The sequence below is a fragment of the Rosa chinensis genome, chromosome 3 (assembly GCF_002994745.2).
Source record: "Rosa chinensis cultivar Old Blush chromosome 3, RchiOBHm-V2, whole genome shotgun sequence".
In the NCBI taxonomy this organism is placed as follows: Eukaryota; Viridiplantae; Streptophyta; class Magnoliopsida; order Rosales; family Rosaceae; genus Rosa; species Rosa chinensis.
The window spans coordinates 22,363,022-22,505,956 of record NC_037090.1 but is presented as its reverse complement, the minus strand read 5'-3'; the positions used below and the strand labels follow the sequence as shown (position 1 = coordinate 22,505,956).

Here is a 142,935-nt window from a genome sequence, read left to right as displayed (position 1 = left end):
TTTTTTTTCTTTTTTCTTTTTTTCCCCTCTTCTGATAAATGTAATAACTAGTTCTCTAGGGATTTTGATTGCTTATCCCCCCAATTTATAACTCTTTATCTTAAAATAAGAAGAAGCCAAAAGACATAAGCACACATTCCAAGTCCATTACCACAATGACAATTTGGGGGTTATTTGGCATGAACACTAAACGCTTGAGCTTGCTTTAAGCAGAAAAAGAACTTGAAAGAATCGAAAGGTAGATTTAGATGCTATGACAGGATGCATTGGGAAATTCCATGAGTGGTATTTTCATTATCTATACTATTATTAAAAGAAAATATTTCGTTAGCCAAAACGAACAAAATTACCAAAATAACCTTGAAATATTAAAATTTTTTACAACTCATAAATTAGATAGAGATAATATAGTCAAATTAAAAAATAAACAGAAAATAGGAAAAAGAAAAAAAAATGGTGAAAGTGAAACATATAAGAGCATCTCCAACAGTAGAATTTATTTTTTAGTTAAATTTAGCTAAACTTGTGAATTATAGCTATAGATTTAACAATGTTGCTCCATCAATGATAGCTATTTGTAAGTGATATATTATGTTTCATCGAATCGTAAACTGACATGTGGACAAAAGAGGAGAGAGAAATATAAATTTTGCTTTAGCTATGTAGGATTCTCTAGCTAAATATAGCTAGCCAATTTAGCTAAAGTTAAATATAGCTAAGCTATAGCTAGTCTGTTGGAGCTGAATTTTGCTTCAAAAATAGTTAAATATAGCTAAAAATTAAATTTAGCTGCTCTGTTGGAGATGCTCTAAGAACTTGAAAAAAAACTACCAACTTCTATAAAAAATTACCCACTCCTGTAACAAAAAAAAAATCCCAATTCCTATTAAAAAAAAAAAAACAACATTCACACACAGTGTGTGAGGCCCATCTAGTGTAGTATATGGGAAGAATCTACAACTGGTACATGTTCAAAATGATCCAAACCTAGTAAAATTTGTAAGAGCATGCTACCATTTCATATCTGTGTCAATTTTGTACAAACTAAGAAATACTAGAGCCATATATAGACATGTAGAGACTGATCGGATAATGTAGGTTGCTAGTTAAAAGTTCTAGTTTTGGAGTTATCTCATCAATTAGGATTGACCCAACATTTAGTAATGAGAGAATAATTCTGCTAATTAACTAGTAACTACTAGCTAGAATCAATTGCTATTTCTTCTAAAAGAAAACAGTTGAAGTAATAAGTTTTTACTCTTTCGTCGAATGGGATGTGTGGTTTGGTGACGCACGTTGGCTTGCCGTGTTTGGGTCCCGCGCTAGGAAGATGGCAATAAAGTTGTTGTATGAGACCGCATCAGACTATGTTGGCCGAGCTGTTAATTAGCTAGGTCGACTGATACTAGGGTTTCAATTAATGGCCAAACCCTAATTGAAACCCTAGTGTTCAAGGCACATGCACTTAAAGGCATCCCATAATCGACTTTACTTCCTCTACGGCGGCGCTGCACAAGCCGCGTAGACATGTCACTATCCGGGGAACTAAAGGAACACGAACATATATATAGCTAAGCCCGTAACTAGAAAGCGGAGGTTAAGAGGTGATGATGATATTACTATTTCTCCCAAGAAGTTGAGATTGAGTCTGGCTATAGGCAAGAGGAATTTAGATGCTGTTAATATGGGGTTGGTAAGCTAAGAAGAAGAAGGGAAGGCCAGTGGGTAGCCTTAATAAGTTCCCAGATGGTATTGCTGGTAAAAGTAAGGCTTTGAAGACAAAGTTTGCACTGGATGAGAAGAAGAAAACCTAGACCAAGAGGTCCAATCATCTGTTTCCAAGATTGTTAGCTGCTGAGGAAGCTATAAGTTCTTACCCTAAGGCCATGTTTGGTTCGTGGAAAGGAAGCATCAGGAAATGAAACTTGTTCCTTTCCTACGTTTGGGATGCAAAAGAAAAGGAAATCGTTTATTGAATGAAGGGAAAATAAGGGGGAAAGTGGTTCCTTCCAAATCTCAAATGAATTACTTTTCTCATTTCTTTCCTTGCATTTATTACTCACAACATATTATTTTATTACATTATTTACAAACTTTTTAACAACTTTCCTTATAACTTTCCTTACGTTACCAAACATCGGAATGAAAAGTTATTGGGAAACTTCATTTCCCTTCCCATGGAAAAAACAAAGGAATTACTTTCCTTTCCGTGAACCAAACGAGACTTAAGGGGAAACAGCTTGCTATCTTCTAATTTATTTTTATTTTGGGTTGCAAACTTTTTTAGCAGGGATGACTTCTATATATATGAGCTTTTTAAGATATTTCTAGTTTTTATCTGTACTATAATTGCGTGCTGACAGATGAGATTAGATGAGTGATATTTCCTTAGGAGGAGACGTTGTTCTTGCTTGATTAGGCTTGCTTTAAAGCGAGCATCCCTTGGACTTAAATTAGTAGCATTTGCTTAGTTAGGTTTCCAGATTTCTTGTTTAAGTGAATGTACACTCTAGCATGTTGCCTATTGATTTTTAATGATATCAATCTATTCGTTCATTTATTTATTTTTGTTGTTGTTATTGTTTGGGGGGGGGGGTGTTCATACTTGGAAAGTCTACCAAGATTTTTGTTGGAGAAAAATGTGTTATTCACTCGACTAAGTATTAGTTAGCATTGATGCAATCAGAAAATTACAATACATTTGTCTTGGAGTGATGAGTTTTATCTCTAAGAAAAAAAAGAAAAAAAAAAGCAGGAATCTTGATATTGAAATTATCTCTTAAACGACATTTCTTAAAATAGATTTTCCAACTAGATCAAACGCTGTTTCTTTCCCAAAATTGTAGTCCTCAAAAGTAGCAAGATTTTGAATTGTTGTGGATTTACACCTTTCCTAAGACGATCTTTATGCTATTTTGAGCAAAATCAGATCTGCTCGTTTTCCCTAAAACGACTTTCACAACGTTTACGCTTTCCATTACAGCACACAAAAATTATAGAAACTCAAAAACTCTTTCCCGTTTTAATTTCTTTTTCCTTTGACAAAGGCAAAGAACGTAAATCTATATCACGCCTGGTCACCGAATTCATCGACAGATGCAATCTCCCATTAATCCCTTTTATCTTCACCAGATAAATTACCAAGATAAGGTAGTTTAATGTGTCATTAATGACAGTTGAATCCAGTAATAATTCCCCACTACAGGACAGTTTTAGTATCCACACTAGCATAAAGTGTAACGATACTAACCAAAACTAACCTAACATCCCAATAGAAAAAGCCCCAACCCAGGTGAGACCCTATACAACGTCCCTTTCGTGCACACGGTAATCCCCGCTAATAGAAACAAAAAAAAAAAAGGCTTAACCCGAGGCGGTAAATTTTAACCCGAGTTAAGATAAACAACCACGCAAGAGTAGACCCAAGACGGCAAACACCATACAAATACAAATTACGAACCTAATAAACACCGCAATATTCAACCCTTTCTCTCTCTAAAACCCACACCCAACACTCTCTCTCTCTAAATACCCAAAATAACGGCCTTCTTTCTCAAATCAAAACCAAATCTTTAGACCAAATTTGGGTTTCCTCTGATTTGATTCAATTGAATCGGAATGGTGGTGAAGATGATGAAGTGGCGGCCGTGGCCGCCGCTGAATACGAGGAAGTACGAGGTGAGGCTGGTGGTGCGGCGGCTGGAGGGGTGGGATCCGGTGCGGGAGGAGGAGGAGGAGGATTCCGGTGAGAGTAAGCTGACCGTTGAGGTTAGGTGGAAGGGGACCAGTAGGGGGAGAGTGGGGCCCCTGAGCTCGCTACGGCGGGCGGTGGTGAAGAGGAACTTTACGAAGGAGGTGGAGGCGGGTCAAGACGGCGTCGTTCAGTGGGACGAGGAGTTTCACAGCGCTTGCGCTTTTAATTCGTACAAGGACAATGTGTTTCATCCTTGGGAGATCGCCTTCACTGTGTTTGATGTAAGTCTCGGTTTTTTTGCTTTGCTTCTTCTTCTTCTTCTTCTTTTTTGATTCAATTTGATTCTGGGTCGTCAATTCTGGTGAAAATTTTTAGTCTTTTTTTTTTTTTTTTGTTGGAGGTTGATGTTATTGGTGAACTGGGTTTGATGGGATGTGGATTGTTGTTGTTTTGCTTGGGTTTAATTTATTGTTTTCGGGTTTGAATTAGGGAAATCTTGATGGAACTGTAAAATTTTTGTAGGTGGGTACCTGACAAAATCTATTAAAAGCTGAGATGATTTTTTTTTTTTTTTAGAGAATTGTTCTGGATATAGGCTTGAAATTAGATACCTGATTTTGATAAATTTATTGTCTGTTCCTGCAAGGGTTAATTTCTCTTCTGGCTACAGTACTTATTTGACTTCGTCGCACACAGTCTCTCTTTTGAATTTGATATTTCTGTATAATAAAGGGTTGAATATGGTGGATGGCGTTTTAAAACTTGGTCAAGTTTTTTTGGAGATTGGACTTTTTTGGGTGATTGACCGGTGGAGTATTGACCAGGGTAACTGTAGAGTTTCTTCTGGGTTGCTTCTGCTAAGGGGTTTTTTGAATCCCAAGTTTACAAGTTTATGCATATTTTTCTGTCCTTACACATTCTTTGGTTGTAACAGCTGCAAATTGTACACCAGGGTTTAGATGGATTTTATATGATTTGGTTGTTGAATATATATGGGATTAGGGTGTTCCTCAAGTTCTCCTGGTTTATGTCACATGTTTTCGATTTCATTTCAAGTAACTTTGGTCAACTGCAATAGAGAACTAAGGTGCATTTTTAATCCAGGGTCTGAATCAAGGGCCAAAAATTAAAGCTCCTGTTGTGGGAACAGCATCGGTGAACCTTGCTGAATTTGTTGCCGCAGCTGAAGAAAATGAGCTTCAGTTGAACATTCCCCTCACCACATCTGGCGGTGCTGCTGAGCCCTGTCCCTCACTTTGTGTATGTTCCTACCCGTTAGTTTTGAGTTCTTTCTTGTTTCTTTAGTTATTTATGATTCGCTTATCAGTAATAGATCTCAAGTATATTTTTTTTCTTTCAAATTTTCAGATATCGCTTGGCTTATTGGAATTGAGAACGGCGCACGAAATGACAGAGCCGGTGCAGGGATCAATTATTCCTGCTCCATCACCAGCCCAATCAAGAGAAACTGTATCTGCAGAAAAGGATGAGCTTTCTGCTCTTAAAGCCGGTCTTAGGAAAGTAAAGATTTTTACCGAGTATGTGTCCACCAGAAAAGCGAAAAAACCGTGCCGTGAAGAGGACGGCAGTGAAGGTAGGTGCTCTGCCAGAAGTGAGGATGGTGAGTACAACTATCCGTTTGACTCTGATTCACTTGACGATTGTGAAGAAGGTGAATCAGATGATGTCAAAGATGATTCCAGTGTCAGGAAGTCATTCAGTTATGGCACACTGGCCCATGCAAATTATGCTGGAAGAACAATATACTCCAATATGAGAATCAATGGCGAAGGTGAGGATTGGGTTTATTACAGCAATCGCAAATCAGATGTGGGGTGCTCACAGGCTGAGGACTCATCTGTATCAGTCTCTGAGCCATCTGCTAGTTCAAAGCGGGGCTTACTACCTTGGAGGAAGAGAAAGCTGAGCTTCATTCGGTCTCCTAAAGCTAAAGGAGAACCATTGTTAAAGAAGGCTTATGGTGAAGAAGGTGGTGATGACATTGATTTTGATCGTCGGCAGCTTAGCTCTGATGAATGTCTATCTCTCGGGGTAAGATCCTGTACTGATAGCTCTTTATGATGGTTTGATTAGGTTATGATTATGATTTACCATCCTTCTTTAGTATAAGGCTCATTGTTCGTAGCAGCTTGATTCATAAGTTTGTTTATTGACTCATGTTTCCATTGTTAATTTAGATTCCTTGTCTATTTGGGAAGTTCTCTCCTAACGTTTTCCCATGTGTAAGCATTTGGCCAAGCTTTTTATTTGTTCCGGATTTCTGGTAAAATAATGGAGGTGGTTGAATCTAGACAAAAAGTTGTTTATCCCTGGTCAACCTCCATTGTAAAGTGTTTCACCCTAGCTAAAGTACTTGACATATGATGTGATGATTATATTAGCATCTTATTAGTCGCCATCCACTATTTTTCATTAATCCAGTTGTTTACGTTCTTTTACTAATAATGGTAATTATTTTCTCAGTGGCAGAAGACAGAGGAGGATTCATCTGCTAATCGGTCATCAGTTTCAGAATTTGGGGATGATAATTTCGCCATAGGCTGTTGGGAGAACAAGGAAGTGACGAACCGTGATGGACACATGAAGCTTCAAACACAGATCTTCTTTGCTTCTATTGATCAGCGGAGTGAGCGGGCAGCGGGTGAGAGTGCATGTACGGCTCTTGTTGCAGTGATTGCGGATTGGTTTCAGAATAACCCTGACCTCATGCCCATAAAGTCCCAGTTTGATAGTCTGATTCGAGAAGGATCGTTAGAGTGGAGGAATCTTTGTGAAAATGAGACATATATGGAGAGATTCCCAGATAAGCACTTTGATCTTGAAACGGTCCTCCAAGCCAAAATACGTCCTCTTTCTGTAGTTCCGGGGAAATCTATCATTGGGTTTTTCCATCCTGAGGGGGTGGACGAGGGACGATTTGATTTTCTACATGGTGCATTGTCCTTTGATAACATTTGGGATGAGATTAGCCGTGCTGCATCCGAATGTTCAAGCAATGGGGAACCTCAAGTTTATATTGTTAGTTGGAATGACCATTTCTTCATCCTCAAGGTTGAACCAGAAGCTTACTACATCATTGATACATTAGGGGAGAGGCTCTATGAAGGATGTGACCAGGCCTATATTCTTAAATTTGACAGCAACACGACAATTTACAAAAAGCAAAATGTTGCACAGTCATCTGATGATAAAACAGCCGGTGATCAGCCAATTGTGGCAGGAGCTGGTGAACCCAAGAACCAGCAAATGCAGTCGGTCAATGGGAAAGAGGAGGGGTCTATAGTGGAGGCAGAGGTAACCAATCCAGAGGAGCAGAAGGAGGAAGAGGAGGTCGTGTGTCGAGGGAAGGAGGCCTGCAAAGAGTACATAAAGAGCTTTCTGGCTGCTATTCCAATAAGGGAATTGCAGGCTGATATCAAGAAAGGACTAATGTCATCCACACTTGTTCATCAACGTTTACAGATTGAATTCAATTTTACCCAGTTCTCGAAACTGCTGCCTACTACTAGTCCACCGGCAGAAGTAACCACAGATGCGTCACAAAGTCTCCAACTTTTTACGGCAGAGGTTGTTGCTGAATAAGAGTGTAAATTTTAGGAAGTGTGATTACTCTAACGTTCTTTTCTTTTTTATCTTTTCTCAACTGAGTGTCTCTAATGGGAACTGGGATTAACAAATAGGAAAGTACTCAATTTTTTTGAGTACCATGGGAGAGAGGTGAGCTCGTGTCCGTTCTAAGATAGGCTGGAAATCAAAGTGTATGTTTCCGCAGTTGAATTTTATGTTTGTTTACCTAATTTGATGTGGCATTGCTTTTAAGTAGCCTAATCTCTCTGGTAAATGTGTATTCTGTACATGACTCTGTAATCTCTCTTTCAGACTACTCAGCTCTGACTTCTTACTAGTGTGTTATCATACGCTTTTTCGAGTCTCAAAATTTTCTTTTGATTTTGGCCTTTTAACTTTTGCACTCTTGTATGGAAAATCCTGTTATTCTGCAGCTACTTTCTGATTCCAATTTCCCAAACGTTTTCTTCCGGCCACTGTTAACATTGACAGGGGGAATCTGATTGGCTTTTGTATAGGATTCTGTATAGGATTCTGTTTTCATTGATTGGCTTTTGTATAGGATTCTGGTCATTGATGCCAGTTATTCCTCTCTCAATTTGCTCTATCTTTTTAGCTGTAAAGATGGATATTCATCTTTTTTGCCTCGAGGGAAAACAATGAAAACAAAAGGATGAAGAGAACTGTCAAGTTTGGTCTTCGATGACATAAGATTCTCTAGACATGCACACTGTTTTGGAGGAAAAGTTGAAGCCTGGAATGTTTTCCACCACTACAGCACTACCCAAATAACAATAACATAATCTTCCCACACAGTAACACACACCAAAAAAAACGGAACACAATTAGAGGTAGGGTTTTCTTTGGTATCTTTGGCCCTGTAGAGCACGTTCTGAATATACCTACCTCTTAACAGCCTGTAGGTACTGGTTTCTGTCGTGATTCCAAGTTTGCCTCATGTCCATATTACCCAGACACGTGGCTGAAACACGAAGTTATTATAATTCAGAAGAAATGATGATGATGGAATATGAACACTTTTGTCCATACGTGATACGACTTACTGATCAAGAGGACTTACGTTTAAATGTGGGAAATAACAGTCTTGCAACATGCATATCATCTAATAATTGCTTCTCAATCGAAAAGATAAAATTATCATATGCTGTTAATATGAATCATTGATCAAGTGGTTAGTTTGTGAGATCTAGATTGATAGTTTAACAACATTATATTTTGTATAATCTAGCAAAAAACGTTATCCTGATAAAAGATTAAATGATTTCACAACAAAAAATATACAGATTCAATGATTTTGAGGAAATCATTTGATCCAATTCTATATATTTTCTTTACTTGCCAAATTTCCAAAATTGATGGCATCAAACCACCTTCATTATTGTTTACAACTGCAGTTTCTCCTTTCTTTTTTCCTTATATTAATCTTCTTCTTGAGGCAATGATGGTGATGAGGGATTATAAACCAAACAATGTTAACTTTTTGACCTTCTCAAAGGGGATTTGTAGTGTGCATACATGAGCCTGCATCATCCAAGAATTGTCAAAGGCCAAGACAAACAACACAAATCCAGCAACTTGAATGCAACAATTAAGAAAAAGTTAAGAACCATGATCATGATGGATAGGATGGAGTCACTTTTAAATATCTCAATTAATTCATCACAGGATTCCTGCATTAAAGTAATATAGTATGGAAGGATTTGATTTGGATTACTCCATCGCCATCTTTCATTGTCCATCAGTGAGCAACTACATAAGCGAGCTTTTGTTGACAATCGGCAATCATATGATAGGGAGATTCAAAGTCGAGAAACTAAATGTAACGGTAAATTTTATTCACCACTAGAGCTACTAGTCATCATTAGACATTAGCATAAGGTTTACGTAATAATAGCTAGAATTGTCATCGATGTTTGGGCTTGGAAATTTTTATAGGCAGAGATTGGGGCCAGCCTGATTTTGTTGATCTCAAACAGAGGCCCAGAACTCCTCTTCTTCATATGCCTTGTGTATCCATAAGGTTCTATACACCAACGAGGGTTATCTGAATCAAATCACAGGATGTTGGGTGCATTTGAAATCACCTTTCTATTCAATTATGTTCTGCGTTCTTGTAACGTGTGAATCTAAAGCAGACCTTACTAGTAATTCATAATTAACAATTGACAATGCATGTCAGTTTAGATATGACAGTAATTAAAGTTCAGTCCTGAATCTTGAGTCCCAATTAGCAAGCAGTAGTATGCTACTAGCCTAATTCGTATCATATAGTATGATTTGTATACAAGCATGATCTGGGATGTTTTTCATTCATGAATCTTAGTGTTTATCATGTACTAATCTGAGCTCAATCTCCTGGTTTAAGTGACGGATATATATACAACAAGATTAGAACATGGAGAAAGATGCCTCGGCACTTTAGCATAAAGTTGTTGGCGTGAATGCTTCATCATTAGCCCCACACCTCTTTTAGTACATATAACCTTTCAATATCAATCAGTGACTTCTATCCAAGTATTAGGACGAGCCATGTGCATGGTCTTCCCTAGCCCATCATTTCGAATTTGGTATCTGAAGGTAAGAAGAACTCTCATCTACCTGCACATACCTGAGCAGAAGTTAGCATCTCCCAAACCTCTTAAATCCACTTATTTCTGCCTGAAGCTAGCGGTTTCTAGTTCTCTTAGCTTCAAAGTGGATGGAAATGAGGGATACATTAAAACCTTGGTCCATGATTCCTTTTGGATAACTACTCGACTTCCAAAGCTATACTGTTAGAGCATAAACCAATAATAATGTATTCAAATTAATTAACGCTCTTTCACAAAGACAACTATGTATAACAAGATAATATTTTCACATGTTATTTTGGAAGAATGTTAATCGGAATCATTGATTATGTTGTGGCACAACAATAACATTAATTCTCCTATACATATTAGATTCCTACAACTGAAATTCTACAACGTCAAGTTGTTAGTATTTCAGACATACTAATGCATCGTACAATTACTAAGCATTTAACAACTTGAAAAGTTACAACATAAAAACTAGTTGAACTACTCAGCAGCAGATGGAGCACCTGATCAGACCATTTTCGTTACACTTTGCACATTTAACGTGCAGTTCATCATTTTCATGATCACTGTCTGTAAACACCTTTCGACTTCCATTGCAATTGAAGCACACAACAAATCGCATGTTGGCACAGCCGCTACATGGTGAATCAGACAGGTCTTGTGGGATTCCTTCTAAGAGCTTCTTCAGTTTTCCTTGCTCATGAAGCACTACTACTTCATCAGCTCCTCCAATGTACCTCCCCTTGATGAAAAGCCTCGGAGGGATCACTTTACTATCAAACATCTTCCACAACTCTTCCCTGAACTCCATGTGCATCGAAACGTCCCTCTCTTGCACCGTTACCTTGAAACTTTCAAGCAGAAATCGGATTGCCTTGCAGTCCTCAAATGTTTTTCTGATACCTGTCAAGCTTGTTGTGTAAAGAATGACAGAGTCGCCTCCCCCGGGTGGACATTTCTCTTCGAAATCTAACAAAGATGGAAGGTTTTCTTCCTCGTCTGTTTCTTCCTCAAAATCTAAAAATGGTGGCGTAACACTCTCATTGTCGCCAACATTGAACCCCAATTCTTTATCTTCATCCTTGAGTGCTTCCTTAACTACAAGCTCAGCGGAGAAACTGTGATTCTTCCGAATGGAAATCTTTTCTGTGGGGTTTAGCTGAAAAACCAGGCCATGTCTGAAAGAACTAATTGTTGGGATGGACTTCAATGTCTTGAGAAATTTTCCCCTCATTCCTCTCATGTCTCACTGTGTTTAGGTAATGGAATGTGGCATGTGATCACCTTGACATAAAAGAGGTGGGAGAGAAAGGAAGAGGAGTATGTTTCGTGAAAATGACTACTGAGGAGATTGGAGGTCCATAGTTTGATGACATTTTCCTTTTGGTTTCCAGTGGTTCAAAAGCAGACACTGGAAAAAGAAACCGATTTTGGATGCTTTTTAGAGGTTTAGGTGGGGACTGAACTGTCTACGACATTTTACCAAATGCTAATCATGGTTTAAGAGTGAAATGTCTGAATTCCCCCTTCATGATTAGTCCAGGAGAGTACTAACACTAGGTAGCAGAATGTAATTTGGTAATGGTAAGTATTACAGGACAAGAGCTAATTCCGGGGAGACAAAGGTGGTGCCATTTTGACCATAATTGAGTCTAGGGTGAGCAAAAGCAGCTTTCCATTTCCTCTTTTATCAGTTGGAAGGTACCCTCGAGATAACAACTAAGGATTAAAGTGATTGAAACATTTGGTACCCGCAACCATCATGCACCTGATCTCAATACCCTACACAAATTGTGTGATTCTAGCAGTACGCAGTTGGCATATCCCAAAGAAGATGGTGCAAAGCAACTACTATCCTGTTAGCATTTTATGGAAGTGTTTGGCATTGTAGGGGTTCAATGGATAAGCAAACATACTCTTGGACATCGTTTTCATTGCAAACTGGTTGCGTGATGAGGACAAGTTTTATCGATAAGTTCATTGCAATTCGGTATTGAACCACCCCACACCATGTCGAGTATGGAATCCATCGTAGAAGAAGGGATCATGACTTTGTGGGTATAGTGAATGGGGGACCTTTAGTGATGGTGGTACCTATAGAAAGCATAATCATGAAGCTCGCCCACTTGTGAATGATGGGCCACCGTGACTGGCGGCTTCTATATATGCAGTTTAAGGGTAAGCTAGCTAGCTATACATATCACATTGGAGGCACACATTTTCTCAACCAGGTAATATTGAAATAGACTTGATTCTAATGTCAGCTATCTGTATTGTGTTTTTGGTAGAATTACTACTGTAGCTGTTACTAATTTAGGTTGTAATAAGCCTGTCAACGAACATATTTATTATTTAGGGTTCTAACTGCCAGTGGTTGTAACATTGCTTCGGTTGTTCAAGGTCCGGGGTTTGAAATTTTGAATCATGATTTCCCGCTTGTTAATTTATAAAGATACAAAGCTGTGTGAAGCTAAAACTTCTAAAACGAGGATGCGAGGGTGCAGATCACTGGACTTTTGGGGCAACTGGTTGGCTCACACTATTTATTCATTTTGACGATCCTAAGCAAAAGGTGCGGATTTCCAGTTTTTCCCCACTTTCCGATCATATTTTCACATCTTAACCGTTCAGTTTTTAGATCCTAATGTATAGATCACTTCTGCAAATTTTCAGCCAATTTGATGATCGTTAAGGCATCCAAAACTGCAATTTACCATTATAAACATGAACGGTTCCGGTTCGATAGATTCGGTTCGTTCGTGTAAATTGCAGTTTTGGATGCCTTAAAGATCATATAATTGGCTGAAATTTTGCAGAGATGATTTATACATTAAGATCTAAAAACCGAACGGTTAAGATGTGAAAATATGATCAGAAAGTGGGTAAAAATAGGAATTATGTACGTTTTGCTTAGGTGCGGATATCCGCACCTGAGCAAGGTTATATATATATATATAAAAGCATTCCAATATTCCTAAAAAGGTTCCAAAAACTTCACCGGTGGTGAGTTTGGTGATGTTTTTCATCTGCTGACTTTTGCCGACAAATATATCATTACTTTTTTCGGAAGGCTTTTGATGATTGGTGAAAAAAAATCTCTCATAAAATTGAAACAAAGAATACAATTTTTCTAAAACAGTATTCGTTGGTGAATTGCCAATGAATATTTCGTCATCTAAAACCTTCCATAAAAAAACTAAAAAGGGAACACACTAATGCCAACGAATTATACCCTGGCCAAAGCCATACCCACCCAGCAGGTCCAGCCCCCTCTTCACTCTGAACGAGTCTATTGGGATTTTTGCTGCCACATAGTCCGTCACCATGGGTATTGTTCTACTCCCGCCCGATTTATCACAGTTAAACTATTAAGGCATTGTAATTCGATTGGGTCCATTTTATTTTCCCCCTGAGGGTAGAGACTTATTCTGAAGAACACTGAACAAATTGTCAGTTAAATAGGAAGTTAGGAACCATAATGCCAACTCCAAATGGTGAAGAAGGAAAAAAAAATGGTTCATTGTGATAATTCATTAGAAGGGACACTTTTTACAATGAATGTTTTGTCGGCAACAGAGAATATGTTCCAACAAAGATGAAAAATGACATGAACAGTGCTTCACTGGATTATTCACTGCTAATCCAGTGATCGCACATTCACACGTATATATCACAAGTAATTTGAGTCGGTGAGAAGTACATGGAGTGCTTAACCAAAAACACTGAAATGACCAGACAGAATGCATATTCTAATTCCAGTTCCATTACTTTTAATAGTCTCAACAAGTAGATGGATTGCTTATAATATACACATCACAAAAATACCAGCAAAGTTAAAAGTATAAACATGGAACAGACAGTGACAAAGATGATTTTTGTTACGTGCAATGAAGTATAGCTGTGACGGATGTACCATAAGACCCACATATGAAGCACTTAACTATCAGCCACAGAAGCTGCAAACCCAATGTCAAAATCAAAGGCAATGCATGTCAGCTCTTGCTTGTTTCCATCATACATCTTCATCTTAAGAGAATATGAACCCTGCACGTGGAAACTTTGTCAGAACAGAAAGACTAATTAAAGATGACTACGCAAACGAGTATCACAAGATTGTATAACTGCATGGTGTCATGGGGTTTAGTGAATCTCATGTTTAAGATGGAGGACATAGTGATAGTGACAATGATGATGGCACAGTGATTTCAAAAGCAGGGAACACAAATCAAACATAGAGCAGCAACAATTTGATTTATCTAGCAGACTGATGTATTAAAAGATTCAACATTTTAGCCACGAGCTATTTTCAACTGGTTTTATGCAATTGATATCGTTATCCATCCAGGCCATTTTGCATTATACAAATGCCTAATAAAAGCAAGCAGTTTCATAACAGCATTCTATTAACACTTCTAAATTAAGTTATGATAACTAAGCAAGATCTGCTTTTAAGGACATAGGTAACTAAAACAATAGCCCAGAGACGTGTAATGAGCAAATAGCAGCACATATTTTAATGCAGTTAGATTCAATTAGGCACTTATCCAAAACAAAGAATGTATTATACAGGATCTCATGTTTAGTAAACAAAGGCAATTAATATCCAAAAGCTGAGAGGTATATGAACAAAAGACCTAATTACTTGAGAGTTTTCTTGATGTAGTAGCAACAGTTGGTAAAAAAGATACATCTTGTTTGAAAGCCCAAGACTTGGCCCAGTGGTCCAAATCAGTCTATAAATAACATTCATCTGAAATTTCATTGAAAAAGAGAAACTTACGTCCCCTAGTTGGAGACATGCTTAAAGCCTTATGTATATTCTTTCTGTCTTTGTTGAATGGCATCTCATGGTCAATGAGCAAAAGATCATTTTATTCCCAAGGCTAAAACTCAATGGCACAGCTAAAGATCAGCGGGAAAAGTACTAACGAACACCTTATTCATGATGCAACCACCAGTACTTGCGTGGACATGCTTACTAACTATACATGCTACTTTGTACAAGACTACATGCTTCACGTACAGTTCAAAACTTGGTGCAAGAAAATTTTCTTTGTCAAGGAATATACTAAGATTTTTACCTTGGTCCATTCTAAAACTAAAATTAAGGTGCAATTAGGAAATGTAAAGTCTAAGCACACTTTTCAAACAATGTCCAAATCAATTGATGACCTACTGTAAAGATGCTCTTATTGCCTATGCGATCCCCCAAGCATAGAGAAAGAAATTGTGATGCTAGAAGAACAAGAAAGTGGGAGGGACAAGAATTTCTATCACAGCAGTGATGACAACCTTGTTTGGTTCTATTCCCTCTTTCCACACAAAAGAAGGAAAAAAGAAAAAGATTGGGTAAGTAACAATATTCTTCAAACACCTGTTTGATATAAAAACAGTGAAAGCTGCACCTACATTTTTCCACAGGTGTGGCTTGCCTACTGAGCCATGTCATCCAAAATCCATGAGGGGTGAAAACCCCAGGATCAACATAGAACAAATTGTCAATCTCCTATTCGTTTTTCCAAAGATAAATGTACTTCTATTTATGAAGAACCTAAATTACCATCACCATCTCCTTCCTGTTTATGCTTAAAGTCCATTTTCAACCATCTACAGTCGACCATCACCACAGCCAACATCATCCTTTCTAATTTGATTAGTTACAATAAGACACATATCTTTCTTCATTCCCTTTCCAAGATGACAATCTAACAGTTACTGTAAAACTACCATATTCATGAAATGCAGGCAGGATCAACTGGACTTTGTATTGGTCTAGATGGAGACACCAACCATCAAACTCAAAAGCTTCTTCAGTAGTCAAACACACACATAAAACTTCAGAACTTAAACATCTATGAAGATTGAGGACTTACAGGTGGAGTATATCCAGGTAATTCTTGTGAGTGGGCTACAACGAAATCACCAATTGAAACAGGGCAAGATGTTTCCGAGCAAAGGTCATGATTCTCACTGTGGATGTGCCACCCAAAGTAGGAAACATCAATCACCAATTTCCCTCCGGTGATTGATTCACCTGTTAGCCCACACACACAAAAGCCTAGTCAAAAACTAAACTCCCAGAAATTCTTCAAACGACATGATACCATCCAATTTTTGTCCTATCTATTCAAAATAGTTAGCAATTGAGCTTAATAAGAAAATCAAAGTCCAAATAGAACCTGTAGTTGCAGCAATGTTGAAGCTGGCAGGCTTGCCTCTGGCGATGGGGTAAGGGTTTATGTCGAGTCCCGTAACCTTGACAGCATAGTCAGCATTCTTATCTGAACAGAAATTCGCTTTAGTTTCGTAAACCGAAAAGCAATACAACTATGAACAAAGAAACCGCAGTCCAGAAAATCATTCTAACAAACAAAACCAAATCATAATTTGTAAGGTACCGGAAAACATAATACTTCCAAAATTGTAAAATTCATATAGTTCCAAAAGGTCTTCATAATCTGACAATCTGTTGAGCCTAAATCGAATTGAACAGCTGCTAATACGAATTATTTACTTAAAAAAAAAAAAAGTGGAAAATCTGTGATTATAATTGAAAGCTCAATCTGAAAGCAAAGAATCTCACTAAAATCAAAAAAAAAAAAAAAAAAAAAAAAAGAGAAACGAACCGCAGTAGCTAACGTCCTTGCTGACGGCATGAGTGAGAGGTAGAAGAACGCAGAAGGAGACAAGGAGGGCGGCGATGAGTTTCAACGGAGCCATAGCTACACCGATTTCGATTCAGAGAGTAATGTGAGAGGGTTGTGAGAGAGACGGGAATTTGAGAGAGACGAAGGAAGGTATCCAAGGAGATGAAGAAGTCTAAAGAAGACGGAAGACTGATTGGTATCGGTATTAATTTATTGGTGGGGGATGGAGAACGGTAGGTGGAAGCAGGAAGACTTCTCCGATTATAGATTTCTTCGCTGTCACCGACTCGTTTTAACTTTTTAAGCCTTTCACAGTTTTCTTCGGTAGTTATGCCAAAATAACATTTTTTTTTCTCCCCAAATGTTCAGATTGAGAGTTAATAATAGATTGCCGTTTTGACTCGTGCATTTGCACAAAGAAACAAACATAAGAATACATATTGTTTTTGGGTTGATTTCTAGGTAATGATATTTTTATTATTTGGAAGAACTTATAAATAAGATACATCGTCCATATTATGTATAATTTTTTACATTATGATGTTTCAACTAAGATCATAGGTAATATGAGAATTCTATTCTCTCTAGCAGCGTGTTTTCTCGCGCTAACACTAACGCTGCATCTTCTTGCCGGTGATGCTTACAGTGGCTCTGGTCGGTTTCCAATCTCAGGGCGTTTTTGCCTTTCCATTGACCCTTTTAGTAGATGTTATCAACTTTTGTCGGATTCGACCCCTAGTGCTGGGGCTCTGATTGTTTGGGTTGGTGAAAACCATGGCGGCGGTAAAAGGATTTTGATTGTTAATACGCGCCTCATCCATGGTGTTAAGCCATGTTTGAATTTTCAATTTTTATTTTGTCATAACAGATGAGGGTGTGTGACATCTTTATTTTTCATTTATATTAGAAAGAAGTCACAAATTCGCCCTCATTTTCTATGCTCATTGGACGGATGAAGAATAACAATGATTGAGTCTTTCAAAAGAATTCAGGACAACGAGGTGTTAGTGTGGTAATACTGGATAGTGAAGGGACTTGCTGAGCAGTCTTAGCATGTCCTTTTTCTCATGTATAGTCGGCACTACACATGGAGGTAGAGGTTTGTAGGCTGGTTTACTCTTAGCCATCCATCAAGGGTGGAATGAAGTGGAGGTTGAGAATGACTGTACCCTCCTAGTTGCAGCTATCACTACAGTTGATGATGACTGGTCAGAGGTTAGTCGGATAGCTGATGATTGTAAAGCCAACTTGTCAGTCATTTCTTCTTTTCATATTCGACATGTTTTTTTGTTAAGCAAATGGTGCAACTAATAAATTAGCTCACCTTGCTAGTGGCTCTTTTGTTCACGAGTGCTGGTTAGAGGAGACACTTGTTATTAGTTAGGAAGTTTTTTTATGAGGATTTTTATATTACTTCATGTTTTCAATAAAATTTCTAGGCATGGGGATTGGGTTCCAAACCTCGTTAAAAAAATAAAAACAAAAACAAAATTTCTAATGAGAACCATTAAAATGAGAATTAGTTGAGAACTTTTGACCCACTTTTCGATCAACTGTTAGATGTTTAGATATTTATGTGTATATCATTTATGCACAAAATTGAAAATCATTAAGGCATTCACAATCATAATTTATCAATTATGAACATGAACGGTTCATGTTCGTCTATTAATCTGATCTAGTTCGGTACCTTAACGGTTAGTAATTTGGAAGAAAATTTTCAGAAGTGATCTATTCATGCATACATAACATCTAACGATTGATTTGTTGTAATGTAATCAAAAAATGGTTCTCCTAAACCGTTGAGTAGAAAGTCTTCAACTAGTCCACATTAAAGTGATCCTCATTAGAAGGGTTCCCTTAAACCTAGTTAAACTACCCATGTTTTGGAAAGGGCAGGGTCTCTTTGGCTCAATGATGTAGTACTAGATGATTTGTCTAGTTGATGTTAGGGGAGTGGTACTCTTTTTTTACTTGCTTAGATCAAACATAATTTTTAATGATGTCACTTTTAACTCTTGAATGTATTGTACGTCCACAAGTTATTAATGAAAATATGTATTTCAAAAAGAAGAGTATCTCAAAATAATTTTCAACTTTCTAATAATGACCTAGCCGTCTCTGCTAGGGTTTTCTCGTTGCTTTTCTTTGACAAAAACTTCCCAACCTTGAGGCAATATGCAGTGACGGAAGCAAGTGGTAGGCTCTATGGGCTACAGCCTAGACGATATTTTGGGCCAAAAACCCTTAAGTGTGTGTGTGTGTGTGTGTGTATTTACCTTCACCCCATACTAGCCCAAAGAAAAAAGAAAAATATTTGTAGGTTGCGTACTCCACAGCAGCTCACTACACAGTAGGTCAGTGGTTGGCGCTGCTTGATTACTCCCACAAACCACCGCTAGAAATCGCGGTGAACGGTGAACCCATAATCCTATTTGGGGACCCCTACTTCACAGGTACAGATACTCTATCTTTCATCTTCAATTCTTGTTGATTTGGGGAAATCCCATGAATCTACTCTAAATTCCGATTTGTGCATTTCAATGGAGGTCAGTGGCTGACTTGCTGGCGGTTTTTGGCTTGTTGCTGCGTGGGATTGTTTGATTTGGATAATTGGAGTTGCTGCTGTACGTGATTCTGGGTATTGAGTTTCTTTATTTTTTGTTTCCAACTTGACCACATGTTTTGAATTCCTTCATATATCTCTGTAGCTTTGTGCTCTTCTTATTTGCTCTTTCATTGTCTGTACATTAATCAAGCTAAGCACTTCCCCTAGGTCCCAAAATTTAATTATGAAACTATGAAAGAATAAAATGAAAATTGTTGTATTTAAGAGCAGGTTCAAAGAGAACAACTTTTTAGCAAACTTGTGTGTGCTTTTTCTTGGTTGGTTTTGCTTCAATTTCAATTTCCAACATTGGTAGATAACTGGCTTTCAATAATGGGTTCCTTATTGATTGCAACATGTTCCTATGTGTTCTTAGCAAGACTTTACTTTTGGTAATTCTGTTTTCATGTGGGTAGCTGAGAGCATGTTCAAAGTTTGATCGATCAATTACAGAGTTAGAGAAGTTGAAGGGACTCAAGGGAGAGTCCAGGTTTGAACTACTTGCCATTTGTGAGTTGGTGTAGAAGATCATCATATTCCGTGTTCCAAATATATATATATATATATATTGTACTTCTAATTAACCTAGATAAGTCTCGAATCTTGGATTCGCCATTGGCAATATGGCGTCATTGGATGCTGGAGATCCGGCCAGGCTTCACCAAGACTCGGCGAGTGTGTCTCTAGGCTCAGCAGGGCTTGTAGCTTTGCAAGCCGACTGGTGGTACATGGTAGGTCGTCTTCTCGGTCCCAAAGCCAAGTTCCCAGGTTTTAAAGGGACTATTGCTACTATTTGGCATATCAAGTCTGGTTTGTCGATTCAGGATGTTGGCGATTGGTTTGTTTTTCAATTTGAGCGTGAATCTGAACGTAGTAAGATACTGCATGGAGGACCCTGGTTCTATAGAAATACTATGTTGTGCTTGGAGAATACAATGGAATAGGATCAGTGGTGGACGTCCTTCTGAATCTGCCCTCTGAATCTGTTAGACTTGGGTGGCGATTAAAAGGCTACCAGTAGGGCTTTGTAACAAGGTAGCACTGCATTTGGTAGGCGCTACTCTTGGTCACTACATCGAAAAGAAGAAGAATAAAGGATTCATCTGGTGTTTGATGTCAAAAGGCGAGTTAGGGTTTGGAAGCTTTTTGAGTTCTCACCGGTGGTGGTGCCGGAGCTGTCATTTATCTTTGAAATGATGAAGGGGTTCTATCGTAGTTGTGGTCTCTTTGAGCATGGTGAGACAGGATGATCTTCTTGCGCAGATGCAGGCTGCGCTAACTGGTTTGTCTCTGTCGGATAGCCAGAGTCTGGCTAGGATGAAGGAGATCACGAAGCAAGTCTCTCTGGAGATGCTGCAATTGATGGTACCGGATCGGCCTAGGGTCGAGGGTGTACGAAACCAAGTGGAAAGTACTTTGCCGTCATTGGAGACATCGGTGGTGGGTGAGGGTATGCATCGGGCCACTCTGTTTGAGGGTTTTAATCGATCGGCTTTTCTTGAGAGTTGGAAAACTTAGCTGGTTTCCCATACCGGATTAGTGAGTGGAGGCAGTACACTTTCATTGGTTGCAAGGGCGTAGCCACATTTTGACCTGAAGTGGCCATGGCCCCTCAGTACTGCAAATATGTTAAAATGGAGGCTTGAGTTCTTATGATCAATATGCAAAGATGAGTAATTTACATTTCCGGCCCCCCTCCCGACTGGCCAATGAATGTTTGCTAATACAATCTAACATATGAAAGTGGGCTAGTTTACGGTTGTACAAGTTTAAACAAAAAGGCCTCATAGCTAATTAATAGCTTAGTTCATGAACTTTTTCTTTTTTATTGGAATTGAACATATTTTGATTTTTTTTCGTTCTTTTTATAAACTAGGCTAGAAAATGATACTATTTATTTCTTCTTAGGTTTTATATGGCCCCCCTATACAAAAATTTCTGGCTCCGCCCCTGATTGCTTGTATTCAAACCCGCTAGGATGGGAGAAGGAGTGGACACAATGGTAATGGAGCTGAGGCGCCCTAGATCGGTGCTTGGAATCAAGAGGAAGCCTGTGGAGATGTTGGGACGAGTTGGAAAGAGGTTTGTGTCTACCTTTGAACCTTTACTCCAAGTGGATGATGGTATGCAGCTTGTCTGCAACATAAGGTAGCATGGTAAGTTTCGCCACGAAAGAAGAAGCTGGGGAGGCCTAAGGGTAGTAAGAATAGGCCTAAGTGTGCTCGGGTTCTTGAGAAGGAATTGAAGGAAAGAAGGCTAAGAAGTGGAAAATTCGTGATAGTGATAAGGACATCCATGTTCCTGTTGAGGAGGAGATAGATGGAGATGTTGATGTTGATCACATGGTGAAGGTACCAAAAGAAAGTGGAGTTGTAGGGGAGGTTGATGCATTCTCTTCCTCTGCTGATAATGTTTAATTTTTTCTAAGGTCGCAAAGCCTAGGTGCTTGGTTGTTATATTTACTTAAACTACTTCTGAGTTCTCTAAGCTTTGTTAGAATAAAGGTGCGTATTTGTCCTTAAAAGGTGGGTGTACCCGGGAGTGCGAGGGTCTTTTTGTAGGCCCCTCAGGGGCGTGTCGTTTCTAGTACTACTTGCTGAACTTTAATATATGGGGAAATGATCATTTACCCAATTTTAGCTTAAAAATTGCCCACTTACCCAAACACTCTAAGAGATTATTTCCTTAATACCCAATTAAGTATTTTTTTAATTCATTTTTATTTATTTTTGGGATAATTTTGCTCTCTCCTTCTTTGTCACTTTGAGAAAGAAGTCATTGGAGACCTTGCTTGACTCTGGTGGCGGACTCCGGTGACTGGTGACCCGACGTGTCGACCGGTGACCGGAATCCTGAGACCAATGACAGGAATCCGGAATCCGGCTACCTAACTGGTGATCGGATTCCCGCGTCTGAATTTATTGCCCCTAATAATACCCAGTAATCATATTATTGCCCCTTGTAATCATATTATTGCCCCTCAATACTCCTATTATTGCCTCCCAATAATCATATTATTGCCCTCCAGTGAATTGCATAAACTACCAAAGCCAAAATGAATACACTACAGGCACAATTGATCAATTTATATGCATATTATTGCCCCCCAATACTCATATTATTGACTCCCAATAATCATATTATTGCCCTGCAATAGACATGTTTAACTACTCAATAAAACTTTTTTTTCATTCTTCTTTCTTTTCAGCAAGAAAACACTACAAAAATTGCATCCAAATGCAATGTTAACCTGCTTCTATTAACAAGATATTACCCAACTATTGTACTTGTTTTCTCAAAAAAAGAAAAGAAAAAAAAGTAGCCTACTGTACTTGCAAATCATACAGAACAAACGGGGAAAGCAAGCTCTAGAACAACTTGGGCTGAATATCAAATTAACCATCAAGTGTTCATCCAACCATCAGTTTCAAACTTTTTTTTCCTTCCATTCGTGGAGCTCACAGTTTACCAAAAAAAATAAAAATGAGGCGGAGTTGATAGAGAGACTGGCAGTGGAGAATGTAATTGGGAGTTGGGACTCAGACAAAAAAAAAAAAAGGTGCAAAATCGAGCTACAGACCACGGTAATGGCGGCACGAAGGCTGAGAGTGGTCAGAAAACAACGTCGTCCAGCACCTCAGCAAATGCAGCACCCAACTCTGAAGCACTTCCTTCAGAGAAACTCAAAATCGTTGTCGTCGTCATCCTCCGACGCCTCGCTTAGCTTGCCTCTGCGATTGCGAGTCTGTCTCCATCTCCTCGTGCCTCTCGCTTTCGTCCTCGTCCTCAGAGCACGAGCACGATGACCTGCCCCGGATCACCCTCGATTCGGACAAATTGAACCCGAATTCAAACCCAAACCCATTGTTCTCCCTCATGTTCGTTGGATGACCGGAAATTTCCGCTTGTTGGATGACCGGAAATTTCCGCCGATATAGATCTGCAGACATGGAGAGAGAGAGAGAGAGAGAGAGGAGTCAGAGAGGTGTAGATTGTTAATTAAAAGGGCAATACTGTCAATAGATATTAGATTAGGTAAATGGAGTTAAAAAACTCTTAGTGGAACAAGTGGACAATTTTTAGACTAAAATTGGGTAAGTGGTCACAACCCCTTAATATATTGGACGATCATTTTCGATTAAAAAAAAATTATTAATGAAATTCATCTTTCCAATAAAAAATAAAAATAAATATACCCATGTTTTAAGGGTTGTGTCCCTATACTTCCATGCTACTGTTGTCAGAAACCGTCTGGGACCACTGCTTCTGCTCGGTTCTGAGTAGAGCCAACCACGGCCTCAATAAGCTTCTTCAGGTAAACCCTTACATATGGACTGCAACGTGTTGTTCTATCTTGAATACTAGGGTCTCTTGGTAGGCATGTTTCATTGCATGTTTTCAGGAGTGTGACTCCTTTGTCGATTCTAAAAGCTTTTTCCTGTCCACAGCATAGTTCTGAACTTCTGATCAGTTGTATTACGTGAAGTAATATAATCATGCATGACTTCATGCTTGGATTTCTTAGTTGAACCAAAATTTTGAGCTATAATCCTTTCTTGTTTAATTCGTAGCAGACTAGCAGTGTTACACGATTTTAAATGCAGTTTTTCTGGGTCTTAGAGGTAAAATTTCTTTTTCTTTCAGATGAAATAAAGACCCATAAATCTGATGTAGACTAGTTGATAGTAGTGGATCGTAGGGATTTGGTGCAATATTTTAGGATTGAGATTGGCATTGTTAATGGTGGGCTCGGCACTGAATTCAAGTCTGTGATCATGAATGTAATTGTGGAAGCAGTGTTTCTGGTTGACCAGGCAAAACAACTACACAAGGTCTCTTAGACGAAGACATTGACAGAACAATTTGTTATGTTGCTATTACTTTGTCAATTTTGAAATCCAAAGCCAATGTGTATGACAGACATCAGTGTTCTTGTTTTATTTTTGTTTGATCGAAGACTGTGTGCTTTATATCCTATGGTCCATTGATATAGGCTTTTAGTTTGAGAAGGTTTCAGATGTTCTTGAGCTGCCATCAGCGTTTTGGTTTCATGAGAATTGGAAAGCTAGTAGGACATGGAAATTTGGGAGAGACAGAGAGGTAAAAAGGGTTGATATTCCAAAATCATCGAGAATAACATTGTTGACAATGCATATACGATTTTATGTATGCCGAGGCACATCTATATATATACCAGTAATGATCTGGATTTTAGAAGACAAGAAATAGAGTGGATTTTAGAAGACAAGAAATAGTGCAATGGAATGGAATCTTCTAATTGTGGAAAATTACTGTCATTAGTTAACATATGCGCAGTCAAGCATGTAGGGAGTTTTGGGGGTAAGCTAGGGTGGAAGCAAAGCAGGTATGCTGAGGAAGGATGAGGTGTTGATTGTCTTTTGATCATGAAGTTTAGACTTTTATGCTTAGGTGCCGCTTTCCAGTGGAGTTCTTTGCTGTTTTCTGGTTGGAACAGTTTCCTTTAGTGACATACAAAAGAATTGTATTAATAAAATGTTGACATAGGTACAACGTTCAAACACTGTGAGCAAACTGTCGTTGAAATATATAACATCCAGCTGCAAGAACCATTCATATATCCAATGTCTGGTGTATTGTTTTTAGAACGTACAAAGTCGATGTGGCTCTGTTGCAAGGGAAATAGGTTTTGTTACGAATGAATGGGATTTGGAGATATTGCAGACTATATTTAGAGGAATTTGCAAATTTTTATATTCACATTACTTGCTTATTAAGTAATAGTTCTGAAGCTCTTTACATTTCTTGTGAGCTAATAAACTTGTGGACTAAGACGAGTATTTTATGCGATTTAATTAGTCCCTTTCGTAGTAGATACATCACATGTAGAGACAGTTCTTTGATGCCTCTTAAGTTGACAAATTAAGAACTATATTCTGGATGTATTATGATGAGAGAGATGGGGGATGAAGGTGATGGATTGGGGCATAGAGGTCAACTTCTAATAGGTCATTACTGTATAGAAGCTTTAAAGAAAACATGTAGGACTTGAAAATGCTGTAAGAACGGAAGTACTACTGTTGAAATGGTAAATCCTCTTATTTCAAATGAAGCTCGTCAATATCGGTGTTCTTGTTGCACAGAAAAATCATGTTTTTCCAATTTCCATCAACAAGAGAAGCAAAAAGAATTACAATGACATCTCAATATGCGAGAAAATGGCATGTGTAGAACATGGATACTGATGAGGTGCTTTATGAGGGGAGTACCATGTCAGGAATTTGTTACTCTTTTATAATTTGGATTAGTAGAGTTGCTCCAAGCCTGATCAGAAAGGTCTTTGCATCTTGGAGTATATCTTGAAAGGTTTCTGTTAACAAAAGGAACAAAAGCAGCCCCTTTATTTCGCCCACGAACTATTACAGGCTTATACGAGGATAACCTGCGTCTGCAAATGACTCACTTTGTAGCTTCTCAAACAATTTTAGGCTGGTCAAGCATTTATTTTTTTACAATTTGCTTCAATTCGATGTTAAAATTGGGTCATATTTTTTCACTCACTGGCTCTTCCTTAACATGTTTATTCTGCAAACATCAAAATTTCTGGGTGATATTATGAAACTTGGCTCCTTATATTCATGAACTGGTTTGGTAAGTGCGTGTTATTCCTCTTATTTATATGGATAAATCTAGATTCAGTTTTCCCTTCTTTCTCTTGATTTGGTTCAGTCATGTTTATCCAAATCCATGGTTAACACCAACTGGCTTAACTAGTTAACTTTCTGCAAAGGTGTCAGGCTTTGGTATTAGTTGCTGTTCCAGCCACATGAAACCATGCTTTGTTTAATAATTCATTAATCCCAAAATTATTCTGAATTCTTACAATCAGATCTCAAGCATAAAAGAAAAGAATAAGAAATTTCACTATGAAAGAGTTCCATCAATAGTTGGGAGCTCTCTATTTCTGTGTACAAATGATGCAAAAAAGACACCAAAGTCAAATCCATGCTCCCCCTTCACTTTCTTCAATCAGTCTCTTCTGCTTGCCAATGGCACCACCTCAGCCAGAGGAGTCGACAGAGGCGTTGGAAGCGGAGATGTTCTGCAGACCGGACAGGTAGGATGAAGCCGCAACCATGGATCAACACACTTGAGATGAAAGAGGTGTTCACAGTCTGGAAGTAACCGGAGTGTGTCACTGGCCTTGTAATCTGCTAGACATATAGAGCAGCAGGAAGCAGTGGAGCCTGTCTTCTGCAGCTTGGCCTCGGAGTAGAGCATCTTCGGGTAGCTCTTGATAGTGTTGTCATCGAGTCCTATATCTACAACAAAGCTTTGCAGGTCAGGAGGGTCGTGGGCGTTAATCCTCGGCGTTGCAGGGTGCGTTGGTGGCGGAGTTCTGGTGCAGAAGTAGGAAGCAAGGGTGATGGTTGTGATGAGAAGAAGGATGCCAACTGATACACCAATGCCATAGCCAAATCCGCCGATGTTGTTAGAGCCGAGAAAACCACTCGTGTCACTCGTGCTGTTCATGATTATCGAGCAAGAGAAACAGGAGGAGGAGGAGGAGGAGGGATTGAGAAGGAAGGCAATGCATATGATGCAAAAAGTGGTTTATTGGTTTGGTCAGCCATTGACACAATGACAAAAGAATTGGTTATTTGGGGAATCCAAGTTTTGTAAAGTCAACGACTTCATGAGGTGAGGTGGATTGAGAAAGAAAGAGAGAGAGGAGGAGAGAGTACTAGGTGGAGTTTTAATTAAGGGAGGGTGCATTTGAGACTATGGAAAGAGAGAGAGAGAGAGAGGCATTTACATGTGAATACATTATGGTTTTTTCTTTACGTTTGGATCATGTTAATTGGCTAACTATCTGTCTGCAAGTTCTTGGAGGTCAACGATTTTTGGGTGTCATTTTTTCTGGTAAGGTTGTTGTCTTTTATGAGCAACGTCTTTCATTCATCTAAAAGCATCTCTTATTTCTTTATGTGATTATCTCTCCCTCAACACCCTATCCAAAATCTTATATAATTCTCTCGCACGTTCCATGAATGGCAAGGTTGGTATTTACTGCTTATTTTATGGATATGAGGTAAGCTAAATTAGCTGATATTTGGTGTCAACAGAAATATTGATGCAGCTATAGGCTATAGGGTAAGGGATATGATCTTGTTCTGTCTTTGCCAAGGGCCCTATGGGAATGACTTGCTAACTAAGGGGTTAGCACTTGTTGAACTATGAGGACCATTATTTAAAAAAAGAAGGTTTGGTTTAACCCAATAGTCCTTCGTCAAAGGATGCAACTAGTTGTGCTTGGAAGAAAATTTTGTTTTGGCTCTTATGACAAGTAAGGAATAATTAAGGACTTAATCGCTAAATTCTTCTACTGTTGAAGGAAAATCAAGTTTAGTGTGCCTTATCAAACTAGGAATAGGAATAGGAGAGAAGGTTCTAGATTTCCCAATCCTACACGGATTGGTATTCCTTGTAACATTAGATTATGCACTTTGTAATCCCTATATATAGGGCTCCTATTCTCTATAATGAAATACACTTCTCTCATCAATCTCTCTCAATACCAATATACTTAAACACGTTATCAGCACGAGCCCTAAACCACAATAGCCAAAAAGCCAAAAACCCGAAAAGAATTTCATATCGCCAAAACTGCCGCAGCCCCTAGCCCGTGCTAGCATCGCTGCAGCCTGCCCCGCGTGCGCCCCTGCGCATACTGCTGCCACCGAAGCATCCTTGCACCTAGCCCCTTGCTAGCCCGCTGCTCCTGCAGCCCTTTCGGCCTGCATACCTGCCAGCGCGCCCCCGCGCTCAATTCGCTGCCTTGCAGCCCCGCGCCCGTGCGTCCACCCTACGCTGCCCCTGCAGCGTCCCTGCTTCCCCGCGCACACCTGCGCACGCTGCTGCCCCGCCTACGCACCCGTGCACCTGCAGCCCTACACCACTACTGCTGCCCCTGCAGTTTGCCTCCGCTACTCCTGCACCACTACTACCACCGCAGCCCCTGCTGCCCCGCATTCGCTGCACGCTTCTACTCGGATTGCTTCGCTCCATCACGCCTGCATCGACACGCGCGTGATCCAAAACCAAAAAGTAAGTATCCAAAAGCGTAAGTTTTAAAGTTCCTAAATTGAAATTTCTTCTTTTCTCGGGGACTTAAAAACCTCCCTTCTTCTTCATCCCACCTTTCTTATAACGTGGGTTCGATCATTAAAAAGCGGAATCGTGGGGATTCACGCAATTAACGAACTAAGAGCGTTCGTAAGACTTCGGACTAAGAGCGTCCGCAAGCATCGATTTATGACCTTATAAACATCATTGTTTCGGTCTAATCCAATTTTCTTGGAAATCGATTTCTTGGTAGCATAGCTCGGAAATCTTAATATTTAGTTGTCGTGGAAGTTTTAAACTCCGAAACTAATATATTTCTTCTTCTTATTTCAGGATGTCGAAACTTGACTTTCCTGCACTTACCTCAACTGGCTCGGAATATCATAGTTGGGCCACGGATGTTGAGCACCACCTCACTTCAAAAGGGATCCTACCCTTAATTCAAGCTCCTAATCCTACTCTCATATTTGAGCGTACGGCTACGAACAATGCCACCGCCCTCATCTTGATGAGGCGCCACATGGATAAATCACTCCGACTGGAGTACATGGCAATCAAGGATGCTAGAGAATTATGGGTCGCGCTAGAAGAGCGATTTGGTAATATCAAGGATACCCTCCTCCCTGACTTGAAAGTTCAATGGGGCAATCTACGATTCGCCGACTTCAAGTCTGTAGCTGAATATAATTCAGAAGTTCTACGCCTCAAAACCATGTTGGGGTTCTGTGGACAACCCGTCACAGAGCAAGAACTAATTGAGAAAACTCTCTCCACCTTCCCCGTCTCAGCAATTTTGCTCTCAAAGCAATATCGAACAGAATTCGATACTAGACGGATCACGAGATTTCATCAGCTCATTACTATTATGTCTGTAGCTGAAAAACATGATAATATCCTCGTGAAGAATTATAATTCAAGGCCTATCGGAACTAAGAGCGTTCATGAGGCGAATTATAATAATGCACCCAAAGGAGGGCGCAAGGAGCGGAACCCTAAGAATAAGGGACACAACGGACGTTCTGGTCCATATAACCGCCCTACAAAGGAAGGTACTCGTCAGAATGAAGGACGATCACGTGGCAATACATGGCAACGTGGGAGAGGAGGCCGTGGGGCTCCAGGACATGGAGGAACCACCCAGGGCCGTGGGAATGGCGCCAACTCCTATGGGGGACGCCACCCAAGTGCAAACAATGCACCTCAATTAAAGGGAGGAAATCACAATGACATGTGTCATCGATGTGGATCTAGTGAGCACTGGTTCAAACAATGCAACGCAAGCAAACAATTGGCTGCGCATTACAAGGCATTTAGAGACTTCAGAGAGCATGAAGCCAATTTTGCCGAAAATATAGAAGAAGATGGTGATGATGCCGACGTCAATCTCACCATAGCGGACTTCAAATCTGACAAAGAATTGCACAAGGATGCTGCAGATTTTGATTAGTATAGTCCTTTACTTTTCCAAGAATTATGTAATGGCTATTATGCCTTAAATCAATAAAATGACTTATTGTATTAAACTCTTTCCCTCTAGGCGTACTCAAGAGTACTTGTGATGTCTAGGCAAGGTTTGATCTGAGAGAACGGTTTTAAAAGTGAGCAACGCTCCACCAAAATCTCGCCTTACCTTACCTGGTCACAACTAAATTGAAATTACCGAAAGGATTGAGTGACTACGATTTGTCTACGGTTTGATTTTTATATTGGATTAGATTCTGGTCAAGAAACTTTGATGTAATCATTGGCTATCATTAATAAAGTATCGACTTATTTTATTCAAATGTCTTGGACATATTCTAAATTCGAACTTTATTATTTTTCAGTATGTTTCCCGGAGAGCTCGAATGCCTCGTGGATAGTGCCACTACACATACCATCCTTCGAAACAGGCAGCTATTCCTATGGATGGCGCCTACTCGATCTTCTGTGACTACGATGGCTGGACCATCTCAATTGATTCATGGTCGAGGACCAGCTCAATTTATGTTGCCTAATGGCACTACTTTGAATGTCACCGAAGCTCTTTATGCTCCTAGGGCAGGAAGAACCCTACTGAGCTTCAAAGATATAAGAGCCAATGGTTTTCATGTGGAAACACATTGTGAGAATGGACAAGAGTTCCTTTGCATCACCTCTAATGACTACGGACATAAACGAGTCTTAGAGAAACTTATGTGTCGCTCTAGTGGGTTGTATGCAACCACTATTCGAGTCATTGAATCCAACCATGTCATGAGAGATGATTTATGGGATTCCGACACATATAGGCTTTGGCACGACCGTTTGGGACACCCAGGTCGTGACATGATGATCCGTATATTAAAGACTTCACACGGACATCCCTTTTTCAGAACGAAAAGAAGTAAAACTCGGTTTTTGGACACCGAAGGAGCCCCTGCGCCTCATGGCGCCGTTCACCCCCAAATCCGGCCATCCTTGGCCGGCGCCGCCTTCCCCCTGCGGCCTCAGGGTGGCATTGACGCCACCAAGGCTCTTTTGTCTCCAACTTTTACTTCTAAAGTCACTTGTGACTTCATGGCTCAACCAAAATCCTCATTGGTTATTTCTAAAGCCCATTATTCGTTCTGCAAAGCCTGCTCTTTAGCAAAGTTAGGATCGAGACCATCCTATGCAAAGGACACCAAAGAAAATATACCATTCTTGCAAAGAATCCAAGGTGATATTTGTGGACCTATTCAACCATCATGCGGACCATTTCGATATTTTATGGTATTGGTTGATGCATCGACACGCTGGTCACATGTCATGTTATTGTCCACAAGGAACGCTGCATTTGCTAAACTCCTAGCACAAATAATTAAGTTAAGGGCTCACCACCCTGATCATCCTATTAAGTCTATAAGATTAGACAATGCTGGAGAGTTTACATCAAAGACTTTTGATGATTATTGCATGTCCATTGGGATTGATGTTGAACATCCTGTTCCTCATGTTCACACCCAAAATGGTCTCGCAGAAGCCGCCATTAAACGACTACAAATGGTCGCTAGGGCATTGGTAATGCGCACCAATCTCCCTATTTCTGCTTGGGGCTATGCAATATTGCATGCAGCTGTGCTTATTCGTCTGAGGCCCACTGCCACTCAACCCTTTTCTGCGTCCCAGATGGTGACTGGGTATGAGCCTAATGTCTCACACTTACGCATATTTGGGTGTGCAGTTTATGTGCCAATTGCGCCTCCACAGCGCACCAAAATGGGTCCTCAACGACGATTAGGCGTTTACGTTGGTTATGATTCTCCAACGATCATCCGCTACATAGAACCCTTGACAGGCGATCTCTTTACCGCAAGATTTGCGGATTGTCACTTCGATGAGACAGTCTTCCCATCGTTAGGGGGAGATAAGAACACCAATGTTCAACAGGAACGACCGGAATTGTCGTGGTCTGTCCCCACTCTGTCTCATCTTGATCCCCGAACCGCACAGTCCGAAATTGAAGTGCGGAGAATTCTCGATCTTCAGAACGTAGCAGAATCGATGCCTGATGCGTTTTCTGATATCGCTAAAGTGACGAGATCACACATACCTGCTGCAAACGTGCCTGCAAGGATTGATGTCCCTAAAAGTAGAGGACATGACGCCAACTCAAGAGTGCATGAGCATGGCGCCAACGTCCCATCTCTCAATGATGGTGACGTTATGGCTAGGCCCACGGCTCCTGCCAGGAAGCGCGGGAGGCCCATAGGTTCGATGGATTCTCGCCCAAGAAAGAAAGCGAGTTTGGCACAGAATAATCCATTAATCATCGATATAAATAATCCATCTCATGAGAATATTCCGGATTATGGTTATGTCCAAGAGACATCATTGGGGGACGCTCCAATGTCAGAACCAACTCCAGAGAATAGAGAGATCTCCATAAATTACACTAGTGTACATGAGATGATGGATAGAAATTCTATGGCAATTGATGATGCATTTGCATATCATATTGCGAAAGGGATTATAGAATATGATGATATCGAACCTCGCTCTGTTGAAGAATGTCAACGAAGAGCAGATTGGCCTAAATGGAAAGATGCGATCCAGGTTGAATTGGATTCACTAACAAAGAGACAGGTATTTGGGCCTGTAACGCAGACACCCCCAAGTGTAAAGCCTGTTGGCCATAAATGGGTCTTTGTTAGAAAGCGTAATGAGAAAAATGAGGTGGTAAGATATAAAGCCCGCCTTGTGGCGCAAGGTTTCTCACAACGCCCTGGAATCGACTACGAGGAGACATATTCTCCCGTAATGGACGTTATAACGTTCCGCTACCTTGTCAGTTTGGTAGTTTCCGAAAAACTTGACATGCAGCTTATGGATGTGGTTACAGCATATCTCTATGGGGATCTAGATTCAGAGATATATATGAAGGTTCCAGATGGACTTCAATTACCCAAATCAAGTGGCTCTAAACCACGGAGCGCGTTTTCAATAAGATTAAAACGCTCACTATATGGATTAAAACAATCTGGACGGATGTGGTATAACCGTCTAAGTGACTACTTGATTGGGAAGGGATATATTAACAATAAAATATGCCCATGCGTGTTCATTAAAAGAACAAGTTCCGGATTTGCAATCGTAGCAGTTTATGTCGATGACATGAACCTAATTGGAACTCTAGATGAGTTAAAGGAAACTGCTAATTACTTGAAATCCGAATTTGAGATGAAAGATCTTGGGAAAACACGGTTTTGTCTCGGTTTAGAACTCGAGCACCGTAGTGATGGGATTTTGATCCATCAGTCTGCATATACTCAGAAAATTCTAAGGCGCTTTAATGAAGATAAAGCAAAGCCTGCGAGTACTCCCATGATCGGCCGTAGTCTTGAGCCCGGAAAAGATCCGTTTCGTCCAAAGGATGAGGACGAAGAAGCATTAGAGGCCGAAGTGCCCTATTTAAGTGCAATAGGCGCATTATTGTACTTAGCTCAATGCACAAGACCGGATATCTCATTCGCAGTGAACTTGTTAGCTCGACATAGCTCTGCGCCAACACGCCGCCATTGGATTGGTGTAAAGACCATCTTTCGATACCTAAGAGGTACGATCGATATGGGCCTATTCTATCCCTACAGAGAGAAAAGGAATGACGGAAAATTGGGATCGGACCCCAAAAGGCAAAACGCCCCCGTCCATGGAATAGCCGCCGGCCATGTTGCCGGCGCCGGCGCCGCCGCCGCTCATGGTGGCCGGCGTCCTCCTATCTCCCTCCATCAAAACGACAATGATGTCTTGATGGGTTTTGCTGATGCAGGGTACCTCTCTGACCCTCACAAAGGTCGCTCCCAAACAGGTTATGTCTTTACCATGGGAAGCACTGCGATATCTTGGAGGTCTACGAAACAGACCCTTGTTGCTACTTCCTCAAATCATGCAGAGATTATTGCTCTACATGAAGCTGTTCGTGAATGTGTATGGCTAAGGTCTGTAATTCGACACATTCAAGGAAGTTGTGGTTTGAAGTCTACCACAGATGAACCTACATGCATTTATGAGGATAATGCAGCTTGTATTGAACAAATGAAGTTAGGTTTCATCAAGGGCGACAACACCAAGCATATATCGCCTAAGTTCTTTTATAATCAGCAACAACAATCACTTCTAAAGATTGAAGTGAATCAAATCCGATCAGAGGATAATGTAGCGGACTTATTCACTAAGTCGTTACCTAAATCCACCTTCGAGAAACATGTGAAGAGCATCGGATTAAGAAAGCTATCCGAACTCCCACGATTATAGCAATCAGGGGGAGATATCGACATCAGGGGGAGTTATGATGTCTACATGTTCAATCTCGAAGAGTGAAGGACGTGTTGTGCTCTTTTTGTCCTTCGACCAGGATTATTTTTGTCCCACAGGGTTTTTGTTACCTGGCAAGGTTTTTAACGAGGCAACGGATGAAGCGTCACCACCAAGTTTGAGCGGCACAAGGGGGAGTGTTGAAGGAAAATCAAGTTTAGTGTGCCTTATCAAACTAGGAATAGGAATAGGAGAGAAGGTTCTAGATTTCCCAATCCTACACGGATTGGTATTCCTTGTAACATTAGATTATGCACTTTGTAATCCCTATATATAGGGCTCCTATTCTCTATAATGAAATACACTTCTCTCATCAATCTCTCTCAATACCAATATACTTAAACATCTACAAGTTTTTTATTTTTTTATTTTTCGATAGTCAAATTCTTCTACAAGTTGAGTTGTGAAGGGCAAATATCAGTTTGGTACGTTTTCATTTGTTTTATGATAGTTTTCTTGTAAGTAAATACTAATGTGACCGAGTAGCATTTACTTTAGTAAATAACGCATTTGCTTCTAATAAATTTATTGTTTGGTTAGTCTCTAATAAAGTAATAAGTTCATCAATCATCAACCGCTATGAACTTGTCTTCTAAAAAGTGACCACCATCTGAAGCTTTGACGAGCAAGGTGTATATCTTTTTCTTTGAGTGAAAACTGCAATTATATGAATTAAGACTAGTTTTCTGCTCACATGCTCTGCATGTGTAAAATTTTTATAATTATTATATTGAAAAAAATAAAAGTTATTTGAAAAAAAAAGTGGGAAGTTATCTGAAATTGTGGGTGGTTATTACATATATGGGTAGTTAACTATTTGAAAATTATTTATTTTATTTTGTACATAATTTTTAGTTTTGCTATTTACCATACTACCACTCAATTATTAAAAATGATCTAAAATTAATATAAGGTCATTAAAAATTATCTAAAATTAATATAAGGTATAAGGATTTTATTGTCTTTTCACACCAACTTTGGCTAACAAAGCCTTTTTTTTTTTTTTTTTTGAAATAATGGAAATTCCATTGATAATAATAGTGCATGCCAACAAGATCATTACATACCTACCCACTAACACATAATAATGGTCAGAACAAGGATTCATGGAGGAGTCACAATGGTACATAGGATAGACCAACTATATTTGAACTTATCGCTCACATAACAACGAGCCTATAAGCTATGGAAAAAACAAAGCGAATAGACAATCCAAAAACAAACACTCGTTTGGTTCCTAAAACAAGGGAACTTATTGTAATTAGACAAAAAGCTTAAAATATAGGGTTGGGCCAAGGGCCTAAATCCTAGCCCAAATTTAGAAGCTACTAGACTAGGGTAGAAACCCGAGCCAAACAACCTGAAACCCAATAAGGCAGTCAGCCAAGAAGATCCCCACGGCCCATCAACTTGGTTTGGGCCTAGTCCACCGTTTGCTCCCAACCCTCATCATACGTCACTTTTTGACCGAGTTTGGTGTTTGGCTCCAAAACCAGTTTGGGTGCAAACTGTCTCTTTAGAGTGCGCAAGCGTGCCAGCACCATGGGATATAGTCGTCGGGGAGTCCTTTGACCTGACTTCTTGATCAAACGATGTGGACGAGGAGAGCACCAACCTCGTCATAAGGTTCTTTTCTATATATGCCTTCCGGAAAATGACTTCTTGCCTTACTGGTAAGGGCTTTGGTTGTGATCTCTTGCGTTCACCGAATCGACTTAGTGTTGTAGACTAAGCAGAGCAATCACTGGGAAGTTGGGAGAAAGCACAGGGTTTGCTAAAACATGACTTTAGCTTCGCTGGTTTGCGAGGGCGTTACCCTTGCTTCGCTGGTTTGCTAGGTAGGTTTGCTCTGGAGAGGCTTTGATAATCTGTTTGATTGATTGAAGAGTTGTGTTTTTCTGTCCTTGAAACCTGGTATTTATACCCTAGGGTTTCGACTGTTCCTTGCCATAGAAGGATTATTGATTGAAGTTTTCTATTCAATCTCCGCTACCTGATTCCAATAAGGGCTCGTTTTCCTTATGGATCTTGGAATGGGTGAAGCTATGACCCAAACCCAAGTAGGCTTATTTTTGGGCTGCAGGTATCGGCCCGCTATGCTTGACAAGACCAGCCCCGGATTCCACCCTGGAATCCGAAGTGGCCCTGCGGGACCCACTTTTAAAGAAGGTTTACCAAAATTTCGGCATAACCTCCTTTAAAGATGGACAACCCAAAAACCTGTGGAAAACAAATTTCACTTCTAAAAATTTCCAACTTCAAACTCCTGGAGCCACCCTGCTCCCATCAATCAACCAACTCAAGCCCAAAAATAATAACAGTGTATCAAGTATTTAAAGTCTAAGAAACTCCAAGGTTTAAGATACTACAATTCACAAAGTTAGGTCGTAGACCTCAAATTTAAATTCCATACAAGTCTGGGTCACAAATCCCATAGTAATCAGAGCAATCTAGGAACGTAAATTAACATAGAGTACAGTAGGCTAAACAGGTAACCTACAAAATATGATGACGGAAGCAGATGCGGTCACTATGGCTCACTCCTGAACGCCGAGCAGCAACACTGAAAACTGGGCATTTGAAACTGAAGGGCCCAGGGGAAAGTACATAAAACGTTAGCGTGAGTGGACAAAAATAAACAAATTTAAACCAAATGGATTTTATACTTTCCCACATTTATTTCTTTAAAAATTCCCGATGCATGCAGTGATTAACGAAAATAAAAGAAGAGGAGTTCCACTTATGAAAATCGACTAGCCCCGCTAGTCACATACGATTTAAAAGAAAAAGTTGGAACTCTGATACTCAATGAAAAATAAGACCAGCCCCGCTGGTTAAACGAAAATCGAGCTAGCCCCGCTAGTCACATACGATTTAAAAGAAAAAGTTGGAACTCTGATACTCAATGAAAAATAAGACCAGCCTCGCTGGTTAAAGGAAAATCGAGCTAGCCCCGCTAGCCCAAGTAGTAAAGTGAGAAGGGGAAGGTGATAGCCATACGAGTGAGCCTCCCAGGCTCAGGTGATAGCCTCCCAGGCTAAAACACTCCCATTACTCCTGTAATATACCCTTACGCCACTAAGTGTAGCGATAGGATACCAGACTACAGAATTACTGTCACAGAGACAGTAACCTGCGCCACAAAGGCGGAAAATCATTGCTAGCAATGATAAGTCACCCAAAGTATGGCAAAAGAAACCCGAAAACCAAGTAAATCCATAAGTACATAAAGCTTCCCCATCTCTCGTAAATGAATTTCCCATGACGTGTCCTACACTCCAGGATCATCTCCAATTCAAAATAAATAGGAGATAAATAAGTATAAAGATTAACTTCATCGAAATCTCATAAAAATCTCAAATCGCTGAATATAAATATAATATAAATAGTATAAATCCGGAAATCATATCGGAAATAAATAAATAAGAGAAGATAAGTGTAATCCAATGACGTGACCCCGCACGCCATAAAACCTTCAAATAACCAAATATCCAAAACCATTTCTGAAAATAACCATATGCTCGGGAAAGTAATACGATAAATAAATTATAACCTTGGAACCGATTAAATAAATGCATGCATCATTCTTTGAAAAATAAAAGTCCACTCACAGTATATAGTCAATCCTGACGTCGCTCGGTATTTTCCTCGTACGAAGACTCCTCTCGTCCTGGAAGAGCTCCAATTAAGCCGGTGAAAATTTTCCAGAAAAATTCAAGAACCCTAGAATCGGGTTTGATCGATTCGACCTCCACACTTCCCGGCTCGAAATCGAGCTTCTCCGGCCAAATCTTCACAAAATACCACCACCAATGCGTCGAGGGGAAGGAGACGAGCTTGGGGATAGCCGGATTTTGTCGTGGGTCGGCCGGAGGAGGAAGAAATCGGAGGAGAACAATCTCGGGCCGAAGAGGAAGAAGTCGGGGGAAAAGAGAGGGAGAGTTACCGTGGGTTTCTGAAAATGGAAACCTACAGTGGTAACTTTCCATATATATTTTATTATCATGAACAGTAACTTCCACATTTTAAGCTATAACTTTCACATACGAACTCCAATTTTTACGTGTCACATATGCACGCGCTCGGTTTAACGTCCTCTACAACTTTCATGAAGGAAATTTTCTCAAATTGTTAACCCATAAAAAGTCAACTTCTAGCCACCCCCCTAAAAGATAAAACTATAACTGCGAATGGTAAAACATACAGTGATTCGTGTAACTCAGTAAAAAGGGGTAAATCGGATGTGGGGTGTAACCATGCTAAATCCCCTAAAGGGATCTTGCCAAAAATACTTTTGGGCTCAAACATTGGGTATAGATATTGAAATTACTAATGACCTATTCTTGAAAGGGATGATAAAAATAGTCATTACCTAAACAATTCTACACGTTTTATCCTCCTCCCAAGTTTAATCAATATGGGTTAAAGGGAGAAGGGAAAAGGGTCAACAAAAATTGAAGAAGCAACTCCCTGAGTCATCGATTGCAAGTGCGTCATTTGAGTCAGAATTTGAGAAAATTTCCTTCATGGAAGTTGTAGAGGACGTTAAACCGAGCACGTGCATATGTGGTACGTAAAAATTGGAGTTCGTATGTGAAAGTTATGGCCGAAAATGTAAAAGTTACTATTCATAGTAACTTTCTATAAATATAGAAAGTTACTGTGGTAAGTTGCCATTTTTGGAAACCTACCCAGTTTTCTCTCTCTTCTTCCCCGATCATTTTCTCCTCTTCGGTCCGATTCTTCCTCCTCCGATTTCTTCCTTCTCCGACCGACCCATGACGGAATCTGGGCACCGGCAAGCTCGCCTCTTCCCCCTTGTCACATCTGTGGTAGTGTTTTGCAGTGATTCGGCCGGAGGAGCTCGATTTTGAGCCGTGAAGTTCACTGTAGTAGATCGGAACTTTCATCGATTTTCGGCGATTCCGGCCGTCTCCAGCCACCAAATTGGCGTTGAAGGTTCGGTTTTTGCCAAGGATCATTTTGCCCCTAGCCTTGAGCCACGATTTGCAGTGTGGAGGTCGAATCGAAGATTTCAAATCCTAGGGTTCTTGGGTTTTTTCTGGAAAAAAATCACCTGCCAATTTCGATCTCTTATAGGTAAAATTGAAGCTTGTTGTAGTTGTGAAAAATGCTTGGACTGTTGAGTAGGTGGTGCTGCCAAAATTTGGTGGCCATCGGAGCTGGTGGCGGTGGCAGCTGCGCCGCTACTATGAGCGGCGGCTGTAGCGTATAGAGCAGTGTTTTGATTTTAGTTTTTAGCCCATTAAATCCTATAAATGTTGTAGAGCTTGCATGTGAAGTTTGGAGGAGTTTGGAATTGTTTGTGATTGTTTGTGATTTTCCGAAGTTTAGAGTTTTGTGATTGAATTGTGGGAAGTCCGGCCGTCGGATTTCCCTCGTTTTCATTGTGGAATATGTAAATCGAGGAATTGGTATTATGGGTGTGATTTGGATTGAATCCGAGAAGTAGTGGAGATAGGGATTTTCGGGTTTCGTTTAGGTTCGTAATTATTTATTCGAATTGTCATTTATGGAAGTGTACTTGTGTACAGGACGATATAGATCGAGCTACCGCTTGACGAAGGAACTCGTTTGCGTGGTCGCCAACCAGTACTGTGAGTGGACGTTTGATTTTGAATATTGATGCATGCATTTATTTCTCTAAAGTAATGCTTTATTTAATTATCATCTTTTATATTTTGAGCATATAATAATTTGCTATCTATAGTGATTTTGGTTTTCGGATTATAAAGTGATTTCGGATTTGATTGGGTTTTGAGATTTATGAAATATTATAAAGTGATTTCGGGAATGAATTGTTTTTGGATTTTAAATGGAATTTTTGTCGAGGAAATGATTGATCTAATTATTCTTTTAGCGTGTGGGACACGCTGTTGATTTATGTGACTTTTTACAAGAATTTCTGGGTACGGTTGGGAATTGTACCCGTGTTTTTATTATTTGAGGGACTTATGGGGAAGCCTTATAGATTTACTGGATTTGAATGGTTTTTACCCACCATACTTGGGTCGCCATATTTATTGCTAGCTAGCCTATTAGTACTCCTCCCTGCTTACTATGTGTTTGTGGGTGAGTAGAGCAGAGCATGGGATGCTCCAGAGTGTGGGACACTCCGACCTGAGCCTGGAAGGCTCCCTTCTTTCGTATGGTGATACTTCTTCCCCATATCTTATCGTTGCTTGACTAACGGGGCTAGTCCAATTTTCACTGTAGCCAGCGAGCCTGGTCTTATCTTCTTGAAAAACGAGATTTCGGTTTTACAATATATATTTTTCGAATGTTGTAACTAGCGAGGCTAGTCGGTTTATCGTTTTGAAATTCTTGGATTTAAAGCTAAATGTGTTTTCTTATTGTTGCATGCATAAGATTTTTAAGAGAATAAATGTGGGAAAGTATGAAATCCTTTTTCTTTTAAATTGTTTATTTTTTTTTGTCCACTCACGCTAACGTTTTTCGTCTACTTTCCCCTGGGCCTTTCGATTTCTAATGCCCAGTTTGCTGGCGTTATTAGTTGAGGTCGGGCTTACATGGTTCGAGGCATAGTTAACCAATAGCTTCCGCACTTCTTCATTTGGCTCTGATCTATTGTGGGTTAGTGTTTTGGGTAGTCTACTTTAAGGGTGACTCGACCAGTTCTCGATAGAGTTACCGCAAGGCCACCTCAGATTTCAGGGTGAAATCCAGGGCGGGTCTTGTCATATACACCAATCGAAGTGAAAGCTGTTCATAAGAGAATCTGCTCCAAATTTCAACAACCCACTGCCACAAGTGCTGCAGCTCCGTAGCCCCTGCTGCCCCAGCCTCCTACCGCACGCATACTGCAGCCCGTGCAACAGCCCGCCTGCAGCCCTACCTTGCTTTCTTGTTGCACACCGAAAACCTTGCTGCTGCCGAAAGCCTCGTTGCACACCAAAAACCTTGCTGCTGCTGCTGCTGCCCCAACACGCCTGCTCCAACACGTGCGTGTTCTCAAGCCTTGGACCATCACGTAAGTTTTTATAATTAAGGTTGCTGCTTTATTGTATTTTAAATTCTTTTATTCATTGCAGAATTGTGAAATATATGAACATTCAATTTTGAGTATTTAATAAAGCGGAATTGTGGGGATTCACGTTTAACGAACTAAGAGTGTTCATAATGCTTGGACTAAGAGCGTTCGTAAGCATCAAATTGTGACCATATTAAAACATTATTTTTTGGTCTAATCCAAAGGAGATTCTTGGAAATTGATTTCTTGGTAGCACAGCTCGGAAATCTTATTCTTTTAGTTTTCGTGGAAATTTTCATATATCTTCTCTTCTTATTTTCAGGATGTCAAATGAACCTAGACTCGACTTTCCCATGCTTGACTCAACAGGCTCGGATTACCATAGTTGGGTAACCGATGTTGAGAACCACCTCACTTCAAAGGGAATATTACCCATAATCCAGGAACCTAACCGGGATCGTTTGTTCATACGAACACCTACAAAGCATGCTTAAGCAGTTATCTTGATGCGACGCCATATGGACAAGGCACTCAGATTGGAGTATATGTCGATCAAGGATGCAAGAGAGCTATGGGTAGCGCTAGAAAAGCGCTTTGGCAATGTCCAAGATTCCTTCCTCCCTGACTTGAAGGTTCAATGGAACAATCTGCGCTTTGCTAATTTCAAGTCTGTTGCTAAATATAATTCAGAAGCTCTTCGCCTACAGTCCATGTTGAGGTTTTGTGGACAACCTGTCACAGAGCAAGAGCTAATTGAGAAAACTCTCTCCACCTTCCCCGTTTCAACCATTGTGGAATCAAAGCAATACCGTACTGAAGTCAATGTTGGACGGATCACGAGGTTTCATCAGCTTATCAATCTCATATCTGTAGCTGAGAAACATGATAACATACTCGTGAGGAATTATAATTCAAGGCCCATTGGAACAAAGAGCGTTCATGAGGCGAACTATAATGCACCCAAAAGAGGGCGCAAGGAGTGGAACCCTAAGAATAAGGGATATGAGGGACGTATAGGTCCATATAACCGCCCTAACCAGGAAGGAAACCGCAAGTTTGGTGTTGGTACACGTGGTGGCTATGCCACATATGGGAGAGGGGGTCGTGGTGGCGGCACCAACCTTCCTAGGGAGCGCCCACAACGTGCACCTCAATTAAAGGGAGGCAACCACAATGATGTGTGTTATCGATGTGGATCAAGTGAGCATTGGTTCAGGCAATGCCAGGCAATGCAAGGCAAGCGAGCAACTAGCTGCAAGATACAGGGCATACAGGGACCTGAGGGAGCAAGAAGTGTACCTTGCAGAAGAAAAAGAAAATGGTGGAGACGTCCATCTCGTCATAGAGGACTTCAAAGCTAACGATGAAGTGCACAAGGATGCCGTAGACTTTGATTAGATTAGTCCTCTTATTTTCCAAGAATTTTTGTAATGGCAATATGCCTTAGTCAATAAGTGACAATTGTATTAACTCTTTCTCATGTGGTGCACCCAATAAAATATGATGTCTAGGAAAGTCATTGAGATCATTGGTATTTAAGAGAGCCTTGCTCCACCAACATCTCTCTCTACTTTCCTGGTCATATTTGATTGGAGTTACCAAATGGATAGAGTGATTACAATGTGTCTTAGTTTGATTTTATTTTGGATTAGACTTTTTGGGACCTTTGATGTAATCATTGGCTATCTTTATTAATAAAGTATCGTATTATTATTCGATGTCATGGACATGTTTTAATTCCAAACTTTATTATTTTTCAGTATGTTTCCTGGAGAGTTTGAATGCCTTGTTGATAGTGGCACCACACATACTATATTGCGACATAGGCAACTATTTCTATGGATGACGCCTAGTCGATCTTCTGTGACTACGATGGCTGGACTATCACAATTGATTCATGGTCGAGGACCAGCTCAATTTATGTTGCCAAATGGCACAAGTATTAATGTCACCGAAGCTCTATATGCTCCTAGAGCTGGAAGGATCCTAATGAGTTTTAAAGATATAAGAGCCAATGGTTTTCATGTGGAAACACATTGTGAGAATGGACAAGAGTTTCTTTACATCACCTCTAATGACTACGGACATAAACGAGTATTAGAGAAACTTATGTGTCGCTCTAGTGGGTTGTATGCATCCACTATTCGAATTATTGAATCCAACCATGTCATAAGAGATGACTTATGGGATTCTGACACATATAGGCTTCGGCATGACCGTTTGGGACATCCAGGTCGTGATATGATGATCTGTATATTAAAGACTTCACACGGACATCCATTTTTCAAAACGAAAAGAAGTCAGAACCGAAATTCAGTCCAAGATAAGTCTGGCGCCGCCTACCCCCTACAGCCCAAAGTGGTATTGACGCCTCCTTGGTTCCTGTTTCTACTTCTAAAGTCCATTGTGACTTTGTGGCTCAACCAGATTCTTCCCTGGTTGCTTCTAAAGCCCATCTTTCGTTTTGCAAAGCCTGCTCTTTAGCGAAATTAGGATCGAGACCATCCTATGCAAAGGACACTAAAGAAAATATTCCATTCTTGCAAAGAATCCAAGGTGATATTTGTGGACCTATTCAACCAACTTGCGGACCATTTAGATATTTTATGGTATTGGTTGATGCATCGACACGATTGTCACATGTCATGCTATTGTCCACAAGAAATGCTGCATTTGCTAAACTCCTAGCACAAATCATTAAATTAAGGGCTCACCAGCCTGATCATCCCATTAAGTTAATTTGTCTTGACAATGCTGGAGAGTTTACATCAAAAACGTTTGATGACTATTGCATGTCCATTGGGATAGAGGTTGAACACCCTGTTCCTCATGTTCACACCCAAAATGGTCTCGCAGAAGCTACCATTAAAAGACTTCAAATGGTCGCTAGAGCATTGGTTATGCTCACCAATCTCCCTGTTTCTTCTTGGGGCTATGCAATATTGCATGCAGTTGTGCTAATTCGTCTTCGGCCTACTGTCACTCAACCTTTTTCTGCGTCCTAGATGATTACTGGATATGAGTCTGATGTCTCACGCTTACGTATATTTGGGTGTGTAGTTTATGTGCCAATTGCGCCGCCACAACGCACCAAAATGGGTCCTCAAAGACGATTAGGCATTTATGTTGGATATGACTCTCCAACCATTATCCGTTACTTAGAACCCTTGACAGGCGATCTATTTACCGCTAGATTTGCGGATTGTCACTTTGATGAGACAGTCTTCCCGTCGTTAGGGGGAGATAAGAACAATAATGTTCAACATGAACGACAGGAATTATCGTGGTCTGTCCCTACTTTGTCTCATCTTGATCCCCGAACCGCACAGTCTGAAATTGAAGTGCAGAGAATTCTCGATCTTCATAACGTAACAGATTCTATGCCTGATGCGTTTTCTAATATTGCTAAAGTGACAAGATCACATATACCTGCTGCAAACGTGCCTGCAAGGATTGATGTCCCTAAAAATCATGGACTTGGTGCCACCACTAATAGTGATGGCAATGTGGCTCAGGCCGGGCTCCCAGCAAGGAAACATGGAAGGCCCAAAGGTTCGATGGATTCTCGCCCGAGAAAGAAAGCTATTTTGGCACAAAAAGATCCATTAATCATCGACATAAATAACCCGTCTCATGAAGATATTCCGGATTATGGTTATGTCCAAGAGACATCATTGGGGGACGCTCCAATGTTAGAACCAATTCCAGAGAATAGGGAGATCTCCATGAATTACACTAGTGTACATGAGACGTTGAATCAAGATTCTATTATCCTTGATGATGTGTTTGCATATTCTATTGCTCAAAGAATTATAGAACACGATGATATAGAACCTCGCTCCGTTGAAGAATGTCAACGAAGAGCAGACTGGCCTAAATGGAAATATGTGATCCAGGTTGAATTGGATTCACTAACAAAGAGACAGGTATTTGGGCATATAACACTGACACCCCCAAGTATAAAGCCTATTGACCATAAATGGATCTTTGTTAGAAAGCGTAATGAGAAAAATGAGGTTGTTAGATACAAAGCCCTCCTTGTGGTGCAAGGTTTCTCACAACACCCTGGAATCGACTACGAGGAGACATATTCTCCCGTAATGGACGTTATAACGTTCCGCTAACTTGTCAGTTTGGTAGTTTTCGAAAAACTTGACATGCAGCTTATGGATGTGGTTACAGCATATCTCTATGGGGATCTAGATTCAGAGATATATATGAAGGTTCTAGATGGACTTCAATTACCCAAGTCAAGTGGCTCTAAACCACGGAGCGCGTTTTCAATAAGATTGAGACGCTCACTATATGGATTGAAACAATCTGGACAGATGTGGTATAATCGTCCAAGTGACTACTTGATTGGGAAGGGATATGAGAACAATGAAATATGCCCATGTGTGTTTATAAAAAGGACAAGTTTCGGATTTACAATTGTAGCAGTTTATGTCGATGACATGAACCTAATTGGAACTTTAGATTAGTTAAAAGAAACTGCTAAGTACTTGAAATCTGAATTTGAGATGAAAGATCTTGGGAAAACACGGTTTTTCCTCGGACTAGAACTCGAGCACCGTAGTGATGGGATTATGATCCATCAGTCAGCATATACTAAAAAATTATTAAGGCGCCTTAATGAAGATAAAGCAAAGACTGTGAGTACTCCCATGATCGGTCATAGTCTTGAGCCTGAAAAAGATCCGTTTCGTCCAAGGGATGAGGACGAAGACTTATTAGAGGCTGAAGTGCCCTATCTAAGTGCAATAGGCACATTATTGTACTTAGCTCAATGCACAAGACCAGACATCTCATTCGCATTGAACTTGTTAGCTCAACACAGTTCTGCGCCAACACGCCGCCATTCGATTAGTATAAAGACAATCTTTCGATACATGAGAGGTACAATTAATATGGGCTTGTTCTATCCCTACAAAGAGAAAAGAAATAATGGAAGTGTGGGATCGGACTCCACAAGGCAAAATGCCACCTTCCGTGCTCCTCCTCTTCCATCAAAATGACAACGATGTCTTGATGGATTTTGTCTGATGCAAGGTATCTCTCTTACCCTCACAAAGGTCACTCCTAAACGGGTTATGTCTTTACCATGGGAAGCACTGCGATATCTTGGAAGTCTACAAAACAGACCCTTATTGCTACTTCCTCAAATCATGCAGAGATTATCGCTCTATATGAAGCCGTGCGAGAATGCATATGGCTAAGGTCTGCAATTAGACACATTCAAGGAACTTGTGGTTTGAAGTCTACCACGGATGCACCTACATGCATTTATGAAGATAATGCAACTTGTATTGAGCAAATGAAGTTAGGTTTCATCAAGGGCGACAATGCCTAAGTTCTTTTATAATCAGCAACAACAAACACTTCTAAATATTGAAGTGAATCAAATCCGTTCAGGGGATAATGTAGCGGACTTATTTACCAAGTCGTTACCTAAATCCACCTTCGAGAAACATGTGAAGAGCATCGGATTAAGAAAGTTATCCGAACTCCCATAATTGTAGAAACCAGGGGGAGACCTTGACAGCAGGGGGAGGTATGATGTCTACATGTTCGATCTCGAAGAGTGAAGGACATGTTCTTCTCTTTTTTCCCTTCAACCAGGGTTATTTTTGTCCCACAGGATTTTTGTTACCTGGCAAGGTTTTTAGTGAGGCAACTATCAAAGCGTCATCACCGAGTTTAAGCGGCACAAGGGGGAGTGTTGAAGGATGTCGACTACTCCACATTCACGCGAGTTGTGCTCTTTTTCTCCTTCGACCAAGGTTGTTTTTCTCACAGGGTTTTTATTACTTGGCAAGGTTTTTGACGAGGCAACTTAGAAGCGCATAGCAGAGGTAACACTATTAACATGGAATATCCAAGGGGGAGTGTTGTAAATGATAATGAATATTCATGCAATAGGTATTGCTTAATGTATGTGATTGACATACTTGTAATGTATGCGATTGATATACTTGTAATGTGCGATTGACATATGTGTAATGTGCGATTGACAGACTCGTAATGTGTTTGATTGATTAGTATAGCTATTATGTATTGCCTTTTGTATACATGATGTAACCCTATATAAACCTCATGGTGAGATGAATACAATACAATACAATTTTTTCAATTCTCTAAAACACAAAATAGAAACATAATGTAAACACATTGAAGTAAGAAGCTAAGCCCCTACCATTTCTAAGATATTCAGGAGGAGTATAGGTGTGATTAGTGCTGTAACTTTTTCCATTTCTACTATTTTACATCAACCCAGAACATGCAGAACCACCATTGATACTTTGATAGTTCTATACTATATAGGAAACCTAGAAAGGAATGATTTTTTATTGGTTTACTTTAAGAATGACTCTTAAAGGATAATATTGATTGTAATTGTGATGATAGAGTCCCTGATTTGTTGGGATTTGACAATCCATGAAACGTTTGACAAGAAAAAAATAAAAAAATCCTTTGCGCGTACGCCTAAAGCATGTTTTTGACGCCTTTGTACGCCTTCAGCGCCTTACACAATGCCTTCATGCCTTGCCATCGAATCTGAGGCAATAAAGATGGCCAAACACGCATTTTGAGCCCTCAGGCGCACTTTTTAATTCCTTGCTATTCACAACATCAAATGTAAGAAAGGATCTTAATAAGTCCAAATTCCAATGACCATCATGAAGAAAATATGTCACTGTAGCATTACCATTCATATTGCCAACATTGATAGCAAGGTTTCTCATAAGACCAATATTAGATAAAGCATCATTCCAAAAACTAACCTGAGCACCATCGCCAATCCTCCATTGAAGACCTTGTTTTAGTAGCTTAGTACCATGCACAATGCCAGACCAAGTGCTAGAGCACCTTTGGGGTTTTTTATACTGCGGGGACAACAAAGAACAGTTCTTCAAATATTTCACGTTAAAGATTCTACATCAAATCTCTTGATCACCCTACAACAATCTCCTACTGAATCTTGCAGAATTTTTAACTCGTAGGCCACCAACCTCCTTAGGTCTGCAGACATTTTCCAAATTAACCAGATGAATCTTCTTCTGTTTAGCGGCCCAAAGAAAAGCTCCGTTTAACTTGTCCAATTTGTCACAAATCTGAATTGGGAGTTTAGCAGTTTGCATGGAATAGACAGGAATTGATGAAGTAACTGCTTGAATAAGGGTCAACCTGCCTTCCATAGTAAGGGTTTTACTTTTCCAGCTAGCAAGTTTAGCTTGAACTTTGTCCAATGCCAGAATAGGTGTTTTTAGTAACTCTAGTATGAATCAAAGGCATGCTGCATCAGTGATGTTAGGAGAGCAATAGACAAGAGATTTGTCAAAGTTAATTGACTGACCAGATAAATCACAGAAGATATCCATGCACCGCTTCAACAGTTTGTCTCGGCCTTTTTGCTCCTTGTTGTTTGTTTCTCTTAGGAGGTTTTGGGCCTCTCTGTAATAGCTCGTTTTAATTAATATATCTTCTTGTCATTGGCCAAAAAAAAAAAGACAAGAGGTGATATGGGTCAAGCAGTGTGATACAAGTCAATGGGGCGTCATGTGAAATGACGAAACTACCATATTTTGGTAGATAAACTATTTTCTGTTTCTGCAACTCAGTTTTAGTTTTATCATTTTACTAGTCTCGAAGCCCGAGCAATGCTGCGGGTTTGTTTTCTTCCAAGTTCTATGAGTAATAAAATAGTAAATATAATTGAAGAAATGTTAGCATACTTTCACATTGGATATGTAATGTAACTGAAGCTGTTATTATTTTACAGATTGCAAAAACTGATGTTCTAACCAAATTTGTGTATTTAAATATTTCAAAATAGACGAAGATAACAAGGTACAAAATTTGGCTATCTAATGTGAGTCCAACTGAAGCACAATAATTTGGAACAACAAATAGATTCAATAGGTAGCTCAATTTTCATAGTTCTTCTGTAAGTATACCAACAACATCCAAGGCATCACTTTCTTTTTATCAACTAATTAAAGCGAATGACTTTAATTAAGAGCATAATATTAGTATCTCCACACATTTAGCTAAAAGAAGAAAAAATACAGGTAAATGTCACTTATGCTTGACGTGGTCATAAGTAACTCATACCTCTAGACGGAAAGGAAGAAAGCGGAGAACACGCCCCACGCGCGAAGGGAAAAAAAAAAAGGAAGATCTCGAAGGTTTGTTCTCTCCCAGCTGAACGCTGTTGGCGTCTCTGCCGCGTTCCGGCCCGGGAGAGAATGGCGATGCTGAGTAGCGGAGTGCCTTCAGGGCAGAGGAGCAGTCCTGGGAAGGAGGATGGTTTTTTGGTCTCGGTTTGGGAGGACAAATCTCGATCTGCTCCTCTCAAATCAGGGACGATGGTGGTTATGGAGAAGTGATGTGATGGCCCTTTTTGGCGATGGGTTCTTGCATCTCCAATCTGGCGATCCGTGCTGGGGCGGATGAGATCGAACCGAGACCAGTTTCTGGTTCGGTTTTGGTTCTGGTTGTGGTCTTCAGTTGGGTTTTGGATCGATCTGCAACATGGCCAGGCGGTGTAGCGGCATAGGGATGTGGCGACGGGACATGGTGGTGTGTGGCAGTGGAGTGGTGACTCTGGAGCTGGCCGGAGACATGAATGGTTGTCTGTCGCGTTTGCTCTTTGCTGGGGAAGTTGGTTTTTGGGCCTGACCTCTGGTCTTGGGCGGCCTTTTTAGTGTCTTTGTGTTTCCTGTTGTTTGGTTGACTGTTGTTGTCTTGTTGACAGTAAGTCCCTCCTCTTTTGAGTGAAGGTTGGGTTTGTCGGTGCTTACTAGTTATCAATGTGATGGTGAATCACCTCTTACACGTGGTCTGGCTGTTTTGGGACACGATGTCTGAACGGGTGAATCGGTTCATCTTTATATAGGTGGCAGGTTCGTTTCGATCCAGTTGGGTTTGGTTATTACTCGGTGTTGCTAGTCGGGTTTGGTTGTTACTCGGAGTAGCCAATCAGATTTGGTTGTTACTCGGTGTAGCCCGTAGGTTTACTCGTAAAATTTGGTTAGGGGTTGAGCCTTTTTGGCGCATGGAAGGTCAAGTGTATTGACGGTCCCGTAACAGGTCGTTCCAATGTAATGCTCTGTAATATGTTTGGTTATTAATAGAATTTCCTTCTTCTCAAAAGAAAAAAAAAGTAACTCATACCTCCCAAAATCAATGGACCAGCTTGAGTTTCTTGTGTAAAACCATATACATGCTCACAACATATGCACATCAACTCGACAATACTCATAAAAGGATCAAGACTTACCTTCTGCAATTACTGGTATGGATTCCATCTTATGCAGCTGCTAAACTCGATCACTTAATATGGTTTTCTGTTACTTACCAACTTGCTTCTCAATGGATAGAACTTATGCAATAATAGTGGTAGTAATCAGGGACCGAGTTCATCTTATTTATATAGGTGACTGAACCCTCAAGAAACTTCCCATTAAAGCATTCCTTATCGGATTAGGTTTCCTAGTTAGATTTTTAATGTATCACATCATTGTAGTCTTTCTTGCAGACTAAGAATAGGATTACTTGCCTTAATGAATTGATAAACTATTTCATTAAGTTTCAAGTATTGATTTACAGTTTGTGTCCATGTTGAACTAGTTTTGATATTAAACTAATTATCAATTTACTATATGTTAATGTGTGACAAGTCCATGTTGATTCTAACAATCTCCCCCTTGGACTGACACATATTAAACTTGATAATTTGCACTAGAAAATGTCAGAAACTACTCAACTTACTGTAGTATGCGCCAGACAACAAAATCAAACCAAAAATCCATTCCAACATGGTCAGATCACAGTTACTTATGCAGAGCAAGAAACAGTATACATTTTAACAAAAATGCAGAGTTTCAAAACCACAAACACAAGCTCCTGCAATCCACATATGTCAAACAAAAAGTGATACAATATATGTTAATGTGTATCAACAAGTAAACATATATTAGGTCCTACTTTACGTTTCTAAAACCAGAAACTCAAGCAAATTTACTGAACACTGATGGCTTAAAATTATTGCTTGAACCTTAACATCATGTTATACATGATTTAAGCCATCTGATAGCAAGTATAACTTTACGTACAAAATCAACAATTTTCAGAATATTTAATAAAAGCTGCAGCAATAACCAACCTCTGAAAATACCTCAAAATTTATTAATAATAAAATCTGTCATTACAAACAAGTTGTGATAAATAAAGTCAAAAGATCACAACTGAAAATACAAGAACTCAAAAACCCTAGAAATTTAAATTGCTCCAACTGGAATAACTCTCTACTGAACCTAAGCATCTAGATTAGCTAAAACTCCAATGCTTGCTATATGCTTCTGGAATGCTGCTACTGACAAGGTCTTGGTGAAGGGGTCTGCTAGCTGTGAATTCGTGTCAATGCTCAAAACAGCTATTTCACCATGCTTTACTCTTTCTCTAACACTGTAATACTTTAAATCAATGTGTTTAGAATTATTTGATCTTTTACTGTTCTTGCTAAAGAAAACTGCAGCCTTATTGTCACAATAAATCACAAGTGTGCCAGCCACAATGTGACTCAATACTTTGGTTTGCATGAGAAAATTCCTAGTCCAAAGTCCTTCACACACAGTTTCATATACTGCAATAAATTCAGCTTGTATAGTAGAAGTTGAAACAAGAGTTTGCTTCATGGTTTTCCAAGCAATAGCACCTCCTGCAAGCATGAACACATATCCACAAGTCGACTTCTTGGAGTCTGGATAATTCCCGGCAAAATCAGAATCTGAAAATCCAATGAGTTTCAGATCCTCCACTTGCCTATACACTAGCATATAATTCTTGGTTCTTTGCATGTATCTCAACACTTTCTTCCCAACTACCCAACGTTCATGGCCTGGATTAGACTGGAATCTTGACAACATCTCTACTGCAAAAGACAAGTCTGCCCTAGTGCAGACTTATGCATACATGAGACTTCCTACTAGTCTGGCATAAGGCTTTGATTCCATATTTTCCTTTCCAACATCACTATTGGGACTTTGCTTCTTGGTTAACTTATCTCCTTTGGACATGGGAACTTCTCCAGCTGCACACTTCTCCATACCAAATCTCTTTATAATTTTGGTAACATAATTCTGTTGAGACAAACCAAGTAGTCTCTGTGCCCTATCTCTTTTAATCTCAATACTAGTACATAGGATGCTTCTCCTAAGTCTTTCATGTTAAAATTCTTTGACAAAAAATTCTTAGTGTCTTTGAGCAGTTTTAGGTTACTGCTAGCCAAGAGTATATCATCCACATAGAGAACTAGGAAAATAAAATTGTTCCCAACTGTCTTCAAATAAACACACTCATCAACAACATTTTCTGTAAGTCCAAAAGTAGAAATCACATAATCAAATTTCTTGTACCACTGTCTAGAAGCTTGTTTTAGGCCATAAATTGATTTTCTTAACTTGCACACTAAGTGTTCACTTCCAACTTGTACAAACCCTTCTGGCTGCCTCATATAAATCACACCATCTAGTTCACCATTCAAAAAAGTTGTTTTAACATCTATCTGGTGCAGCTCCATATCAAAATGAGCCACTAAAGCCATGATTATCCTCAACGAGTCTTTTGTAGAAACTGGAGAAAAAGTCTCAGTAAAGTCAATGCCCTCCTTTTGGTTTTGAAAACCCATTTACAACCTATAGGTTTCTGATTAGGGTCAGGTTCAACTAATTCTCAAACTGCATTTTGGCTCATGGATTCAATTTCTGCTTCCATTGCTAGCTGCCATTGATGAGATTCACTACTTTCAATAGCCTGATTAAATGTAGTTGGATCATTGTCCTCTGCACAGTCCATTTCAATTTCTGCTTCTTGCAGATAAACAATATAGTCACTCTCTTCCCTCCCCCCCCCCCCCCCCCCCCCCCCAAAAAAAAGTTGGTTTTCTTGCTCTCTATGATCTTCTAGGCTGAGGATGTTCAAGATTAGGTTGAGCTACAGGTGCTTGATCAGTTACTTGGTCAGTTACTCGACCAGTTACAGTTACTTGGTCAGTTACTTGACCAGTTACAGTTACTTAGTCAGTTAAAAGCACCATGGAGCCGGTGGGTACACCCAAAGCCTACATCATGAAGACTACATGATATAAGTAAACGTACCCTTGTGGACAGAGATGAGTAATTAAACAAGTAATTTTATATCCTTATTGATCAAATTTGAGACTATAAACACAGACAGGCCACTATTTGAAATAACAAAAAGCAAATTAGACCCACCTGGTAGTACAATGAACATGCAAGTGTGGCACTACCCTCAATATACTCTGCAGCTGGGATACCAAATTTCAATTGGGGATTTATGCTTCTAGCCTAATGGCCTAGTAATTCAAACATTTCACCCAAAGTCTCAAGCCATCCCATATCAAGGAAAGACCTCAATTTCTCCACCTTTACCCGCAAACCTTGCGTATGTACTGCTAAATAATTCACAGTATTGATGAGGTCAAGATTTGGCATCTGCCCATTAGATGCCTCAGCATAGACTGTCCTCATATTGATGAGCCCGATCACGAACCTTCACAACAAGGGCTGGGTCCCAGCCCGTTTAAATCCATCATAAGTCATCCTTTCTGTAAAATGTTTCTCTTCCATTCCATGCAGATTATTGCTTTGAGGACACATTTCTGCATCTATTGTGCCCAGTCCACTGAATAAAGGAGGATGATAGTCTCTTAGCCAAGCAGAAACTGCGGCATACTCACCAAATTGGGAATCTGCAGCGAGCCATATCACATCCTTGGCCAGCCAGGGAACTCTGGTAAGCAAGGAAAATACTGAGTATGCAATTCCCAAAGATAAGGCCTCATTCGTGTTAACTTTCGCTGAATTGAAAGGAGTCACCAACACAATAGCTTACTTCCCATCACCACGTGGTGCTCTTATAATTCCAACAGTGTTGATGACACCATGCAATGCACAACTGACATTCTGTTCGATTCTTCTCGAATCAGGGCTAGAAAAGAAGTGGTGGAACATGTGAAAACTAACTTCAGCGCCGAAATTTGACATATACTGTGCTACCAGTCTTCGACTTCCTCTACAACATAACAAAAATGAAGTTAATGAAAATCGTGACACAACCAGAAAGCAGGGATCTTCGGTTCAAAATCTCCTCAGCTTGGATTCAAACTTAACAAATAAACAAATCAAAATGAGTGCCCTCCTCAAAGTCCAAAATCCAAGAAGGCTCTACTTAGATCAGCCTAAATATCATAACACAAATTCCCCACCGCGAAAGGCTTAATATTAAGCACTTCAATGCAAAATGAGCATTCAATCTCTAATCACAAGCCTAAGTAAGTAGTTGAAATTACAGCGGAACACAAGAAGTAACTAATAAACAAATCAAAATGAGTGCCCTCTTCAAAGTCCGTAATCCAAGAGTAATCAAAGCATTTACCATCTACTTACATCAGCCTATGTATCACAACACAACTGCTAAAGGTTTACTATAAAGCACTTCAAAGCAAAATCAGCATTCAATCTCTAATCTCTACGAACGACATCACAATTACGGTGGAAAACATACATTACTGAACCAAGAGGCTTGGAACTCAAAGCAGTCAAATCGTCTATCAATCTATTCGCCTCTGCAACCCCTGATCGGAAATCATGGGAGCCACAGAGCCTGAAAGTTCAGCAATCAAAACTTCATATGAACACTAAACAACACAAACAGAAAGAACAGTTATGGAGCGAATTGGTAGTTTCAGGTTTTGGGCTCGTAAACATGGACCGCATAAGAACGCAATTTCATTTTCTTTGGGCTCACAACGTGTACCAGTTGTCCGATTCACGCAGAGAATCAATTCTCTTTCTCTGCAGCTTTATGTCAATTGTTAACAACTCTCTCTGACTCTCTGTAGTTCACTTCAGCCAAAGCCAATATATTCACGTCCATTTTCTATACAATTTAGGTTTGTGGAGCAGCTCCACACACTCCTTCTGTTCTATGATCTCCTAGTTAGTTTGTCTGAAATTAGCATCTCTTCCGATGCCGTTCGTCTCAATTTTTTTGTTACTCCATCATTCAATTCCAAAGCTCATCATCATCCCATTTGAAAAATGGAGGGAAGAACATGTAGGAATGGTGAAACAGTACCTCGAATTCCTTGTAACTAGGAACAATGCAAAGTAAGGTTTCTCTCGCAATATTTGATATTCCTGCATTTCTTGTAATTAAATCCATATCTGTAGTGTTTGCAAATAATTATTATCAAGACTCAGTTTCTTGTGTTAGTTGATGTTAGTTTGCGAATGGGATGTTATGGTGTTCAATTTGAAGGGAACTGCGAGTCATTGTCTGTTAAAATAGCATCATGCTTTGTCACAATGGCAATCTCCCGTGACCCAGCCAAAAATAACCCTTGACGAAAAATTGTAATGAATTTATCTGCAATATTTCTGCCAGTGGCGGAGCTTGAAATTGATCTCAATTGCGGCAATTAAATTTTTATTTTTCAAAATTGAAACTTAAACTTAAAATATATCAAAATTTTAAAAAAAAAAAAATTAGAATAAGGTTAAGGAAAGATCAATATTTTTTTTAAATTACATATTTTATTAATCAAACTTATAATTTTTAGATTTTAGAAAATTTTTCATAATAGAAATATAATTTATCTTTGAACTTTTGAAAGTATATGAAATAATACTTTCTTCTTTTTTTGCTGAGAAGAAATAATAGTATTAATGTTTAAAAAAGAAAGAAATAAAAAAAAATTTGGCACATTGAGTTTTGAAATAATAGGATTAATGATAAAAATAAAAAATAAAAAATATTAACACTTTACTGGAAGTCTGGAACCAGCATTTGAACCAGGGACCAGCCTGGAAGCTTCACATATACATATGGCTCTACCACTGTGACAAGGCAATAACTAGTGAATATAATGTAACTAGCAATATATATACTAAAATCTGACTGGGACACGGGACCCACCGTGCCCCAACGTGGCTCCGCCCCTGATTTCTACACATAGTTTTTTTGTAAAAATATATGTGCAAAATTTCTACGGATAGTTTTTCTGTAACCATAGAATGAAGAAAAAATGGTGCGATCATACCAGCAATAATGCACCGGATCCCATCAGAACTCCAAAGTTAAGCTTGCTTGGGTGAGAGCAGTACTAGGATGGGTGACCTCCTGGGAAGCCCTCGTGTTGCACCCCTCTTTTTCGTTTCTTTAAAAAAAAAATAGAATGAAGAAAAAATGTCGTAAAATTTTATTTATTTTAATTTTCTATATAGTTAAATAAAATTAATTTTTTATTACTGAAATTATTTTAGAGTTTGCCATAGATGAAATCATCATATCCATTTGTGGTGTGATGAAACCGGGTCGCCGTATTTCAGATTGTATTGGTGATGAAGGACAATAGAAAAACCCGCTCAATATCTAGTGATGCACACTTGGAACAAGTCCTAATTTTAGTTTCCTTTAATAGTCATGAATGCTTCATTCAAGTTAACTGGTTGCATTTCTGCTAGGCCTGGCATTTGAAACCGTAACCCGCAAACCCGCACGCTAAAAACCCGCACAAACCCACCCGTTTATTAATTCGGGCTAAAAAAAGCTCGCACTCAAAAAACCCGCAAATTAATGGGTTTTGCTGGCTAAATCCGTTGGAACCCGTTGGAACCCATTAACTCAAAATCCTTCCCAAAAACCCATTTCCCATTACCCATACGAGTTCCCTATTTTTTTTTTTCAACCAGGGCATTTTTATAATTTTTCTTATTCCCCATGAGGATCCGACAGTTGGATCTTCGTATAATTGTGAAAAGATGATTCAAAAGGAGATCCGTGAGGATTAGTCCGTTGGATCGTCATATAATTTTGTGAGGATGATTCTAAAGGCGATCTGGGACGATCTAACCGTTGGATCTTCGTATAATTGTGCAAAGATGATTCAAAAGGCGATCCGTGAGGATCCGACCGTTGGACCGTCATATAATTTTGTGAGGATGATTCTAAGGGTGATCCAGGACGATCCAACCGTTGGATCTTCGTATAAGTTTGAGAGGATGAAACTAAGGGCGATCCGTGAGGATCTGACTGTTGGATCATCGTATAAATTGGTAAAGATGATCCTCTAGGTGATCCGACCGTTGGATCTTCGTATAATTTTAAGAGGATGAACCTAAGAGCTATCCGTGAGGATCCGACCGTTGGATCATCGTATAAATCGGTAAAGATGATCCTCTAGGTGATCTGTGAGGGTCCGACCGTTGGATTGTCGTATAATTGTGATTTGTGAATTATTTTTTGTCAAAAAAGGAAAGGAAAAAAATATCTAAAAAGATAGAAAATAAAAAATAGAAAACCAAAAAAGTTCATAGAGAGAAAATGGCAAATGAGGGGTTATATACATAAGTCTTAATTGGTTTTAGTTGCTTTGATAAAAAGTTAAAAATAAAAATAAAAAAATTTATGGGTCTTAACTGGTTCCAACGGAAAACCCGCAAACCCGCCGGGTTTGGCCCACGAAACCCGTTAAGCTAATAGGTTCTTATCGGGTTGGCCCGTTAAGAACCCGCACGTTGCTAGGCCTAATTTCCGCCTATGAAATCATGAATGTAGACACAGAACAAGTCATAACTTTTAATCAGTTTTTGTTTTGTTGGCTTTGATATGTAACAATGTGTACTGTATAGAGGTTTTTGTTTCAGTAGAATACCCAAATCTACTCCGTCCCTGTTACCATCTCTAGTTTCATATTGCTACAAGTTTTTTATTTAATCTCAGTTTTCGAATTGTTTAGGTTTTTTTTTTTGTTCAGAGATGATCTACAACTTCGGTAGGCGAAGGAAAGAAAACTAGTATGTTATTGATTTGTTATAAATTGGTTTGTGACTTCACTCACCTTGACACTGCTGGTACATTTTTCACTTGGTCAAATGGGTGGGTTTTTGGTCATATTGAAAAGCGTCTTGATAGATCTACGTGTGATGATGGTTGGTTGGAAGCATGGCCCTTTACTAGTTGTCTTGCCCTTCCACATGTTGTTTCTGATCATAATGGTCTCCTTTTCACAGCTAATAAGTCTATGTTAAATGGTCCTAAGCCATTCCGCTTTTAGACAATGTGGATTCTTCATTCCGGTTTTAAGGATTTGGTTGCACATAGCTGGCGTACTTACCAAGCTATAGGTTGTCCTATGTTTGTTACTCTTCAAAAATTGAAGGAGTTAAAGCGTTGTCTTAAGGATTGGAACAATACGGTGTTCGGCAATGTTCATGTAATGTTGGAGGATGCCCGTAACCGTCTAACTTTGGTTCAGCAAGAAATTTCTAGTAATGGAATTAATTTGGAATTATTAGATGAGGAGTCCAGAGCCAAGAAAGCTGTTCTTGATGCGGTGAAAATGCAAGAGGCCTTTTGGAGGGATCGAGCTCATGTCAAGTGGTTAATTGAGGGCGATCGTTGTTCAGCATTCTTTCATAATTATGCAAGGGTAGGGGCAGCTAATTCTCGAATAAGCTGTCTCAAGGATGGGGATGTGACCCTCATGGAGCCCATTGAGATCGCTAATCATGTGGTAAATTTTTACCACTCTCTCTACAATTATGAACATATTTCAGAGGGTCTAGATTTGGTGTGTGCTAGTATTCCTAATTTAGGCCCAGTTTGGGATAGATTTTAGACCTGCTTTTGAGATAGATTCTGCTTTTGGGCATAATATATAGTGTTTGGTAAATTTTATAGAAGCTGCTTTTGGGCTAAATTGATTCTCATGGAAGCTAAAAGTGAGAAGCACCTTCGGAGTAGCTTTTGGATTCTGATTCTGGGGAAAACACGGAGTGAACAGTGTTTATTTAATGAAATTTACGAAATGACGAATAATGTCCTCATCCTTTTGTAACAATTACATTGCCAATAAGGTTTTCTCTCTTTCTCTCTTAACAGGCTGGGACGCGGGGTTGCCGTCAACACATAGGAGAGATCGATCTGTGCTCCAACATCTTCAAAGCATACCAACTCTCGAGAGATCGATCTGCGCTCCAAGATCGCTCTGTCACCGCCTCTCTCTCTCTCTATCTGGGCTGCCGTCAACATATCTTCCAAGATCGATCTGTGCTCCAACATCTTCAAAGATCGATCTGTTCTTCAACATCTTCAAAGATCGATCTGTGCTCCAATATCTTCAAAGCGTACCAACTTTCGAGAGATCGATCTGTGCTCCAAGCTCTTCAAAGCGTACCAACTCTCGAGAGATCGATCTCAACAGCAAATTGATTTAGAAACTGATGAATTGATTTAGAGAATCAAACTCACTGTAAGTCCTCCTTCTCCATCTCTCCCCAAATTTATAGTATGTTGATGAAACTGCTTCGATTCGCTGCGCTTCTTATTCTCTCTTCTAAAGTTCTTACTTTTCTCTATATACGTCCCCTGCAGAACAAGTAGTCACAAATCGAAACAAGAGCTGCGGCCCTGTTTCTATATTTGGTCGATTTGTAGTATTCTGGGTACTAAATTTCCACAGGCAGAGATAGAGTAAGATTCACTCTTTCAATTCAACTCCAGTCCCTCCACATTTTCATAGTTTGATTTCGTTTCTGGGCCTTTATGATGCTACATGGGATTTTTTTTTTTCACTCTTTCAATTCAATTCCAGTCCCTCCACAATTTCATAGTTTGATAATTTTCTGGGCTTATGATGCTAACTGGGATTTTTTTTTTTTTTTTTTTGCTACTGGTTCGTTTATATGTTTATATTTCAACCTTTGTATTTAGTGTCCAATTAATGCATTCTGGTCCCTAGTTCCAGTTACAAATTGGCCATTGAATCATATGGTTTGAAATTAGGTATATATCTAGATCTTTATTGTGGTCAGCAGCTTTGTTGTGTGAGGATCATGTTAGGTGTTGGATATGGTAGTTTATAACTATTGTTTGTTTACTACTAAGCATGTGTTATCTTTAGATGGGAAAGACGAAATCCACCGGTACTGAAAATGAGGGATCTGGAAAACGAAAAGCCACATGGCCTTATGAGGTAGTAGCTATATTTTGTGATATAGCTGTTAAGGAAGTGGCCAAGGGAAACAGACCTGGTACACATTTTGATAAAAAGGGATGGTCAAATGTTATCAAGGCCTTTAAGGAGTTAACCGGAAGGGATTATGATAAAAGTCAATTGAAAAATAAGTGGGATTCACTTAAAAATGATTGGAAATTGTGGAGTTCACTATTGCATAAGGAAACTGGTATTGGATGGGATCCGACTAGGAAGACTGTTGATGCACCTGCTGAGTGGTGGGAATCCAAAATTCAGGTGTGTATTTTTCCTTCTCTGCTTGTGGTTTTAATTTTTTTGGCTCTCTCTTGGCTCTCTGAACTAATAATACTTGTGTTGTTCTTGTTATGAAAGAATGGCACCTGCCTTTTGGGTTGTGATTTGGTCATGTTATGTTTTTCGAAAATTAGGCAGTAGTTGGTTTTATTCATTTCTGGCATGCAGAGATTTGAGTTGGGATTTTATGACTGCTTGGTTGTTTTGGTTTGATCTCAGTAAGTGTTATTTCAATTTCGTTTAGTGTTCAGTAAGAACATGATTAAAGAGGCTTTGGGGTAGCCTTTAAAGCATTGATTTTTGGTTTTGCTTTGGCACGTTCAGAAGTGAATTAAAGAGTACTCATTTCATGAGTTCAGGAAGCCATGGATCAGTAGTTATATATTCTATGATTTTCAGCAATGCCAACCGATCAGTTTCAGTTCCAAATGCATTTACAATATTTGGAGGGAAAAAGTTCATATAAAGTAGAAGGGTATCAGATGAAGATATATAAACCAAATCACAAAGAAGCAGCTCTCTTTTTATACCCTACATCCGTGCAAAACCAGTCCTCGTTTACACTTTGGTCATTTAAAATTTTAAACTCTAGGCTTTCCCTTTGTTATGGCCCTTCCAATTGCCTTGTGATGGTATGAATTTTGGTTTATTTAGCTTCTGTTGATCTGCTTGCTTGTCTGCAAAGCCTTTTGGAATTTTATCATGCATGCTTCTTTTGGCAAGCATTAAGATAACAATAAATCATCTTGATGATTCTATTCAGCTTCAGTACATGTTTACCGTTGCTCTATTTTATTTCAACAATGATCTATGTGTAGACGAAAATGAAAGCATTGAAAGCATTTTGAGATGATGGTACCCTCACTTTGACTTCAAGATTAAAGTCGATCAATTGCATTTGTTAGCTGCTTTTGAAGTCAAAGTGAGGTACCATCATGATTAAAGAGACTTTGGGGTAGCTTTTAAAGCATTGATTTTTGGTTTTGCTTTGGCACGTTCTGCAGTGTGCAGAGAGTAATCAATGCTTTCTGTTGAAGCTTTTGTTTGTTTAGTAAGGCTACAAATGTAAGTGAAGAGTTTCGTGTGTATCCATGGATTTAGGGAGAATCCATATATATATATATATATATATATATATATATATATATTTATATATTATTTTTTGAACTGTGCTTATGAGCTGTGCTTATTCAAGTTTAAGAAATAAATTTATCGATGGAGATATATTTGATTAGAGATATATTTATTGTTTGCATTTGCTGGAAATCTTTGTAATCAATATTATTATAAGTAACAATCTTCTCTTATCTTCTTCTTTTGTAGATCAATCCAGAGTATCGCAAATTTGGTGACGTTGGAATTAGTCCTGAAATGATGGCTGTTTATGATAACATATTTAGGGGTAGCACAGCCCTAGGTCACTCTGTCATGATTCCCTCAGCTACTATAGATATTGAAGAGGTGGTGGAGGATTCTGAGCATAATGACATTTCTGGAGATGATGAGGAGATGGACCAGCAAGGTGAACCAAGAGGGAAAAAGAGAAAAACTGTGGAGTGCCAAACTGGGCGTAATAAAGAAAAAAAGATAAAGGAGTTATGGGAGGGCCAAAGGGGAAGAAAGAAAAGGTGGGAGGTGCAGCTCAATTGTCTAAACAAATTGATCGTCTTGTTGAAGTAGTCGAGAGTAGGAGTACAGCTACATCTGTCCGTACTACTAGTACAGAACAAGGAACTAGTATTCAGGAGGTGATGCGAGTTGTTGCAACTTTACCAGGAGCAGAAACTGGTACCAAGCTATGGTGGTTTGCAACAGAGTTGTTCTGCTCTCAAGAGAAGCGAGAGATGTTTTCTATTATGACAGATGATGATCTCAAGCTCCAGTTTCTGATTCTTAATCAGAAAAAAGCTGAAAATTGAGTAGGCTGATCCTACTTTGTAATAAGATGTGTGTTGCTTGTTGTTTAGACCTAAGCTGAACTCCTTTCTATTTTTGTGATTTTCCAGGAACTAAGATTGCGTGATGTTCATTGTGTACGGTACTTTATTTTACTAAGCTGAAAGTGATATTGATGCATCTGTTAATTATTGCTTTCTGTTTGTTTCTTTGAATTCTTTGCTTCCTGCTCCATTACATGTTTATGCTTTCATTGTTACAGCCATTTTATATTTTGAAATTTGATGAACAAGTATAAATTGGCAGGTTTTATTTTGTGAAGTATGGAGGCTTCTGGAGATGAGGAGGAGATAGACCAACTTATATGTGTAACTGGTCGTCTTATTCAACTCTATCTTGAAAAGTACATTCAGAAAACTCTATGTATGACAAGCTCCCAAATAGGTTATATTTGGTTAATGGAAGTGTTAGAGGGGAATGAAAGTAGGTGTTATAACCAGTTTAGGATGGATAAAAATTGCTTCTTAATGCTATTGAATGATGTTGAGAAGATGTTGAAGGGTTCAAAAAACATAAGTACCGTTGAAATGTTAGCTATGTCTCTATATATTTTAGGACAAGGTCAAACCAATGGGAATACACAAGAGCGTTTTCAACGTTCGGGTGAGACGGTTAGTAGATATTTTGATAAAATGCTCAAGATTTTCTATAATATGGCGAAAGTGCTCATAAAGCCAGAAGATCCCGAATTTACAAGCATCCCAAATGAAATTCTAAATGACTCAAGATACATGCCTCATTTTAAGGTATGTATAATGTTTTGATTTATATGCTTTGATTTTTTGCTCCATTTATATAAATTGAATATGTCATCACACACACACACATAAATGCTTGCTATTTTGTTATGCAACATTAATTAGAAATTTTTTTTAATACCTATTACAAATAATTTGTAGGATTGTATTGGCGCTATTGATGGTGTTCATGTTCAAGCTTCAATTTCTCCATGTGACCAAGTGCCATACATTGGCCGAAAAGGAACACCCACCCAAAATATTTTGGCTATATGCAACTTCAACATGCAATTCACATTTGCATGTGCAGGGTGGGAAGGCAGTGCCCATGACAGTAGAGTATTTTTATCGGCTTTCCACTAGGGCTATTGTCGACTCCGCGTGAGTTGGGTGTGAGGCCGGATCCATCAATCAACGTTTCGATTGGGGAGATCACGGTGGATGTCAGAGAGGGGAGGAAGATCATATCTGTTGGCTGGATCGGGTTCCCTCTTCGATGGCCCAATCGTCGGACCAGATCAACGTTTCGGCGGAGGCCAGGTGGTGCGGCGTGGTATATTCAGAGCGTCCCGATCTGGGTTGGATCGTTAGATCCTGATTCGGGTGGGCAACGACGATGGCTTCTCCCTGGTTCAACGAGGACGGCCTTTTTGCAAGGCTTGGCTCCGATCTGGAATGACAGGATCCCTAGGTGCGTCGGAGATGCCGGATCGTTAACATCATTCCGGCGAAGGTGGCGGGGCGGCGCTATGCAGGTCCTGACAGTGGCGGCTGTGGGGGAGTTGGGCCAGGCCTGGCTGGCAGTTGATGGGCTTCCTCTTCCTTGGATTGTTGCTTGGGTTTGGGCTCCCTTCTTGGGCCTGGCTTGGGCTAAATGTGTTATTTGTGTTTTTCATTTTATTTATGCTTGTTTACTGTTTATAATAAGTCACTGCTATAGGTTGGTAGGACGAGATGGGCTTCGTGCCGGTGTTTGCACTTGGTGTGCCTTGTCTGTTCTAGGTAGGCGGCGGGTTCCTTGCGTTAGCAAATGGTCGCAACCTCCTAGTGACAGTAACGTGACTGCTCTAGGTAGGCGGCGAGTTCCTTGCTTTGTCAAATGGTCGCTGCCTCCTAGTGGTAGGGTGAAACTACGTGTCACTGGATATATGTTCCAGTGGCAACATGATGGGAAAGCTGTGTGTATGGACATTATGCTATGCTGTAGTCGAGTTGCAGATCAAGTTATCTTTCCGTTGTGTCACCGCTGTGAAGCAAATAGAGTCGCCAGTCGAGCGCTCTTTGCTAGTTGGTGCTTTGTTGAATACAGTTGTTTAGTAGAGACTCATGATAGTATGTCAGGATGTTCTCTAGATGCTTATTGTAATAAGGGGTTTTGGCTCATTGTCCCCCCTTGTATTTGATAGTTTCTCTAATCAAGGCTTGAGGGCAGCCGCACCGCCCTTTATTCAAAAAAAAAAAAAAAATCCTAAATTATATCATAATCAAACATTCATTATAACTTTTAATTTCAGGAAAATATTATGTGGTGGATGCCGGATACCCACAAATGAAAGGTTTTTTAGGACCGTATAAAGGTGAGCGGTATCACCTTCCACATTTTCGTAGAGGTGATGAACCGACAGGTCATAAAGAAATATTTAATCATGCACATTCTTCACGTAGGAGTGTTATTGAGCGCACTTTTGGGGTATGGAAAAAAAAGTGGAGTATTTTACGTGATATGCCAAGCTTTCCTTATGATAAACAAGTGAAAATAGTTATTGCTACAATGGCTCTTCATAACTACATAAGAAGATATGCTCAACAAGATCATGATTTTGATAAAAGTGAAGATTACTCAAGTGAAGACAACAATGAAGAAATAGAAGACAATGCATATGAAGAAGATGGTTCGGGAAGACAAGAAAAGGAGATGTTAAGAAATACAATTGCACAAAGTCTAATGAATGCATCTACTTAGCATTTAGTTGCAAAGTTGTATTGACTTTAATACATTTTGTGTAATGTTTCCCGTATACCATGGTGGGGGCATGTTTTGTGTAATATTCTCAACTCATTTGTATAATATTTAAGGGTTTAATGTAATCTTTTATTTGATCCAAGCAATATATAAGCAAACAAATTACAAAAAACTAAAATTGCTTATATAATTTGTAGAATTAATATACATATTGAGATAAAAGTGATGAATTGATAATTTAAACTAGTGTACAAGGACAATACATGAGAAATTATTTAATTTGGTATAGTTACATAATCATAAAACAAAGTTATGTAGTTTAGTAGCATCTTTTATCATCTATGCCCATTTTGGTAATTATACCAAACCAAAGCACTTTTTACTTACAATTTACCAAACACTCAGAAATTGCTTTTGGTTCACACAGCACTTTTAAAAACAGTTTACCAAACACATCAGCTGCTTCTTCTTGCAGCAATATCAGAAGTGCTTCTTCTCGCAGCAACATCAGAAGTGCTTCTTCTCGCAGCACAGCAATCCCAAATTGGGCCTTAGTTTCTTCAGAAGAGAATGTTCTACTTTCTTCTCTTCCATCTGCAGACGAAATTAAGCAGGCAGTTTTCTCCATGAATCCTTCAAGTGCTCCAGGTCCAGACGGTTTTCCTGGGTTCTTTTTACCAATATTGCTGGGATATTGTGGGAGAGGATGTGGTTGCTTTTGTCGAGGATTTCTTCTAAAAAAATTGGCTTTATCCTAATGCTAACAGCCTAACAGTAACTTTATTGTTCTCATTCCTAAAGTGGATGGAGCTGATCGAGTTACTCAATTTAGACCAATTGCTTTGGCTAATTTTCTTTTTAAGATTATTCCAAAAGTTTTGGCTTCTCGGCTAGGCCCTATAACATCTAGGATTATTTACCCTCAGCAAACAACCTTTCTACCGGGTCGCCGTATTTCAGATTGTATTGGTTTGGTATCGGAGGGGTTTAATCTCTTGGACCGGAAGATTTTTTGTGGTAACATTGGGATAAAAGTGGACATTGCAAAGGCTTTTGATACTTTAAAGTGGGAATTCTTCACGGCAGTTCTATTAAGGTTTGGTTTCTCTAGTGTCTTCGTGGATTGGGTCCGTACCATACTTGGCTCTGCTCACTTATCAGTGCTCATTAACGGTTCTCCACATGGTTGTTTCTCATGTTCGCGGGGTGTGCGACAAGGAGTCCCGCTTTCACCATTGCTTTTCTGCCTTGCTGAGGAGGCTCTAAGTCGTGGTATCTGTTCTCTTTTTTAGTCAGGAAAAATTAAATATATATCAACTCCACGCGATTGTGAGCCTCTCACCCATGTTCTGTATGCTGATGATCAGTTCATTTTTTGTCATGGAGATTCCCGGTCCCTAGGTAATTTACGTTCTTTTCTCAATTATTACTAGGCTGCTTGAGGTCAATATGTTAATGAGGGAAAGAGCACTTTCTATCTTGGTGCTTCAGCATCTCATCGCAGAGGCTCAGTGGAGAGGGTGCTGAATTTTAAATTTGCTACTGCGCCTTTTACCTATCTTGGTGTGCCAATTTTTAAAGGTAAACCGCGTCAGATTCACCTCCAAGCTATTGTTGACAGAGCCAAGTCTAAATTAGAAGGTTGGAAAGGGAAGCTGCTTTCCATGGCGGGAAGAGTTCAGTTAGTTCAGTCTGTGTTCCAAAGCATGCTTGTCCACAGCTTTTCAGTTTATCTATGGCCTGCCTCTCTTCTTAAGCATCTCACTGCTTGTGCACGTAATTTTATATGGTATGGTGATCTTTATTCTCGTAAGTTAGTGATTGTTCAATGGAGACGGGTGTGAGCTCCGAAAAAAGAGGGGAGGGGCTTGGTTTACGCCATTTTTCCACTTTGAACTCAACTGTGTTATTATAGTTTACATGGGAGACAATGACCTCAGATTCTTTTTGGGGTGCCTTTGTGAGAAGTCGTTTCAAGCTTTCTACTTGGTGTCTCAATTTTCCCTATTATAGTTCCACTATTTGGCATGGTTTTAAGTTAGCCTTGCCTATGATTCACTATAATAGTCGCTGGGTTATTGGTGATGGTACTTCAGTTTCTTTTTGGGCAGATAAATGGCTAAATGTGCGTATTTTGGATGCTTTACAGGCCACTGTCCTAGATCGTAGTTTGTTTACCACGGTAGCAAATTTTATTGTTAATCAGGAGTGGTCACTACCCCAAAAGTTCACTACCACTACTACAAAAAGGTCATCAGACGACGGTAGATTTGTGTTGTGTGATGACCAAGCTCACAGTGGTCTAAGTGAGTGTTGTGTGATTGAAAAATCAGACAACGGTGATTTCACCGTTGTGTGATAATAATTTGCTCAACACAAATACTTATTTATGTTGTGTGAGTTCTGCGCAGCATGTGCCTGGCATGGCATGCGCGGTGATGCCTCGACACATTCAGACAACAGAAAATGAAATTTTGTCGTTGTCTGAGATTCATAACACACAACAGGTATGACTTATTCTTTGTTGTCTGAGATTCATAACACACAATAGATATAACTCATTCTCTGTTGTCTGAGATTAATAACAGACAACATGTATAACTCTTTTTTTTTTTGTCTGAGGTAAGTAACACACAACCGAAGTGAAAGTATCTCCCTTGTCTGATGATTTGCTCAGACAATGGAGATGAGATTATTTCTGTTGTATGTTATGAATCTCATACAACAGAATTTTGTTTTTTTTTGTTGTTGGTTGTTAGTTCACACAACAACTATATTTAGTTAGTTGTGGTGTGATTATTGTAATCAAACTGACTAATAGCCAATGACTGTTGTAAGAGAAGCCTTAGTTTTGAATTCTTTACAGTCATACAACACATTGTTTTGTATTGTGTTGTATGAGATCAATGCTAGGTGAAATTGTACAAATTCAATGCTAGAGATTATTACCAATAAACAATAATTTTATATTAATGTTAAAAGTAACTTTGATACATCAAACAAACTCCAATTGATTCACCATATACAACATTACAAGCATTTAAACATTTCATTGAACTAAGCCTTCTAATTTCATAAGCTATACAAGATTGTGTTCAATCCTCACTCATAAGTAATGCTGCAATACGAGCAATCCAATTTTCATCTCGTGCAGCATATGCTTGAGGATTCTAATGGATAAGTTCATTATCTTGTGCAACATTAGCTCTAGATTCATCTCCTAAATGCAATCCACACCCAACTTGGATGCCCAGACAGTTACAGCAGCTGCCTTTGCCGCTAGGTCAGCATCATATTTCTGCATATAAAAAAGTAACATGGCCTGTGATTATGCACCCCCTGATATTAACTTTAAGAAAAACATACCACTTTAATCCTTGAGCTACCGATTCAAACTTATTTAAGATCCAAATAAGCCTATAGAAGCCTATATAAGTTTTAACTGGCAGCACAAGGCCTTAAGACTTATTTCAGATTCAAAGAAACTTAGACCGAGCAAAAAAAGAAACTAAGGAGCTGCTTCTTCAGTCCAGACCATATTCGAGAGACAAGAACATATAAAAGTACTTGAAATTTAAAAAGCATGTCAGAAGTTTATTACTAGGTTGTCCGGACTCACCTTCTTTATCCTATATCTGGAAATGTTTGCTCCTAATTATCCAGAAAAATGCACAGGTTAAGCATCAAGATTACAACAAGTATGATAAATGAAAACTGAAAACACAAGAGCAAAAGAGGTCGAGACATACAAAAGGCTGCATGGAATGGAGAGAAACCCATATTGGAATGTGTTCTTGAACATATTTTACTTGCTTCTAAGTCAGGTTGCAATCAAAGCCATTTACACAATGAACCATTTGAATGATAGAAAAAGGTAAAGAAAACTACAGTAACAAGGTAATAGTTGGATCCAAGATCTAGTCCATCTCATTAGGGAAAAAAAAATGTAAGAAAGAAAGCCACAAAAGGTGTTAAGAAATTGCCCTTGGGGTAAATTGCTGCCAACCTAATCAACTATGGGCAACGAAAAGCACTAGACTCCTGTTGCTAGATAGCACATTCTATATATGTAAATTCCTGTAAAACTATATCATCAATACTCTTATATCATCAATAGTTTAAAGATAGAACTCAGCACACAAATTTTACACAAATCAGTTTGCTTCAGTGGTATAGATGAATCCTTTGCCAAACTGGTAAAGAATAACTATAATTTCATAGCCTAAGGAAAGATCTAATAGGAAAAACTAGATCACCCTAACTAATGAAATCTTCAATTTGTCAGTCTACTCTATCAATTACTAAAGACATGACAAAGTCAAACACATTTTTATAGAGAAATGTGCATTACCAAACAAATCTAGAAGTCGCAAAGCTGCAACTTACCTGATCTTCAAGAACTTTAGGACAAACTATCATTGGATTAATTCTTGGAAGTACCTGGTAAGAAATCATGATTACATTAATATGCACATGCCTAGTAAAGTGGTAAACTGTGGGTAAACTATACAGGATGAGTCGATAGGCTGCCTAGCTCTTCTTTCCCTAGTTTATCTTCCACTTACAACCCAGGCAGCTCCAGAGAAATCATTTTAGGAAACACAGTTTATAGACACTACAAACACAGAACAGGCGGCCAAATTTTACGGACAGAAAATTGGTCCTATGGTAAAGTCCTATGGTAAATTACATGTGATGTCTGCATTGAATGACAGCATTCTTAAAATCAATTGAAACTTTTCTGGTCATCATCATAATGAGTGACCCATGGAACTAATAATATGTTTCCAGAATATATCAAGTACACATCACTTTAGAAATCAATAGTAACCATATTAAATGATATGTGCACAAGTGTGTTTGCATACGTTCGTATAAATGTGAAACATTTGATTTAATTCCCATCTAGCTTTTTCACTACATGGCAAATTACTTCTCAAAAGGGCATCCTATAATGCCTAAATCAAAAGTTTGGGGTTTGACTACCTTTAAACTACAAGGGAATACCAAATCAAGCATCAAAACAAAAAAACTCAACCAAGATGCCCAATAATACAACAGAATAATTCTCTGCCAAACTTCCACAAAGCAAGCATTCGTACTAGTTCCACTAACCATAATCATTTACCTGAGCTTCTGTCACATATACTATGTCATTACTGCACAAAAAATATTTTCTTTTCTGGGACATAAAAAGCATAATAGCAGACAGGCAATCAATATTACAATACAGCAATTAACTTCAAACTAAACAAGGAATGACTACACTGGAACATTCATATTAATTCACCTTTTCCACAAAAAAGACAAATTTTGTAAACTCCTTCTTCTTCCACAGGATATAATTAAGGGAATCTAATCCACGCTCTAGTTAGAGTGAACAATCTAATCCCCAAAACACCAGCTTAATTGAATAGAAAGAATTGATATGGGACCTAAGCTAAGCATTGCACATTTCTCAACTTAAAAAAAATGGACAAGAAACTACAAAAGAGAACTGGGCTTCAATATTATAAATCAATCATAAGCTAAATAGTTTGAAATTCATAATGCAATACCAAGAGCTCAACTTTACTTAAATCAAACAGTAAATCTAAATCTGAATTGGGCATCATATGAGCAGCTCCAAATAAAAAAACTAGCACTAACAAGGATCCAAACCCCAAACTGATGACATGGGTGCCCTTCAATTTCATTCCAATCCACAAAGAACCAAACTTTCCAGAAACATAGAATCACAACACAAACATTCATAATCTAAACCAAATTAAAACCCGGCCATTTACATAGAGATAAGAGGGTTACTCGGAGCAATTTTGAGTAGGGACGAAGGAGGAGGGTAATCACAATTGCAAGTTAGGCAAGAAGATTTGGCATCACCCAACTAAACACCCTTCTTGAACCTCCAATATAGGGCCGGCCCACAAACTGCTAAAACTGAAACCACCGCAACAAAAACCAAACACCAAGAAGATTTGCACTATTAAGGCCTTCCATTCTCCCAATTATATCACTAAACCGAAACAAGCAAACCCTAAATTCCCAATTATGCAAGGAATCAGATATAGCAAGATGAATTTAAAAGGGTAAAGTAAAGCCCAACTAATGGCTACGGTGGCATTGAAGAAAGAAAATTCAGACGGTGATCAAAGACTAGGAAAAGCAGAAACGCTGACTCAGGTTTTATATATATATATATATATATATATATATATATATATATAGAGAGAGAGAGAGAGAGAGAGAGAGAGAGAGAGAGCTGAGTTTATATAGGAACTGGGATTTAGGATTCCCCTAATTGGAATCGGAATCAACCCAAAAACAATACCTGACATGAGAGCTTCCTCGAGAGTCCGAGCCTCGAACTACTTGGGAAGACGTACTTGGCTGTCTTGGTGGCCAATCAAGTAAAACTGCAACAACAAGAAAGAAAACACCAATGTTAAAACCAAATCGGAACCAACTAAACCTGAAAATCAAGGAAAATTTTAGATTGTGGGAAAGGGATTTGAACATATATGTCACTGGGAGACAGAGGAGGCTTGGGTGGTGAGTACGGTGACGAGGGAGATTCAGGCTTTGAGAGTGGACATGGTCATTCTTCACTACGGCAGAGAAGATATGGTAGCGCGGTTGGCGGCCATGGAGATGTTAGTCTGTTAGAGTTTCGTGACAAGGAGCTTGAACAGTCTGTTAGTCTTCTGCATCTCTTCAATTGACCATACTTTGAAGGCGAGGAGGAGGAGATTTGAGGATTTGAGAGTAAGGAGGAGGAGATATAGGGATTTGGGTTGGTATATCGGGGAAGAAAGGTGGAGGAGGAGTGTGAGAGAGGACTGAGATTTAGGGTTCATGAGAGAGGACTGAGATTTTGTTTCGTGTCGAGAGAGTGTCGAGCGTTGAGAGAGGACTGGGTGGAAGGCTTTGTTTTCTTTTGTTTAAACCTAGTAATAAATTCTCAAAGTTATTCACACAACAGAAATCTCACCAACTGTCGTCTGAGTGCAACACTAAAAATCAAAATGTGAAATCATGGAGAGAAACATGGCGCCTTTAGCATTTTGGTTCAAAATGTTGCTGCCCAGTTCCATCTTCACACAACAGAAAAACTTAAATCTATTGTACAATTACAACAGTTTGCACTAGGCCTATGTAGGGGAAGACATTCAAGCAAGCTTTCTTAAACTCCGATGCTTAGTTTTTCAATCACACAACGGAAATAGTCAAACCCGTTGTCCTAGTAGCCCAAATTTCAGTGTTTCAAGAGTCAACCAAGACTCCAAAGTGGAGGGAAATCTGCCGCTAAATTTTTTAAGACTCAGACGACAGACATTACTTCATTTCCGTTGTGCAATGTAGTTTTGATAAAAAAGTTTTCACTTTGTTGGCATTCACACAACAGAATATAACAAGTACCATTGTGCAATAAAGCTTACTTAAACACACAACAGATGATTTCTGTTCCGTTGTGTGATTAACTTTTTGTAGTTGTGTACTTATTTTCCTAATATTGCTACTGAGATTGTAAATATGCCTATCCCAACTGACACAGGAAGATATATTTTAATCTGGGAGCCTTCTGTCTCAGGTGGTCTTACATTTTCAGATGGCTACAACCATATTTGGCAAAAATGTCCCATCTGTGCCTGGGCAGGTGTTATTTGGAAAAAGTTCATTCCCCCATGGTATTCTCTTTTGGCTTGGCGCTTTTTGTATGATCGTCTTCCTACAGCAGTCCAATTGCAACGCCCTGGTGTTCCAATGGTGCCGATTTGTCATATATGTCTTTCTGCATTTGAAGTTGCAGTGCATTTATTCTTTCATTGTCCTTTTGCTCAAAGTGTCTAGCAATGGCTTGCAAGCAATTTTGGTACTGCACTTCAACTCAAGGTTCAATCCAATTTTTTTGGGGTGTGCTAGTGGGCAAATCTTTTTCCCCTCAGTTATATAATGTTCTGCTATTCTTTTAATTTGTTTTGATGGCTATTTGGAAGGCTCAGAATAGGCTCTTGTTTGATATTAAGGTTCCCTTCCTTTGATAAGTTTCTTGCTCTGTCAAAGCTTGGATTATGCATGTAGGACCTTATATTCCTAGTTATGCTATTGGTACAGTTGATAGGCAATTACTTGCTGCTTTGAGAGTTGCCCCTCTATCGCGCCAATGTCATGCGCCTCGTATGGTTATCTGGCATCCTCCGCTCTCTCCGTGGCTAAAATTAAATACAGATGGTCTGGCTAAGGGAAAGTCGAGGCCTGCTGCTTGTGGTGGTGTGTTTAGAAATGCTAGTGGTATTTTTCAGGATGGCTTCTGCCAAGCTCTTGGGGTTCTAACTTCTTTCTTTGCAAAGCTTCTTGCAGTAATCATTGGAATTGATCTTGCTTTTAAAAGTGGATGGTATCATCTCTGGCTGGAAAGTGATTCAATCGGTGTTCTTCAATGTATTTATTCTCGGGTTTTTTAGCCTCCGTGGTCTATATGGACTCATTGGCTTAATTGCTTGACTCAAATGCATAGTATGGAGATTAGATGCTCCCATATTTATCGTGAGGATAACATGGTTGTAGACTCTATGGCGAATTTGGGATTAATTTATTCTTCATTGAAGTGGTTTGCTTCCCCACCTCCAGTGATTTGGTTACCTTTGCATTATGATTCAGAGATCTTACGTAGGGCGTGCGTATAGGACACGTGGTAGGGCTGCCCAATCAGGTTCTTAGCAGGGGGTATTTTGGGTATTTCACTTTAAAAAACAGGGGCAGTTTCGGAACACTAAGAAATTTGGTGGGTTTTGATTGGACAGCCGCACGGCCACGTGGTGCGGCTGCCGTATGTAAGAATTCTTCTATCCGTGGTGCGGTTGCCGTATGTAAGAATTCTTCTATCCGTGCGGCTGTCGTATGTAAGAATTCTTCTATGATTCATTGGGTTATCCCTATCAACGCGGTTGACGGTGGGTATTTCATGGACTTAATGGAAATAATTTCTAAGCATGTGGACATAGTTTCTAAGCATGCCATCCATGAGTCAGTTCGTGCAATGTTGTCAACTATTATGCCTACTGTTGGGCTTTCTCATGGTCATGGCTTCCAATTAGGTACTTGTCAAGATATTGTGGCTGTGTAGGCCATTAACACTACCAATCTTTTTTGTAACTTTTGGGTGGTGTCCTCTAAATTTGCTCCTGCGAGTTGGCATGGTGCTCTGGCTGTTTGACTCTTTCGCTGCTATGTTATTGGTTAGAGAGATCGGTTGCTCTACGGGTTTTCTTTTTGGGAGGCCATGGTACTATCATTTGAGTTTTGTAGTCTCAAATTGTATTCTTCTTTTTCGGGAGAGGTCTTGGTCCCCTCTCCCAATGATGTATTTTCTTTTTCTTTTTTAATAATATATAACGGAGGGATGGGTGGTGGGTTTTAGGGTGTAGCAGTCCTCTCCTCTTTTGAAGAGGGTAGGCACATCTCGCAAGACTGCTAACGAGGGGCTGATATCGTCTAATTCTCTATTATTTTAAAAAAAATTATAAATTGGTTGATGTCGTTCTAATTGGCCAGCTAGTTAAGAAAATTAGAGCTCTTGTAGTTTCTTCATCAACTGAGCATACTGTACAAGTATTTCGTTGAACCACCAGAAGCTGGGAATAGTAGCACATCAGTCCCACATCGAAAACAAGGAACATATTAGTCTCTTCCTCACCTATAAAAGGTCAACTCCTCTCTTCTCATTAACTACGCATTTATTACTAACGTTATTCTGTCAACACAAATACACTGACTGACTTAGGCATCAGAGTAGAGAAGACCGCGAACCATGGTCTCCCTTTGACGCCCATTGTATTTTACTTGACTGGTAGAGGTAGCGTTGCGGTCCAAACATGGACTAGCGTTAAACAAGATTTACCTACCGTTGAATCTCAGAAATTAACACATAGTTTCAATGTAGAGATGTTGATTTAGACCGTCATAAAATTTTAGAAATTTAAATGTAGTAGAGGTCAGGTAAAACTACATTCAAAATAGCTGCATAGACCAAAGCTTGAAAACAGATTTGGAAAATTTTCAACTATCCTAACTTAGGAACAAGATTTGTTGGCAAGAACCCTTTGTTAAGTAAGGAAATAATTTCAAAGGCATTTCACTAGAACAACATTGAAGATAGTTTGAGTTGGTGTTCAAATTTTAGGCTGCAGAATTTTAGAAAGACCTAAAATTTATCGAACTTTGGAAAATGAAAGAGCTCAGTAGAGAAAACTCGAATGTTTAAGGTGCAGTTTATTGACTTAAGAGAAAAATATTTTGACTAAAGCAAGAGACGAAAATTAGCTTTTCTTAGTAAGAAAAAAAAGAACATAAAGTTGTTGATGTAAACTCTTGGTGTGGAAGACATGTTCGAAGTCCTCGTCTCAAAAAGCGAATGCGCGATTTACGAGGCAAATGCGAAAGTCGTCACCTAAACTATTTGTACTCATCCTTCATCTTGTCGTGCGCTAATCTTGATGCAATGGATTTCTCCCCAGGCGAAGCTAGAAGATACAGTGGTCTTGGAGAACTAATCTTGACTTGCAATTTCTTCTTTCAATTTAAGTCTACAAAGATTCGTACCTAGATTCCTAACTATGATGTAGCTCATCAGACAAATTTCATACTAAGGTATCCAACTGAAGTGTTCGGCTCTTCCAAGCTAATCATCGTCATCAAGAGGAACTAACTCAAACTATGATCCTTTAAGGTAATAAAACCTTTGGAACGATTGTATCAATACTAGACTCATGAGCTTGCCCATTACATGTAGGTTTTTGTGTACAACTTTTCTCGACTTTTCCTTTTCGTTTGAGGAATGCACATTCTCCCACATCGAAAGTGAGTAAATCTCCAATTCCAAAACAAGCTATATAAGACGCCCCCCACTTCCTCAAGTAAGTCACTACTACCTATCTCCCCTAATTGTTAACATCAAGCCAGATACAGACTTAGCCATCGGAAGGTTATAAGCCGACAGACACGGTCTATCCCCTGACGCCATTGCAGGGACATTTAACATTTGGCAACTTAGTGGGACTTATCCGACTCTCAGAGACCAACCTAAACACCACCTATTGCTCTCCCTCCATTGATGAGCAAAAAGAAGCCAGACCAGATCATCTGCTTGTTTTGTGTATGCAAACAAAAGTGTTGTCATGAGTTTTTTTTGTTGGAAGGTATAGTTGGATTCTGAAACTGCTGCCCGCACCTGGTTAAGTAGCGTTTCTTTTTTCTTTTCTTTTTTCTGTGAAATAGGTTAAGTAGCATTTCATGGTAACTAGAAATGGTCCCATGTGCGGTCAGTATAGGCTCGAAAAGATAGCGACATTAACGGTCGACTCACTCACTCAGCCGCCATATAAATACAACGGGGTCAAGTGATCTCAGGAGCTAGAAGCCCTTGTACTCTGTTTTCCATTTTGGTCTCTGGACTCATTCTATGACACCACTGGGAAAAAAAGAAAAAAAGAAAAAATGAAAAAATGAAAAAATGAAAAAAAAAAAAAGGGTTGGAGCACTTGTGTTCAATTCTGATATCTGGCTCCATTCTATTGGATCCATGAAGAAGATTAAAGATCCGATCCGGTAGAATTTTGAATTTTTCTTTCTTGCATTCGATTGTATTGTAATTTGGTGGATCTGGAACTACATGTGCCTATCTTGTTGTGTTTAGTTTCTATTGTGCAAAGACAGAGGGTAACTGGACTCAGTCGGGAACCGATGGAGGTGGATCTCTGCTACTTTTATTTTGTTTCTGCTAAAAAGTGTATTTTAATCTTAATCTCGTTATATTTTGGGGCACTGGGATTGATTTGATGTTAATCTAAAGCTAGCAGCCTAGTATTCATTCTAGTTTCTGCTAAAAAGTGTTTTCTAATCTTAAACTCGTTATATTTTGGGGCGTGCTGGGATTGATTTGATGTTAATCAGAAGCTAGTGGCCTAGTAAAGTAATTGTTTTTACCCATATGATATGCTGCAAGTTACCGTGATTTGATTTTGATGTATTTACTGTTACCGTGAGTTGCAGGATACTTATCATCCGAGTCACAATTGTTTCTCCAAAACAATCCTGCACCAGTGTTTTGAAACCCAAGCCTTGCTACTTCCTTCCCTTTCTCATTCTTTTCAACTCCAACGACATTCTTACCACCCGGTCGAGTAGTTTGGCCAGCTACTTGGTCACTACGCACCCCACGAACTGTAGTTCAATTCTTTGGCCAAGCACCATCAAAACGTCCAGTGTTAGACCTCCTAACTCCATGACGTTGTAGCTTTTTTTCTGCCATTAAGGCATATTGCTGAGCTTCTTCCAAATTGTATAGCCGTACAACCCCCATTTCATCTCTAATGGATGGGTGTAATCCACTAAGATAATGAGAGGTCAGCTGCTCATTGGTCTCATCTAGTCCAACCTGAATTGAGAGGTTATCAAATAGGGATGCGCTCAGCTGCTTCAAGGAATGAAATCTTTCATATAACTCCATTGCATAATCAGCCGGCAAAAATTGCTTACGCAACTTTGATTTCATCTGCGCCCATGTGTTGATTTTCTGCTTTCCTTGCCTGGTACGCTGCTCTTCAACTGTCTTCCACCATTGAAGTGCAGTACTCTTCAACTTAAGCTTCACAAACAACACTTTTCTATCCTCTACCATAGGCTTCCACTCAAAATAGTTTTCCAAACTAACCTCCCAGTCCAAATAGTCTTCTGCATGCATCTGACCAAAAAAGTCAGAAACCTCGATTTTGATTCCTCCACCACTCAAATCTAAGGCACGAACCAACCGCTCTTCCAATCTGTTGCGATTTGGGCGTCCTCCATCTCCAGCAACATCATGAAAAGGGTTGTCAACATCTTATTCATCCTCGGAATAACCTTCCAGTTCATTTTCCAAGGTGTTGTGGTCGCCTTCCGAAATCTCCATATGGGTTCCCACACGTCCATGACCTTGAAGAGCCTGCACTACTCTTGTAAGGTCTTCAATCATACGATGCATCTCAGCCATTTCTGTTTGCTGATCCTCCGAGGCTCCTCTACAACGTCCTCTACCACGTCCAGCCATTTTGCAGGCCCAGAGTGTTGCTCTGATACCAGTTTGATGCAGAACAAAAACTAAAAATTGCTACAGAGCAGAAACTGGAAGTTTCTGCTTTGCTGCTAGATTTCTGTCTTCCTGCCACATTAGGATAAGAACACTAGAGAGAGAAGTTCTTAGCACAAACAACCAGAATATAGAGATATTGAAAGTAGGATTGGAAGTAGGAACGAAGTATTTGAGTTCTAGGGTTAAGTATCCCAAAGAAACTTAGTTTATTTATGAAAACCTGCTTTCCTCGCAAAGACTCAACAAAGCTATATATAGTAGTTTCCAGCAACCTTAATAAATGCAGAATAAATGCAAACAGTTGCAGCCTATAACTAGACCAAGCAGGGCAATTAATGAAAACAACAAAAGTCAAAAGTCCTAAAACAACAAAAGTCAAAAGACATAGGACTAGACCCAACATGACAATTAATGAGGACAACAAGAATCTAGAAAAGTCATAAGACCTAAAACTAGGCTCAGCAGAATATTTAATGATAATAAAACACTTAATTTAATTTAGGATTATTTTTGGATGCTTCTGCATCAGAGTGGACATAAATAATTCAATCTCAAATAAAGGAATCAAGAAAAAAGGGTAATACGTTTTCTTTTAAGACATTCTTAAAACCACACGTGTGATTCACTTAGTAGAAGGATGCTTTGGCCAGCAATTTATGAAAAACACTTTTATCGAGAGTGAAAACCGACAAAACAAGAGTAGCAACTAGTTCCTTGCCCGGCACCCAATGGTAAACCTTGGGTTGAAAAAAGCACGCGAAAACCATTAACAAGTCTCAAACTTTGACATACAATCTAAGCCTCCAATCCATCCCTTCTCTCTTCGAACCACGGCTACTCCTATGATTGTCAGTACATCCCCTCTAACCTGGTGTCTCCAATCTACTACTCCGACCACCAGTACATCCCCCCTGTCTTGAATTCTTGGTGTCTCCATCTAGAGACTACTAGTCTATCCCATCTCTCCTAGTGTCTCCACCTTAACTGTATAGCAACCACTAGATTCCCTCTCTTCTAGTGCTACACACTTCTATGAGACCGCTAGTTCATCCTCCCTCTTCTAATATCTCAAATAACACAAATCACAATTCCTAATCATTTACCCCCTTGTGTTTTATTTCAGCCGATTTACCCCATAAAGTTAACCTCTATCCATTATGTTGTTACTGTTGGATTGAAATTACCATACTACGCCTCGTGAAGCAGATATAATGCAATTCATATACAAGGTTCTATAGTTGAAATGCTTACTCGATTAATGAAGTATTGAAAATAAATTATTTAAAAAAATAACAATAATAATCTATGACTTCCAAATGTAAAAATATTTTCTTCCAAATTACCAATATAAATTTGGGTCATCATCATTGTGCATTGCTAAATAATAATCTGTAATGACTTCAATTGAAGCATGTCATTACTTGAGTTCAAAAATAGTGAAAAGCACTTGTTAAAGAACATGTTAAGAATATAAAACAGAAATTAAAAAAAAATATGAAAATTGATGTTAACAATATTACACTAAATGCCACAACATGTAGAAGTTCCGTCCAGTTAGAAATCAATCCACACAAGTTTATCGTCTCCAATGTCTGGCTCTCTTGGCTTGAGAATTGCACCGTTTGTGGTAGAGTTATGATGCTATATTTATGGTAGTTGTTGCTTGTAGGTAGCCTCATCATCATCATCCATTGAAGAGCTTTCACAACTTTCAAAATCATCGATGTTATCATATTCCGACGATTCTTCACCTGGTTCTAACCAGTAGTCTTGTAGAGTTTCTAATACAATTGACTTCTTATATTCCCTGAAACCTTCTCCATTACTTTGTTGAGTTTTCTCATAATCATCATCAACAAAAGTCCTCATCTTTTGGATCATCAACTTCATTGTCTTCAAGACAACCATTTAGATGATTATACATTCTTCACCATCATTATCCACCTCTCTCTCACCATTTTCCATCCCAATATCAACCACGAGATTAAACTTGTCATTCTGTTGAACTTCAATAACTTCCCCAAAGGATTATATACTTGGTAAGCAAATTCTTGACAATAAGGATCACCAAAAATTAATTTCTTATTATTCTTATTTAAAAAAAAATATATCTTAGCCCACCTACTCTTACATATGCCAATTACAATGTTAGAATTATAATTTACCTACACGTCACAGCTCATCGGCAGATCACCAAAATTAATTTCTTTACTCCAAAAATTATTAGGAGTAGCATATGCTTGACTCTCTAAAACAGCATTGTCCCTCAGATATACAACTGAAACTTGTCCGTCATATATACAACTGAAACTATTTGGGTAGAATGGTTTGAGCACACTCAAGTGCTCTGCGGTCAGCATTAAGTTGAACTAAATCATGTTTTTTTTTGTGAAAGAATAGGATCTCGATCTATTATAAGTTATAACCCAGATGTTTAGTAGCAGCTTCAATGTCCCGCCTACTGAATGTGTCAACCTCACAGTCATCTACCCAATGTACATAAACTCTACATAATCACCACCTACGAAGTCACCCCATGCCTAATTCCAAGAGTGAAATAATCTGGCTCACCTGCATATACAATTAACAATGAAAAAAACTAAAATTATGGATTGGTACAGAACATAAGAGCAGAACTAAAAAATCATAACATATAGACTATGTAATCCATCTATAGTATGTAAATGTCAATTGCAATTGGCTTTGACAATGAATTATTAAACTACTAACTCTAGTATGAAAGTATGAGAATACTCAATTGGGGTTGACGAAATTTTCTTCTCATATTTGTTGTAATATAAAATTCATTAGAAAAAATTCTAATAGAAAATGGAGGCATATCAATCCACTAGTTGGCAGGAGAAACCCACCGCACATTAAACAACTAAACGTCTAAACCAAATAAGACAAGAACACCTAAACAAGAAGATTTCCATGCTTGGCAAATAGGACCATGAACACGGAGAACACCGTTACCATTAAACCACTACAATTTGATAAATATATGGAGAACAAGAAAAATGAGAGCTTACTGTGAGTAGGAGGCTCTCCGCTATCTCTCAAAACTACATCTTCATCCACCGATTTGCCGATTCACTCAATGATGAGCGAATCTCTGTTCGTTGCTTGCTTAGCTTTTCTGGAAGTTTGAGAATTGAGGTCTCTTTCACTCTTGAAATTTCTCTCCTTTGTTTTTAGGGTTCTAGTCGTCCTCAGAGTCGATCTGAGACTCTTAGTGTTGAGTGTAGAATATTTTGAAGAATCAATCGATATATGCGTCAGTTTGCTATAGAAAAACAATTTTAACCCTCAAATTGACGATAGAATGGATAGAGGTTAATGTCATGGGGTAAATCGACAATTAATAACATGTGATGGGACAGATACGTTGAAATAAAACCTGAGTGAGTAAGGGGGGTGTATTCAATTCAGATTTTAAAAGATTCTGGCTAACTTTTAATAATCCATGGATTCTGCTAATTCCACGGATTCTTTTAATTCCACATGGAGTTTAACAGATTTTATTAGATTGATTTATCAGTATTTCTTTGGATTCTATAAGTCCATAGATTATTGTAAGAGCAATAAATAAAAGAAAAAATTGGCCAAAACACAAACAATAGAATAAAATTTTGGCTTGAAACAAAATGCTCTAATACAATGACATAACACTACTACAAAAAATGAATCAGACGACACCTCTCATACGACGCTACACTGTTTTCCGTGGTGTGAATCATTTCTCATTATTGAGACGACGGTTGTAAAATTTCCGTCTTCTAATATGAATTCAACCAACTGGTGTTTTTCATACTGAAATTATGTATTGCTTCAGAAGACGTTTATAAATGGAAGCGTGGTGTGAGGTTAAATTGTTAGAGAGGCGGCAAGTTTCGCACCAATTGGCACCACTTAAATTTCCTCAGCATGTAGTGTTTATATGACGGTTACTTTAAAACTGTGGTGTGAATCTATAGATTTGTAAATCAAAACATGTTCACCGACATTCCCTCCAACATTTCCCTCCATTCTCTCCCCCCAAATCTATTTCCCTCTCACCAGGCTGCGTGAGGAGGCAAAATTGAAAATTTTGAAGTGGCATTCAGACGACACTTATATGTAAAACCATTATCTGATGGCTTGTACATATGCATCGACTAATTGCTTATACATGTGTCCATGCCAAATGAGCCCATTTAGACCAAAGTATACTTAAGAAAAACAAGAAAAAGAAAAAAACAAAGCCCTAGAAGAAAGCGGCATTCACTCCACAACCACCCCCGACACTGAGAGACCCTCACAAACGCCCTGCCCTTTCTTCGACAGACCCCGACACTCTCTCTTCTTCACAAACCCTGACCTCTCTCTCTCCTCGACAAACCCTTTCTCGATAGGCCCCAACCCTATCCCTTCTTCGACAGACCCCAACCAAAGCTGTCTCTCTCTTCGACAAACCTAGACAAAAACCATCTCTGCCTCTAGCGATCTGGGAGCGATCTGGTTACTCGATCTAGGAAGTAGTGAAGGGGAAGAAAACCTAATGGGTAGCCTCTAGGGTTCTTCAGATCTTTCACCGATGGTGGTTATTGCTTTCGGGTAGAGTTGAATCAGAGAAAGAAGACCTCGAATTGCCAGGGTTCGAAATCGGAGTCGGATTAATTAGCGTTAGGGATTTGCGTCGATTTTCGACAGGCTTTAGGATTTTGATTCTAAATTCAGCTATGGGTAACTGGGATTTGAATTTTGTGGTCTCAGTATTGGATTCGAACGTACATTGGAGCTGTGGATTTGAGATTGAAGGCAAAAATGTCAAAATTTGGGCCAAGAAGGTAACTAAGTTGCTACTACTTCAATTAAGAGATCAATAGTGGTTTTGGCTTTACCATCTTCCGCGATTGCGAAATGAGGGCTTGGCTTTGGGGGTTTTGGTCCTGGCGAGGCTCGTCCACCATCTATTCGCAGCAGGCGTGACTATGGGAGGCTGCATTGAACGCTGCGTTTTAGGTTCGGGTTCGGGTTCATGTCTGGGAGAAGGTTCTGGAGAGGGACTTGGTGTTATTTAAAGGCACCAAGGCGAAACAGACTGAGGATGTTGCTTATAGGATGCATGAATGGGATTTTCCAAATTTTCGATCGACACCAAGTCCTCACTGGTAGGAGGATTAGCCACCACAAGAGGCTTCCTCCAGGTAATTTCCTGCTTGTTTCTAACTACTTTTGGTTAATGATAATGTCATACTAGTTTGTTCTTTTATTCAGTTGCTCTAGCCCTTTTAGCTTCATCATCAACCCTGTCACTAATTATAGATTTGTCTATATGTTTATGCAGATTTTGTTTTATTTTTGCACGTTTAAAGATTGAAAAAAGTACCCTAAAACATCTAGTTCATAGAAATTGGCGCAAAAAAGGAGAGTAATGAATTGCAACATGCAACATTTGATTCCGTAGACCCTAAGATGAGAGTCTAATAATGAATTGTAGCTCATGACAACTAATGCATTCATTTGTTTCACAGGGAATTCGCACTATAGCAATGGTGGCCTGGAAAGAGAGTCCAACAATCCCTACCATTGGCAAGCAGTAACTGTAATCACTCTCTACTCGATGATTCCTTTCCTTTTAGCAAATTGCTAAGAACTATGTTTCTGGTAGCGTTAAGCTACTCACTGCACATTGTTCATATATTATTTTCTATGTGGGATTTGACTGTGATGTGTGTATGTATTTGAAAATATCTTTGAACTACATATATATATATATATATATATATATATATATATATGTATGCCTTGAGATTTAAGATGCATATTTTTACCCTCGTGATGTGTGTATGATCGTACCCTTTTGCTTGTTCGGCTTTGTTTAATCCCACAAATTCAAAACGTTGTTTTCTGAATCTGGGTTCCAACACTCTGCTCTGTCTTTTCCTCGGACCAAACGTTTTTATCTTGTCTGATTTTACTTGGCTAAGCCAAAGCAAACAAAGAATATTGCTGCTATATGAATCTGGCTTTGTTCTCTTATTTTGTGAATTTTCGTAATTCTGGAACAAGAAATACAAACAGGGTTGGTGGAAGTTGTAGAGAAAAATAAGAAAAAATTTTTGGGTGCTGAATAAAAATTGGATCTTGGAATTTGGTACTGATTGATAGAATGGAATTTAGGTAGTGGTCATTTTCATGTCTAGTTTTGGCATATATTCTGGTGAATTGTTTGCTAAAAGATTATTATTCCTTCAAATTTTGGGTTTTTAATATTTTTGTCTTTCTTATCCAGAATAAAGAGTATGGGGTTATCCATTTAAGCATTAGCTAAGCAGCCTTTTGTTGTAATCATAGTGTTGGAGTTGGGGGGTTCTGCCTAGTGCTGTGGTTTTTTGTCTTCTAAGTACTTCTTGTGGATCTTGAATTGTGGAAATCTGAAACCAGAACAGAAGGAAACCATCTTCGTGCACATTCACTACACACATTCACTACACACACATATATATGCTGCATCATACATATATCTCATATATAAATAATTGTAAGTAACTCTACGTGAACATTAGAACCTATGTTTTTCATATTAATTATCATGGAAACTAATACTGTGAACATTAGAACCTATGTTTTTAAATTTTGATTTAATTAGTTTGTTTTTACTGTCATTTGCCTATGTTTCATTTGCTCAAGAAAGGAAGTTTAAGTTTTTTACTTCTGTTTGATTTTTTTGGTTTGGCTTTTGGTATGAAATGGTAGTACGTAGTAGGGTAACTAATTCAAATGGTTTTAACACAATCTTGGACTATATGTTGATTGGGGGATATAGGCATAATTGGGACCTGGTAAATACTTGGACTATATGCTAGATAAATAGCTTATGTAGGTTTCTCTCTGTTATTTTTTTTCCCATCTGTACAGCTTTGATATTAAGATTGTTTAACTGTTAATATGTTTCCAGGTGTGGGATGCAACTGCAGCTGATCCTAAATTGCTGGTCTTTTTGAAATCGTACAAGAATTTCTTACACATTGAATCTGGTAATTAAATCTACCTAGCTTTTCTAATTCTACTCTGGTTTAGATTAATCAGTGGTTCATGAATTATGAGATTCTGAGTGCATAACATGTTCACAAAGTCATCGAAATGTAGTAAATAGAATTAAAAATGCAGAATAATATGGGAATATAGGAATGCTAAATTAACACTTTCTCTAAGCCGTGGTCGTCCTCTACTACTAACTTTCTTCCAGTTTTATTTGACAAAAGAACATAAACCTGCTCACCTGCAGTTCTAGGTATTCTGTGAACAAATTGAAAAGCCAGAAATTTCTTACTAGTAATAGGTGTTTGGAAAAAGTCACCCTTGATTGATTTATCTTCATATGTATCTGCTAGTGTTGATTGGGGAATATAGGCATAACTAAGGCCATATTTGGGGATATACTTACCATGTTGTACACATTTTATTCATTTTAAAGGTACCAATGTATCTGCTTTGAACTTTCAGAGGCCATCCCATAATGCTTAGTGCTCTGGACTTCATCTATAATTTTAATATAGTAGACTGCTGATTTGAGTAAAAAACTATACCATTACTAGTATCTCATTGAGACTTGATTGATTTTGCAGGGTAAACATGGTATCAAGAAACAACCGTTTCAGCTTCCTGATTTCATTGCTGCAACTGGTACTGAGAAAATTAGACAGGTAAATTGGTCATGAGGTTTTTTATTTGGATTATTCTTTGAGCACTGCACATAAGTGCTCCTTTTACTATCAATGAGAACTCTGACTCTTCTGTTCATACTGATACAGAGACGTTCCTCAATAGGATAGTTCCTGATATCTCTATAGTACGGATATTCAAATGTTGATTTCATATTGTTGTCTTGCGAAGGCTGGCACTAGTTTATTTTCCTGTCTTTTGGATTATCACAAGTTAAAATTTTTTGTAGATCAGTGCATACCACAAATTGTTTCTTAATCTATAGATGCACAATTCCAGCAATCTACATTGCTATGAGAACCTTGGTGGTAAAAGGAAAATGTGACAATTCAGTATTCTTTTGAGGCATGAAGTTTGACGTGGTGGTTTTGTTCTGCAGGGAGAAGTGGAAACCTATCTTTAAAAAGCACATTTCTGGCCAAGTTTGTCGTGGTGGTTTTGTTCTAAAAACAATGATCCAAGTTTGAAGGCTGCCTGCTTCTAAACTGGACAATCATGTGGAAGATGGAGCAGTGACGAAAGCTTTTGAAGTGATAGAGAGAAATTTGTTTAGCTAGAAGTTGGTCTTTTTTGGGTTGGCCTTAATTGTAGTTCTCCTATAGATGTGATTATGTGACATTTTTAGGTACATTTCTGGATGTATTTTGCTATAAGAGTTTCAAAGATGTGATCCCTTATTTTGTGGATACATCGGATCCATTTAGACTGCTATGGGATTATAACAGCTTTCTATTATGATTAAATTACTATTCTTTTGGTCATTTTTGCTTCCAGAATCTGAATTTTGGCATTACAACAATAGTAGGAAAATATGTCATCTGATGAGGTTTTTTGGGTACAATCAAACAAAATTTCTACAATTCAGACGACAGTTTGTATTGATATCATGGTCTCAAATGTCATGGTACAACAGTTCGAGTTATATGTGTCGTGTGAAAGCACACTTGCACTGAATTTTTAAGTCATCACACCACATTTTATGCTGGAAGAACTGTCGTGTGTATACAATTTACATAACGTCTACAAAATAAAAACTGACTTCTAAACAACAAAGAGACAAGACTGGATTCCTAAAAACAATGGTATGAGTAGAAGTCACACCACGCTGGAATCCTAAAACCGTGGTATGAGTGGAAGTCACACCACGCTGGAATCCTAAAACAGTGGTATGAGTAGAAGTCACACCACAGCATATTTCTGTCGACAGCATGTCGGCAGATCTGCCGGTCCATCAGACGACGGAGTCAGCTGCAAACCGTCGTCTGACAGCGTTTCATCAGACGACGCCTCGATAGACCACGGAAATGCAAAACGTGAGACGACAGTTTTAAACCGTCGTGTGAAGCCTTTTGTGTAGTAGTGTAAGGAACTATTATTGAATCAAAAGAAATGTCCAACCCATATTATCTTATATGAAATATTCATAGAAAATGCAAAGCCAATTATAGAAGTACATTAGAATGATGCATACTCCTCCATTCCAACCTCATTATCATCGTAAACCTCCTGATTCTCATCATTTATGTGTTCCTCATTATTCTCATTGTCATTGTCTTGATCCTCATTGTTATCCTCTTGATTTCCATTATCATCATTCCACGGCCTATCATTCCACATAGCATCAGCAATGCTAATTCTCCAAGCATTAGCTTCTGCTCTTTGTTGTTGTTGGCTTTGAGAAAGTAGTTCAAGATTTTCATCTTCCATGTCTAGATATGATGAAGACTGATCATCTTCTGGTTCAACGGGAAATTCATCGGAGCGACATTCTTTGCGAAGAAAGTTATGTAGTCCAGCACAAGCTAACACTAACTCCGCTTGTGTCTCAAATGGGAAGGGAGGTGCGCTTTTGAAAATTGTGAACCGTGATTTAAAGATACCAAATATCCTTTCAATCACATTCCTCAATGATGCATGGTGAAGATTAAACAACTCACTTGCATTTCTGGGGTGGCGACCTTGACCACCAAAATCTTTCAGATGATATAGGACACCTTGTAGTGGAACTAAAAATTGGCGTCGATTAGCAAATCCACAATCCATGAGAAAATATTTTCCTAAAAATACAATAGATTTTAATTAGCATGTCATACACATAAATGAAGCCAATAGAAAACCGACACTATAAAAAGAATAATTGTCAAGTCTTAGCAAAAATGACTTCCTATATACTGAAAGTTCATAAAAAATGAAAATAGTTAATTACCTTGAGGCACTTCAATTCCATTTCTTCTTGATAAGGCATCATTTTGAATCATGTGCCGAACCTTCCCACCCACTAAGCACGTATATGAATTCCAAATCGAAATTGCAAGCAGCCAAAACATTTTGAGATTGAATACCATGACGGTTACGATAGCTGCTTACTTCTCGACCTTTTACCATGGCTGGAATGTGGGTTCCATCAATAGCACCAATGCAATCCTAAAATAAAGCCAATATTCAATAAGAGAAAATTACAAAATTTCCTAGGTCATATAATGAAAAAAATTATAAAAAGAAAATTAGGTTTAAACATACTATAAATCATTATTAAAAAAAAAAACATACCTTAAAATAAGGGTAAAACCTTGTACTTTCCCTAATTTTAGAGGGCACACCTCCAGGTTTGACCATCATTTGTGGTGCTATAGTGTTCAAGGCCTTTAAAACTTTGTTGAAGTTTTGACTAGTTGCGAAATGTGAGCGACCAAATCTTTGACGAACATTACAATATCGATCATTATGCCCCACATCATTAAGAATGTAGCTACCCTTTCTTCGACACAAATATATCTTGTATCTTCCAAAGCAGTTCTCTCTCTAATAATAGTGCACAACTTTAGAAAGACATCCGGATACATTCTGTGCAACTGTCGAAAACTTTGTGGGTCTTCCTCCAACACTTTATGTATATAATGATAATCTAACTTGGTAATTGGTCGTCGTTTGAGCGAACGCTCAATACGTCGAGGCCTAATAATTATCTCTCTCAACACAACGATTACTGCTTCAATTGCCATCAATAAATACTCAACTTTTTCATAAAGTTCTTCTTCAATTTCTTTGTCATCTATTATTTCTTTTTCCATTACTCTAGGATGAAGTAATTTGCTGCATCAGTTAAAATAAGTGTACGTATAAGTAAACGAAATAATCAATTCAAAACATGCATGCAACTAGAGGAAAAAAAAAATGCTGAACACAACTAGTGATTGCATATGTTTAGTTACAGACAAGCAAAATCAATAGATCACTAGCCAACAATAATCCAACCATATCAAGGAAAAGAATTAGAGAACAAATAATACTTTATCAAGTAGCAATAACAGTAAGAAAAAGTACCACTTCATAACAAAATAACAAAAGTCATACAATAGTTAAACCAAAAGTACTCAAAATAACTCAAAAGACCAAATGTAATCTAGATTCCCAACAAAATATAAAATACTCAAAATAACTAAAAAGACCTAATACATGACTCAAATAATTATAGTTCTCGCATCTTGTGGAATATCCAATTTGCTCGTTCTTCAGGAGACATCTTCAGGAAACCATCTTTTTTTGTTTGGGTGTCAAGCAACTCAAGCGCCTTGAAACGAATAGCTTCTTCCATGTTTGGGATCTCCTTGATAGCATCCCAAGTTGTATATTCTCTCTCCCTTTCTCTTTTCTCCAATACTCTTTCTCTCTTCGCCAATAGGCTATAGACTCCTTCAAAAGTAGTCGAAATTTTATTAAGTTGTTCCATAATGCCACTTTGAGGGGTGTTTTCTTCATACTCGGTTCTATTTCTTTTGGTTTGGGTTCTTCCTTGCTTGGGAACCTCTAAAATTTCAGGCGACCCTAGAGGTGATGTGGAGTGAAATGATCGATCATTCTGATTTGGTCTTACGAACACATCACTATCTACATCATAATCGAATTCTTCTATGCATATATCTCTATCTTCTCCAACACCTAATGTTCTTGCATCGATAGCACCACCCAACCCCATTGAGTTTTTTCCAACAGCAACACCATTCGCAATAGCAATCTCCAAGTCCTCATAATCATGAAATATCCCATAGCGTAAATTGGCATCGTTTGGGTGAGCCTAGCAAAAAAGATAAATTTAAAGCTATTGTTGCACTAAATTCTCAAAATATGTTTATTTTATATAAAAAATGGAATGTAATTTTTAGGAAGTTCACCTTTAGGTAATCTTCCCTTACTTCATCTGAAGCAGTGAACCTCTTTGTAGTTGAGTGAAACACAAAACCAAAGCTGAATCGCATTAGGGCTGAATAAGAATCCCATCGATTTTTAAACCACTTCAACCGGCTTTGGTAATTGTTGTAGGTCTTATGACACCCAAGTTTTGAATTAAGAACGGGAAGTATTCTTTCTTCCACTGTTTGCTTGGAAAAGATACCACTATTGTCACGCCATCCCCGAGTGGCAGCATCAACCATGAGCCAATAAATTGCTCTCTTCCTTGCTCCACTGCTCATAACCCCCCCCCCCCCCCTTTTTTTGGCATCTTGTTGTGAATCACCCATGATAATATTACTAGATTATACACAATAAAGTTTTTATTAGTATGTATATATAAATCTAAACTCAATTATAGTTTCAGTTACTAGCCACAGTAAAGACATTTCAATAAAAAATGGTCCACTGCGTGGTTAACTTTTAGATAGGATATATATATATATATATATATATGTATTGACAGTATGTGCAAACCTTAGGAGGCAATTCAGCATTTTTAGCCTTAAGTCAAACATTAACTCTCATATCAAACAATAACTCGAAGAACATAATTCTCGACATTCCATAGCATTTATTGACATACACATGTCAAAGCATAAACAAAACCCAAAATCTGAAACTTCAATGATCAACACATTTCATTGGACCTGTTGATAAGTTAATTCCAATATTGTAAAGGTCATGGGTTCAATTCTTACTGACATATGTAAAAGTGAAGTAGGCTATGAATTATATTAACCATAGAATATATAGAAGAATTATATTAAATCTTGCATCCAACTTATCTTTAGATGAATGCAGATCAAGTTCATCAATACCAATCGTAATCAATATCAAAATTTATAAGGTTTAGTGAAGTGATAGGTCATAACTAAATTAATATTTTAAACCAAGGCAGGAATCTCATCGAAATATTTTAGAGTTCAAAAATCTTGCAAATCAATTTATCAGACAATCGAAAGTCATAACACATCACAAAAAACCATTTATTTCAAGACATGGTAAGTGAAATGATATTAAATGCCAAAGGCTTACTTTGTCGAAGAAAAATGCCAAAGGCTTAAAATCAGGCTCATTAGCCCAGTTAGAAAGACAGATGTCTGTGAGTAGATTCCTTTATATATATAGTCCGGTTAGGGTTTTACTGTTTTAGCCGCACTGAGTTAGAGGGCAATGGGGGCGTGGCACCAGGGGTGGAAGAGAATTACGGTGGCGGGGCGCGAGGGCTGGAGGACGATTATCAAGAATGCATCCGATCACGCTGAAGAATTCCGCAATTTCGTCAAAAAGCCAGTCTTGTGCTCACCTGGTCGAGGTTCAGAACCGTCTGTGAGAGGGAAAAAGCTACGTTCAATGTCATCTCCACGTTTTCTTTCGGATCTTACGCCGTCTTCAAGTTCCATACTTCTGCTCCGGAATTTACCAGGTAGGTTAATGCGGTCGAAAAGATAGCCAGCGTCCAGGCACCGTCAGCTCCAGAGCAACTGCAACCGTCTGAGGTAAAAGAGATGTTTAGATACATGTTGTTAATTTTAGATCTACAAATACAAATACAAAGAGATGTTTAGATATATACATGTTAATTTTAGATTACAAATACAAATACAAAGAGATGTTTAGATATATACATGTTAATTTTAGATTACAAATACAGGAAACGAAGGAAAATGATGCTCCGGCGGCGTTGCCGTCATCTCCAGAGCAATCACAAACATCTGAGGTAAAAGAGATGTTTAGATACATATATGTAGTTAATCTTAGATCTACAAATACATGCATGTTGTTAATTTTAGATCTACAAATACAAAGATGTTTAGATACATACATGTTAATTTTAGATCTACAAATACATCCAGGAAACGAAATCGCAAACATCTGAGGTAAAAGAGATGTTTAGATACATATATGTAGTTAATCTTAGATCTACAAATACATGCATGTTGTTAATTTTAGATCTACAAATACAAAGATATTTAGATACATACATGTTAATTTTAGATCTACAAATACATCCAGGAAACGAAGGAAAATGATGCTCCGGCTCTGCCGTCGCAATCGCAACCATCTGAGGTAAAAGAGATGTTTAGATACATGCATGTTGTTAATTTTGGATCTATAGATACAAATTTGTTTGCTTTATCTATTAGTTCGGTGTTATAATCCTTTAGTATTCATATATTAATTCCAAAAAAAAATTGTTGGACATAACAAGACGAAAATGTTGTCTTTCATAGCAAGACGCACTACTAGAATAATGTCATTAGATATCGCCACTATTAAATCGGTCAGGATTGCACCTGATGTTAAAAAACGTGTTAACATCAGTTTGTGAAAAAACCAATTTCTATTGTTATTATGGACATCAGTCACCAAAGTAACCGATGTGAAAAGTTTCATTCGAAAAATTTAAAAAAACGCGGAGGGACTAAGTTGAAATTTTCAGATACGCGGGGGGACCAAAATATTCATTTCCCCAACACTTACAATTTTTTCACTTTGTCTAAAACTTACAAACCCTAATTACTAACTCTCACTTTGACTCCAACGCGCGCCTCCTTCTTCGCGTCGACCTCGTTCTCCAACCTGACCCGCCCCGAGCTCGTTCTCATACCCGAGCGGTCTCGAGCTCGTTCTCCGACCACCACTAGCATAGGTCCTCTCTCTCTTCTCCCCACCACCAATACTGATTTTCTATCTGGTGTTTCATCGTCTTTTTCTTGTGAAGAGAGAGTGAGATGGGAGTGGAAAAAGCAGAGGCGTTGTTGGATTCGTTGATCGCCGGGTTCAACAGTCAGATCTTAGAGCTCCAAGAGCTCGTTATTGCTCGAAATAGTAAGACCCGACCTGATTACCCAATCTTAAATTTATGAACTTTTGATATGGCTCTTATCATCTCACATATTCTTCCAATTAGTGCTCAAGCTCAGATATATGGGTTAATTTCATTTCTGGTGGCTGGAGAAAACTGAAAAAGAAATTAGGGATCATGTCTCAATTTGTTTCAAGCTTTTCAGAATGAGTCTACGGATTATATATGGTGGCAGGTAAATGGGTCTAGACTTTGTTTATAGCATGATTTTGATGTTTTGGCAGGGATTTGGGTATTTGTTTCTGGTGGCTGCAGAATATTTGGTTCAGGGCGATGGGCTACGGTAATACCACCCTAGATCTGGTTTTTCTGTTGGTATGGGTGTGGAGTGTTAACTTGTTTAAACTTTATTTTGCTGAAATTGAGATTATTGGGATAATTGACTTGAATGGAAATTCTCATTGACTTATTGAATATCCCCTATGGGTTGTTTCTGGTTTTTCAATTTTGTTTGCTTGAAAAAATCTCTCTTGAACGTCTGGGATAGTTTCTGATCAACAAATCTCTCTTGTTTGGCCTTTTTCTTGCAGGACATCTTTTTGTAGAAGTACTTCTTTTTGCCGGTCATTGTTTTTCTATTCTCCAAGAAAAGTTACAAGCCCCCTAAGAAGCCTTTAACAGAGAAGGTTTGTGTGAAAGTTTTATGCCAGTACTTTTCTCTTGTTGAACAATACACTCTGCTTGCGCACCTCCTTTAATCCATTGAACTGCTTTTTATATTCATAACTTAACAAAATAAGGAGTCAGAAGTGTTGAGGCATTGTTGTAAATTGTAATTTGATTATACTTCCTCGTGGGATTTGAAAGAAAAGATCTGTGTGACCAATTTAGCTGTCAACTTTTGTCTCAATGAATAAAGTTTTTAGTTATGCTACTATTTGCATATCACCACATATGAACTTGCTAAATGTCTAGTTTGATTATATGCTTCTGATTCTTCTGCTTTCTGATATGACATGTATCCTGGATTCTTAATTGAACTTTGCTAGTGTATTGGTACATGTAGGAAATAGATGATCTATGTGAGGAATGGGTTCCTGAACCTCTCATTCCTCCTATCACAGAAGATATGCAGTATGAACCCCCAGTGTTGGAAAGGTGAGTGAGCTTAGTCCCTAGCTCTTCATAGACCAATCCATAGTTCAGCTATGCTTTAATTAGATGTTCCTCTTTTTGAATTTTATCAGGGAGGGGGAGAGAGAGAGAGAGAGAGAGAGAGAGAGAGAGAGAGAGAGAGAGAGCATTAGCAGTACGTTATTTTTTTTGGAAGAATAAATAATTGGTTATTGCAATTTTCTTCAGTGTTATATCTTGGAGTTAAAATGATGTTGCCTATGGGTAAATATAGAACAGTATATTCCTTGTAAGGGATTTTGCTAATGAGTAGAATTTATTCAGTGCTGCAGGGCCACATACAATAGTCAATGGCAAAGAAGTAGTGAACTTTGTCAGTTCGGGCAAATAGAACTCCCTTGATACACTGCATACACAGAAACTTGTCAGTTCGGGCAACGAAGAACCATTCCTCTAGGCCAATTTAGACACCGCTTTTAGTCGAGCACAGAAAAGGAAAACCAATTGACAAATGTGTCCCAAACAGCTGAGCAGGAAATTTAAGGAACGAAAACCAGTGTGACAGACCCCAACTAACTATAAATGTGAATAACCCTGTCAAACAGATTCCACTTACTTGGGGCCATGGATCAATAAGGCGAGATCCTTAGTCATGTTTCCGCCTCCACTGTCTCAATGCATGCAGCCTCCAACTTTCGAACAAAATCTAGCAACCTGTCATTTTTATCTAATTTGCCCCTGAAAAGAAGAACGGCCATCAGATTATCTGGTACCAGGAGGAAAGATGTATGCCGTAGTGTTTTCGATGACAAGTAAACCATGATAAACTGTTCTCATCAAAGGCAGACTGCCACTGTAAAGCATGTTGTACAACTTCATTTTCAGAAATGCAACATGGTATGCAAAGATGCAAACAGTACCTATGCTCTAGGCCTCTTGTCCATGCAAATATTGAAGCAATACTGTTTGTACTGGTTTCTTGTCCCTTCTGATGCAACCGAAAATGACGAGTTACTGTCCCATGAGCTGCTTCAGCTTCTATTGTTTTCCCATCTGAGGATAGCTGCACTGATTGTAGTTAGAAACTTAGAATTGGAGGCATAGAAATGAATAATGTTAACATTTGATACATACCAGCACAGAAGTCATGAGGCCCAAAGAGTCAAATCCTGCCAAAAAAGAAAAAGAACAGACATGAGAGTTGAGACAGAGAGAGAGCATTTCTACTAAGTGATAAGAGTCGGAAACACAGATTTACTCATTAAATTACATTCAAGTTCAACCATCTAACCCCATTTTACAGAATTCCTGAGACATATCCTGAATTATACTTCTCTTTTCACATGACAGAAATTGGGGATACACCAAGAAAAAAGTTAACAATGAAACTGATACCACTCCTCTTCTGTACTGAACAGTAGGAAAATCATCTAATATAAAACAGGAAACCCTGCTTGAATATGCCATGACTAAAGATTTCACAGTATTAATCCAAAATCAACATGTTCTTCTTTTTTGGCCAACACTTAAATAGCATTCTACAGGGAAAAGAAGCTACAAGTCCATCTAACTAAATCCAAGGTGGTATAGAAAGGAGAATCCATAAATTATGGCATACACATGAAACAGATATGTATGTGTGTGTCTGTGTGTGTGTATATCCACATGTACATATCAGATGGAGACAGTGATATACAAGTAGCAGAAATCGAAAACAAAATAACGTCAGGCAAAGTTTTCAAGAGCACCTTGAGCAAGCAAATCACTCTGGACATCTTCATCATAATTTTTGCAAGCCCAAACCTACCCACCCTCACTTTTGAGTGCATAAGCCACCATGTCATCTATTAGCCGATGCTCATACCTATATGCCCAAAGTGAATTAACTATTTCAAACTATGCCAGGAAACATTTATATGAATACATAACTCACAATTGAATATGCAAACCAAATAGAGTTTTCTTCAAACTTCTGCTTCCACTTTTCCACATAAACCTCCTCGAATATGTCCTTAAACCTGTGTCAGTCTGAGAAATCAATATTTTGTCCAATTTCTTATGAGAGAGAAGAGAACAGAGTAAGAGCTAATATACACTTTTGGTCCTGTGCTCTAGTCCCAAAAGTTCATTTTCCAACACATCCTTTATTATTTGTTAACACTTGGGCCAAAAATACAATTCAGTCACATTGGTTGAAAGAGGAAAGTGAAATTTTTCTCTACAATCATTAAAAAAAAAAAAAAAAAAAAAAAAAACCAATATGATAGAAATGTGGAATTTGACCCTGATGAAGGGAGTACAGTTGTTCACGCCTTTATCATTTTCCCTAACAAGCATGACAAAAAGTGTAATAGGACTGTTAAATTAGCAAACTCTAAGAGTAAGCTTGTTGATATGCACATTATATAAGAAATAAGTAGGGATGAGCCTATTACCACCAAAGGTGTTTTAGCCAGTAATAAATAAATTATCAATTGAAAGCAAAGGTTATTTTTACCTGCCATCATATTTCTTAAGAATTGTGTTTTTGGAGCTCAAGTATAGTGGCCACTTCTTGGAAAATGCCATCGACATGGAAGAGTCAGCAAAAGCTCGAATAGACTGACAAGTATACGAGAGTTTGTTACCAAACTTGATCAACATATGGCTTAAAATCCACAAAAAGGTTCTGGCATGTTGGCCAAACTGAGATAAGACAAACCTCATCAACATTATACATAGCGATGGCCACACCAGGACCTTTGAAATCATGGACATTACACTCCGTAGGGGTGTCTCCTTCTGGGACTGAACAATGGAACAGATAGATGTCAAGAAAAAAATGATAGTTAACTTCCATGAGCCTCAACCACATGAGGAAGAATGTTGAATCTTACCAAATACCATTTTCAGCTTTCCTGGTCCCGTGATAACTGTATCAGTAGCTCGATACTAATCGCCGAAAGCATACCTACCAATACAGATGGGTTTCTTCCAGCCTGTGAATTCAACAAGCATTAAGCAGTTTCCACAGTACTTCACCTATGTTCAACATACAAAAAAATCCAAACCTTACTGGAACTAATCTAGGAATGTTTTGGCATAGGATAGTTTCTCGAAAGACAGTACCTACAAAATAAAGAATGACCCTTTAACAATGAAACTTAGGAAAGTAAGTTGAAAACTGTTTCTTTGCGTAAAAAATCACAAGAAAGTTTAATGAGCAGCAGTCACTGTAAACTTGCATCTACTGTAGCCACAATCAGCCAGCACTACAAAGTTATCAATTATCAGGAAAGTACACAAAAAGTTTGCGACTTTCCAACCATGAGGATAATATTGCAGTTGCTAACAAATTTAGTATATTTATTCATGAACTGAATGAATTACAAAGCATTCTAATTCTTTCCTACATCAGAAGAGACAGATACAAATCGTTTAGATTGTTTCTAATTGTGCCATTGGGACTCCTCCACATTGATTTTAGCCCAAACTCCTTCATTCTGGTCTCATCTATAATGTATCATGAACATGAAAATTAGATACAATAAAACTTCTCTTTCCATAAGACAAGAATTAAACAGGCTCCGCTTGCTATGTGAGTACGTGAACATGTTAAAGGACAGCCAGGGTGTCCCTATCCAAGTTCCTCATGGTAAGAGAGATAAACACAGTAATGAAGAAAAACAGAAACAACTCACCAGGAGTTATTATAGCACATTTCACAGCAACATTGCACCAGCAGCCCGTTAAAGGAATCAATGAGACAGCAGAAAAGCAAATCGAAAATTCAAATACTCCATTTTCCTTTCTTTTCAAGAAAGTGCAACCAATACACTCTGAATCAAACCACTTACTTAAGAGTGGCTTCAGCACTCTCTACCGTAACTTTGTTATCAGTAGCATCACGGTTCTCAATCCCTAAATCATAATACTTTATGTCCAAATCCACATAGGGGAAAATAAGGGGAAAATAAGCTGCAATAGCAAAACACAGAAAATTTCCCATCAATTCAAATCAAAATCTACACCAAACCATAGCAAAAAACGAAATTCGCACCGAAAAGAACGAATCTTCATACTTTTTCTTTGATTCTGTCCAGATGATCCTCGTCATTTCATCACCTGAGAAAAAAAATACACAATAACCACAGCAACAATCAACTTTCGAAAACCGAAAACTGCATCATTCTACAATTTATGAAAGAAAATCATACGACTAATTCCATCACTACTTCGCATTGGTTTCTCAAAATCTCAGTAGAGCATAATAAAGCGAACAAATGAAGAAGTGTGGTGTTGATTACTGACCGTCCATTTCGACGATCCGATTCTTAACCCGGACTTTCTCGAAGCCACCGGAGGTAGAAGCGTAGCACCGGAGCGAAGTGCGATTAGAGGTTGCGGCGAAGGAGACGCGGTTGCCGACTCCATTGAAGCGCCTCGGCGTGGAGGTGAAGGAGAAGCTAGGGTTTCTCGGGGCTATAGAAGACGAAGAAGAAGCTAGGGTTTCTCGCGACATGGTGGAGTCTCGCCTTTAGCATTCAACTTTTTTCCGAGCTCCGGCGGTGGTGGGTTTTGGGCGGAGCTCCGGGAATTTGATCTTGGACCGGTGAGTTTCGCCGTCACGGAAATGAGGTTTTTGGGGTTTATCGACGGAAGGGGTACTTTAATACTTTTACACTCAGATGCGCCACTTGGCATTTGGAGATATGAAGGGAGAAAGATTGACTTGTATAAAACTTGCAAGTCAAGTTAGCGGCGGAATATTTGAGACGGTGATGAGAATATTAGGATTATGATGTGTTTTTCACAAAATAGAGAGAGAAACAAGAAGAAATGTTTCAAATACACGTGGTGGGGTTGGCAAACTCGGCTTTAGACTAGCCGAGGTTTCAAGTCTCGTATTCTTAGGTTTTGGGTTTGATTCTAGCTTAAAGCTTTTGTGATCAAAGAAGTTTGTGTCCGAAATAGATTAATCTCCTTATTAGCTGTTAGTTGTGGAGGAAACCACTCTCGAAAAGAAAAAAGAAAATATATATATGTGTGCGCGCGCACGCTATGTATTGATGATGGAGTTAAAAAATGAAATGATACTTATTGGGCCTTCCATATGAATGAGGATGGAAAATCTTATTATTGATTAATGAAAATTGAAGACATGAAATGTTGGTTGTTTTGATGTGAATATGATAATCATAATCCTCTTTTATGATTCAACGATTCAGTCCATTCGTGAGTTCATCCGTCATTTCTACTACAGTGAATAAAGCAACATTAGGGTTAACAAAAACACAGAATGCTTATACATATTTAGAAAGAAAAAAAATAAGCACAGTTTAGGATTGCTTTGCTTTAAAAAAAAAAAAAATTGTTTAAAATTTAAAATTTTATTGTGTTTGGTAAATAAATAAAAAACAGTTTTAATTGAAAATTATTGGTCATTGCAGATTTTAGAAGCAACCCAGATGTTACTAGGGGTGTAAATGAGCCGAGCCGGAGCGAATACCAAGGTGATCATGTTCGGCTCATTTGTTTTTTATCGAGCTCGAGCCGGGCTAAAGCTTGAATTTTTTTTTCCATGCTCAAGCTCGGCTTGGCTTGAATATTTTTCTTAGGCCCGAGCTAGGCTCGGCTCGGCTTGATTTATTGGACGAGCTCGAGCTTGAATAGGCTCGGCTTGGCTCATTTGACTTTAAATTTAAAAAATAAAAAAGATAGAAAAAAATTTAAATTAATAATCCAAATTTGATGTCTGACCATCATACAAATCCCTTTTATTGTCTAGAATAAACTCAAAATGATGAATCCAACTCAAAATTGCACTTAAACTAATTAAATAAGAATGGGGCAAACTCAGATTCTCTTCCAATTGAAAAGGAATGTAATAAAAAGAATTGAAGAATTGAGATTAGAATAATTATATTTTTATAGTATAAATTTCATTAGTCGAGCTTTAACAAACGAGCCGAGTTTTAACAAGCTCGAGCTACTCATGGAAAATACAAGCTACTCACGAGCTAGACGAGCCGAATATATCCTTGCTCAAGCTCGGCTCATTTTTTGGCCGAGCTTAATATTGAGCTCAAGCTCGGCTCATTTATCTTACGAACACGAGCCGAACGAGCTAAAATCGAGCCGAATACGAGTCGAACACAAGCTGTATCGAGCTTACTTACAGCCCTAGATGTTACTTTAAAAAGTTGCTTTCAATTAAAACACTGTTTGAAGTTGTTTTATGTACTGAAATCACTTTTAAAAGTATTATTTTAACCAAACAAGAAACTGTATTAATTCACAGCTGATTGCTCTCAAACACTGCAGCAACAAATTATAGGTAAATAAATAAAAAACAGTTTTAATTGAAAATTATAGGTCATTGCAGATTTTAGAAGCAACCCAGATGTTACTTTTAAAAGTTGCTTTTAATTAAAACACTGTTTGAAGTTGTTTTATGTACTGAAATCACTTTTAAAAGTATTATTTTAACCAAAAAAGAAACTGTATTAATTCACAGCTGATTGCTCTCACAACACTGCATCAACAATTTTTTTTTTTTTTTTTAAGTCACAGCAATCAAAAAATTTTTTATGAGAGGTTGAGCTCTTCTCTTCTCTCTCTACTGGCGGCGGCAAACCCTAGTTCTAGGGTTTTGCTCATCGAGATCTTTAGCCTATGATGATTCCCCTCGTGAAGCCTATTTGTCGTCCTCCTTGAGGTCGTCTAGCTGTATCCTACGTTCAACCGTTGGGTTGTGGTACCCGGTTTTTGATAAAATGCCGTTCTAAACTATACGGCGGTGCTCGTGGGGAGTCTGCTTGGGAGATAATTTGCTCGAGGGATTCTCGCCGGAGGAGGTGCTTCTCCAAAGCGGGTTTGTGGGAGAAAATCCGACTTTGGGATCTTGAATCTGTTTTGTCTCTTTCACGGGAATGGAGAAGTAGGGACGATAGAGACCAGGTAGGCTTGATGGTGGCAGTCGGTGACGTTGGATGTCAGGATGACATCCAATCACAAGGACTGAAGGACTTCAGTTAATATAGGGGTCCAATCCGGGCTACAAGGTTGATTTGGGATAGTGGTCTTTGGAGCGCCAGTTTCTTCCAGCGCGCCTATGTTTCCTCTAGTGGCAGCCGTTCATTCCCCTCATGCTCTGGTGTACTGGCAGCGGTGGTCGGGTGGTGCCTACGAAGAGCTCGGGAAACCGATTGGAGTGGTCTGGGTGCCCATAATATTTCTCTATGGGCTTGGGTCTGTATGTTGGGCCTTGCAGAGTGTGCGTGGGCTTTTCCTAGGCCTACACACTCTTGAGCTCGTGTTTGGGACCCAGGTGGTTACTGTTGCATTGCTCAATATACTCCTCAAATTCACTTAATAAGGCTTGTCACCTCCCCCTAAAAAAAAAAAAGAACTAGCCCTATAGAAAACCATTTCTAAGCCGAAACTAGCAAAAAGTTTGAGGCCCAATTTGTAAATAAGCCCACTGCGTGCTTCCACCAGCTCACTTTCCTCAACCTCCTCCCAGCTTAGAACCAAGTCATTCCCCCCTGTCAATCCCTCTGAACCAAACCCATCATGGCCGTCCCCGCGACCACATGGACGGCGATCTTCATCATCGCCACCACGCTCCGTTTAATCGAATGCGGCGACAACAACCGCGTCTACTCGCCGTGCTCCGACACCAAGGTCGCCAGGTCCGACGGCTTCAGCTTCGGGATCGCCTTCGCCTCCAGGGACGTGTTTCTCCGCAACGGCGCAAACTCCACCTCCCAGTTGTCCCCGTGCGACACTAGACTCTCGCTCTCCACCGCCAATTCTCAGATCGCCGTTTTCCGGCCAAAGGTCGACGAGATCTCTCTCCTCTCCGTCAACTCCTCCTCTTTCGCTCCGGTCGGTTCTCTCTCTCTCTCTCTCTCTCTCTCTAAACCCTTCCATTTCGGTTTGGTGATCCTTTAATTTTGTGAATCGCTACAGGGTTTTGATGGGTTTAGGATTAATGTTGATTTTTAGGTTGATAATTGCAAAATGTTAGTCTCAGTTTTGTAAGCTTAGCACTGAAAGTATCAGATTTTAGTTGAGTTTGTGAAGATATTGGGCATTGCTATTTGAATTAAGGGTGTTGAATGTTGGCTTGTTTTGAATTCAATCGGTTTATTGTGGTTTGTGGTTTTGAATTTGCAGGATAATTATGGGGGATATATGGTTGCTTTTGCTGGGCATAAATATGCTGCAAGGTCTACTGCGGCTTTTGTTGCCAACAGCACCTACACTGTCACCAGCTTTACTCTTGTAAGTGAGCAAGGACATTGCAATTGGATTTGGAGTTTGAATTCGTTAATGTCGTTTGTGGTTTGTGGTTTAGGTTATGTAGTGAATCTGTTTTGATTTGTGCAGGTGCTTGAGTTCACCAAGGGCAGGCTGCAGCACCTGTATTGGAAAAGGGATGGGTGCGCCAAATGTTCTGGGAGCTCCGGCTTCGTTTGCCTCAACAATCAGGACTGTGCAATCAAGACTAACAGCTGCAAAACCCATGGAGGCACTGTGGATTGCAGCCTCGGGATCCAATTGGCATTTTCTGGGACTGATAAGCACCTATCGGTTCTGAACTCATGGTATGAAGTACAGAACCTTGGTCAGTACTCCCTTTATGGTCTCTATTCAAATCTGAAGGATTCTCTCACTAGTCAGTATAACAAGTTTTTCTGATGTAAAACTGTTTCTGTCAGATTCTTGTAATTTTTTCACTACCCACTCACTAGGTTTGATCGTTCACTTCTTTGTGTTTCATTTGTATGCTGTTGTAAAGTAAATCAAATTTGAGTATCATTGTGATTAGAGGAAAGAGATATGATTTTCAGTAACATTTGTATGCCTTTTTTTTATTGGTTCAATATCCACTACTGCTTTGCACCTTTTAGGTTGCATTGCTTGTTAGCTGGAGTAAAGAGATTTTTGGAATTCTTTGGGACCTAGAACAATTCAAGTGCTACTCTTTCAGTGTTGCAATCATTATGGATGTTTGTTCTGCTGAAACTCTAATGAGATCTGAATGTTTTGGTTGTTTATTTGACGAAGACAAGGATCAGAATTCCCATGGTTATATCATTTCTCATGAGGTATGGAAGCTTTCCATTGCCCCCTAAAAAAAAAAAAAAAAAGGAATGTGAAAGTTTAATTCCCACATTTTACATTTCTGCATTTACCCTTTTCTTTTAGGGAGGGAGAGGCAAGGAGCTACCGTTGGTAACTCTCACTTGTGGAATAGACTGAATATTTTGGAAAGTACTCAACCCAGTGTAGACATTAGAGCATTCTACGCAAAACTCCAAAATATCCATTTTTTCTGCTGTAGGAATATACACCCCGCACCTCACACACCAAATACGTTAAGGTGTTAACATTGCTGAGTGGACTTAGCATCCCACGTCAAAAATTAATTGGCAATGGGTGATTGGGTGGGACATGTACCTTAAAATGAAACTGGAATTGGTATTTCACTTCTGTGCTCTTGAAGCCTTGGATCTGGTACAGCATTATTTGATAGGATGGAAAATGAAACTTCAGTTTTATGCATATCTGATCTCTGGTTACTCTCAGCAGGGCCGGCCCTGAGGGCTGCTACCTGAGGCAGCCGCCTCAGGCCACCGGTCTCCTGCGGGCCTCCGCCAATTTTTTTTTTTTTTTAATTTTACATATATATCTGTTGTATAATTATATATTTTACTTTTGCCCATATCAAGCAAGGGGGCTGCGCTGGTGCAGCGGTGATAGAGTTTTGCTTAATTAATTTAGACAACACCAAGGTTCGAGTCGTAGCAGCCTTTATTTGTTTGTTTTTTTTTTCCTTAATTAATTTCTTTGTAATTAAATGTTTTTTGTTCATTCTTTTTCCAGCTTCTATGGAAAGAATATTTTGAAATTGAATACTAATGTATTTGCCCTTTGTTTTTCATTGGTTTCTTTTGTAATATTTAAATATATTTTGTTCTTTTTTATTTTTTCAACTTCTAAGAGAAAAATTATTTTAGAATTGAACACCTTATTATTTTTTTATTTTTATTTTTTGCAATACTATTAATGTAGGGATTCGATTTATATATATATATATATATATATATTTGTTTGATTATAAAAAAATATATGAGGCCACATTTTAATTATTCGCCTCAGACCTCCAAAATGTCAGGACCGACACTGACTCTCAGATTGGACGTCCTGACGAAGCCCACGATCTCTTTTGAGTTTCGATAAATGGCGTCTTCCTACCTTGTGAAATAGCCACGATGAGTATGCTAGGGACTTGTTCACAACTGTCAGCTCTGCGTCTAGGAAAAGAGCGCAGCTCTTTTCCTTTCAAAGCTTGCCTCATAGAAGACCTGTGTTGCTTGCATCTCTCATAGGTACATGTATGCACAAAGTGGCCGCATAGAACAACGTCATAGGCTTTTTGACTGGTTCACGGAGAAAGATGTGACATCATTGTGTGTTATCAGACTTGGAGCCTGAAAAGGCAGAGAATTATGTTCTGCATTCAAACTTACATGCTGCATCTGGGAATTGGAATGGTGTGAGATGTGTCTAGCCGTCCAGCCACAGATGAGGGTGATTGGCCTAAGTAAAGATGCTGGACGCTGTTGGACTACGCTTGGAGGAAAATGTATAGCTCTCTGCTTCTTTCTGACAATTCTCTCCCTGAATTAGGAGAAATTAGGAAGATGTGAACAAGGTTAGAGGAAAAATCAAGTAAACTTGGATATACAACCAACACTCTTAAACCGGAAGAAGTGACGATTGAATTATAGAGGAGGCATAGTGAAACGATGGCTATCATTTCGATTATCATAGATTAGTGAAGGTGGTTCACTGGGAGTCTGCAAAAATCTGCTTGCATAAATTGTCACAATCCCGCTAAATTGAACTCCAGGGATATTGAATGGGACATAACTTTGAGAGACAAGCACTTCCATCATTTCAAAGATGGCCTATATTTTTGTGGAGGTTGTCGGTAAGGTGGAGTGTAATAGTTTTCAGAGGGATCGAAGCTGCAGAAATGATTGCTTCGGCTTACTGACATATCAGTACATAATGCAAGTACTATCCAAAACTATTCACTTCTTATATGAAATTGTAGCATAACACCTGTTTGTTTCTACTTCGTTACCATACAGTTATTCTGAATTCTCTCTTCCTAAATCTAAATCACATAATAGTAAGAGAAATAATCAGACAAATTAGATAGAATTAGCAACCAACGAAAAAGTGTTTTAGAGACCCAAGTATTATTGTGTTTGAAACTCTGCTTTTCATAATCCATTGTTGCTTTCTTCCTTATATCCTTAGGTGATGCTCAGCTCAGTATTAAATATTTTGATCGCAGAAGTAATTACACAACATTATTTCAAGCCAGGATAGTACATAGATGATGCAGGCGGCACATTTGAACCGGATATGAAATGGAATTGTAATACATATGAAGACTGCAGTCACTCCAAATTAAGAAGAGACCGAAATGCTGGAAGTAGGCTGGTGCTGCCGTGCTGGTACCTTATTACTGAATTCCATTCTTTTCTTGGTTGAAATTTAAAAAGGTGATTACCAAAGCGAACTTTCCTTGGCAGTTGCCATGACAAAAAACCATTAATTGAAGCTCATTAAATAGTCAAAGAATAAGTACCAATTCTACTGATTGACGAATAATGACTATTCATTGACACCACTGTTACAGTTTATGTCATCTGCCTTTGACAGCACCAATTCTACTCTCTAAACAGTCCAATAGAACAAGGTTGAGAGAATAAATTTTCTGATATATAATTACACTCATTCTGTGGTGTATATAAACAGACTACAATCGTACTACAACTATTGTGTACTACTGTATTACACAACATATACAATGACAGGACCCGCTCCGGATTTCACCTTGAAATCCAAAGTGGCCCTACGGAGCCCACCTCAGAAGAAATTCTACCAAAAAAATTGGCGGAACTCCCTTTAAAAGTGGACTACCCAAAAACCTGTAGAAAAACATTTATACTTCTAAAATAATCCACCCTTATTCTTCTGGAGCCACCCTGCTCCCTATATCACAACATCTCCCATTTCACAAACAATTCTGAACTTAAGAATATTAATATACTGGGTTATCAGAACAATCTAATGTACAGGCGTACAAGATGATAAAATATAAGATAAATGACCGATACTTTTATAATGCGGAAGCTATGACAGCTATGCCTCAACCCCATGTACGCTCGACCTCAAGCTAAACTGACTTGCAAACTGGGCATTTGAAACCGAAGGGCCTAGGGGAAAACATTTAAAATCCGTTAGAGTGAGTGGACGAAAAATAAATAATTTCGAGTGAATAAGTAAAACTTAATGCTTTCCCAAGTTATTCTCTAAAAACTCGCATGCAGTAACAATCTTGGAAACACCCTTAATCATCATCTTTACTGAAATCTTAATCACGTAAAATAGAACATCTTGAAATCTCTTAAAATCTCATCCTCAATCCTTATAAAAACATCCCTTTCATGAGGCTTGTTTGATGACTAGAAAGTACTGCGGTCTAGTCATCTCATGCCATCTAGGAGGGACTGCCACCCAGATGACGCATTGGAAGGAAATGCCAACCAGACTATTACCTAGAAGGGACTGCCAACTAGGTAATATACGCATGCGCCGAAGATAGCCTCCTCAATAAACTGAATAGGCTCCTCAATTACTTGCTTTCGGAAAGAAACTCGCTGTTACTTCAATAAAACATTAAAAATTCACCGAAAGCATAACTCAAGATTATCTCGCTAACTCAAATCTCAATATGTCAATAAATCCTCGAAAGCATAAATCAAATACTCTGTAACTCAATAAATGCTTCCAGAAAGAAATCTCAATCTAACTCAAGGCTGATAAGTGTGGAGCTCAAAACTCAATAAATCTCGATAATTCAATCATGCTCAAATATTTGCTAAATCCTTCGTACTCGTATATCATCATAAAAACTGATATTCGAAATCAATAATTCTCATAATATTTTCTGAATCAGTCACTTCCCGAAAATCATTTCCCAACTCAATAACTCATAAATAATTAGCTTGAAAATCTATTGAAAGCCCTCGGGAAGGAAATCCACTAAAAATCCCGTAACTCATAGAGCATAATAAATCTCAAGAAATCAAGCTCATAAAGTCATAATACTCAATAATTCAAATAATAAATTAAACCTCAATCGGAAAATAATAATATACTGCATGCACATTTAATTTAAAATAAATGTCCACTCACAGACTATTTAGGCGATCACGCATACAAGTTCCTTTGTCGAGCAGTAGCTCGGTATGTCGTCCTGTACACAATTATAATTCGTGAATAACAATCCGGAAATTAAATACCATTCCCACATCATATCCTCATAAATCACATATCCACTTCTTCTTGGATTCAATCCAAACTTTACCACTATTACCAATTCATCGATTAAGTATTCCAAAGCGGAAATAAGGGAAAATACGAAGGTCGGATTCCTATAATCGACACCCGTCTCACTAAACTTCAGATATTCCTAATCCATAACAAATCACTCCAAAATCCACCAAAATCACATTTACAAACTCTACAACAAATATAGGATTTAACTAGTAAAAAAAAAAAGAGAATATAAATCACTGTTCATACACCGCACTATTCATGCGGCGACACTGTTCATGCGGCGCCCAACTCCTCCTCCGGCCACCAAATTTCATCCACAGCATCATCTCAACATTTTCAATAACTTTCTCAACTATGACAAAGTCAGAAAATACCTTGAAGTGGCCGAACAATTAAGCACTCCGAAGTACAGTGAAATTTTCCAATTATGCTTTCTTCCTCCATTCTTCGATCTGGGTTATGAAACTTGGCGAGCATGAAGAGTGGCTCAAGGCGCTTCTAATGGACCTGGGTTTATGACCGGAGGTGGCCGGAAATCGGCGTTGACCAATTTGCTATAGTAAAAAAATGTTGGCTTCGATTTACACATTTCCGGCAATCGCCATAAACAACTCCCACATGCGTGTTAAGGAGGAGGAGACGAGTCTATCGATGCTCGCAGCTCGCCATTTGGTGGCCTAGAGGTGGTGAAAGAGAGAGTTGCAGAAGAGAAACAGAGAGAGCACGGGGGAAGGAGAGAGAAAAGAAAGAAAACTTACCCGGCCACAGTAGCTTTTCAAATTTATATCAATCTACCATAAACAGTAACTTTCATATTTCGCTTATAACTTTCGCATACAAACTCTGATTTTTGCGTACCACATATGCACGCACTCGGTTTAACGTTCTCTACAACTTTCATGAAGAACATTTTCTCAAATTTTGACCCGAACAAAAAGTCAACTTTTAGGGCCCCCCAAAATATCGAAACAGAGCCAGAAAGTAAATGTAAATGTCGTTTACCCATCGAACGACTCGTAAACTGGTAAATTCAGGTTCGAGACGTTACATACAAGGTAAGTAGTTACAACAATATATTCCCTTATAGTCTATTCCTAATAGGGAACGATAACTCACACTAACACTCCCCTTTAAGTTGGCGCATATACATCAACCATGCCCAACTTGCTTAGTGAGTCATACAACGCCTTCTTAGAAACTCCTTTGGTAAGTACATCTGCAAGTTGCTCTTCAGTTGGAACAAAAGGAAAGCTAATAATTTTGGCATCTAGCTTCTCCTTTATAAAGTGACGATCAACCTCCACATGCTTAATACGATCATGTTGTACTGGATTCTGTGATATGTCGATAGCTGCCTTGTTGTCACAATACAACTGCATGGTATTTTTGAGATTGAAACCCAGATCACGTAACAGATTTCTTAGCCACAACAATTCACACACTCTTTGAGCCATACCTCTATACTCGGCCTCAGCACTAGAACGTGCCACAACCTTCTGTTTCTTACTCTTCCATGTAACCAAATTACCTCCCACAAAAGTAAAGTAACCTGATGTCAACCTTCTGTCTATGATATTTCCAGTCCAATCTACATCTATGAAGCCATAAACCTCAAGAATGTTGTTGTGTTTAGAAAACAGTACTCCCCTTCCTGGAGCTGACTTCAAGTACTTCAGAATTCGCATAACAGCATCCATGTGACTCTCACTTGGATTATGCATAAACTGACTCACCACACTCACTACATATGCAACATCTGGTCTAGTATGAGTCAAATAAATAAAGCGCCCAACTAACCTCTGATAGCGAGCTCGATCAGTAGGTACCTGATCCGGATACTCAGCTAAACAATGGTTATGCTCAATAGGAGTATCAATAGGTCTACAATCCAACAAACTTGTCTCTGTCAGCAAGTCAAGGACATACTTCCTTTGGCACAGATAGATTCCTTCTCTCCCCTTGCCTACCTCAATTCCTAAGAAGTACTTAAGCTCACCCAAGTCCTTCATCTCAAACTCAGAAGCTAGCTGTCTCTGCAGTCTATCCATCTCAACAGTATCATTACCAGTGATTACCATATCATCCACATAAATAATTAGAGCTGTTACCTTCCCTTGTTGATGCTTGAGGAACAAGGTATGATCTGAGTTGCTCTGCCTGTAACAAACTTTCCATATGAACTGTGAAAATCTTCCAAACCAACCACGGGGTGACTGTTTGAGGCCATACAGAGATTTTCTTAATTTGCATATAAAATCACCAGGAGAAGCAACTGCATACCCCGGTGGAAGGCTCATGTACAATTCCTCAGCTAACTCTCCATGACGAAATGCATTATTGACATCAAACTGTCGGAGTGGCCAGTTTAAACTAGCAGCGAATGAGAGCAGAGCCCGAATAGTATTCATCTTGGCAATAGGAGCAGAAGTTTCATCATAGTCTATACCATACGTCTGAGTAAACCCCTTTGCTACAAGGCGTGCTTTGTACCGATTCACTAATCCATCTGCATTATGCTTCACGGTAAACACTCAACGATAACCTACAGCCTTCTTGCCTTGTGGTGGAGGCACAAGTTGCCAAGTATTGTTCTTCTGCAACGCCTCCATCTCTTCATCCATTGCCTTCCTCCACTTTGGATCCCCCAATGCATCCTGCACTTTGTTAGGTACTGATACAGCAGATATTTGATTCACAAATGATTCATATGACTTAGACAACCTCTTAGTGGACATATAGTTGGCTACTGGGTATTTTGATTTGGCAGTAAGAGTAGGTTCATATCTTTTGGCTGATTGACCTCGAGTGGTCATATGTGGTAACACATATTGCTCAACATTAGACTCACTATTACTAGTATCAGTGGATCGACATACCTCAAATGGGTGATCTTCAGTACCAGGAAGTTGTGGGTCAGGGGTAGAAGCGATGGTAGGAGGGGCAGATGTGTCTTCAACATTATTATGAGTGATGGAGACTGGTGCTTGGATGTCTGGAGCTTCTGCTGCTGGAGGCGGTGTGCTAATAGTCTCAACTGGATCCGTCAAAATACCTCCTGGCTGTGTGACTTCTCCTTCTTCTTCTGATTCCTCCCCCTTTCCATGATACAACTCTTCAAAATATGAATTCTCCCCCTGAAGAGCTGTATCCGAAGAGGAAAAATAACTCATGTCCTCAAAGAAAGTAACATCCATAGTGATATAGTACTTCCTGGTATGTGGATGATAACATTTGTACCCCTTCTGATAGCCTCCATAACCAACAAACACACACTTAAGTGCCCAGGCATCCAACTTAGACCTTTGGTTTTTAGGGACATGGACAAAAGCAACACAACCAAAGACACGAGCTGGAAGATTATGAAATGAAGGTAAGGAGACATGAGATGCAAGAACCTCAAATGGATTTTTTCCCGGAAGGACACTGGATGGGAGACGATTGATAAGATGGGAGGAAGCATGTACAGCATCTCCCCAAAGATACTTAGGCATATGAGCACTAAAGAGAAGGGCACGAGTCATATCAAGTAAATGACAGTTTTTCCATTCAGACACTCCATTTTGCTCTGGTGTTTGTGGACATGTAGTTTGGTGAACAATCCCATGGGTTTTGAAAAACTCCTGGAAAACATGATTAACATATTCTCCCCCATTATTAGAACGAAGGACTTTAATGGTGCTATGGTATTGTGTTTGAACAAGAGTGCGAAAGGTTTGAAAAGATGGAAATACTTCATCTTTGGTTTTAAGAAGAGCAACCCATGACAATCTCATACAATCATCAATAAACAACACAAAGTATCTCATACCCGATACAATGGGTTCTCTAGAAGGTCCCAAACATCAGAATGAATCAACTAAAAAGGATTAACACTTTTATTAGAAAGACTAGGAGAATAAGTAGCACGATGACTCTTTGCCAAAACACATGTTTCACAATGTAAAATAGACTCATCCACACCAATAAAGAAAGTAGGCATGGTTTTTCTCATAAGACTAAAAGTGGGATGCCCTAAACGGCAATGCCACAACCAAATTTCACTTAGCTTATCAGAACTCAAAGTCAATGCGACACGGGACTATGCTCCTGGTTTCTCTCCTGCGTATGTCTGATCCATATGGAACAACCTGCCCCTCAGATACCCCCGACCAATTATCTCCCTGGTGAGAAGATTCTGAAAAATCACATACATAGGATAAAAGGTTACGGAGCATTTAGACTCAGTATTCAACTGGGGAACAGATATCAAATGGTGATAAAAGTCAGGCACATATAACACATTATGAAGTTCTAAGGTGGGAGTAATACGAACTGACCCTGACCCTAACACAGGAAAGGCCTCACCATTGGCATTGGTTACATAGGACACTGGTGGGGAAGACAATTCAGTAAAATATGATTTGTCATAAGTCATATGATCGGAGGCACCAGAATCAATAATCCATGTATCAGAATCAAAAAAGTTAGAAACCTTTAAAGCCATACCAATTTTACCTCGACCAGCTATAGAAGCTGTAGGAGTAGCTCTACCTGCTGTATGATGATCTTGGCCAGCCACTGCATAGAAATTTGGTTCTTGGACCAATTGAACAACAACTGCTTTTGCCTTAGGACGATAACTTTGCTTTTTAGGTTTAAGGTGTGGGTTCAACTTCCAACAAGTCTCTCGAACATGCCCAAGGTTGTTGCAATAAGAACATTGAGGACGGGAGCGGTTGGTGAAGCCTTGTGGGAAACCTTGCTGATGAAGTGGGGCTGAACTCTGATGCTGAAGGAAAGGTGACGGTGACTTGGCCTGAATGCCGGTGACTTCAACCTGTGCATGTCTAACACTTTCCTGCTGAGACTCATCCTTGCGGATGTATGTAAAAGCTGTGTTCAAATTAGGAGGGTCGGTCATTCTGAGCAATTCTCCCTTGGCACTGCTATGCTTCTTATCAAGCAATCTCAAGAATACATGAACCATTTCCAGTTCCTTCTCCTTCTGGTACCACACAAGATCTTCTTGGTTCTTGATGTTGCAGGGACGCTTCTGATCAATTTCAGCCCATACATTCTTCAGCTTGGTGAAATACACAGCTACTGGTTGCCCATTCTGTTGCATACTAGCAGCTTTGCACATCAATTCATGAACCTGTATAAAATCAGACTCATTTGTATACAGATCCCCTAATGTCTTCCATATTGCTTCAGCAGTCTCACATTCTTCCACCAACTGTAGCACATCTTCAGTCATGGCTTTGAACAAGATTGTGATCACAGATCCATCATCATCCTCCCACTTAATATAGGCATCCACATCCTCCTCACTAGAAGCTTTAGTCGTTCCAGTCACATGCCCCATCTTGTGTATACCCCGAAGATGGACAGATATAATCTTCTTCCACGTTCAAAAATTGGTACCATTGAGTTTTGTACCCCCAAAAGAACCACCGTCTGAACTTCGGACAGAAACCTCAACCTTTTGGACCTCATTAATTTGGGAACTCTGACCTCCACTTTCATCACCACCCATTGCAATAGTACAGTAGCAAAAGAAAAACACACAAGTCTCAAAGTATGCAGCGGAAATAAGAACAGAAGGCTCCAAAATAACAATAACATAAACCCTTTTTTTTATTTTTTAAGGTAACCTGTTGTTGACTAAGCGGGTTGACTGGGCTGACCGAGTGAAGCAGAGTTGACCGGGTTAACTGGGTTGACTCGGACTGAGTTAGACTCACGAAATAACTGAGTTGCTGGTCTGACAGAGTGAGGCGAGCGACCGGAAGAGCAACGCCGGATTGAGTCGAGTCTGAGCACCATCGTGGACTAGAGCACGGCTGGAGATGGTTCAGGTGGCCGGACTGGTTTGGGTCGAGTCTAGGCACGGTTGGAGAAGACGAACTAGAGAGATCGCTCTTTGGTGTCGGAGACGGAGGCAAACGAAGACGGTCTGGACAAGAGACGAGGCCGGTTTGGACTAGAGAGACGACGGTCTGAGCAAGAGAGCCGGCGACCTGAGGACGGAATGATCTGGGTCTGGAGATAAGGATGGCAGTCTTTCGCTGAAGACGAAGCAGAGAGAAAAAGGACGTCTGAACGACGTCGTTTTAGAGACTGACCCAAAAAGCTGGGTTTTAAACCAACTGCCTTCCTCAGATTGAGAAAAGACTGAAAGAAAGAGACAAAATCCTTTTCGGATCTTTGCTCTGATACCAAGTCAAATAGAACAAGGTTGAGAGAATAAATTTTCTGATATATAATTACACCCGTTCTGTGGTGTATATAAATAGACTACAATCGTACTACAACTATTGTGTACTACTGTACTACACAACATATACAAGGTAAGTAGTTATAACAATATATTCCCTTATAGTCTATTCCTAATAGGGAACGATGACTCACACTAATATAAACCAGTAATCTTATCAACATATTTTAAGCACACAAATGAATAGTCGCAAGATCAGATCGGGGAAAAGACATCCGATAGCTGCAGCAAGCAAAGCGTGCTAAGAGCAGCTCGATAGCAAATAAGGATAATATTAAAAGCATCAACAAGTTTTCACTAGATATATAGGATGTTATTGATGTCAGCCATCAACTTGAAAGCATTGATTTACAAAGTGATCTTAGACTTCGTACGTAAATCAGACTTAATTATCAACAAACAGTAACACGTGCAGAATCAGGGAAAGAAAATAAAACATCAGTCATCAGTCATCAAACAGCCAAATCAGATGACAGAGCTTGCATTATAAACTTTGCTAATGTCTACTGGTAAAAATACATTGTAAATCTAAAATATGGGACAATAGGACTCCTCATTACTAACATGCTGTATATGGTATTATGGTTAGTAGTACTCTTGAGTTGTTGCTACAGAATTGAGCCAAGTTACTTATTTTATTTTACAGTTATCTTGTTCTTTTTTTCTTTTTCTTTTGGGCTTCAAATTATCTTTAATTAGCTGTATATTTACAGAAACCGTAATTTAATTACCTGGCGTAGAAGCCTTCTCATATAAGGAAAAGGATTAAAGTTACTTGATCACTACTCTTTAATTAGCCTTATCCCTCAAGGAAAAGGAAATCATCAAGCCGACCTCATTTTCCTATAAATAAGGCGGAAATGGAAACCACAAACCTCACTCACTTCACTCGAAAAACAACCCTCACAATGGAGAAGGGAAGGTTGATACGTCTCGATGATCGTTGGGTCTCCATTGCAATAGACAATCTGGACTCTTTTGGGGATGTTGGGTACCTGGACTTCAAGTTTCTCGATCAGGTCTTACCCCACTGCTCCAAAGACCAGTTGATTCACATCGAAAAGAGCACAAAAGGCACAGACCTGACTCCGATCACCGATAAGCTTTGGAAGAAGTTCTTTGAGAGAGACTTCGGTAGCAAAGCCACTGATGAGGTGATCGAGGAGATGAAGATCAGGAAAGTGAGTTCCAAGTGGTCGGAGTTGTATCAGGCCAAGTCGAAAAGGGTGGAAGAGGCTGAGAAAGAAGTAAGTGAAAGGCTGAAGAAGCTGTATGAGAAAGAAGCCGCCCGTAAACAAAGCCGGCAAGTGAGGGTTTTGGACAAGGCTCCTCCTTCTTCGTCAGGCAATAAAAGGATTGGCCCCAACAAAGGGAGCAAACTGATGAACAAAGTGAGGAAAGAGTATCTGAATTCTCTGGAGGTGAGAAATCTTGAAGCTATGAAGATGAAGAGAACTGCTGCCAAGTATTCTAGTATGAGCAAAAAGCCAAGAACGACTATTCAAGCTATGAACGTCTTTTGAAGAGTTGATCAATCTTGGTGGTGGCTTCAATCAGAACCTAGCTAGTAAAAAAATCTAAAGATGAACAGTTGTTGTTGATTGATTTCAAGAGAAAAGAAAGAAAAAATGATCAACATTTGTACGTTCTTGTTCATCTCTTTCAGTCTCTCTTTATGTAAATTAACTTGTGACTGATGAAATATATAGTTGATTCTTTGATGATAATTTGGTGTTTTATTGGCCTTGTTAGATGAATCTGTTGTATGTGGTCTGGTCTTGGTTGCCTTTTGTATTACACATTCCCAATGCAGAATTTAATGAAAACATGAATATAAAAGTAAAGGTCTTTGATATCACTGCTTTGTCTGGTGATTTCATGTTTTGAGTAAATGAAACAATACATTCCTACAGATTGGTACTTTTAAAAGTCTGATTTGTTCTTGCTTCTCAACAAAAAGTTTTTATAAAAGATTTCTGTTACCTCATATTAGTTGTTACTTTTCATCTAATTAGCCAACGAATTGAGGCCATAGATTCATTTTGTTGCAGCTTTCACTTGGATCATGCTGCATCCCGTCCTACCTTACATTCTTGAGATGGTTCACAGTAGATTTCTGAATGATCATTTCACATAATTCGTGTCCATATATGTTCTCCAAAGAACTAATGTTCAATCTCTAACTTTTGATAGACCACATTCTAGGACTCTTTGTGACGTATGTAACAAAAGGCAATCTACAAGTTGCTTTTGAAAGATTACTTGGAATAGATGAGCAAAGTATCAGTTGATCGAAGATGGATTGTCAATGAGGAGGAATTAGATTCCTCAATGCATGCTTGCTTAAGATTGAGATTTGTAATTGTTTATAATGGTGTCACGAATTGACTACCATTTATTCTTAGTTATGTTGTTCTTAATTGATGATATGCATATGTGACCTCACCTAACCAAAGAACTGTAATTAGTTATGTGGTTTGTTGTTGCTCAGTTTATATATGACATATTGTGTATATATATGTATGCCACTGATGGATTTGTTAAAAATACGAAAGTAGCGTTCCAAGCATCTGAGTTTTGTTGGTTACTCCACATTTTGTTGATTGTATGATCCAGTCTGACGTTTATTTATATTTCAGTTCGATGCAAGGTTATGACTGATATCAGTTGTTTTTGTTGATTACGTACTTCACGTCTTGTCAATGTATAGTTAGATGATCGATATGAACTGGATTTTTTTTGCTGTTACAGAAGCTAATCATGTTAATTAGTTCCTCTTTGTAGTTTGTCTAGGTGAACTGGGTTTAGAAGCCAAACCATGCAGCAGCCAACTTCTACTACAACAGTCGCAGCCTTTCTTAACTTATCAAATGGGAAGCATCCAGTCAAGTAGAAATGATTGACCTATATATGGTGGTTTCGGTGTTTCCTTAGATTTTCCAGAACCTATTTATAGGATACTTTGCATAATTAATTAATAAACATGCTGTTGCATGTTCACAAATCACAGAAGCAAATGGACTGAAATTATAGAATGACATACAAAATTTCATAAACCGTATAGTTAATAAGTTACATTTATCTCTTAAAAACTTAGATTCATGTACATATACTTTATATGTGAATGAAAGAAAAGGAAAAAAGCAAACAGTATATGTACCTGTACTATAACACATGGAGCTGTTGAAGCTTGGCCTCTAAGTCGATTTGGGTGTTGGTGGTGGCATCTCCGCATTTCGCTGCAGAGGTGATATCAGATCCGAAAGGATGACTTGAAGCGATGAAACTCTTTCTTTCAGTTGAGCATTCTCCTGGAGAATCTGTTGATTTCCCTCCAACAGTTGGATGAGCTTCTCGGAGAGCTGACGATTTGTGATGTGGAGCTGGTCCACCTGATACTGCAGCTCCTCAATCTGCTTCTTCTTCCGCATTCGTGACCTTCGTGCAGATTCCCTGTTGGAAATCATTCTCTTGATCCTTTTTTCATAGGTAAGGCCTTGCTCCCCGGCAGCAGCTGCTTCATCAAAAACAGTGTCATTGTTAAGAGAAGAGGCGTTCGACGAAAAATCATGGATATGAGACGTGGAGAAAATCCGAGTCGGGTAAAATGTTACGGAATCTGGATTGTGAGTAGGGTTTTGAAGGGATAGAAGTGAATGGTTCTCCGCAACTTCAACTTCCTGCATATTTTGGGGACTTGAGTAAAGACGGGATTGTTTGGTACTTGGGATAAGTTGAGATGGAGGAACCTGATTACGTAAGTAATGGTTTCCCTTTGATTCATTTGCATCCATGAAGAACTTTGAGGGAAAGAGGAAAAGAGAGAAATCTTAGATGGGTTTTAGGGAAAGAACCAGAGTGAATTAATTTTTTAGTGAGATAGGAACTATATACATACATTTCTTGGCCTTCACGGTACTAAGAGAGTTTTACTGTGATTGTGATTTATTGATGCAAGGACGTAATCAGTCGGCTTTCTGTTTTTACACGAAGATCATCAACAATATCTCAAGGCAATACCTGGAGATATGTTCTTTCCAGGATATTACGTGCAATTGTGAAACGACTTGATGAGTGTAGGTGATAGCATTCAATTTCATTCTGGGATGGCTTAATTAGATTACTTACTTGGAACGTCTCTAGTAATGGTGCTTAACATAGAATCTAGGATTTGCTATAAATGAGGGAAAGGAATTCATGGAGAATATGATAAGGTTTATCTTGAAATTACTGAAAGGCTTCAAAGGTACTTTGTGTGTTAATGGTTCATAACAATGTGAAAATATGACTAAAGCATAGAACTCTATACATACAAATTAAGTCTCCTTTTGGGGAAGGTGAGAAAATAGGTTAGAATTATATTAAGTCAAGGTTTGATCCGTTTTCAGTGTATTCAAACGATAGTAAGCCTAGTACTTTTGAGACAAATGAATATATATATATATATATATATATATATATATTTTCATGAACCCAGTACGAGTGCATGATGTTATTAAGAAGAAACAAACAAAACATTTCCAGGAAAACGAAAAAGAATTGAAGAAGAAAACATAATTCATGGGCACCATCTTGTTCTTTTTGCTAAAATTGTTACATGAACATAAATTTTTATTTGACTTCTGGTAGTTGGAAACTCTAATAATTATCTTCAAAATGTGTCCAATGTTTTGACCAACATTAAACAATTAGCACCAACTGGTGTGCTTTTATGGTTTTTACTAAAATTGCTCCAAAGAAGGAAGATAGATATATAGAAAAGGAATATGCAATAAAGTGGATAAATTCACACAAGTATGTGCTCCTTAAAGTTTAATATCTATGGAAACTTTTTGTTGAATAACTTGCGAGGTAACAAGTGTATTTACTTAAATTGCAGAATCATATTACTAAAACATTTCCAAAAATCGCATTACTTTGTTTTGGGGGTGAGCAATAAACACAAAGCATTTAAAGTGTGAATGGAACATTAACAGAGAGATTAACTATCATCTAATTAATCTTTGCCATGTTAATTGTGTGTCAAACAATATGTTGCTTTATGAAGTAATTTGACCTAGTTATAGATCAAATATTCTTCAAAATGTTGCCACTTTGCCTTTTATGTATTTCAGGATGTGTAACAATTTTCAATCCACAGAATGCATACCTAATCCAGAAGAAAAACCATGCGGTAAAGAAACCATCAAAAATAACAACAAAGACTTGTAAGATATCACACTAAACACAGCACAAACTGTACATAAGAAACAAAGAGAGTTGGGGTTGCATGCACTTTACAAAAAGAGGAAGCATATATAATTAAGCTATCACTACCTAGAAACAAAACACATTAGTTTGCATTCCAATATCATGCCCAGTTTCTCCTAAAAGAGTCCTGTTTTTTTTTTTTTTTTTGATTAAAATAGGCCACACTATACAAGTTCTCAGCAAAGCGTGAGGTTTAGTTTATCTACGCTTGTATGGACAAGATTGATTAAAGATAAATTTAAAGAGATCACGATACCATTTATACCTTTTGCTCAATTTTACCGCAAGTTACCTGGTTTCTCCCCAAGTACCCTCGATTTGGGTTAGAGATCTGATCATAAATGACATCCTTGTTCCTTAATCCTTATACAACTTTAAGATGTTGTGATTTTTATATATGAAACATGTGAAGTGAAAGAAATGAATAAAGTGAAATGGTTAAAACCTATTTCTTATCAATGAATTACAAAAAGAATATTTGGTGCTTATTTATTTGTTATAAAAAAGGAAAGATCTTTTCATTTGTGCACATTGTCAATGTACATTCTTACATCGTTTAGAGACATTTTCATTTTCACTCTTTGGATGCATTGTAATTTGGTGATCAATGGGATCATTCTTATAAAAGTTAGCTTAAACTCTAAGAGACTTTTCAAACTTCGTTATTTCTTCTCTGTATTCTATTTCACATTTTTATCTTTTTTATATTCTTGTCATTTAAAAAATATGTTTTTTTCTTTTAGAAGAAATGAATATTAATTCAGACCTACAATATTACAAAGGAACCTGCTAATTCAAGGAGAAGAATCCTTCAAGTAATTTTGAAACTTGAAGGTAGGCCTGAGATCTGAAATTGCAAAACCGGAAAAACCGCACCAAAAAATCCTATTCGGTTCAGTTCCACAAAATGTTAACCTATATTTTCTCTGGTTCGGTTCTTCACACAAGTATTACAATTTGAATCTGGTGCCTGTTTTTTTAATTTGTGCGGAACCGAACTAGCTAGTGAACTACTAGTCTTTAGCAATAGGTAATTAGATATAATTCACATTTGATAATAGGTTATCTAATTATACACCACTCAATACCTGCCTTATCCAACTCAAGCTTAGAAAAATAGAAAATTAGAAAATTAGAAAGTTAAAAACAAAACCCTAAGAACTCCCTCTATCTCTTAAAGACTTAAAAACTCAAACTCATTTCTCGACCAAAAGATTCAAAACCCATAAACTCACCTCAAATTCTTGAACTTTATCAATCCCTACCTTGCGCATACCTCTGTAGGAGAAGCTGAGATTCAGTCGTCGCTCCACCTCCCTCCTCCACGCTCTCTGTCATTCTCACTCTTGGCCTCCAGCATTTTAAAATCTCTCAGCCATACTCTCTTAGTCCCGAGTACTTGTATTGGGTTTGAGGAGCCCCAAGACCCCATTGAAGAAGCAGTCAAGTAGAGCCGCAGAGGATCGAGTGTTTGGATTTTGATTTTCAGTCTAAATAAAGGTTCTCAACTTAAAGCTCTACCTCAAGACTCAAGAGACTCTAGTAAAGCCCTATATATCGGATATGTTTTTTGATTTTGGACAATTTTCCTTTAATTTTCTTAGTTCATTTGTTTAGAAATGTTTTGTATTCAACTTCTCAGTATTGTTGCGTTGTGTCACTGTTGCATTTTCTTCGATCCTGGTTTGTATTGATTTGCACAAATCTAACATTTATTCTTGTATGAAGGCCCACATAGATTCAACACAAAGAAAACTTATTGCCCCTGTAAATGGAACTGTAATGTAAGATCAAATATGGACATAACACATATCATCATAAAGTAATTGATGATTAGCTTAATATCAATCCTAGTTTAACATGGATACAAACAGTAAATCAATACTTGTAACTTAATGAAGCAGTGTATCTATTCATTAAGGTAAGTAATCCTATTCTTAGTCTGCAAGAAAGATTACAATGAAGTGTTACATTAAGAATCTAACTAGGAAACCTAAACCGATATGGATAGCTTTAATGGGAAGCTTCTTGAGGGTTAAGTCTCCTATATATACAGATGAATTGGTCCTTGATTACTACCGACGTTTTGCATATTGTTCTGTCCATTGAGAAGCAAGTTGGTAAGTAACAGAAGGCCATATTCAGTGTTCGTGTTTGTAGCATAAGATGGAATCCATGCCAGTGATTGCTGAAGGTAAGCCTTAATCCCTTTTATAATTGTGTGCATATATTGTGAGCATGTATATGGTTTTAACAATTGGTATCAGAGCATAGGCTCACATATATCAAAATTGTTTTAGGGTTTTGCAAAACAAATACAAAAAAAAAAAAAAAAAAAGGTTTTTGCTTTACGGGTCAAGTAACTGACCAAGTCACTGACCATGTAACTGGTCATGTAACTGATCAAAGTAAGTTACTTAAGTCGATTGCTGCATCTGGTTAATTATCAAATTCAAACTTCCGCTGTGATTTTTAGCAGCAAATTGGGGAAAAAGCAAAAACAGGTTTTTCTATGGAAATTGATTTCGATTCATAGCATGATAATTGAATTTTGATTGTGCTCAAGAACATTAGTTGCATTCCCGGCGTGCGTTAGGTTAGAGTAGATGGTGACCGGATGAAATTTACAATTTCTTGATTGTTCTGTGGTTTCTTGGAATCCAAACAATTTTGATTGTGCTTGAATATGCATGATGAATTGATTGTTGATATGGTATTGTATCTGTGATTGTGTAAAAATTGCATGAAGAACAAAAAATCTCCCAGAATTTTTTACACATTATTAAAATTGACAGATACGAGAGCTTAATTTTCTTACAAGGATGAATCTGGGTAGAATATAAAGTTAAAAGCTCATGAGTTTTGTGGTTTTCTATTGGCATAAGTGATTATGATGCACAAAGCATTCTTCATTGATGTTGGCAGAAAACAATGATCAGGTCACTGACCATGTAACTGGTCAGGTCACTGACCACGTAACTGGTCAGGTCACTGACCACGTAACTGGTCAGGTCACTGACCACGTAACTGGTCAGGTCACTGACCACGTAACTGATCGAGTAACAAAACTGAAATTGTGTTTTGTGTTTTAAAACTATGCTTCAGTTTTATCTTCCAAAGAAGTGGTCAAGTATGGTTTTAGAATACAAAACAGCAATATGCGTGCTTGATGAAAATAAATACGGATACTTAGAAATTTTTCTTCAGTCTAAAGATGTGGATAAATTTCTTTGGATAACTTGTTTTCATTGAACATGGTATATTGATAAAGAACTCCAGGATGTTATGCTTCTGCTCAAAAGTGTTGCTTAACATTATTTTTGGTTATGGACTGATATGAATGCAAGTATGGATTGTTTAGGTTTTCTGTATGTTCTTGTTTTGGTTGCTTAAAGCTAAATAAAACACAGAAAACTTAAAGTTATTTTCTTTACAAATTGAGAACTCACACGAATTTTTGTTTTGCTCCTTAGGTAACTCTTACATGAACTTGAACAGTGTCTTGATGCTAACTGGAACCAACTATAGAGCTTGGCTAGATTCTGTAGAGAACTATATGGGAATGCATGAGAACATAGACTATTGCTTCACTGAGGACAAACCTGAAGAGTTAACTGAAAAGAGCACTAAGAAGGAAACTGATCTTTACAAGAAGTGGCATAGATCCAATAGAATGGCTAAGAACCTCATTCGTACCTCTATGTCCAAGACTGTCAGAGGAAGTATAGAAGAACCTGAGCTAGCATCAGATTTTTGGAACTCATAGGTGTTAAGTTTAAAGAAAGTGAAAAGGCAGAAGCTGCTAGGCTAACCAAGGAGTTTCATGATTTGAAGTACATGGGTTCAGGGGGAGTTAGAGAGCATATTATGAAGATGATCAATATAAATGGCAGACTCAGGGAGCTCTTGATGGGGGTTAGGGATGAGCAGGTAGTGCATTATGCACTACATTCCTTGCCTAACAGTTTTAGTCATCTTAGGACCAGTTACAACTCTCAAAAGGGAAACTGGACTCTAGATGAACTTATATCCATCTGTCTGGATGAAGAATCTAGGATCAAGGAAGAAAAGGAACCTGCTACAACCATTAACCTCATTGAGAAGCCTAAAAGGAAAAACCCCCAAAATAAGCTCAAGCCTATCAAAGCCATAACTAAGAGTTCAACAGCTGTAGTGGCCAAGGAAAATAGGCAATATAGGTTCAAGTGCTACTTTTGCAAAAGAGTAGGACACATGAAAAAGGACTGCACTGGCTATAAAAATTGGTTAGCCAAAAAGGGTAAGATTTTTTCTAATACAGTTTTTTCTTTAGAAATTAATCTTATAAATGTTGAACCACAGTCTTGGTGGATAGATTCAGGCTCACCTATTCATATTACTAATTCTTTGCAGGGATTCATAAGGAGGAGAATCCCAAAAAGTGATGAAGTGAACCTGTGTGTAGGCAATGGCATGAGAGTGGCAGTCAAGGCTATTGGAACCTTAAAGCTCGATTTAGGATTAGGAAAATTGTTAGTTTTGGATAATGTTTTTTATGTACCTTCCATGAGAAGGAATTTGGTTTCGGTTTCTCTTTTAGTAAAATCTGGTAGTAGACTTGTTATGGATAGTTATGAAATTCTTATTTCTAAAAATTCTGTTCAAATTGGTTCTGGTGTTATTATGAATGATTATTTACAGTTAAATTGTTTAATGGCTCAACAAGAAATTTTACTTGTTGAAAATAACACAAACAGTACTAACACTTTAACAGGTGTTAAAAGAACCAAACTAAATGAAAAGTCTGCATTTTTATGGCATAGAAGACTCGGCCATGTTTCAAAAGAGAGGCTGAAAATTTTGGTGAAAAACAACATCCTAAATGAACTTGATTTTTCTGATCTAACAGACTGTGTTGAATGCTTTAAGGGAAAAATAACTAATACTAGAAAGAAGACTGCATATAGAAGCCAAAATTTATTAGAACTCATACACACTGATATATGTGGACCATTTAGGCATCAAACTATCTGTGGGAATGTGTATTTTATCACATTCATTGATGACTTTTCTAGATACAGTTATATTTATCTACTTTCAGAAAAGGCACAAGCATTGAAAGCCTTTCAAATCTTTAAGTCTGAGGTAGAAAATCAACTGGAAAAGAAAATCAAAACAGTGAGGTCAGATAGAGGGGGAGAGTTCTATGGAAAGTACACTGAATCCGGCCAACAAAAGGGTCCATTTGCCTTGTTTTTGCAAGACAATGGAATTAAAGCTCAATACACAACACTCTATAATCCACAACAGAATGGTGTTGCAGAGAGAAAGAATAGGACTCTTTTGAACATGATTAGATGTATGATGTGTACAACTGGTTTGCCTAAATTTCTGTGGGGTGAGGCTTTAAAAACTGCAAATTATATTTGCAATAGGACACCTAGCAAAGCCATAGAAAATACTGCTTTTGAGCTTTGGTGTGGCAGGAAACCTAGTCTTTATCACTGTCATGTTTGGGGATGTCATGCAGAAGCTAGGATTTATAATCCAAGCTTGAATAAACTTGACCCCAAAACTGTTAGTTGCTATTTTATAGGTTATCCAGATAAATCTAAAGGCTATAAATTATATTCTGCTCATCATTCACCTAGAATTTTTGAAACACATCAAGTTTTCTAAGTGAAAAAGTTCACAATACAAACCTTGAGGATTTGACCTCAGATTTTGAGGAAATTGTGTCAGATGAGAATATAAGTGTAGCATTGCCTTTAGAACAAGATGTAACTGATCATGTCACTGGTCACGTAACTGACCATGTCACTGACCAAGTAACTGTACCTGGTCGAGTAACTGGCCAAGTAACTGACCATGTCACTGACCAAGTCACTGATCAAGTCACTGCCCATGTCACTGACCAAGTAACTGTGCCTGGTCAAGTCACTGCCCATGTCACTGACCATGTAACTGACCAAGTAACTGTCCCTGGTCAAGTAACTGACCACATAACTGGTCAAGTAACTGAACCTCACCATCCTCCAGTGGCTCAGCCTAGAAGATCACAGAGAGCAAGAAAACCAACTTATGGGGGGGAAGAGAGTGACTACATTGTTTATCTGCAAGAAGCAGAAATTGAAATGGACTGTGCAGAGGACAATGATCCAACTACATTTAATCAGGCCATTGAAAGTAGTGAATCTCATCAATGGCAGCAAGCAATGGAAGCAGAAATTAATTCCATGAGTCAAAATGCAGTTTGGGAATTAGTTGAACCTGACCCCAACCAGAAGCCTATAGGTTGTAAATGGGTTTTCAAAACCAAAAGAGATGCAAATGGCAACGTAGAGAGACATAAAGCAAGATTAGTTGCCAAAGGTTTTACACAGAAGGAGGGCATTGATTTTACTGAGACTTTTTCTCCAGTTTCTACAAAAGACTCGTTTAGGATAATCATGGCTTTGGTGGCTCATTTTGATATGGAGCTGCACCAGATGGATGTTAAAACAGCTTTCTTGAATGGTGAACTAGATGAAGTGATTTATATGAGGCAGCCAGAAGGTTTTGTACAAGCTGGAAGTGAAAACTTAGTGTGTAAGTTAAGAAAATCAATTTATGGCCTAAAACAAGCTTCTAGACAGTGGTACAAGAAATTTGATTCTGTGATTTCTACTTTTGGATTTACAGAAAATCTTGTTGATGAGTGTGTTTATTTGAAGACTGTTGGGAACAATTTTATTTTTCTGGTACTCTATGTGGATGATATACTTTTGGCTAGCAGTAACATTAAATTGCTTAAAGATACCAAGAGTTTTCTGTCAAGGAATTTTGACATGAAAGACTTAGGAGAAGCATCCTATGTACTAGGTATTGAGATTAAAAGAGATAGGGCACAGAGACTACTTGGTTTGTCTCAACAGAATTATGTTACCAAAATTTTAAAGAGATTTGGTATGGAGAAGTGTGCAGCTGGAGAAGTTCCCATGTCCAAAGGAGATAAGTTAACCAAGAAGCAAAGTCCCAATAGTGATGTTGAGAAAGAAAATATGGAGTCAAAGCCTTATGCCAGACTTGTAGGAAGTCTCATGTATGCACAAGTCTGCACTAGGCCAGATTTGTCTTTTGCAGTAGGGGTTTTGTCAAGATTCCAATCTAATCCAGGCCATGAACATTGGGTAGCTGGGAAGAAAGTGTTGAGATACCTGCAGAGAACTAAAAACCACATGCTAGTTTATAGGCAAGTGGAGGATCTGAAACTCATTGGATTCTCAGACTCGGATTTTGCAGGAAATTATCCAGACTCCAAGAAGTCCACTTGTGGATATGTGTTCTTGCTTGCAGGAGGTGCTATTGCTTGGAAAACCATGAAACAAACACTTGTTTCAACTTCTACTATGCAAGCTGAATTTATTGCAGTATATGAAACTGTGTGTGAAGGACTTTGGATTAGGAATTTTCTCATGCAGACCAAAGTATTGAGTCACATTGTGGCTGGAACACTTGTAATTTATTGTGACAATGAGGCTGCAGTTTTCTTTAGCAAGAACAGTAAAAGGTCAAATAATTCCAAGCATATTGATCTAAAGTATTACAGTGTTAGAGAAAGAGTAAAGCATGGTGAAATAGCTGTTTTGAGTATTGACACAAATTCACAGCTAGCAGATCCTTTCACCAAGGCATTGTCAGTAGCAGCATTCCAGAAACATACAGCAAGCATTGGAATTTTAGCTAATTTAGATGCTTAGGTTCAGTAGAGAGTTAGTCCAGTTGGAGCATTTAAAATTCTAAGGTTTTTTGAGTTCTTGTGTTTTAGTTGTGATCTTTTATTTTTTTATCACAACTTGTTTGTAATGACAGATTTTATTATTAATAAATTTTGAGGTATTTTCATATTTTGGTTATTACTGCAGTTTTTGTTGAATGTTCTGAAAATTATCGATTTTGTGTTTAAAGTTATACTTGCTATCAGATGGCTTAAATCATGTGAAGCATGATGTTAAGGTTCAAGCAATATCTTTAAGCCATCAGTGTTCAGTAAATTTGCTTGAGTTTTTGGTTTTAGAAACATAAAGTAGGACCTAATATATGTTTACTTGTTGATACACATTAACATATATTGTATCACTTCTGGTTTGACATATGTGGATTGCAGGAGTTTGTGTTTGTGGTTTTGAAACTCTGCATTTTTGTTAAAATGTATACTGTTTCTTGCTCTGCATAAGTAACTGTGATCTGACCATGTTGGAATGGATTTTCGATTTAAGTTTGTTATCTGGCGCGCACTTCAGTAAGTTAAGTAGGTTTTGATGTTCTCTGGTGCAAATCATCGAGCATGATATGTGTGAGTCCAAGGGGGAGATTGTAAGATCAAATATGGACATAACACATATCATCATAAAGTAATTGATGATTAGCTTAATATCAATCCTAGTTTAACATGGATACAAACAGTAAATCAATACTTGTAACTTAATGAAGCAGTGTATCTATTCATTAAGGTAAGTAATCCTATTCTTAGTCTGCAAGAAAGATTACAATGAAGTGTTACATTAAGAATCTAACTAGGAAACCTAAACCGATATGGATAGCTTTAATGGGAAGCTTCTTGAGGGTTAAGTCTCCTATATATACAGATGAATTGGTCCCTGATTACTACCGACGTTTTGCATATTGTTCTGTCCATTAAGAAGCAAGTTGGTAAGTAACAGAAGGCCATATTCAGTGTTCGTGTTTGTAGCATAAGATGGAATCCATGCCAGTGATTGCTGAAGGTAAGCCTTAATCCCTTTTATGATTGTGTGCATATATTGTGAGCATGTATATGGTTTTAACATGTAAGTGAAGAGTCAGACCAGTCTCTGAAGAAGTCAAAGGATCAGGAAATGCCTATTACGAAATCGAAGAAGACAAAGACTGCTGCGATGAAGAGGAAGAGGAAGTCTAGAGCTGCTGAGACAAAAGAGAGTCCATGATCTAGCAGCATTTCACCAAGATCATCCCATCATAGAGGTAATTAATGGAAATGAAACTGTTGTCGGAAACATCAAGAGAGTACAATGTAAGTATTGCCATACTCATTTTGTTTATCATTCTACTAACAATGGCACTAGCAGCTAGCCTTAGAAAATAAATTGAGCAAGCTTGCCCTGGATACCTTGGTAGAGCATATTTAAGTAAGGGTTAGACTCACCTTTCCATTGATGGGACTGATGATGTTCTTAAACATTGGACTTAGGAGAATTGTGTTATAGCTGCTACTGAAATGATATTACTTGATGAACTCCCATTTAGTGTCATTAAAAGACTGGAATTTAAAAAGTTTTGTAGGGTGGCAGTCCCTATAAATTCATCTTCCCTTGTGGGAAAACCATAGTGAAAACCTTTTTAAGGATGTATGATGAAAAAAATGCATAGCAGAACAACCATTGTGTGTGTTGGACAACTGATACTTAGACATCAGTTCAAAACATAAACTACACCATGGTTAGTACTTGTTACAGATCATTTTATAGATAATGGCTGGAGAATGCACAAGAGGGTGGTTGATTTCTAACTAATTCCAAACCATCAGGGAATACCATAAGTAGGATTCTTGAGTGTTTTTTGTTGCTGTGGGGAATAATCAACAGGGTTTTAACCATCACTACTAGAATTATGCTCAATGACATCACGTCATTTAAATCAGTTCAGATTTCACCTGATGTAAAAAAAATTTCTAACATCGGTTTATGAAAATCCAATTTCTATTTATATGATTAACATCGTATGTTACTGTTGACCGATGTCTATATTTTGATTCCAAAATTTTCAAAAACGCGGAAAGACTAAGTTAAAAGTTTTCGTACACGCGGGGAACAAAATTTTCATTCCCCCCACACTTAGTCAGTTCTTCCACTTTTAACTTCTCTCACTTTATCTTCCAATTTCACACTCTCCCTCTTCCGCGAAGCCCTAGCCCCATCCTCCTTCCTCTCCGCTATCTTTCCACGGCCACCACCACCTCCCTCTACTGTCTCTCTCTCATTAACGGCCTCCTCCCTCTCACCAGCAAGCTCTCTCTCTCTCTCTCTCTCTCTCACTTACTCTCTCTAAAACCCTCTGTCTCTCTCTGGAATTGACGAAGATGAAGTCTATGCAGCCGCGCCGCAATTTCTTACAGGAGACGATGAAGCCAAGCCTCCCCAGTTGCCAAACCCTAGCTTCGGCAAGCCTCCAAGGAGAATGCGCCTCCACCTTCATATCTAACTCGTCATCCTTTTTTATTCTCACAGACAGAGATTCCCAAATCCTCCCTCTTTCTATCAAGAATCGATTCACGACGACCCTTTTTTATCCCGATTCAATTTCCCCAGGTAGTGTGTTTGATTTTTGGTATATGGAGATGAATTATGTTCCATTTTGTGTGGTTTCAGTTTTAGATTTTCAATTTTGAATCTTTTTTGTTTGGGGTTTCATTTCAGGGGGATGGTTGTGATGGTGCAGTAGATGGCTACGTTAGTGGCCTTTTTAGGTGTACTATCTTTCATCTTCGGAATTATTGCGGAAAACAAGAAGGTATTGTGTGTTATGGGTCAAATTGGTGATTGTTATATCGGAAAGACTGACACCTTTGTGCTTGTGTTCTATTTTTTCCATGTGTTACTTTGTGCATCCTGAAATTTGATCCATGATATTCTTCGGTTGTTATTTGTGGATGGTGGTTTGTTAGTTTATTAGGGATTACTGATTAGTTATTTTGAGTGTGTTCTATCTCTATGAGGTTGGATTTTGTGTAATTATACACCTTTGCCTGAAGCAGTGCTTGTTTCCCATGGCTTTATTACATCTGAGCAGTAATAATCTCATAAAGGTATTGAATATGTTAGTCTTTGCCTTCTATTTCCTTGTAATTGAGTATTTACCTAAAAGCATAAGCATCCATGTTAGGTATTTTCTTACTGTTAAGTGCTGCACTCCATTTATAATTCCAGAATCCTGAGATTGATTTGTTGACTTCTTTTTTATGTCATATATTCTACAGACTTTACTGACTTCTTTTTATGTCATATATCAAACCATTTAGGGGTTCAAAAAGGTTTTGTGGGATGGTTCAAAGGATTTGTGGGCTGGAAACTTTTTGAAAATGGAATTGATCACCTCATGTCTCATTCTTTTTCTCCTGAAGATGGTATTGAGCATGCTGGAACCCAAACTATTGGGAAGAGTAAGGTGTTGTTCATTGCTTAAATTCTTAAGTGGTTTTTTCTTTTTCGTCCAAATCATAAGCTGCCATATTATGCTTGTTAATCAAGTTTAATTGTCCTTTTCATCTTTTATGAGAATGATATCCACATGCACTTCTTTTCTTACCTTTGAGATACATTTGGCAGTCTTTGACTCATCTTTATTTAATAATTAGTTGATATTGTAAAAGGCTTGTTGCTTTCCAAGATCTTTCATTACAATCAATTTGACTTTTACATTGAAAATGCTCCCTTTTTATGTCTCATATCTTTTCCTCTATCTGTGAATCTTCAGGTAATAAAAGATGCTACTCAAGAGTGAACTTGGGAAGACGATGTCACTCTATGTTTTGGATGCAATCATCTGTGTAGATCATGAGAGATATTTCCTGGGCCAACTTCAAAGCAAGGGTTTCGTAAGTTCTTGTCTTATGAACATCAGCAGCTTATCTTATCAGGTGCTTCTTTAATCAACTAAGTGAATTTCTGATAATTTGTTGGCTAGACATCAATTAAAAATAAAATAAATAAATAGATAAGAGTTAAAGCAGACCATGCTTAGGGTTGGGAGCCTCTTGTGGTCAATTTCCTTGTCTATAAGTCAGCTTGAATAATCTGGCTCCCAAATTGGCTTTTTCAATCATAGAATGGTCAGAAAAGAGGTATAATATCCATTTTCTGAACATCAAATGACTATTATGTATACACTGCAGATTTGCGACATAAATGAAGTATGCTTAGCAAGTAGTGTTTCATCATCTGACAATATACAGAAAAGGTACTCCCTAAGTTTCTTGGGAAAAGTAGGCCAATTTAATGTGAAGGTTCTTCTGGATTCATTTCTCAGAGAATTTGGTTTAGCTGTGGTGCAGTTTACTTTCAATGTGAAATTATACATATGTGTAATGCAAGTTTGAGTGTTGAAGGTATTTTAAGCAATAGCGAACATGAAATACAAGTAATAGTTGGTGAAAAAAAGAGAAAAAAAAAGTGACAATTAAAGCCTAGTTTAGTGCTAAGTTTGTATTTCATTTTCCCTAGTAAAAGTAACAAGCTAATGTCAGTTAGATAGCCATATGTTCTGTCTATCACCATTTAAATCACATACTCTCTGGAGTAGTTAAATTACATTTTTTTTTTGTTTTTGATCATGAAGCATCTGTTTTCTAATTGATTCGTTGATTCTATAGGAGTTATAATGCGATGGTGGAAATATGCTACGTTGTCGGGAATTGATATATGTTAATAACTATATTACTTCCACTAGTAAATATGGGCACCATTCACTAAATATTCTGTTTATCGGGACCATCTAATTATGTGAAATCCTCTCTGTTTTTTATATAACATGAAATTCTGGGTGTCTTTGTCACATCATATATATATATATATATATATATTTTGGTTGAGAAAACTTTGGTATAAATACTATTTTTAAGGAGAGAACTGGAGCTTCTGTAAAGGTTTACCCAGTCGGAGTTCTTCATGGTGAGGCAGTCCAGATTTTTCAGCACCGTTAATATGAAATTCTGGATTGAGAGTTTGAGACGAAATACCCAGTTCAATTTACTTCAGAAACTGATACAGGGTAAGGGTTTAGCTGTTGATGCTTAAATTTATCAATTTTGTAATTTTCATTCTCTATATTAATTTAGCAATTGAAATTGGTCGGTGCTTTTATGCTTTATATGTTTCAATGTGTCTGGAATCCAGCATATTAAACCTATAGTTGCATTCTCCCTGTTTTGGAATTAATTTTCTGGAAAAGAAGATTCATTTTTGCTTTTCAGTTTTCCTCTTCAGAGTACAGTGGGACATGGAGAAGTGCAATTTTATACAAATGACCTCAGCTTTTTTTTCCACATGGTTCGGTAATCTCTATCTCTTGTGTTAATATTTTGTACATTGATGAATTTGCTCCTTTGAAATTCTCAACATGCTTGAAATGGACAGTTGCCTAGCCAGAAACCAACCTTTAACTATGTATGATATCTCTCAGCATAAGTAAGGGGCTGGTCTGATATATCTTGGTTTTACTTAATGGTAGGTTGAATTATTTTTATTAGCTGGAGCAATTCAGTGCCTTGAACCATCCTAAATACTTTATGCTGAATATGAATGAAGTATGTAGGTAATGCATAGGGTGAAGAAGATGATTAATGATTATGTAGCCTTCCTCTCTCTCTCTCTCTCTCACACACACACACACCATATTGTTTATAACTTGGGAAATACACACATGCACCAACTTCTTACTGTGACTAGTATATATATATATATATATATATATATATATATATATATATATATATGAACCATGCTTTTGTAACTTTGTTGTCATCCTACCCTTGACTGACGCCAAATTAATTTAAGGAACGTACCTTGAAGCTTTATTCATGTGCATTTAATATATTATACTTCTCTAACCCTAACCTAGCCTTCCACTCTTATCTTTGTGAAGACCAAACTAAAGCCTTAATTTGTTTTGTACTATGCGGCCAACCTAGAGACGATTGCTTATCTATAATCACGAACCCTTTTACCTGATGATTATGACTTATGTTATTCTATATGTTTTTAGCGGGCAGCAAAGACTTGGAAAGGATACACCCAAGAACAACTTGACAAGGTGCACATTGAAGTGGTTGACTATTTGCAGACTTTGCTATAGATGGAGACTAGCAAAGTGATTTTAAGTAAGGCTAGCTAGATTTTTTTGAACCATTTTGGAGTAGTTGTATTGTTGCAGCAGCTGCGAACAAATCAAATAAAATACATGTAGTTATTGCAATTGAATGTTGGATACAAATTAATGCAATGCCCCATATTCAAATTATTTGGGATTTCATGTTGTCAAATGTGGATTAGATAGATGCATTCTAGCAGCAATTACAAAGTTAGTGGACATCATGCTCATGTAAAGGACATGATGTATATACGTTTATTTCAAATCAGTATTAAACTACAAAAACGATGTCATTAAAGAGATGGTACATCAGATTGGAAACAAAAATCGATGTCTCTTTATTCAGTGCACATCTAGTTATTAAGTAAGAAACGATGTAAAACAACGCAATGGACATCGACTTTTTAAGTAAGAAACGATGTAAAACAATGCAATGGACATCGACTTATTCAGTAAGAAACGATATAAAACAACACAATGGACATCGATTTATTAAATGAAAAACGATGTCTAGTATAAGTATGAACATCGGTGTCAATCTCAAAAACTGATGTTTAATATAAGCTTGCACATCACTTCGTAAAAGGAAACGATGTTTAACATAATAATGAACATCGGTTGAGTAATACAAAAGAATGTAGATTCAATCTTAAATAGTTTGATATATGGCAAGTACCCGTACAGCTTATAAACATCAGGTAAATTTCAAAAATACCGATGTAAGAATATATTACACATCGTTTCTAGAATGAGTAACGATGTTAAAATGAATACTAGTGCTATTAGACCTATATTTCGTTAAGCATTAAATGCATAAATATGAAGGTTTAACAATATCTAAAAACACCAATTTGTGATCATAATAGCAGTTTAACATCGATTCTAGAATCTAATCCGATGTTTATCATAGTATGGGACATCGGTTTTTAACCGATGTCTATTTTTTGCCGATCTTTTACATCACCCACTAACACATGTGTACAAATTTTTTTTTACATCGGTTTCTGGCCGATGTATATGAGAAAAATTCTAGTAGTGCATGAGCATAGATAATACTTCAGCCAACAACGTGGTGATTGATTACATGAGGAAAAAAGTGTACAATCTTGATAAGCAAGAAATATTTGAAGGGTAGTTTCTACATGTGAGGTGCTTGGCTCACATTGTGAACCTAAGAGTTAAGTCTAGTTTGCATATTTTGGACAAGTCTGTTGCTACCATTAATTAGAAACACAGTTAGGTATGTTAAAAGCTCATCAGCTAGGTTTGATGCTTTTAAGCTTTCTGTCGAGAAGGAAAATTTGGACAGCAAGAAAGTTTATGATTTAGATGTTCCAACAAGGTGGAATTCCCCCTACATCATGTTGGATACTACATTAGAGCTTAAACAGGGGTTTGATAGGATGGTTGAGGAGGAGCAGGATATCAAGTATTTGAGAGCTTTGATGAGAATGGGGAAGAAGATGAGAAAGAGGAAGAAAACTTCGTTATAGCTAAGGGCATAGAATGCCAACCAAAAGGATAGGGCCACATGCTGAAGTATATTGGGACAACGCTGATGTTTTTTGAAGTTTTTAAAGGTTTTCTTAGATCTAATAGTGAGAGTGAGTGCAACAAGCCACCCTATTGCAACCAAAGATTTCCATGACATGTTGGCCTTAGCACAAAAATTGAGGAGTTGTTTATGCCGCACTATATGTCAGATGAAAGTGAGACTAAAAAATTGTTGTTTAACATATTTGTACAAATGAGGAGTAAGTGCAAGAAGTACTTTGGATCTTTAGATGATTGCAACCAGCTGCTATTGGATGCTCTAGTCTTGGATCCAAGGTATAAGCTATTAAACTTCAAAAGTGTGCAAAAAAATGTTGAATTTTGATGATGAAATGGTGAAGAAAAAATTCGGAGAAGTGAAGTAGTTGGTAATGAGTCTAACATAGCTATATGCTTCTACATTTGGTACTCAAAGCAGCCAAAAATGCAGCAAAGCGTTGGAACAAACTGCTAGTAGTTGCATCAGCAACTACATTCGAAATATGTGAGTGGAAAAATGGCTGAACTTCTTGAGGATTGAGATAGGGAGTTAAAAGATGGTGATGCAGTTATTGCAGCCCATGAAGTAGATAGATATCTACTTGATCCCAATCTGGTGGAAGAGATTGAGTTTGAGATATTGACTTGGTGGAAGCTTAATGGAAGCATGTATCCCAATCTGCAATGTGTTGCTAAGGATGTTTAGAAATTCAAGTCTCCATAGTGGCCTTCGGATCATGCTTCAAAATTGGCAAGAGAGTGATTGATCCACATCGGAATTCATTAACTACTAGATATTTGGAAGCCTTAATTTGCCTCCAAAATTGGCTAAGGTCTAATAGCAGTCAAGGCGTGGAATACACTTACCACACTTGAGGAAATGTTGTAGCTTAAAGATGTTGAGAAAGGTAAATATATTTATAAATGTTTTACTTGATGTTTAAATTGTTATGTGTTCATTTTTTACAACTATTGTGCTTACTGCCTCTTTTGTCTTTCTATTTTTGCTGATGCAAAATAAGATGTTGAAGAAAAAGAAAAAAGAGAAAAATGTGATGCAGAAAAGGCAACAAAAGCCTCAAAATTACACAAGAGGTTTGATACAGGAAAAGCAGCCAAAAAATGAATCTTTAAAAAAAAAAAAAAAAAAAAACCCTTAACCCATCTCACCCTTACATATGTCAGTGAGAATCGAACCCATGACCTTTATAATGTTAGAATTATAACTTACCAACAAGTCACAGCTCACCGATAAAAGGGGTGCAACACAAGGACTTCCTAGAATGTCACCCATCCTAGTACTGCTCTTGCCAAAAAATGGATATGGTTTGAGTTTTATATTGTGTGTTAGATGTTCAATTTGCCTGGTTGATATTCTGTTTTGGTTGAACTAACTGATATTATGTTTTATGAATGTTGATTCCAGTTTTGTGAAAAAAGTGAAATGTGTGTGTATGAAACAATGAATGCAGATTTCATTTTCTAGAGTGTTGTAAAAGAATTGAAATATGTATTTATGAATTAATGTAGATTTGCAAGCTTGAATTTTAGGAGATGAATATTGAATGCTTTAAGAGAATGCAGGAAGTGGTGTCATTGTGAAATGCAGCATGTTAAGTGGTGTTGTTATGAAATGCAGTTTGTTAAGTTTATGAAATGTAGTTGTGTTAGGGACCTACAATTAGAAAGACTAGAAATATTTTTTGTATTGTGCGAATGACCTTTAGATTATGCTGCTGATATTGCTTTATTGTTGACAATATAGTGATATTGCTTGATGTCTTGATTTCAAGCCTATGGAAATATTGAAGTTGGACATCTACTTGCTGTCTTGCTGCATTCCTACTACAAAATTCAAATCATGAATTGAACTTAATGTCTTTTCTGTGTTGTTAAAGACTTTTTTCATGATTTGCTTCGATACTTTCACTACTTTGGAAGTTTGGATCTCTTTGTAAATTGTAACTCAACTTTTCAATTTGTTAAGTTTGAACTTTGATGTATGAAATGGCAGTAAATTAACTTAACAGTGAACACATTTATATTTCTAGTTTTCTGTCTTTGAACATTGAAATGGAATGCAACAAGGATATGTAATATGTATTACCATGAAACTGTTCCAGGCACATTGAAAACATGTTCTTAAGGAACCCAAAAAAGGTAGGAACCAAACCGATAAGAGTCGGTTCGGTTTCAAAAATTTTGACATCATAAGCGAACCAATTATCAGAGTTAACTTTCTATTTCGGTTCCACAATTTTTTAACTGGAACCAACCCAATCCTAGGCCTACTAAGGAATTAGCTTCTTCACAAACATCTTTTCCTAGAGAAGAAGCTAATTCCTTCAAGTTTAAAAAATACTTGAATGGGTGCATGCTTCTGTACATCCAGTACCATGGCAATTGGACTAAGTAATAAGTGATGTTCAGGAGCAACACAGCTGAAAAATTAATGGTAAAATGCTTCTTTACTTGGTTAAGATAAATGAGTTATTTCATCCAAGCGTTCAAATAGTGACTAAACTTAAAAAAATAAAAAATAACACACACACACACACACACAAAAAAGAGACCGAAATTTATGTACACTGAGGTACAGCCAAACAGTCTTCTTGCATTCAAGTATGAAAATGCTAGTCATAATATGATGTACTTTTTATTTCAAAAAAAAAAAGAAGATGTACTTTCATAGATCAGACTCTGTAATATGGCCAAAAACAACTTAAGCGCTACATCTAGCATTTTCCACATTCTTGCCCGCTTTCACTGCCATCAACATGACCATTCTCATTGTCATTGGAGAACCTAACAGAAATCATAATAGTTAAGAACTTTTATATTGCTTTAAAAGTCCTGCTTTGAACAGCAATATTTAAGAATATTAACACACACATATATATATACATAGCAGATTTCTCAACCTTAGTAATCATTCTTTTTCTAAGTTATTATAAAGAATTCAAAACAAAAATACGATTTCAAAAGTTATATCCAGAGTTCTTTTATTGGATTTAGATGTGGGTTAACAAACTAAAGCAACTAATTTTTCAAGATCACTTAACAAGAAATGAACTCCAAAACTGGTACAAACTTTCTAGAAGCTTAGTTCTATTACGTGCTAGGAAGCCTATCATGAAGTTTATATTGTCAAAATAAGAAAAGACAACATTGATTGAATTTACTTTTCAAAGTTTGATTAAAAAAAATTCAATTGCTAGGATTAACAGTAATTATATTTAAATTAACATTTGCCCCTAATCCTGTGTATTTAAGTAAACATTTGCCCTAGTAAAATATTTTGAGCAGGAACAATACCTCGGATCCACGTCATTAGCAGCCTCATCACCGCCATTATGTTCCTGCTTTCTCTTTTTTTGTTTACCTTCCTCTGTTGCATCATTTGGTGGGTGAGTTAACACTCGCCGTTGGACGGAGGGTGACAATGGCAGTGGAGGGAGGAGAAGAGGAGCAAATTGCTGGCCACACCAAACTGGGGAGATTAGCAAGAAGTTTATTATTCACCGCTAGAAACCTACCCAATGCATAGTCCAAATCAGCCAATCCGACTTGAATTTGGGAGTGAGCACTGCCATCGACTTGGGCTGCAACTATAACCAGGCAACCACGTGGAGCCCCATTAGCAGATCTTCAATGGCCCTAACCACTACATTAATAGCTTGCATCTGAACCCGAATTTGATGGATCTGCAGCTGGCCCAAGATTCCATTGATTAGCATCACTTATCCTGCAATCTGGGCAGACGACTCATGATCAAAGCCATGCTAGTACGCATCGCCAACACAGCCTCTTTAACGTTGACTCGTACATTCTTGTGACCTTCAATTGTGGCTATGCCGAGGTTGATAACCCACAACGCCCACTCAAGTAATTGCAACGCCCAATTTAAGAGATTGATGCCGTGAGTAAGTCCAACATTCCCTCCGCCACCACCATCATTGTTCATTGTCTTCTTTCTTCCTCTTTCTTTATTAGCAACAGTATATGGGAAACCTCTCACTCTTTGGAATCCACACTTGAGGTGGTTAGGATTGAGATTTTTGAGTAGTTTGTGATTTGATCCATTCGAAAAACTTGTCCAACGTGTTTATTCCAAACGTTATCTTGAAACTCTCTCTCTCAAAAAAAAAAAAAAAAAAAAAACCTTATCTGGAAACATATTCTCAAAAATAACAGTAGACTCTGAGCACGGAGATATATGCTTATAAACTGGGTTGTATTGTAAAAGACGATCACTCTTGTTGACAAGGTCCTCTTCCACATATTCATACTCCACTTCCTTCAGTTTCAGAGCCCATATGACTCTTTAACAAAAGGGACTTGGGGCCATGTTCCTAGTAGCCTCACTTCTTCCATTTCTGTTTTGTTTTTATTCTTCATGTGCCTTTTGACTTTGCTTTTCTTCTTTTTGTCTGAAAAGGGTAAAGCTTCAATTCAATGCATAGAATTTGTAACTGAATATTGCTTCTTAGTATTTGTCACCCGTAAAAACTTTAGCATGGGGGATCAATTGGTAGAAGCCTATGATGGGTTTGCTTGGAGCCAACATTCAGAGACCAATGAAGAGATTTATGGTGTACTGTCCTTTGTGTTGTGGACTCTTGCTCTAGTCCCTTTGGTCAAGTATGTCTTCATAGTGTTTGGCTCTAAAACCAGTTGGCATGCAAACTGTCTCTTTTGAGCGTGTGCGTAGGCGTGCCAGCATCGTTGGGTGCAGTTGTCGGGGGAGTCCCTTGACCTGACTTCTTCTTCCAGCGTTGTGGACGAGGAGAGCACCAACCTCGCCACAAGGTTCTTCTCTAGCCTTCTGAGAAAGGACTTCTTGCCTTACGGATAAGGACTTTGGTTGTGATCTCTTTGCGTCACCGAATTGATACTCAACGTTGTAGGCTGAGCAGAGCAATCACTGGGAAGTTTGGAGAAAGCATGGGTTTTGCTAAAGCGTGACTTTAGCTTCGCTGGGTTGCGAGGGCGTTACCCTTGCTTCGCTGGTTGTATCGGTGGCAGTAGTACTGGCAGTCGGCTCGCGAGGAGACTAGGACTGGAAGCACAGTCGCCGGGTTGATCTGGTGATGCTGACAGTCGGCTCTTGGAGAGACTAGGACTGGCGCGCGGTTACCGGGTTTCAACGAGAAGGTTTGCTCCGGGGAGGCTTTGTAATCGCTGGGATTGATTGATTCGAGAAAGGTCCTTTTCTTGTCCTTGAAACCTAGTATTTATAATTAGGGTTTCGACTGTTCCTTGCTATAGAATGATTATTGATTGAAGTTTCCTATTCAATCTCTGCTACTTGACTCCAATAAGGTTTCGTTTTCCTTATGGATTATAGAATGGGCGAAGCTGTAACCCAAACCCAAGCAGGCTTATTTTTTGGCCACAGGTATCGGCCCGCTATGCTAAATCCACTAAAGGATCTAGCCAAAATTACTTTTGGGCTCAAACATTGCCCCCAGGCCCCGAAAGCAGGCCCACTAAGATGTAACTGCTTGAAGGGGACTAAAACGACACGCCTATTGATTAAAGTGATATCATTAATGAGGATGCGTCCTTTCACTTGCGAAAACGCCTTTCTGTCGTATCGTTTCCCTCACAAAATTTCTTATTTAAACTCGCAGCCACTTCAGACCTGTCACATCAAAAACTCTTTTAAGTTCCGAAAACCCAGAAACCCTCTTACTGCCAAAACCTTCTTCACTGAAACCCAGAAATGGCTCCTCCAAAGAAGATAGTCATCGACCAAGAAGAGGAACTAAATGAACAGGCCGCCTGCGCCTGGGGAACCAACATCGGTGCCCGCATTCATCTCCACACTAATATTCAAAGACCCCTACTCCTCCGGCTCCCAAATCATCATGTCGGACTGGGCCCCGCGCCGCGAGATTCTATTCCGGCAGACTCAATCGCCTTCTATGGTCTGCCTGTTCATCGACCCATCCTGGTCCTCCGAAGGACTCCTGGAGATTTCACAAGTTGGGGTGCCCAGAATCATAGAGCAAAGATAGGGCACTGGCCATCCTCTATCAGCGCGGCGGAGCTTTCCTGGTATCGTGAAACGCGCACACGAGATCTAGCTCGCTGGAACGCAGCAGGTATTACTCATACTATTGATCTCTGTTTTTCGTGTTCCGTGCGGTGGCAATCGTTCACCGCTCGCTGCCTTTCTTTGTTTCTGGAATACCGCCACAAACACCTTTGACTTTCGATTCGGTCAAATGAGTATCACCCTGCTGGATATTCTCGCCATCACCGGCCTACCCATCGATGGCGAGCCTTATTTACACGGTCAATTTGACTCTGTCACCTTCACCTCGACCATGGCCCAACATGGTCGCAGCGCTCACAGTAGCTCCTATCTACGGTGGTTGTCATATTACAGCCGGGAGCACAATGCGACTGGCGGAATCGCTTTCTTGGAGTATTGGCTCTGTAAATTCCTCTTCTACACTTCCTCTTGCAAGCCCACTGGTACTTGGACCCTTTTGGCAACGGTCCTCTACAACGGCCGCAGTGTCGGGCTCGGGCAACCTGTATTGGGTGCCCTCTACCGGACTCTCTATCAGGCCACTATGCATCCTTTCGAGACTAACATTTCTGGCCCTTTTTGGATTATTGACTTCTGGATCCAAACCTATTTCCCATATTTTCGTCACGATGACATCCCGCTGCTTCCACCGGCTGACCAACTCTTGGGTCAATGGCTCAGCCGCGAAGAAAAGTACTCATCTCCTCCTTACTCTGAGTGCTTTACATACCTGTATCTTTTGCATGAAATGCCCTACTGCGACTTAGTATTGGGCAGGAGATTCCCGGCTCCGCTTGAAAATGGATTCCTCCCTAGCGCTCCTCGTTACAGCGATTGCGCGCGCTTGGCTTTTCGTAGTGCGATCTCCTGTTCAGACATCAGAATCGCTGCCGAGAAACTTAGTTACGAGCTTTATGCCCCTAACCATTTCGCTCGCCAATTCGGCCTCGCCCAATTAGTGCCATTCCCGCTATATGATGCTTGGAACTACAACACCTCCTGAGGATGGGACTGAGGAAGAATATGAGGAATGGTGGGTAGAAGTTTCTGTTAATTGCTGGAGCCAGAGCGATGATGAATTCTTCGCGACCATTTTTGGGGAATTGAGATGTCCATACGCTGCTGATATTGAGCTACTTGATCGCTTCCCTGAAGATGCTGCACAACCTCCGCCTCTTCCTGAACTGGCTCCGCAACCGCCTCGAGCCCCCCGCCAAGCCTGGGCTGGCATCGTAATCCGCGAGCCTCCTCAAGATGTAAGTACCTTAGTCCATAATTTATTCCCTCTTTCATTTTTCCTTTTAACTCAAATTTTTACTGCACCAGGGAAATGTGCCGCCTTCTGGCAGCCGCGCGGTTGGTGCTTCCCCAGCCACTGGACAGTCTGGGAAGCAAAAGACAGTGATAACGGAACCTGAAGTAGAAGATTCTTCTTCAGACGAGGACGACCCGCAAACGGTAAGAACTTTGTTAATTAAACAATCAGTGTTTTCTTATCAAGTCTAGTATAATCCTTTCTTTGAATCCAGCAGAACGCCGCTATCTTGACCCGCAAGCGCAGTCGCTCTGACCCTCGAACTGATCCTTGGGCGGAAGATGAACCAATCGCTGATCGACTGGTAAGAAACTAAAAGTGCACATTGAAATTTTTCTTTTTGTGCCGTGCAATCATGTAACAATCCTTGCTTGTAGGTTCGTCGTAGATCCTCAAGACAAACTGGGGAAGGCTCCTTAGCCGTCGGTGAAGGCATATCTGCTTCATAGGTTCAAGCACCTACTGGTTCCAATACTCCTCTACCTTCTGTCAATGCCGCGAGCAATGCACAACTGGACCTGATCCCGGTACAAGTCAGAGATGACAGTTCACCTGAAGCGGAAGAAAGGCCGCCTCTTTCAGACGCAACCCGTGAAGAGCCAAACAATACACCTGTCCTGGCAGAGATAGCGCCTGATCCAATCCCTGATGAGGTGGCCCAAGAACCCTTTCCAATAGCCATTCTCCGCGAGCCTCCAGCTATAGAGGTACGTTTCTCTTTAAACAGCATGATGTCCTGATTTTACTGATCCTTGGGGCATTCTCATGATTCCTTCTTAAACCCAGGCTCCTGGTCCTGTCGAGGAAGTAGCTATCTCTGTGGAAGAACCTGGTGCTACTCCTACTGACCTCGTTGCTAAAGATCTGATCGACCAAGAGCCTGCCCCTACTGCCCCTGAAGAAGAAGGAGAGGTGAACGTCGAGTCGGTGCCGGAAGCGGTCCCTGTTGTGGAGCCTCTTGAAGCTCCAGCTGCTGCTGCCCCCCATGCAATGCCTGTGCCTCCCTCCAGATTAGACAGACTGGCTCACGTACTTGAGGTGACTCCTCCCGGGGTTATAGATGAAGCTAGGGATGGACTTCACCGCCTTCTGAGTCCCGAAATCCTGCTGCCTGGAGCATCTGTGCGAGCTCTGGAATATTTGAGGGTCCTTCATCG

General features: G+C 38.7%; 11 protein-coding genes, 4 long non-coding RNA genes, 1 other non-coding gene and 1 pseudogene across 20 annotated transcripts; 8 read left to right on the top strand and 9 right to left on the bottom strand.

Moving 5' to 3' along the window:
- The first annotated feature begins 3,459 nt into the window (after positions 1-3,459).
- LOC112192268 lies at positions 3,460-7,632 on the top strand. Its single transcript, XM_024331924.2, has 4 exons — positions 3,460-3,975; positions 4,799-4,954; positions 5,063-5,746; positions 6,179-7,632. The coding sequence occupies exons 1-4, from the start codon at positions 3,619-3,621 to the stop codon at positions 7,295-7,297; spliced, it is 2,316 nt and encodes a 771-aa protein (XP_024187692.1). The 5' UTR covers positions 3,460-3,618; the 3' UTR covers positions 7,298-7,632.
- A 2,072-nt stretch (positions 7,633-9,704) lies between these two features.
- LOC112193639 (uncharacterized protein At5g39865) lies at positions 9,705-11,459 on the bottom strand. 2 transcript variants are annotated; one of them, XM_040516645.1, is made up of 2 exons: positions 10,386-11,459; positions 9,705-9,911 (listed from the first exon to the last, which is right to left on the bottom strand). In XM_040516645.1, exons 1-2 carry the CDS (start codon positions 11,123-11,125, stop codon positions 9,857-9,859), a joined length of 795 nt encoding a protein of 264 aa, XP_040372579.1. In that variant the 5' UTR covers positions 11,126-11,459; the 3' UTR covers positions 9,705-9,856. The 2 variants fall into 2 exon arrangements, with proteins under 2 accessions (XP_040372579.1, XP_040372578.1); XM_040516644.1 differs by having other exon boundaries at positions 9,883-9,901; positions 10,386-11,418.
- Positions 11,460-13,583: 2,124 nt separating this feature from the next.
- On the bottom strand, positions 13,584-16,765 carry LOC112192922 (putative phosphatidylglycerol/phosphatidylinositol transfer protein DDB_G0282179). Its single transcript, XM_024332863.2, has 4 exons — positions 16,509-16,765; positions 16,062-16,163; positions 15,756-15,916; positions 13,584-13,926 (listed from the first exon to the last, which is right to left on the bottom strand). Exons 1-4 carry the CDS (start codon positions 16,600-16,602, stop codon positions 13,819-13,821), a joined length of 465 nt encoding a protein of 154 aa, XP_024188631.1. The 5' UTR covers positions 16,603-16,765; the 3' UTR covers positions 13,584-13,818.
- A 9,250-nt stretch (positions 16,766-26,015) lies between these two features.
- Positions 26,016-26,915, bottom strand: LOC112194726 (RING-H2 finger protein ATL70). The gene has a single exon (XM_024334945.2). It carries the CDS (start codon positions 26,647-26,649, stop codon positions 26,146-26,148), a length of 504 nt encoding a protein of 167 aa, XP_024190713.1. The 5' UTR covers positions 26,650-26,915; the 3' UTR covers positions 26,016-26,145.
- A 29,263-nt stretch (positions 26,916-56,178) lies between these two features.
- LOC112195525 lies at positions 56,179-56,297 on the top strand. Its single transcript, XR_002934587.1, has one exon. It is a non-coding gene; the product is annotated as a 5S ribosomal RNA (ribosomal RNA).
- A 2,619-nt stretch (positions 56,298-58,916) lies between these two features.
- Positions 58,917-62,501, top strand: LOC112194303 (L10-interacting MYB domain-containing protein-like). The gene is made up of 4 exons (XM_040516879.1): positions 58,917-59,405; positions 59,528-59,626; positions 60,057-60,407; positions 61,749-62,501. The coding sequence occupies exons 3-4, from the start codon at positions 60,057-60,059 to the stop codon at positions 62,103-62,105; spliced, it is 708 nt and encodes a 235-aa protein (XP_040372813.1). The 5' UTR covers positions 58,917-59,405; positions 59,528-59,626; the 3' UTR covers positions 62,106-62,501.
- Positions 62,502-68,023: 5,522 nt separating this feature from the next.
- Positions 68,024-72,034, bottom strand: LOC112195145. Of its 2 annotated transcripts, XR_002934386.2 has the most exons (3): positions 71,410-72,034; positions 68,701-71,018; positions 68,024-68,379 (listed from the first exon to the last, which is right to left on the bottom strand). It is a non-coding gene; the product is annotated as an uncharacterized LOC112195145 (long non-coding RNA). The 2 variants fall into 2 exon arrangements; XR_002934382.2 differs by having other exon boundaries at positions 68,701-72,034.
- Positions 72,035-82,435: 10,401 nt separating this feature from the next.
- On the top strand, positions 82,436-86,693 carry LOC112191578. 2 transcript variants are annotated; one of them, XR_005808755.1, is made up of 5 exons: positions 82,440-83,396; positions 83,724-83,794; positions 85,151-85,229; positions 85,821-85,898; positions 86,297-86,693. XR_005808755.1 is itself a non-coding variant. In XM_040517101.1 (4 exons), the coding sequence occupies exons 1-4, from the start codon at positions 83,228-83,230 to the stop codon at positions 86,318-86,320; spliced, it is 342 nt and encodes a 113-aa protein (XP_040373035.1). In that variant the 5' UTR covers positions 82,436-83,227; the 3' UTR covers positions 86,321-86,693. The 2 variants fall into 2 exon arrangements, 1 of the variants encoding a protein (XP_040373035.1); XM_040517101.1 differs by lacking the exon at positions 85,151-85,229 and having other exon boundaries at positions 82,436-83,396.
- A 679-nt stretch (positions 86,694-87,372) lies between these two features.
- LOC112194302 lies at positions 87,373-88,533 on the bottom strand. The gene is made up of 4 exons (XM_024334551.1): positions 88,468-88,533; positions 88,285-88,341; positions 88,124-88,184; positions 87,373-87,974 (listed from the first exon to the last, which is right to left on the bottom strand). The coding sequence occupies exons 1-4, from the start codon at positions 88,531-88,533 to the stop codon at positions 87,373-87,375; spliced, it is 786 nt and encodes a 261-aa protein (XP_024190319.1).
- A 749-nt stretch (positions 88,534-89,282) lies between these two features.
- LOC112194301 (uncharacterized protein At2g29880) lies at positions 89,283-90,377 on the bottom strand. Its single transcript, XM_024334550.2, has 2 exons — positions 90,090-90,377; positions 89,283-89,992 (listed from the first exon to the last, which is right to left on the bottom strand). Exons 1-2 carry the CDS (start codon positions 90,348-90,350, stop codon positions 89,387-89,389), a joined length of 867 nt encoding a protein of 288 aa, XP_024190318.1. The 5' UTR covers positions 90,351-90,377; the 3' UTR covers positions 89,283-89,386.
- Positions 90,378-90,799: 422 nt separating this feature from the next.
- On the bottom strand, positions 90,800-93,095 carry LOC121052229. 2 transcript variants are annotated; one of them, XR_005808555.1, is made up of 3 exons: positions 92,136-93,095; positions 91,779-91,865; positions 90,800-91,644 (listed from the first exon to the last, which is right to left on the bottom strand). It is a non-coding gene; the product is annotated as an uncharacterized LOC121052229 (long non-coding RNA). The 2 variants fall into 2 exon arrangements; XR_005808556.1 differs by lacking the exon at positions 92,136-93,095 and adding an exon at positions 91,976-92,121.
- LOC121052228 lies at positions 92,846-93,580 on the top strand. Its single transcript, XR_005808554.1, has 3 exons — positions 92,846-92,982; positions 93,065-93,302; positions 93,550-93,580. It is a non-coding gene; the product is annotated as an uncharacterized LOC121052228 (long non-coding RNA).
- A 2-nt stretch (positions 93,581-93,582) lies between these two features.
- Positions 93,583-94,467, top strand: LOC112193803. Its single transcript, XR_002934035.2, has 3 exons — positions 93,583-93,645; positions 94,026-94,117; positions 94,418-94,467. It is a non-coding gene; the product is annotated as an uncharacterized LOC112193803 (long non-coding RNA).
- Positions 94,235-98,859, bottom strand: LOC112193801 (annotated as a pseudogene).
- Positions 98,860-101,542: 2,683 nt separating this feature from the next.
- Positions 101,543-103,030, top strand: LOC112192791. Its single transcript, XM_024332664.2, has 3 exons — positions 101,543-101,962; positions 102,254-102,361; positions 102,467-103,030. The coding sequence occupies exons 1-3, from the start codon at positions 101,648-101,650 to the stop codon at positions 102,776-102,778; spliced, it is 735 nt and encodes a 244-aa protein (XP_024188432.1). The 5' UTR covers positions 101,543-101,647; the 3' UTR covers positions 102,779-103,030.
- An 11,589-nt stretch (positions 103,031-114,619) lies between these two features.
- Positions 114,620-115,282, top strand: LOC112194300. Its single transcript, XM_024334549.1, has one exon. The coding sequence runs from the start codon at positions 114,620-114,622 to the stop codon at positions 115,280-115,282; it is 663 nt and encodes a 220-aa protein (XP_024190317.1).
- A 1,674-nt stretch (positions 115,283-116,956) lies between these two features.
- LOC112194299 (basic leucine zipper 43) lies at positions 116,957-117,558 on the bottom strand. Its single transcript, XM_024334548.2, has one exon. The coding sequence runs from the start codon at positions 117,551-117,553 to the stop codon at positions 116,957-116,959; it is 597 nt and encodes a 198-aa protein (XP_024190316.2). The 5' UTR covers positions 117,554-117,558.
- Between the last annotated feature and the right edge of the window lie 25,377 nt (positions 117,559-142,935).

Excerpts from the sequence above, each read along its gene's own strand:
- LOC112192268 (XM_024331924.2), top strand. The coding sequence starts at position 3,619 with ATGGTGGTGAAGATGATGAAGTGGCGGCCGTGGCCGCCGCTGAATACG. Across the intron at positions 3,976-4,798 it reads TCGCCTTCACTGTGTTTGAT|GGTCTGAATCAAGGGCCAAA; the intron begins GTAAGTCTCGGT and ends TTTTTAATCCAG. Across the intron at positions 5,747-6,178 it reads ATGAATGTCTATCTCTCGGG|TGGCAGAAGACAGAGGAGGA; the intron begins GTAAGATCCTGT and ends TTATTTTCTCAG.
- LOC112194301 (XM_024334550.2), bottom strand. The coding sequence starts at position 90,350 with ATGGTTGATGCTGCCACTCGGGGATGGCGTGACAATAGTGGTATCTTT. Across the intron at positions 89,993-90,089 it reads TAAGGGAAGATTACCTAAAG|GCTCACCCAAACGATGCCAA; the intron begins GTGAACTTCCTA and ends CTTTTTTGCTAG.
- LOC112193639 (XM_040516645.1), bottom strand. The coding sequence starts at position 11,125 with ATGAGAGGAATGAGGGGAAAATTTCTCAAGACATTGAAGTCCATCCCA. Across the intron at positions 9,912-10,385 it reads AACGAAAATGGTCTGATCAG|GTATGTGCAGGTAGATGAGA; the intron begins GTGCTCCATCTG and ends ACTTCTGCTCAG.
- LOC112194302 (XM_024334551.1), bottom strand. The coding sequence starts at position 88,533 with ATGGTCAAACCTGGAGGTGTGCCCTCTAAAATTAGGGAAAGTACAAGG. Across the intron at positions 88,342-88,467 it reads GGTTTTACCCTTATTTTAAG|GATTGCATTGGTGCTATTGA; the intron begins GTATGTTTTTTT and ends GCTTTATTTTAG. Across the intron at positions 88,185-88,284 it reads CCATGGTAAAAGGTCGAGAA|GTTCGGCACATGATTCAAAA; the intron begins GTAAGCAGCTAT and ends GTGGGTGGGAAG.
- LOC112194726 (XM_024334945.2), bottom strand. The coding sequence starts at position 26,649 with ATGAACAGCACGAGTGACACGAGTGGTTTTCTCGGCTCTAACAACATC.
- LOC112194303 (XM_040516879.1), top strand. The coding sequence starts at position 60,057 with ATGGGAAAGACGAAATCCACCGGTACTGAAAATGAGGGATCTGGAAAA. Across the intron at positions 60,408-61,748 it reads GGTGGGAATCCAAAATTCAG|ATCAATCCAGAGTATCGCAA; the intron begins GTGTGTATTTTT and ends CTTCTTTTGTAG.
- LOC112192922 (XM_024332863.2), bottom strand. The coding sequence starts at position 16,602 with ATGGCTCCGTTGAAACTCATCGCCGCCCTCCTTGTCTCCTTCTGCGTT. Across the intron at positions 16,164-16,508 it reads CAAGGACGTTAGCTACTGCG|ATAAGAATGCTGACTATGCT; the intron begins GTTCGTTTCTCT and ends ATTTCTGTTCAG. Across the intron at positions 13,927-15,755 it reads TACCTGGATATACTCCACCT|GGTTCATATTCTCTTAAGAT; the intron begins GTAAGTCCTCAA and ends TTCCACGTGCAG.
- LOC112194300 (XM_024334549.1), top strand. The coding sequence starts at position 114,620 with ATGGAAACCACAAACCTCACTCACTTCACTCGAAAAACAACCCTCACA.
- LOC112194299 (XM_024334548.2), bottom strand. The coding sequence starts at position 117,553 with ATGGATGCAAATGAATCAAAGGGAAACCATTACTTACGTAATCAGGTT.
- LOC112191578 (XM_040517101.1), top strand. The coding sequence starts at position 83,228 with ATGTCTGGGAGAAGGTTCTGGAGAGGGACTTGGTGTTATTTAAAGGCA. Across the intron at positions 83,795-85,820 it reads ACCATTGGCAAGCAGTAACT|GGTAAACATGGTATCAAGAA; the intron begins GTAATCACTCTC and ends TTGATTTTGCAG. Across the intron at positions 85,899-86,296 it reads GTACTGAGAAAATTAGACAG|GGAGAAGTGGAAACCTATCT; the intron begins GTAAATTGGTCA and ends TTTGTTCTGCAG.
- LOC112192791 (XM_024332664.2), top strand. The coding sequence starts at position 101,648 with ATGGCCGTCCCCGCGACCACATGGACGGCGATCTTCATCATCGCCACC. Across the intron at positions 101,963-102,253 it reads ACTCCTCCTCTTTCGCTCCG|GATAATTATGGGGGATATAT; the intron begins GTCGGTTCTCTC and ends TTGAATTTGCAG. Across the intron at positions 102,362-102,466 it reads CTGTCACCAGCTTTACTCTT|GTGCTTGAGTTCACCAAGGG; the intron begins GTAAGTGAGCAA and ends TGATTTGTGCAG.